The 144,179-nt window shown below is 40.1% G+C and overlaps 3 protein-coding genes across 3 annotated transcripts; all 3 read left to right on the plus strand.

Moving 5' to 3' along the window:
- Window positions 1-7,469: 7,469 nt before the first annotated feature.
- Window positions 7,470-9,104, plus strand: SLC18A3 (solute carrier family 18 member A3). Its single transcript, XM_027857841.1, has one exon. It carries the CDS (start codon window positions 7,470-7,472, stop codon window positions 9,102-9,104), a length of 1,635 nt encoding a protein of 544 aa, XP_027713642.1.
- Window positions 9,105-19,585: 10,481 nt separating this feature from the next.
- On the plus strand, window positions 19,586-116,448 carry CHAT (choline O-acetyltransferase). The gene is made up of 14 exons (XM_027861001.1): window positions 19,586-19,651; window positions 28,359-28,550; window positions 33,804-33,922; window positions 48,061-48,114; window positions 49,997-50,177; window positions 51,211-51,388; window positions 75,571-75,740; window positions 78,818-78,918; window positions 94,024-94,152; window positions 101,032-101,154; window positions 110,685-110,826; window positions 111,008-111,070; window positions 113,433-113,570; window positions 116,179-116,448. The coding sequence occupies exons 1-14, from the start codon at window positions 19,586-19,588 to the stop codon at window positions 116,446-116,448; spliced, it is 1,926 nt and encodes a 641-aa protein (XP_027716802.1).
- A 5,826-nt stretch (window positions 116,449-122,274) lies between these two features.
- Window positions 122,275-143,834, plus strand: CUNH10orf53 (chromosome unknown C10orf53 homolog). Its single transcript, XM_027857976.1, has 3 exons — window positions 122,275-122,371; window positions 142,519-142,638; window positions 143,770-143,834. The coding sequence occupies exons 1-3, from the start codon at window positions 122,275-122,277 to the stop codon at window positions 143,832-143,834; spliced, it is 282 nt and encodes a 93-aa protein (XP_027713777.1).
- Window positions 143,835-144,179: the final 345 nt, after the last annotated feature.

The following is a 144,179-nucleotide window of genomic DNA, read 5'->3' on the forward strand; positions in this document are numbered from 1 at the left end:
ATGCTAGATACTGGGAGTTATTAAGTTGTTATTTTTCAGTTGTGTCCAACTCTCCATGACCCCATTTGGGGTTTTCTTGGTAGAGATACTGAAGTAGTTTGCCACTTCCTTCTTCAGCTCATTTTTACAGATGAAGAAACTAAGGCAAAGTGGATTAAGTGATTTGCCCATGGTCACACAGCTATAAGTCCAGATTTGAACACATGAAGTTGAATCCTCTTGACTTCAGGCCTAGCACACCATCCAATAATCACACATATTTAGATCATAGCATCTTACTCTCCCAACTCCCAAGTTGACCCCACAGTGCCCAGGGTTGTACCTACAGTAGCACAGAAAGCTCATCAACCAACAGAAGAACCTATAGTTTGGAAGGTGAGTGTCTGATGCAGGTTGATGTCTGAGATTTGCCATCAGTGTTTGCTGTCCAGTTAATTGAAATTTAATTCTACTTTTATAATCTCTAACCTTAAAGTTTACAAAGCACTTAATTGATCTTTCTAGGAAGAATAGGTGTAAGTTATAAAAAGGCATATTTTATGTCAGTATGAGGACTTTTGGATCACATGACCAACAAGATGGAAGACTAGACATTTTTTCTGATCTTCATGACCTCTCAAACCTTTACAAAACAGACATTATGCACCAGAGATAAAGCAATTTCAGCTGTCTCCAGCAAGAAGATAACCCTTTACATACTCCTGAGAGCACTACTCCCCCACTACCCACCATGCTTCCTACAGCAGAGCTTTACAAGCTGATTCACACACTTGTAATGGAACTCAACTTCACACCTAGATCCTCCCTCTTCCTCCCAGTGTTGCAGAGATACAAACTACAAAAGGCAGAAACTTGATCAGGCTGTGATAGCAGTATGACAGTATTCTGTGACACTGGGATGGAGAACTGAGGAAAGAATTGGAAACTGCCCATCAATTGGAGAATGGCTATACAAGTTATGGTATATGATTGCAAAGGATATTATTTTTATAAGAAATTATGAAGGGGATAATTATGAAGAAAAAACTGGGAAAATTATATAAACTGATGCATGCTGAAGTGAGCAGAACCAGGAGAATAATTTATACAATAATAACAGTATTGTAAAGACAAATCACCTCTGAAAGTATTAGGAACTCTGATCAACACAATGCACAGCCACAAGGCTAAAGGGCTCATGATGAAATAAGGCTAGCCATCTCCTGGCAGAAAGGTGATGGGCTCAGAATGCAGACTGAGACACTTTGGCGGGGGGAAGGCATGATATGGCCAATCTGAGAGTTTATTTTACTTGACAATGCATGTTTAAAACAGATAATTTTGTTTTTCTTGATTTCTCTAAGGGGGGGGTGGTAAGGGAAAGTGAGAAAAAACAGTTATTCATTGAACAAAATAAAACTTAACTTTAAAAGATTCAATTATTTGAATTAATGATGATAATGATGATGATGGTAGATATGATTTACCAATCAACCATTAAGTATACAAAGAGCATCTGATATGGTCCAGGGGTGGGAACCTGTGGCCTTGAGGCCACATGTGGCCTTCTAGGTCCTTGGGTGCAGCCTTTTGACTGAGTCCAAGTTTTACAAAACTAATCTTTTTATTAAGGGATTTGTTTTGTGAAGTTTGGATTCAGTGAAAGAGCTGCATGCACTTGAGGATGTAGAAAACCACAGGTGGCCTCGAGGCCACAGGTTCCCCACCCCACCCACTCTAGACCTATTCAGAGATTGAAGTGAAAAAGAAACGATCTCTGTCCTCAAGAAGCTTAAAATTTGCTTTAGGAAACAGAAATAAACACAAAGATTATTAGGGACTGCAAGGCAATATATAATACAGGAAGTAATTAAATATTAATTATAAGGCTTTAGCCCCTTGTCCTTAAGGAAATGAACAGTCTGTCAAGGCTTTACCCCAGTTCCAGATGTGATTGCTAAAAGTTATAATTTGTCCTAAGCCTCCTGCTTCCTGACAAGTAATATTACCTTCAGGTAACAAATATTAATTTGTGGTTGAATCAAATACATTATTATTATACATATAATGTAATAATCTAAATGTTACACATATAATATTACATTATAAACATTACACATATGTCACAGCTATGAATACTGAATGTGTAATAATGCAAATATAATATAAATAAATAATTACATATAATGTAATAACATAAATATATAACCATTTTGTGGCTAAGGTGATCCATGCTCAGGGGGAGTTCATACTTGGTCAAGGTCACAGAGCTAGTCAGAGCAGTCAGATTGGGCTTCTACCTTCTAGCATAGTGCTTTTTTCACATTGCCCCTCCAGGACAGACAAGTGCCAAGGAGGGAAATGTCTCAGAGTGCCTGAGCAGGCTGCCAGCTACAGAAGTGGGGGGAGGGAGGTGGTCTTCTTTTCCAGGCTGCTGCACTTAGGTTATTGGAGTGGTTCAGCACCAAGAAGGGGTGGGCTGTTGCTGTCTTTATCCCTGATTCACTGCTTTCCATCACCTCATCCCCAGTGCATCTCTTTCAGGCCAGGGCTGGGAGCCAACTTTCCAATGACCTCACTGTTGCTGGCTAGCCAGGCTAGTGCACTGAATAACAATACCCATCTCACCAGAAAGTTCCACCTTGCCAACCTGCCCTTCCTTCTTTCCCAGGGCAGCGGCTTGAGAACTTGGAGATGATGGTCCTGACCAGAGAAGTAAGGCAAGGAGGTAGCAGGGTGGTGTAGTAGATAGAGTGCTAGACTTGGCATGAGGAAGACCTAAGTGCAAATCCTGCCTCAGACACTCACTAGCTGTGTGATCTAGGCAAGGCCTTTAACCTTTCTCAGGATCAGTTTCCTCATCTGTAAAATGGATACAATAGCATCTACCTCATAAAGTTATTATGAGGAACAAATAAGATAACATATGTAAAGCTTTGTAAACCATAAAGTTATATAAATGCTAGCTATTATTATTATTATGATTATTGCAGTGTTTTATCTGCCCTGTACCTTTTCATTAAAGTTGAGTATCTACTTGAATTAATATCTAGTGGTGTTCCAAACCCCTCAGGTGGAGGAAGAAAAAAAATGAGACAGTCTAAAGTGTAAAAACAGTCTCCCTAAGCAGTCTTCTTTCTTTTCCCAAGAAGAACTTCTAGCAAAAACAATTTGGCATATCAAGGCCAGCAAGAACTTTCTTATGCATGATAATGCAGTTATAAAATAATTAAATTTTCCAATTGAAAGGTACCTTGGCAATGAAAAAATTAAATAAAATTTTAAATGTAAAGTCACATTTTTATTATACTATGTTATGGAAATGCTTGTTTTATTCCATAAATTAAAAATAAATAAATAAATAAATAAATAAACAAACAAACAAACAAATAAATAAATAAATAAATGGGACCTTAGGAATTATCCAGCCCAGCCTCTTCAAAAAAAAAAAGTCCACAAGTATTTATGGAACTCCTCCTTACTTAGCCCTGCTCTGGGTGTCACCAGGAATATAATCACTTATAAGACCTTCCTACTTCACAGGGTTGTGGTGAGGAAAGCAATTTGGAAACTTTCAAGTGCTTTCTAAATGTGATTTTGTTATTATTACTAGATATTGCCCTTACTCCCAAGGAGTTTACAGCCTCCCAGGAGAAGGAACAAAATGAACAGGGATCCCAGCTCTGTTATTTCACTAACTACTGTATGACCTGTGTCTAGTCACTGTATTTCGATGGGCTTCAGTAACCTCATCTGTAAAATGGGGAAGGGATAGAAGAGGTCCTCTATAAGTCTAGATCCTATGAAATTAAACCTCCATTAGTTTTGTGTCCATGAACAAGTCACTTAAAGAGACTGGCTTCTTTTCTTGCTTTATAAGGCTAAGAATAATGTCACTCATGGCTGTGAATATCAAATGAGATAATGCATAGAAATGCTTCACAATCCTTAAAATGCTATCTAAATGCCAGCTATTATTTTTATATGGCATGTCAAATAAGAAGGAGCATGGTATATTAGAGAGGGCAGATCTTGGAGTCAGGGATTCAATTCTGGGGCACATGTCCTACCCCTTCCTCTTAGAATTCCTAGTTTCCTTCAACCTTTAGCTCAAGAGACACCAGCTATACTGGACTATTTGCATTTCTTCTCATAAGATAACTCCAATTTCCCAACTCTTCATTTGTACTACCTAACTCTCAGGTCTGGAGTGCTCTCCCTACTTATCTCCACGGACTGGCTTCCCTGGCTTCCTTCAAGGCTAAGCTAAAATCCCACCTTTTACAGGAAACCTTTGCAGGTCTGCCTTTCTCCTCCTCCCCCTATCCCCCAGCTGAGATGAACTTCTATTTATTCTATCTATCTTATCTATCTATATCTTGTATGTACAGTTATGTTGTCTTCCCCATTAGAATATGAGCTCCATGAAGGCAGGGACTAACACACGTTCTTGCCTTTTTTTTTTTTAACACCCAGTGCTCTGCATAGTGGCTGGCACATAGTAAGTATTTAAGAAATGCCTGACTAATGTGAGACTTTCCTGATATGAATCCCACCCAGTGCCTCCCCCATCCCAAATCAGCTTGTATCTATTTTAGATATTGTAAGCTCCTCCAAGGCAGAGACTTGTTTCACTTTTTTCTTTTCATCACCATGGTTAGCACAGTCCTTGGCACATTGTAGTTGCTTAATAATGCATGTGGACTGTTTGGCTGTGTGACCATAGGCAAGTCACTTAACCTCTTAGTACACTAAGTAATTCGAAGACTATAAATTACAGACAAGTTGCTGATCTTCGTCAGTGGAGAAAGTTTCCACGCTGGGAGTTCCCCCAAGGCCTGGACTTCTCCCCACCCTCTCCCCACCACCTCCCCACCGCCATGTTGTGTTAAATAACTAGTGTGCGCCAGCAGTGGAAGAGGGAGGGGGTTTAGAGGACACTGGGCTATACTCAGAGACAGCGTCACAAAAGTGTTACTTGATAACAGTCTGAAACAAAGACTTGATGAAACCCAGAGCGGTGCTCTGCTCACACCCCTAGAGCTCTAGACCCCCAGACTATTTTCCTAGGAAGTTTGGATTATCAGTTCTCGAGAAGATTCGTTTTGATCCCCTGGAGATGTGCCCTTCCCGGAGACCCAGACACCCCAGCCTTCACTCCCTGGACCCTCGGTCAGAGCGACACCTGCGATGTCACACTGCTCCCGGTCCTGGCCCTAACGCCAGGCAGAGAAAGTAGGGGGTGGTAAGGTTTGAAAGGGTCAGGTGAAGAGGGACTCGGGGGTGTCCGGTTCAGACCTAGAGAAGGTTGGGGTCCTGAGGAGAGGGCCGGTTCGGGAAAATCTGTTGAATACACAAACGCGAGCGGACGCACACGTATTTCAAGACGTACAGTTTGGGGCAAGGGGAAATAGCCCCTCCAGGATCTCAATCGTGATACAGATCTTCCTGCTGAACCACTACCGCCTGTCGCCAAAGGCCCTCCCACAGCTCGGACCAACCTAGATGGAAGCAGTGTCCAGACACCGAAGGTATCGGCGTCCAAAGAAGCCCGCAGCTCATATCCTCAGCCATCGTTTGTGAGGTTGGAGGGTACAGGGTGAATTCGGTCACTTCAGGGACTAATGGTTAGGGCCACCGATCAGCCTCCACCCGCTCTTCGCTCTTTTGTCCGAGATGATGTACATCCATATAGACACAGTTCGGGACCACTTGGCACTCCCGGGGGATATGTGCAGGTGTCCGGAGGATGACACCGTAGCCCACTAGAGATCAACCTCCCCTAAGCCAGCAATTCCATTAACCAGTCTCTAACCTCGTCCCATCACCAGCAATAGCAACAACCAGGCTCCACCTGGCCCCACTGGGCAGGAGTAAAAATTGGGAGTTGCTGACCTCCATCTCTCCAGGCCACCCGGTCGGGGTCTAAGTTTACGGTCAGTCAGTCAACAAGCATTTTTATTAAGAGCTTAGTATGTGCCAGATACTAGGGTCACAAAGGCAAAAACATTACGATCCTTGCCCTCATGGAGCTCACATTCTGATGCATGTTCTAACAACATGCAAATAACCAGGTACATACGTGACAATGCATGTTTGTAACAGAGACCATACATACCATCTACAATACGTGTGAGTGTGTGTGTGTGTGTGTGTAAAATAGACACAATAAATCAGTTCTCTTAGACAGAAGGCACTAGCATTGGGTAGGGTGGAGGATAGGGACCAGGAAAGGCCTTCTACAGAAGGTGAGATTTGAGTTGAGTCTTGTAGCGAGCCAGAGAAGCCAGGACTGAAAAGGTACGGAGCATATGCCGTCATTCAGGCTAGGGCCAGGACCGGGTGCCTTGAGACCAAGCCATTTTCTCTTCCAGGAGCCACTCTACTGGTCTCAGGTATCCAGAGGCTGGCTCTTTTCTTTTCCCCTATGTGAAGCCCTGAAGCCAATCCAGGTCTCCTCCCTCGCTCTCTTCCCCAGCGTAGGGGAACTCTTCTATGGGTGTCGCAGGGGGAAGTAGAAAAAAGTCTGGTCTCCCCTTCCAAACAAATGCTTCCTTCCTGCATTCCCTTCCCTCCTGCCTCCTTCCCCCCACCCAGCTTAAAAACCCAAGGAAAGAGGATAGGAGGAGGGGCTAGGGCGAGGGCGGGGTGGGGGGTAAGGAGAGGGGAGGGGGTAGAGGAGGGTTTCTCTCCTCTAGGCCCTCCATTGGCTCCGGCCCCTACATGTGCCGCATTAGAATGAACAGACGCAAGCAGACCCGGGCACCACTCGGGGACCGGAACTCACCGCGTCACAGCCCCAAGTGGAAGCCAAAAAAAAAAAAAGAGAGAGAGAGACAGAGACAGAGACAGAGATGGGGGAGGGGGAAAGCAAAGAGGAAAAGGGAGGGGGGGCAGAGGGGAGGGGGAATTGCTAAGTGAGAGTTAAGAAACAAGAAGCATGCAACTCGGTCTGTGCCCAGGGCAACAAAAGCGGGCTCCTCGCTGCTTGGTGGAAGGCAGAGCGCACAGGGTGTCTGTCCCTGCCAGAGATGCGCCCGTGGCTATAGAGCTTACAGCTCCCTGGGGCCCCCCGAGCCGCAGGGGCGGTGGCAGCACTGAGAGCCAAGCGCTGCGCTCTACCCGAGGGGCTCGGTCCTGAGACGGCCCCCTCGCCGTGGGGGAGGAGGGGGCCGAGGAGAGGCGAGGCGACGCGAAGCGAGTTGGACTGGAGCATCCTTCAGGGTAGAAGGCGCACCACGAAAGCTGGGGTCCGTGTGCTCCCCTGGACTATCTGGACATCGACCACCTAGGGGGCACGGAGCCTGCCCCAACCGCCGGCTGAGACTCGGAGACTACAGCTTGGCAGAAAGCGAAACGGTCCCGCGGGGGAGGTAAACGGGGGGGCCAGGCTGGACGCTTCTGCCTCTCCCTCTCCTCATGCCCTGTGAGTCTCAGGCTCCTGGGAGCTGAAGCATCGACAGGGGGCTCTCAGAGGGAGGAGGGGGAGGATGGCGGCGCCCGCGGGGCTGGCCAAAGCGGCCGCGGGGAAACTGTCCGAAGCGGTGGGCGAGCGCACCCGGCGCCTGGGCTCGGCGCTGCAGGAGACACACCGGCAGCGCCGGCTGATCCTCGTCATCGTCTGCGTGGCGCTCTTTCTGGACAACATGCTCTACATGGTCATCGTACCCATCGTGCCCGTCTACATCGCTGGCATGCACAAGGGCAGCAAAGAGGACCTCCCGGACCACCACCACCGGCAGCTGCAGCCCACGGACAATGCCAGCCAGCCCGCCAACGCCACCAGCGCCCCGACGCCTCCGCCGAAGTCCAGCCTCAAGCCCACTTACCAAACAGAGAGCGAGGACATCAAGATCGGCGTGCTGTTCGCCTCCAAGGCCATCCTGCAGCTGCTGGTAAACCCCCTGAGCGGGCCCTTCATAGACCGCGTGGGCTACGACGCGCCCCTGCTCATCGGCCTGGGCGTCATGTTCGCGTCCACCGTCATGTTTGCCTTCGCGGAGGACTACGCTACTCTGTTCGCCGCTCGCAGCCTGCAAGGGCTCGGTTCGGCCTTCGCCGACACGTCGGGCATAGCCATGATTGCGGACAAATACCCCGAGGAGCCCGAGCGCAGCCGGGCCCTGGGCGTGGCCCTCGCCTTCATCAGTTTCGGCAGCTTAGTAGCGCCCCCCTTTGGCGGCATCCTTTACCAGTTCGCAGGGAAGAGGTACCCTTTCCTGGTGCTGGCCGTGGTCTCGCTGCTGGACGGGTTCCTCCTTATGCTGGTGGCCAAGCCTTTCTCCGTCAAGGCGCGGGAAAACTTGCCTGTGGGCACGCCCATCCACCGGCTCATGCTGGACCCTTACATCGCCGTGGTGGCCGGGGCACTGACAACCTGCAACATTCCTCTGGCTTTTCTGGAGCCTACCATCGCCAACTGGATGAAGGAGAGCATGGGGGCATCCGAGTGGGAGATGGGACTCACCTGGCTCCCAGCCTTCTTCCCTCATGTCCTGGGCGTCTATCTCACAGTCAAGCTGGCTGCGCGCTACCCTCACCTGCAATGGTTCTATGGTGCCTTGGGGCTGGTGGTCATCGGAGCCAGTTCCTGCACGGTGCCGGCCTGCCACAACTTCGGCCAGCTGGTGGTGCCCCTGTGCGGGATCTGCTTCGGCATCGCGCTCGTAGACACCGCGCTGCTTCCCACGCTTGCCTTCCTGGTGGATGTGCGACACGTCTCCGTCTATGGTAGCGTCTACGCCATCGCAGACATCTCCTACTCGGTGGCTTACGCCCTCGGGCCTATTGTGGCCAGCCAGATCGTACACACTCTCGGTTTCCCACAGCTCAACCTGGGCATGGGCCTGGCTAATTTGCTCTACGCACCGGTACTTCTGCTCCTTCGAAACGTCTGCTACATGACGCCGTCCCGTTCCGAGCAGGATGTACTTCTGGACGAGTCACCCAAGGGCCTCTACGACACTATCCGCCTGGAGGAGCGGTTAGGCAAAGACAAGCCTCGCCATGGCCTGCCCCCCGAAGGGGAGGTTTCCCTGGGATGGGAAGGGGAAGGCGCCGCCCAGGACCCTCCCAGGGCGTTGTCCGGGGAAGAGTCCTCGGACTACGACTACGAGTACAGTTAAAAGTATTTGGGAGGAGCGTAGGAGGGAAAGTCCTTTAAACCCCCTGTTCCTCCGCCTCCTCCTTTTCTTAGAAACTTGGTACATCAAGGGTTAAACTAAAGAAAATCGACCCATATAACACTGTCTAGGCTAGGTGGGTGGTGCTGGAGGGCCTTATAGCCTTGTCTGTGCAATTTGTCTCCCTCTCTCCACTCTTAAGACATGTCCCCAATGTATTCAGCTTCCCTCCCGTTCTCTTTGCAATCCTCCATGTCTCCCTTCCCCTTAGCTCCATTCTCACAGATGTTACCCAGTCCCATTTTCCTTCCCCCAACCCCGTCCCAATAACTGGTCAGACCAGCAGTTCGGGAGTGGGAATGATCTCCTCTTTGTAGTTAGGAGACGCGATTCCTGCTCGGTCTTCTGGAGCCAAGATAGTCTGAGGAGGCGACACCTTGCTTGAGTATAACGCTCCCCGAGACCACAGTTCATCCTTCCTCCTCAGCCCTAAAACTTCCCGGCGGGAGTGGGTGGGGTGGGTTCTCTGACCTCTGCCTATCCCATTTAGCTGGAGTATGTGTGTGCAAAAGTTTGTTCGAATTTGACAAAAACAAAAAACAAAAAAAAAAAAAAACGTGTGTGACATACTGTGTATCTCTGTACGGGGGAACAGAACCCGTGTAACGTCATTCAAGTTGTATGTTCAGGGACGGGAACTCAATAAATAGTGTATATACCGAGGCCGCATTCATTGCTAGGTTTCTAATTCACACTAAAAGGTGTGAGGGGAAGCCAAGTTCAAGGGACCTGGCTGCTTCCAGGAAGGGAGTGCGCGGGAATGATTTACACACACACACACACACACACACACACACACACACACACACACGCCGGATGGGCATGGCACCTTCAAGGTTGGAGGCAGAGAAGGATAAGGAGGCTCTGATTTGTCCCCAGAGACTCAAGTGCCCCAGCTGTCCCCTGCAGCCCTTTAATCTGTCTACCTGAGACTAAGTGGGCTCCGTTAAACCAAAACAGTTCCTTTTTGTTATGGTTCCCTTACCGACTACCCCACTAGCGCCGCTCTCTCCTTCCCCCACCTCCTGGCATACACATCCCCTGTACACTCACCCTGCCCCTACACACACCCTTACCACTTAACACCAGCTCAGAGCACACACAACTGTCTTCAACTCTCTCGCATACTTGTTTTCACACAGACATCCCTTCTTTGCGATCGCGCCCGCGAGCGCGCGCGCGCGCACACACGCACACACACACACACACACAGAGTCCCCAAGCTCATATACGTACTCTGTACACACTCCTCCTGCCCTACCACGTATACCAGCTACATTCATGCACAGCTACCCGAGGGCTTCCTCATCCATGCACAAACAGTCCCCCTTCCTCTCCACGCGCGCACACACGTGTCCAGGAAACATGTGTCCCCCTTCCCCACCCTGTACACCCGGCCCTCACACCTACAACCTGCTCTCCACCTCTTGCCCACACACCAGGTGCCGAAACACAGCCTCCTTCCGGACCATTGCCCCAGGGTGCCCCTACACCGCTCCCTCCTCACCCGCTCCTAAGCTTTGCTTCTTCAGCATTGTTTGTTTCTGAAGAGCTCGGGATAGCTCAGCGGCATCTCCTGGTATCCCAGAGGACAGTTAGCAAGGTACAGAAGCCTGACCCACTCCAACCCCTGCACACACACATTATCATTAAAATGCAAGTCTATTTAACATATGAACTACCATATAATATAATATAATCACCACACAGTGAACACGGTCTAGTTCCCATCCTACGTGCTCTCACACCTGGATTTTCAGTCTCGATCTAGAGCATATGACATCTGAGTCCCTTGCTCTGGAGCCGGGCGATGGTCTAAGACTTGGGATACTCTGGCCAGGGCCCAGGGATAGGCGCAGCCCGCTCGGGCCGGGGCTCTGTTCCAGACTCAGATTCACAACCTCCCCACAATCTCTCCCCTAGATGACTGACGTCCAAAATAAAGGAAAATAAGGCGACAGATGGTAAGACATGGCAACGGTCCAGCCAGGAGGCAAAGAAACCGACCCAAACCCTTTCAAAAGAAAATTCGTATGTGTGTTTTCAGGAGCGTTTTGTCTCCTTGTGTGTTTAAATATCCTCCTCTATAAGAGGGAGTAGCTAATGTGTCAAGCTGGGAAAGTACCATTAGACACATGTGTGTCTATGTGGCATATAGTGTGTGTGTGTGTGTCTTCGTGTGTATTCGAGAACACACTCAGGTAGGTGGGGATAGCTCCGAGCTGCTCGTCTCCCTGGAGTGCGTGGGTATGTGTTTGTGTGATAGAGTACACAGGATTTGTCTTCCTTAGGTGGTGAGATGTTTTTGTGTGTCTGGGAAAGATATCTCTTTAGCTGTGTGTCTGTGTACTACCTACTTGAGAACTGTGTAGTGAATGAGTGTTTCTGAGGGTGTTTTCCCTTAGAAGGGAAAGGGGGAAAACTTCGAGGGCAATGCTAATTCTCAGAAGAATGGCAGCCCCCACTGGTGCAATGGCCCAAGAAGGTGAGCCAGGGATAGCTGGCCAGGACCTGGACTGGTATGTAGTTACTGAGATTTCCTTAAGTTCAGGCTCTGATAGCTAAGCCCCCAGTCCTCAGTCCTCAATCCCTTCATAGAAAAGAAAGAAAGGTCAGAGTAAGCCCTGGGGAGGTACCTGGAAAGGGGGGGGGGGGGGGGTAATAAGAAGCAATTACTGGGTCTTGAGATTTAGAAGAAAAGAGTGTGTGTGTGTGTGCATGTATGAGCATGCCTTCGTATGCACACACCCACACCAGTAGCACTGACGACTGCATCATATATATGTGTACAGGTGTGTATTCATTTGGGTCTATTAGTGTGCAGCTCTCTCTACTGATACGAATAGAAATGCCCATGTATGAAACTGTGTTTATATGGGTGTAAATCTATGTGTCTGTATTGTGTGAATCCCTGGGTGGGTATATGCAGGAATTGTAGCTCTGCCTGTGTTCTTGTCTATGTGTATCAATATCTGAGTGTGTTTGTCTATGCCAAGTGGAGTGTTTATGTCTGTAATGTGTGTGTGTGTGTGTGTGTGTGTGTGTGTGTGAGAGAGAGAGAGAGAGAGAGAGAGAGAGAGAGAGAGAGAGAGAGAGACTGAGAAAGTTATTAATCATAAATGGGGGTGGGGACAACTGTTCTAATCCAGCGTCCAGCACTGGGATCAGGGTTGGGTTCTCAGGATTTCTCCAAGATCAAGACTCTGCCTCCCACCCTTGGCTCAGGACTCCCAACTTCCCTCCACCTCTCCCCTGCTACAAATGTCCCTAAATCAGCAAACGCAGCCTGAAACTCTAACACAGGAAGTAACATTTTTCTCCTTTGTTCTTCGGCCCTCCTCCAATCCTGACCATGTGTGTGCTTCCAACACACATTCTAGTTTATTCGTGACTCTAGTTTATTGTGTAAATATGTGTGTACGTTTCCATGTGTCTCTGCGTGAGATGCTTCCCCTTCACACAACACGCTTAGAAGAGGGGACTCCAGGTACCGAGTTAGGTTTAAAGAAGTTGTCTGTGGGGACCCAAAAATATTCTGGAAGGTGGAGGGGCAGAGAGTGTAAGAGACGGTAGAGTGAGCAGAGGGTAGGAACCAGTGCGCTCCCCTGAATGCCAACCTACCCATGCTCTGAGAGCCATCTCCAGAGCTGTCTGGGCTACAGGAAATTCGAAGGGCAAGTCAATTTGGCTGACAAGCAAAGCTGATAACAGGAGAGAAGAGATGAAGAAAGGGGACAGAAGTACAGACAAGGGAAAGAGGAAAGAGGCAAGGAGAAAAAGAAGGAAATCGGGGGAAGAAGAGACTGGAGGAAGGCGGGTAAGGAAAGAGTGGAAAGAAGGAAGTAAGAAAGAATGGATAGAAGGAAGAAAAGGGGAAATAAGGGGAGAGAGAAGGGAGAGAAGAGTGAGAAGAAATGAGGGGACAGGAAGAGAAAAAAGGTAGAGAGAGGGGGAGCAAAGAGTAGAGAAAAGAGCGAGAAGAGAGGAAAGAAAGGGGAAGGTAGGAGAGGTAAGGGAAGAAGGAGGGGAAAAGAAAACGAGAACAAGGAGGGGGAGGAGAAAGGAGGGTTACTCCCGGGAGGGGAGAGAGGGGAGGGAATAGTGAGGAGAGACGCGCTGGGCTCGCTCCCAGCCAGTCCAGTGGCCGCGGGGACCTGGGCGGCGCGTCGGGACAAGCTACCATGGACAGAGCCTGCCGCTCCCGGGAGCAAAGCTGATTCCTCTGATTTCGGCAATTGGCCAGACATCGGCATGCCAGTAACCCTGCACCCTGGCACCCTGGCACCCTAGCACCCGCTTTCTGACACCCACGGTTGCAGCTGCGCTAACTACAGCAGGTAAGCCGAACAGGAAGCAGAGTGGAGTTGGGTGGGGTGGAAGGAAAGGACTATTAGTCCTGTCTGAGAGCTTACCTTTGCCCCCAGGGCAAAGGAGGCACTAAAGACAAGAGGAGAAAGTTTTGGGACTATCCCCAGGTCCCCGTAGGTGGACACCCACGTGGGTGTTTATTTAGGGGCTATCGTCAAGTCTGTACGTGTGTATGGAGGAAGTGTTTGGATGACATTCACAGACTCCCCTCGGAGGATCTGGGTGTCAGTTCTGTGGGAAGTCCCAGTGACCTCTGACACCTGTCTTAAAGATAGTCTTTTATCCATCCCCCGGGCCAGGGTGCTAGACTCCCTGCCCTTATCTGGACTCTCCTGGGCACGTTGGGATTTGACTTCTCTTGTAACCATTCCAAGCCTCTCTTCCCATTCTCTCTGAGTCCTAGCTCCCCTGGGTTGAAAGAAGATACCTAATCACTGCATCTCCCCAACGTAGCTGCTTGGGTGGGTCCTGACTACACCCAAGGGACACTCGAATCCCAAGGAAATCTTTGAATTCAGTATAGCAAAGACTGGTTCCCTCTCTGGAGTAGATGGTAGCTCACTCCCCTCAAAACCCAGAGGAATGGGATTGGAAGCTCTGTTCAGATGGGAAGGAGGGAGGGGGCAATTGGAGCTTGGAGGTATGGGACAGTGCCAAGGCCTATGCCTCTTCTGAGAGCACTAGGCACCCAAGCTGTGCCCACAATATGGATGTACCTGTAGAATGACTAGGACAGATAAACTCCTGCCCTCACTTGTATGACTTCTATTTTGAGACAGGATAAGAGAATCAAGCATGACTGTGATATTGGATATCAGCTTGTCAGGGGCTAGGGGATGAATAGTTCAGGGAAAGAGGGGACATTTATGTTGTGAATCTATGCCATCCATGCCTGCCCCAGCCTCAGGATCTCCCCTGAATCCAAAAGATCTAGTTCCCCTCTTTTGTCTGGATAGCTGTCCTCTTCCTGAGTAGGATGAGGATTGGGAAAAGCATATTTCAGTAACTAGCATTTATATAGCACTGTACATATTATTTCTTTGATCTTCACAATAACCCTGTATGGTAGGTACAATTATTATGCCAATTTTACAGATGAGGAAACTGAGGTTGAAAGAGGTTAGGTTAAGAGGATGAAGGAAAGGATCATAAGTAGACTTCCCAGAGAGGAGTCACAAAGTCAGAGGGAGAGGGGAGATAGGGCCATTGGCCAGGATCAGTGTTGCAAACAAAAGGACAAGGATTCTGAGTATCAGAATGGGGTGGGAAGAAATAACCTAAGAAGTGTGCTTGGCGGGGGGGGGGGGGGGGGGGGGAGTGGACAGAGTGGAACCAAGATTGCAAGTAAGGCATTGAACATATAATTGTGTTGGATAGCTATGCTTTCTTTTAATACAAAAGGGGAAGAAGATGTCAAAACAAAGGGAGGTCCTAGCTTGGGGAGGTGGGGAGGTGGAGTGAGGATCTTAAAGCCATGCAGATATCAGAACTTCACTCCCAGGGATTTGGAGAATAAAAACTTTCAACCTAAATTGTCTCTCCACCTCCTTTTCTGACCTATTCATCTCTCTACTCTCGATATGCCAGTGTTCAAAATCATGAACCCAGTTGCTTTCAAATCTCCTCAGGAAAATAATGTTGTAGTAGTAGTAACAGTAATAGTAGTAGTAGCAGCAACAGCAGCAGTCATTATTATCTTATAAAAAGAAGCATAATGTCATGGATAAAGAACAAGTCTTGGAGTGAGGAAGATCTCGTTTCAAGATCTGTCTCTCATATATAATAGCTATGTGGCCATAATCAAGTCAGAACTTCTCAGAGTCCCAGGCAACTCTTCATGACAGTGTTAGAGATTAGAAATGAGTTGATAATCTGCATTGGTGGAAAAATGTTTCCACACAAGAATGTTTTCCCGCACCCACAAAATCACAAGTCTAGACTCTGTATGTGTTTATGTGTGTATATATCACTGCCTTTACATAGAAAGGGAAGAAAAATCACTGATGATTGTACCATGGGCCATGAGCATTGGAAAGGAGAACCATGCTTGAGGGAGGTTATAGGACCACAAGAGACCTTGGAGGAGATCTAGTTCAATCCTCTCATTTTACAGATGAGGGAGCTAAGGAACAGAGAGATGAAACAACTGGCCTGAGGTCACAGAGAAGCAGTAAACAGGTAGTAACTGTGGCCCTGTGCCTCCAAGTTCATGGCTCTTTCTACAGCAGCACGCAGACTCCCTAAGGGCTTCATGCCCTAAAAGGTGAAGAAGATCCAAGAGAAGTCTAGATGATAAGAACAATAAACTGAAGCCAGATTTGACCAAAGGGGGAGAACTAGCCTGAACAAATTGCTAAGAGATGTCCTCCAGGTTATTGAGTAGACATGAATATGGGCTAGAGAAAGAAGAAACTTGTAGGATAGGAGCCATAGATAATCCATAGAGCCATAGAGAATGGAAGAAGACCGAATTAGAGTTTGCAAGGTCCTCTAAGTCCAGTCCATCTGAATCCTTTTAGGTCCTTGGGTGTGGCCTTTTGACTGAGTCCAAGTTTTACAGAACAAATCCTTTTATTAAGAGGATTTGTTCTGTGAAGTTTGGAATCAAAGGGTCGAAACTGAGGACCTAGAGGGACTCATGTGGCCTCAATGCCGCAGCTTCCCCACCCTTGATCTGAATCCAGGAAGAAAATCTTTGGCATTTTGAGAAGTGCCTTTCTTAACTCTGCTTCTCCGGATAGGTTATTTACATGAGGTTAGAAAGGGAGAGGGGCCAGTCAGCCCTTAGAAATAGTATCAGCCAATCAGTCTGTAGCTATATTACAGCTATTGCAGGAATCTTTTCTGGGGACATTGGCCCTCCCACTGTGCAAGACACAGAATTATTTAACTCATTCATTGCATTATTCCTCTTCATATTTCCACTGTAGTCATCCAGTAAAGCAGTTTAAAAAAAATATCAACTTTGCTTCAGTTGTGATAAAGAAGTATCCACACTTTGACTAAGAGAATTTAGGAAAAATCTGAAACCTCCAGAAGGCAAAGGGGTATCAATGGCTGTGAAAACACAGAAGTTGCATCATCCACAGATAGATATGGGATGCTGGGAGGAAACATGGTCTAGTGAGGAAAGCATCAGACTTGGAATCAGAAGACCAAGGCTCAATCCTGGATGTACCATTCCGACATTGCACGACATTTGGATAGGACTTTTCTGGGCCCTGTTACCTCATCATTAAAATGAGGGGGTTGGATTAGATGACCTCAAAGGTCCCCTCCAGTAGAAACATTCTGTGCTTTGTAATAGAAAATGAGGAAAACCTCAGGGAAAGATGCAACCTTCAGTTTCAAGTGGTATGTGCCCCCTTTCTGTCTGGGATACTTTCTTACAAGGGATTTTCAAGAAGACTTCCATTGTCTTTGTTTCTTCTCTCAGGACACTAGCCAAAAAGTCTGAGCTGTCCAAGATCTCCACCCCATCACCCAGGGCTAGTTTACCTAAAGGCAGTACCTATAAGGTATGATTTGAGTGACATCAGAAAGTACCAGACCCAGCCAAAAAATATTTCCTATACAGTCTGTCATGGCACCCTAAATCCCACCATTAGAATTTCCTTTCTTTGCGGGTTTTTTTGTCATTCAACAAGCATTTATTAAATGTCCACTTTATGTCAATACGTTCCTTTGAATGAAGCTTCTACTGGCTCCTCTTTTACAGTACAAACCCCATAATGATGGATAATATATTAATCTCCTATACTTCAGAGGGAATGAATTTATCAGGTTTTCTTCTATGATGGGAGAGACCCAGCTTGAGGGCAATGAGGAAAGTAGAATGGGGAGGGAGACACCGAGATCAATCAGAAAATCTTTATTGGACTCCTCTGTTCAAGGCAAAAGGGAGGAAAGAGAACTTAAGGGGAGACGGCAGCCCCAAGACAAATATCCCTGCCTTCACAATTCTGGGTGCCATCTGCTCCCTCACCCTTAGACTAATACTTAGGGGTGGTGCAGGGTAAGGGAAGAAAGGAGGGAGAGACCAATTGGGCCTTCCTTGTCCTAGTTTTTCACCCTTCAGGGCACTAAGATGGAAATTCACAGGTATAGATGGGCCTCTTGGTCTTATTCTAGAGAAACTTGGAATTTTAGAACTGCAAGAGACCTATGAGGCCAACCACAGAGCTTATCCCTCTTCCAAAGCTACCTTTGTCTCTGAATGTTACTTTGCATTCATTTCTAAGATTTCCAGCCAAGGTTCTTCCTCCGCCTTTAGACAGTCACACATATATCACTATATACAGCTGATCATCTATCAAGGCTAATGCATTCTACTCTTAATCTGATGAAGTTCCTGATTTAGGTTTGACAGCACAGGCTCCGTCCCCTCCCTGTCTTCTTCCTGCCCCTTCTCTGTCCCCTCCCTGTCCATCTCCCTGGCTGCTGCCCACAATCTGGGTCCGGTCTGCCTTCAGGCAGAGTTTACCAGCTGGTTATAGCTCTGATTGGGTGATTGAACTCACCACTAAGGCCTCTTTTAAGAAATATTTATCCCTAGTCAAAGGAGTGAGAAAGATGGAGGGGATGGAGAGATCCAGGATTCAATAAGACAGTAAGCATTAGTGACTCTCTGGGGAGAAGACAAAAAAAACCAGAGGCAGAGAGAATAGAGCATTGGACCTAGAGTTAGGAAGCCCTGGATTGAAATCCAACCTAAAACACTTACTAACTCTAGGAACTGAGACAAAATATCTAATCACTCTATGCCTCAGTTTTCTCATCTGCAAAATGTGGAGGTTGGACTTGATTGGCCTCTAAGGGCCCTTCTAGCTCTAAATCTATGATTCTATGGTCTGTGCCCATTCACAGATGTCCATAACTCCCCCTACAGAATCCCAGGCTAAACAAGAGCAGGGACAATAGTGATTTATTTGATTTGGTAAATCAAAGATAAATAGGACAACCATCACATAAATTTTTTTATATGGAAAGTGCCTCTAAGATAATCTGGTCTAACTTTCCCATAAAATCTAAGCACAGTAAGCTTAGACATCACAGTCCAACCTTCCCATTGGAAAAGTAATCTTAAAATTATAAACTTAAGAACCATCAACAAAAACCCACATCCAAATATATAAACAAAATTTCAAAATTAAATCATACATGAAAGTACAAGCACCAAACACCTACATTTATTTTAATGTATATACCAAGAGTGTACTCAAAACAATGGCATTTTATTTGTTTCTGTGAACGCTTTTTATCTTCTGTGCATTTTAATTTTATTATTATTTTCTATATTTTTACAGTTAATGTATCTATTTTTCAGATACCATCCCCCATTATGCAAATAAGTAGTTCCAGAAAGACAAAGTGATTTATCCCAAATCACACAGCTAATTAATGACAAAGCTGGGCCAGAAACCAGGTGGCCTGGCTCCCAGGTTATTGCTCTAGACTCATAGAAAATCAGAGCTAGATGGGTCATAAGAGATCATCTAGTCCAACCTCCAAATTCTCAGCAAGAAACCGAGGCTGGGCAAAGTTAAGTGACACAAATTAGAGGTAACACCTGAAACCAGGTCTCCTCATGGGTACAAGTGCCACTTCCTTTACAGCATATCAGATAAATTCAGGGTACACTTGGGTATTTCTATCTGAGATACAGCCCCTAGGTCATTTTAGAGGGGCAGTGAAGTTGAGAGGAAAGACTCTTAGAACCAAATATGGGCTCTGGACCTAACTATGTCTTGCTGTAAGTACCCAGAGAAACCACAGCACTGATTTTGGCTTTACTTTCTCCATTTCTAACAGAGAAAGAAAAATTCCTGCCCTTGCATTCCTCATAATATTTATGGAGGAGGAGCTGGCTTAGACTTAAGGTTGGAGAGAAGGAAGTAAGGGGACTCAAGACTTTGAGGGTGCTCTCAGGTCTGATTTGCAAATGTACACTGACCTCCCCTCCCAACCTTCTCTTTTGGTCCCTAGAACTGGGTGTGTATCCCCAACAGCATTGACTCCTGGACTCAAGCCAGAAGGGGAGCAGATAAAACTCAAAGATGCCCGTCCTGGAGAAAAAGCCCCACAAAATGACCGAAAAGGATGCCAGCAGCAAAGAGGAGGCTGTAAGTGATCATATTCCTAAAATCTCTGAATGACCCGTGGGCTAAGTCCTAAATTAACAACTGTAAGTTTCCCAGAAATCATTTCCCATGGAGTCCTTCATCTCTTATTCCAAATATTATCCATTTCTTGGGAGGACAGAGGAAGTAAGAAGCTTCCAATTTGATTGCATCCTCATCTCGTAAAAAGGGATCAGCTACCATGGAGTTAGAAATGGGAATTTACAAAAGCCATAAACCCAGGCCCTGTTGCCAAAGAGGTGTCATGGTCTGGTCACCATTGCCTTGATCCCAATTAGGAAATCACTCTTCAGGCTAAGGAAATGTATCTAGAGGGCAGACTCATGGCCTTTAGCTCTATGGAGATTTTCCCTGCTGGCCTCTGCCTGTTCCCTTGAAGGATCTCTATTTTCCTGAGAGTCAAGAAGGCTTAGACTATCTGACCTGCCCTTTCTACTCCTCCAAACTGTCCCAAATCTAGCAAAGCAGAAGAAGAGCCTTGGTTCTGAGAAAACTGGTGATGCAACCTCATTTCCTACGCTCTCAGTAAGGCCTCCCTGAGAGGTGCTATCTAAGTAGTTGGGCAGCATCCATCTCATTTTGCAAATTCTTTTTTTGGTTTTAAAAACATATTTATATATTTCATATACATTTATAATCTGCCCTTTCCTCTGTATCCCATCATTGGACAATAACAATGAATGAAAAAGAAAAAGAAAAAGAAAATCCTCAATATAAAGATGCATAGTCTAGGAAAACAATTCCCCAAATTGGCAATACCCCAAAATGTAGGTCTCTCACTGCATTTTAAGGTCATCATGTCTCTGAAATGTTTCATATTTAGCTTTGACTTTGTTTAGTTTTGACTCTGTTTCATCTTTACTCTTCTGGACTTAATGGTTTGTTATTCCATTGATGAGAGTTCAAAAGTCTTTCACAGTTGTTTTTCTCTATAATATTGCTGCTTTTATAAAAATTGTTCTTTTGGCGCTACCTCATTTAGTTCTGTATCAGACCATAGAGGTCTTCCTAGCTTTCTCTTAAATTGTTTATTTCATCATTTCTTATGGCACAATAATATGCTACTACAAATTTACGTAGCAGAATTTGCTTTGTCATTCTTTAATAGAAGGACAGTTCTTTAATTTTCCATTTTTGTCCTTTCTTTGATCTCTTTAGCTTGGGTCAAAGGGTGTATATCCTTTGTGGACTTCGTGTAACTTTTTGCTACCCTGTAATTTTGGGGGGGTTACATTTGAGTTCCAAGCTGTTTTCCTCCCTCCCTCCCTCCCAACTTTTCACTAGAGAAGACCAACATTTGACACAGATATACATGTGAAACTATATAATACATAGTGCCATATATCAGTTCTCTGTCCTTTCCAATCCATCCTGCACATTGTCAAAAGATTTTTAAAAATTACATGTATCTATCTCTCCCTCTTTCTGGCCCCCATTAAATAATTTTTAAAATAAGAAAAATAAAATTCTTATAACAAATATGCACAATCCAGCAAAACAAATTCCCAAATTTGCCATGTTCAAAAATACGTGTCACAAAAAAATCGACAAAAACAAACAGAAAAATAAATGTGTCTCATTCTGCATTTCAAGTCCATCAACTAGAGGTGTATAGACTCATAGTTTATCATTCACAAGATAAATCTTACAAAAACATGGCTTCCTACATGTCACTCTTACCCCACACTCCCTCCCCCAATACTACCTTCAAAAAGATTTTGAAAACTTCCAGAGAATACCAGGAGACCATATTTCCAGTCTCTGTTTTGACATTGATCTTGGACAAGTCACTATGTTTCTCTGAGCCCTAGACTCAGTTTCTTCATTTGTTTAAGAGAATGTTGAACTGGATATTATCTAAGTTCCCTTCCAGCTCTCTAGGATTCTGATTCCCCTGCTTCTGAGTACCTAGTCCAGAGCTATAAAATAGTTCCTGCTCATTGTTAGGGGACTCTATACAGGGCACTCAGAGGACAAAGAATTACAGAACCTTATATTGTTTGCAATGGAGGACCAGAAGAATGAACTCATGCTGCTCTAATGTGCTGTTATTGGCCTCTCTTCTTCTTGATGACAAAGGGAGGCATTTCGCAGAAGTGCTGACATCAAGACACTTGTTTCTACATGTCTACCCACACCCCACTGCAGACATACCTGCCAGGTTGCAACTCTGAGACTTCTTCCAGGGACATGCTCATACACCAGCTAATAGCTACACAGACCCTTCCACCATATTCTAGGGCTTTGGCCCTCCTCCTGGTATTTGGCTCCCCAGGATAGACAAGATTCCCAGAAGGTACCAGAATACCCAAATGTTTGATCAGCCAACCAGCTGTTCACCAAGCCTCCCTAGGTTCCTTCAAATTGGGGATGGTATATCTGAAAAAAAGCAGACATTCCACTGGATGATAATAGACATCTGACTGTGGAGAGCTCACTACCTTATGAAGCAGTCTATTCCATGGAAGCAGCAGTGGCATAGAGGAAAGCGCTAAATCTAGGATCAGGAGAGATACATTTAGATATCCTCTTTGCTACTTACTATCTGTACCTTGAAGAGCAAGTTAATCTCTGGGGGCTTCAGTTTCCTCTTTTATAAAATGAAGTTGGACCAGATGGCCTCTTAAATTTCTTCCAACTCTAAATCTATGGTCATGTATGATATCTAAAGTGTCCTCGAGCTTTAAGTCCTCTTTTGGGGATGGCTCTATTTGGTAAGATGTGTTTCCTTCTATGGACCCAAAATCTATTCCCTATATCTCTAAATATAGACACTGGAACTCCCCTCTAAAGCCAAACAGAACAACTCCTTCCAGTTCTCAAATTCTATGATTCTATGCCCAATTATCAATTTATTTGGGGCTAATGAACCTTGGACCCGCCCAGATTTGTTTGCTCACACAAAAGTCCTTTGCAGCTCACGGTCTCTTTCCTCCTAAGTGAAGTGGCCTCTGCTCCCAGGCCAGAGGAAATTCACATCTCCAGGTTCCCCATTTTCCCCACTTTCACTAGGCAGGCTGCCTCTCCTACCCTGGGGTGGGGAGAAGAGGCTTTTTTATGCTTCAGGCTAACATATACCCACTGATAACATATACCTCTAGGATCTGAGCATTTACAGCTGGAAGGGACCTTGGAGATCACCAACACACCATTTTACAGTTGAAGAAACTGGGGCCCCAAATCACATAGTAAGTGGCAAAGTTGGGATTGAAGCTTAGGTCCTCTGACTCTAAATTTGGTGCTCTTTTCACTATACCATGCTTCTGATCTATACAGCATCACAATATTCCTCCTCTGGTACCCAGGAGAATAAGCAGACCAGGGAGATAAACCTGACCTTTGTTTCTTTGTTCCTGCTTCACTTACAGGTTTCATTTGAGTTTCCCATTGGGTAGAAAGGTTCAATGCAAATTCAGGGTTGGAGTCCATTTGGTAGGGTGTCACCCAAAGTTACCTTCCCTGTCCCTAAGTCATTATCCCCCAAGAGTTCCTTACTTCCTCTCCCTTGCTCTTAAGGTTATTTATTGTCCTTTAGCTGGGCAATAGGTGAATGGAATTAAGGTTGGCTTGGTATTAGATGGTGGAGACAGGATTAGGCAAGTGGGGCTGACATATAAATGGGGATACGATGGTATCTGGTTGATATAAGACCAAAGACTGCAACGTCTGCTACATTATGCTGGAGCATAACTGGAGATTTTTGTCTCCAGTTTCCAGTTTTCAAAAGTAGATCAAAAATGTGATTTCAGTTAGTTCTTCCACTGAAAGACAGAAGGACATATAATGAGGGAAAATACTCAGTCTCCACCTGGAAATCCAACTCCCCCATACCGGTGAGATCACAACTTCCTTTTGCTGCACAACACAACGTGTTTTTAGTAAAACAACTCATTTGGCTCCATGGCAATGGTGAGGAACCTTTGTTTATTTTAAGAGCCAATAATACTAAAGGAGGGGAAAGGATCCATTGAGGGACACATACAAATTAAAAAGTAGCTTAATTTAGTGAGGGGTTTTTTTTGAGTGATATATGCAACCTTCCATTCACATACTTTAAAATTTTTAACAAAATAAAATTATATTTCAGGATTTTTAAAAATTTTCAATTTCATGTATATCTAGTTAAGGGATAGACAAGGAAGAATGGAGCAGAAGGAGAGGAAAGAAAGGAAAAAGAATTTGGAGGAAGAGGAAGAAGGGAGAGGAAAAGGCAGATAGAAGTTGGAAGGAGAAAGACTAAAGGAGAGGAGGAAAAAGAGAAAACAATTAAGACATATACAGAGCAAGAAAAAAAATGAAAAAGTTAGGAAAGATGCTCAGTAGTTTCTGAATGGGAGGAAAAGTAATACAGGTACGAACACTCATTCTGGAGTCAAAGGACTTGAGTCCATAACCCACCTTTGACTCTTACTACCTGCTGGCCAACTCGGCCAACCAACTCATTTACTCAAAACTCATCCTTCTTGACCTTTCTGCAAGATTTGGCACTATTGACCTCCCCTCCCTCCTAGACATTCCCTTTTTCTCTGAGTTGTTGGTCTTCTTCTATTCCTTGGTTCTGTTCCTACATGTGTGAATGTTGTTTTCCGTTAACTTTACTAGTATCATCTTCTCTGTCATGTTCTCTAACTGTGGGTGTAACTCCCAGCTCTGTCCTGGGTTCTCTTTCTCTACAGTTAATTTCCTTATCCCATGAATTTAACTATTAAATCTAGGCAGATGACTCCCAGAGATCTGTATCTATATTTATATCCATATCCATATGTCTGTATCTCTATCTATCCAGGCCTAGCAACTACCTATTGGACATTCAAATTGAATGTCTTATAGGCTTCTCAAACTCAATATGCTCAAAACAGAATTCATTATCTTTCCCCCTCCCCAAACCCACCCTCTTTTGAACTCTCCTATTGCTCTCAAGGTCATAAGCATTCTGACAGTCATCTAGGCTCACAACCTCAATATCATCCTAAACTTATAACTCTCCTTCAACCCATAGATCCCATCAGTTGCCAAATCTTAGCATTTCTTTTTATAAATAATATTTTATTTTTCCCCATTACATGTAAAAACAATTTTAACATTCTTTTTTTTTAAATTTGAGTTACAAATTCTCTCCCTTCCTCTTCTCTCTCTTCTCTAACACAGTAAGCAATTTGATATAGGTTATATATGTGCAATCATGCAAAACCTATTTCCATATTAGTCATGTTGTGAAGGAAAATACAAGCCAAAAGGAAAAAACCATGAAAAAATAAAGTGAAAAAATAGTATACTTTGAAATGCATTCAGACTCCATCAGTTCTTTCTCTGGAGATTGATAGCATTTTTCATCATAAGTCTTTTGGAATTATCTTGGATCATTGTATTTCTGAGAATAGCTAACTCATTCACAGTTGATCATCGTATAATATTGCTGTTACTGTATACAGTGTTCTCCTGGTTCTTCTCACTTCACTTTGCATCAGGTCATATAAGTCTTTCCAGGTTTTTTCTGAAATCAGCCTGCTTGTTATTTCTTATGGCACAATCGTATACCACAACTTGTTCAACCATTTCCCAATTGATGGACATCCCCTCAATTTTTTTCTTTTTTTAATTGTATTTTATAGTATTTTATTTTTCTTGATTACATGTAAAAACAAATTTTAACATTCATTTAAAAATTTTTGAATTCCAAATTTTATCCCTCCCTTCTTTACCTCCCCCCTCCCTAAAACAGTAAGCAATTTTATATAGGTTATATATTTGCAATTATGTGTATTTCCATATTAGTCATGTTGTAAAAGAAGACAGAGACCAAAAGAAAAAACTACAAAAAAAAGTGAAAAATAATATGTCTCAATTTGCATTCAGACCCCATCACCTTCTACATAAGGCTCTTCCAATCCCCAGACTGTGCCATCCCCAACAACATTACTATGTATCTGCTCTGTATGGATCTCCCCATTGGACTATAAGCTTCTTGAGGTCAGAGACTGTTTTACTTTTTGTCTTCATATCTCCAGCACTTAGCATAGTTTCTGGTATATAATAAGCACTTAATAAATGCTTGTTTATTGGTTGATTGATGAAGAACCTGAGATCCAAGGAGGTTGTGACTAATCACATAATCACCTCTTGCTGGGAGGATCATGGAAGAAGTAGTCTTGGTGGCCAAGGCCTTGAAGGAGGAGAAGGATTTCCATGGGATACAGAGGGAAGAGCCCCTTCAAGGCATGAGATAGAACATTTGAAAGTACCCAGAGTGAGATAAGACACATTAGGGAGCAATGAATAGTCCAATGCATCTAGAATGGATAGGGCATAAAGAGAGAGCAAAATGAAAACTATATTTGGTGACAGCTAAATTGTGAAGGGTCTTGAGTGCTCACCTAAAGCTGTATTTTATATGTGAGGCAATGGTGTACCTTTGGAGGCTTTTGAGTAGGAAAATGACATGATTAGATTTGTGCACTAGGAAGATCATTTTGACATCACCCTATGAAGACTAGATTGGAAGGAGAGATTAGAGGCAGGAAATCTAGTTATGAGGCTATTACAATAGTTCAAGCAGGAAGTAATGAGGGCCTTAAATAAACTGATAGAGTGGAAGCAGAAAGGAGGGGACAGATTTGAGAAATATTTCTCAGGTAGAAAAAAAAAAAGGACTTCACAACCAAATGGATATAGGAGATGAAAGAAAGGCAAGATGTACTGATGACTCCTTCAAGCCTGGATGCATAGAAGAATAGTGGAGCCAGGAACAGAAATAGGGAAGTTAGGATAAGGGGTAAAATTTGAAGGAAAGATGATGAGTTTGTTTTAAACACATGGAACTTGAGATATTATTAAATATGTAAGTGGAAATGTCTAGCATTTAATTAGAAACATGAGACTGAAGTTCAGAAGAGGTCAGGACTGTAGATATAATCATTCACAGATACAGTCAGGAAATCATTCACATAGTGGAGATAAATGAAGTCATAATAGTAGACAAAATTGCCAAAGAAAAGAGTACAGAAGAAGTAAAGAAGGGGTCAAGAATGTTTAGCCTTTAGGGTTGTTCATACTTAATGGATTGGAGAAGGAAAGGGAACTAACCAAAGTCCAACAAGGAGCAGTCAGTGAGGTTGGAGAAGCATCAGAATATGTCAAGAAAGCCAAGAGGGAAGAGCTTTCTGAAAAGTCTATGGTTGACAACATCAACTTCTACAGAAAGGTGATGGAAAATGGGGGCTAAGAAAGTCATTAGATGTGGCAACTAGGAGGTCATGAGTGATCTTGGAGAAAGCAGATTTAGTGAGGGCAGAAGCCAGTTTTCAGGGGATTAAAGAGCAAATAAGAAAGTAAAAGAAGTAAGTATATGCTACTCTTTTCAGAAATTTAGTCATGAAGACAGCAGAGAGAGAGAGATAGGAAGATTGCTTAATATAGTAGTAGAGTGAAGGGAGAGTGCTCTTTTTTTAGGATGAGGGACACCTGAGTAGGCAGAGAGGAAGAAGGAAATAGAATAAGATATGTATAAGATGAGGGGCAAAGGAGATGGTGCACGGAGTGAAGTATTAGAAGAGACAGAATAGGATCAAAGTCATGGGTAGAAAGGTTAGTTTTGTCAAGAAGGAGGACCATTTCATTGTCTGAGACTGGAAGGGAAGAGAGGATTTGAGAACACACAGTTTTTGAGTTAGGGAGAAGACCTAAGGTAGCTCATGTCAGATCAGATCAGTTTTCTAATTTTCAGTTCTCTTGATGTCATCGAGAGAAGAAGAAGGATGGAGTTGGAGGATTGAGGACAGTGTGGAGTTTTGGCAGTTGTTACCATGGGGAATATTATAGCGTCAATGGTAGATAATAAAGGTTGTCAAGTATCGGTGAAAGCCCATTTTGAGTTAATGAGAATATTTTTATGGCAGACTAAGTCAGCACAGCTTTGTGGCTTGGGTGGGCAGTGCTCTCCACATCAGGTGTCAAAGTGGATATAGTGGATCAATCAATCAACAAATATTTATTAAGTATCTAATATGTGCCGGGAATAGATAGATGAAATAGTCTCTACTCTCAAGGAGCTTATGTTCTATCATAGGAGAGAAAATATGTATGCAAATGAATATATACAAAATAAGTATACACAAAAGAAATACAAAGTAATCTTGGGGTGGTGAGTGTTAATCAAGGTAGGGGACTAGCAATGCAGGAAGAGTAGAAAGGGTGGGTTTGGGGGACATTCAAGAGTGGCAGAAAGTACAGTTTTGAAATAGCTAATCATCATGTCAAGATTGTGAAGGGAGCTGAGACCAGAACAGGGATTGTGGACTGCGAACAGGGAGTGGTGGAACTATTGGGGATCCCAATGAAGGTGAATAACAGGCTCTGTAAGAATGAGGGAACAAGCCCCTGGTAGCTATGGATGGTAAGGTGATCCGTACATGGAGGAGAGCAAAAATGAGGCCTGAAGAGAAGCATGGAGGAATGGTAAAGCCAAACTTTGCAGATGCCACAATTTCATGGAGAGCTGTCTTCACCTCGGCAGGAGTGGGGATGGGAGGGAGCAGAGGAAACAAGGTACAAGTAGAGAGAGAAGGAAGGCTTTCATCCTCAAAAGATGAAGTCCCATGTTCTCCCAGCCCAGGGCTCAAAAAGGCTGGGCTTCCAGCACAAACTTTCTTGACCTGCGCCATTGATCACCTTGTTCTCTGCCCAAGCTCAGGTGCTATCCAAACTCCCTGTGCCACCACTCCAGAAGACCCTGGCCACGTACCTCCGGTGTATGAAACACCTGGTGCCCGAGGAGCAGTACAGGAAGACCAAGGTGATTGTGGAACAGTTCGGTGCCCCAGGAGGCCTAGGGGAAGTGTTACAGCAGAAACTCATGGAGAGAAGGGAGAAGATGACAAACTGGGTAAGAAGGCAAACCACTACATAAGGCCCAGCTGGCCAAGGGGAGGGAATGGTAGAAAGAAAGCATGAGTTCATTATTTCTAACACCACTGGCACCATAATTTGGCTTACTTCCATAAAAGTCTGTATCCCTCTCAAAGCCGCCTCTCACCCATAGTGCTTGGTGGCACTGGACTTTACCCATCCAAAGGAATATAATAATGTAGCTTCCTTGCACATGTGGGGACTTCATATACCCTTCCTCAATGTTTTCCCATACATATTCTTTCATTTGTTTCTCAACAACAAATGTTATTAAACACAAGTTTAACACTAGGGAAAGACCAGTGTTGATGACTGTAGGTAAGTGTAGAGAGCTGGCTAAAAAACTGGCCCTAGAGTCAGGAAGACCCAGGTCCAAGTCCTGTCTCTTACACAGACTGACTGTGTGACCCTGGGCAAATCACTTAAACTCTCAGTGCTCCAGGCAACTCTCTAAGAGTATAAATGACAGATCTGCTGCTCTTTTGGTAGTGGCAGTCTCATGCAAGGGAACTGCTATGTCAGGTTCTGAGGAGAAATGAGAACTGCAAACACAGGCCCTGCCCTTAAGGAACTTGCCACAGTAAGATAGGGAGAGATGTTATTATTTTTCCACAAAAGCTAACTTTACAATGTGAAAAATGAAGGACAGAGAGGTTTAGTTACTTGCTTCGGAGTACTCAGTGAGTTAATAGAATAGTTGGATATAGACCCATATTCAGTCATCTGAATGGGAATACTCAACAATTCAACCAACATTTTTTCAGGTCCCACTGTGTTCACAGCATTTTGCTAAATTCTTGGAAAGCTACTAAATTTAGCCTGTCTTTATGGGACTTACAACCTAATAGAAGATAAATACACACACACAGATGTAATACAAAATAATACCTGATAAATGCATGATAGAAGTGAAAAAAAAACATAATTCTGTGTGAGGTCAGAGTGGTAAAGGTCATTGAGGGTAAGGAGATCAAGGAAGGCTTTATGGATCTTGATGGAAATGCCCTTCCTTCTACCTACCCATCCTTTAAATCCTAACTCAGTTGGGTGGGTTGAGAGTTAAAAGATGAGTAGGTGGATGGAAGGGCATTATTGGCACAAGGAACAATGCAAACAAAGGCATGGTAGCAGGAAAACAGAAGCATGAACAAGGGTTGGAAGTTGCAAAGAAATAAATTTAAGCTTGATGTCAGCAAAATGTCCTAACAATTAGAACCTATTCAAGAGCTGACTGGGTTGCCTCAGAGTTGGAGAAGGGGTCCCCATCATTGGAATTCTTCAAGCAGAGGTGAGAAGACTACTGGGCAAACTATTCAACCTGACTCAGCCTCAGTTTTCTCATCTGTCAAAAGAGGGAGTTAGACTTGTTAGTCTCTAAGGTGTCTTCTAGTTCTAAACCTACAATTTCATGATCTTTTGTTATGGGGGGATGGGAATGGATTCCATTCAGATACGGGTAGATAGTTGTAAAGGTTCCTTCTTACTCCAAATTCTATTTTGTGAATCATGGATCATAAATGGGGTACAGCAAGCAGCACAGTTCAACCAAAGCTTAGCGTACTTGGAGGGTGGTGCCAGATTTTGAAGGACTTTGAATGCCATGCTAAGAAGTTTGACCTTTACACTTATTGTGGGCTATGCTTAAATTTGGCTTAGTCCACCAGGTCAGTCAGTCAGTCAACAAGTATGTATTAAATACTTATTATGTGCCAGGCACTACTCAAGGTTTTTTCTTTTAAAAAAAAAATGCAACCAGAATTCATGAACCATAAAATCCACCTACATAAATGGAATGTCTCATCTTGGCTCTCTGGAGCCTTGGAAGAGAACCTTGTACTCTACAGGGGTCAAGTTTGAATAACTGCTTCCACAGAAAAGATAGATTGCTTGAGTCATGCTCAGCTTACAGAGGCTTATCCCACTATGTCAAGTTTATACCATTCAGATGTTACCAGCTCCATGGGTTTTTCCTTCCCTGGGACAATAATCAAACAAGTAAGTTATAGTAAGGATACTTCAACTTTGGATATATGTGTTGTGGGGAGGAGGAATCTTTTTAAAATGGGAGATCAAAGACTGTGCTCTTTTTCTTCTTTGCCCCTGCTGGGTGTATACCTTTGAGGGTGCCATTCACATAAGAACATCCAAAGATGTCGGAGTAAGCAGTAAAGCACTGTAACTCTCCCATATTCATCTCCAAAAAACCATAAAATAGCACCCCAAAACAAATCCTGGAATAGCAGAATCAGCGAAAAGATTGGGTGAAACAATCTTTTAGCCTGAGAAACTTGGAAGATCAGCAAGAAAGGTCTGTCTCACTTGGGTAAAAGGGGAGCACAGTTGAGGACAGGAAGCATCCCAGCAAGCCAGCAGCAAGCCCCACCTCAGCAAACCAGCAAGAGATACTGAGCCCCAATGTGGTGGAGCAGGCAAATACCAACACTAGGACCCACATTTGTCTCAGCATAGCCAGCGAAACTGGCAGACTCCAGCTCCAAGAATCACCATGTGAGCACCAGACATAAGGGTTCCCAATGGACCCCAGGGTAACATCAGTGCAGCACCAGGTAAACAACCAGGGCCTGCAGCCCCTGGAACAAGAAGCCTGACACATGCTCCTTCTACTCTAGGAGCAGAGTTCAATTTTACACATGGTTTGGTTTATTTTTTTTTATGGGGGGGAGGCAATTGGAGTTAAGTGACTTGCCCAGGGTCACACAGCTAGCAAATGTTGAACACAGGTCCTTCTGACTCCAGGATCCGTGCTCTGTCTACTGCGCCACCTAGCTGCCCCCAGAGTTCAATTTTAAAAGAAAGGAAAAAGGCCAAAAAAGATGGGCAAAACAACAACAAAAAAAGAATCTAACTTTGGAAGGTATTGTGGTGACAGGGACAACTGACACAAACTCTGAAGAGGACAACAATGTCAAAACACTTTTGGGCAAAACCCCAAAGAAAAATGGGAAGTGGTCTCAAGTCCAGAAAGAACTCATGGAAGAGCTTTTAAAAGGAGCTTAAAAATCATGTAAGAGAGGTAGAAGAAAATTTGGGAAAAGAAATGAGAGTGGTGCAAGAGAATTATGAAAAAGGAGTCAACAACTTAGAAAAAGAAAACAACTGCTTAAAAAGTAGAATTGGCCAAATGGAAAAGGAAGTACAAAAGCTAACTGAAGAAAACAACTCCTTAAAAGTTAGAATTGGGCAAGTGGAAGCTAATGACTCTGTAAGACATCAAAGATCAAACAAATTTTTAAAAAATGAAAAAATTGAATAAAATGGAAAATATCTCACGGGAAAAACAACTGAGCTGGGAAATAGATCCAGGAGAGACAGTTTCACAGTCATTGGACTACCTGAAAACCATAATCAAAAAGAGGACCTAGACATCATCTTTCAAGAAACTATCGAAGAATATTGCCCTGATATCCTGGAACCAGAGGACAAAATAAGCACTGAAAGAATCCAGCAATCACCTCAAGAAAGAGATCCCACAATAAAAACTCCGAGGAGCATTATAGCCAAATTATAGAACTAATAGGTCAAGGAAAAAAATATACTACAAGTGGCCAGAAAGAAACAATTCAAATACCAGGGAGCCACAATCAGGAATATACAAGACTTAGCAGCTGCAACATTAAAGGATTGGACATCATGGAACATGATATTCTGGAAGGCAAAGGAGCTAGGACTACAACCAACAATCACCTACCTAGTGAAATTGATTGAACCATTCTGGAGAGCAATTTGGAACTATGCCCAAAGGGCAATCAAATTGTGCATACCCTTTGATCCAGCAATACTTCTACTAGGTCTGTACCCCAAAGAGATCATAAAAAAGGGAAAATGGCGGCAGCTAGGTGGCGCAGTGGATAGAGTTCTGACCTTGGAGTCAAACTGAGCCTCAGCCACTTGACACTTACTAGCTGTGTGACCCTGGGCAAGTCACTTAACCCTGATTGCCTGAGCAAGAAATAAAAGGGAAAATGATTTACATATGCAAAAATATTCATAGCACCCTTTTTTGTGGTGGCGAAATGTTGGAAATTGAGGGGATGCCCATCAACTAGGGAATGGCTGAACAAGCTGTTGTATATGAATGTAACAGAATACTATTGTGCAATAAGAAATGATGAACAGGCAGATTTGAGAAAAATCTGGAAAAACTTGTACGAACTGATATAAAGTGAAATAAGCAGAACCAGGAAAACACTGTACACTGTATCAGCAACACTGTGTGATGATCAGCTATGAATGACTCAGCTCTTCTTGGCGACATGATGATCTGAGACAAGTACAAAGGACTTACAAAGGAAAATGCTAACCACATCCAGATAAAGAACTGATGGGCTCTGAATGCAAATTGAAGCATACTTTTTTTTCACTTACTTTATTCTTTTCCATGGTTTTTTTTCTTTTGATCTGTTTCTTCTTTCACTATTGGGACTAATGTGAAATATGTTTACATGATAGCATCTACATAACTTATATAAAATTGCCTACCATTTTAGAAAGAGGGGAGAGAAGGGAGGGAGAAAAACTTGGAATTCAAAATCTTGTAAAAGTGAATGCTAAAAATTGTCCTGACATGTAATTGGGGAAAAATACTATTACAAAAAATTTTTAAAAAAGAATGTTGAGTGCAGGCAATGTTTGTTTTTGTCTTTCCAAGCAACTGTCACATTGTAAGTACTTAATAAATACTTGTTTAATTGAACATTGGCTTCAGCAGGCCTTGGGCACAGTAGCAAAAACTTCTCTCATGATGATGATGAGGTGATGCTGAAGATACCACACTTTTGTATCACACTTTTATATTTTTTCCAACAACCTTCCCAAATATCATTTCATTCAACCTTCATAACTACCCTGTGAGATAATCAGGACAAGTAGGATTCTCACCAATTTAAAAATGAGGAAACAGACTCTGAGAAGTTCCATGATTCATCCTAGGTCAGATAGCTCATGGCAGGGTCAGGATGAGGACACAAGTTTCCTGAATCTTTGTCTGGTACTCAAAAATTAAGTGGATTTGGGAGATGTGTCAAGACGGTGCGCTGACAAACACCAATGACTATTGCCCAATTTATCACCAGCAGAATGATTGAGGACCTGAGTCCAGACAAAGATAATCCATCTGTGTTCACCAAAGCCAAGAGCAGTGTCTCAGTTCATATACCAGTGTTTCTTCACCTGCCTGTGTTACAGTGTGTGCCCCCATTTTTTCCTGTAGGTCTTTGAGTACTGGCTGGATGACATGTATCTCAACAACCGTTTGGCTCTTCCAGTCAACTCCAGTCCAGCTGTGATCTTTGCTCGACAGAATTTTCAAGATGTGAATGATCAGTTAAGGTAAGGCTACTTTTAAATTCTGGGCTAAATGTTACACAAGGTCATTTCCCTCCCCACCCCCACAGAGTCTTTTATGGTCATTTGCCTAACACAGTGCACTGGGAAGGGGGAAAGGAGAAAGTATCCATCTCTGGCTCCTTCTGGAGTGGGGCCCAAATGAGATTAAAATGTAATTGGAAAACACTTAACAAAATAAATGAAAACAAAGTAAAAGTTAATAATACATTTAAAAACTGTCAATATGTAGCTCACAGAGATCCTTATGGAGGGATTTGTTGTTCTTGTTCTTGATGAGTTGTTTCAGTTGTGTCTGACTCTTTGTGACCTCATTAGGGGTTTTTTTGAAAGAGATGCTGGAATGGCTTGCCATTTAGTGGCCGGCATTTCCATTTGAGTTTGACACTATTGCTATAAGGGATACTTGGAAAGTGTTTCCTTTGTGAATAAAACATAAGGAGACAGTCATCCAGGGTTATTGTGACCAGAATGAACTGGAAATAGGAATCTGAGTGTCTCACTCACTAAGAACCATTCCTTTGGGGAGGCTCATGTCTAGGTCGGGATGTCAGAGCTGGGGAAAGGCATTTGTGTGTTCTAGACAAGGTTGGAAAATAGCACTACTATTCTCCCCCCACAATTTCTCCATCATGCTTTAAAATATGCTCCCACTATTTTTTACTGTTCACTAGGGATTTTCAGATTTGACTCTAACACATAGAACTTGATTAATCACAAAATAAATACCCATGCACCATGAAGTATAGAATTTTCTGGCATTAGGAATGTGCTTTTATAAAAATGTGCCTCATTGAACCCACATCTTGTGTTGAGCCCTAGTCAATTACATACCTTGCCTATCCCGCTGTCTTGGCCCTTGGGACCATGACAGGTCATGCTTTTTCCATAAAGGAAAACTACCAAGCTTTAGACAAAACACCATCAGGATATACTCAAAACCATCCATCACAGACTGTCCCCAAACCAAAGCATTTTATAGGAGGAATAAAAACCATTCCTTCTTTTCCACAGAATGTCTTCCATATGCTACAATTTCAAAGCTCACTGAGCTGTAATAAAAACCTCTGTGCTAATTGCCCCTGTCTGAGGTATGATTTACAGGTAGGAGAAGAGAGGAAGAGGAGAAAGAGAGGGAAGAGAGAAAGAAGAGAAGGAGAGAGGGAGGGAAGGGGGAGGGACAGGTGAAGGAAGGGGGAGAGGGAGCAAAGGGGAGAGGAAGAGGAAGGGACAGGGAGAATCTCTCAGGCACTTCGGAGACAGGGAAATTTCCATTCATTCCTGGGTTGAGCCTCCATTGCTGTTAATACTTCTACACAGAGAGCTTTCCGGGGCATGTGACTATGAAGCTTCTCTTGACTACTGCAACTTCCTTAGTAAGATCCTTTTGTAACACTGGGACACACCTAACGCTTTCAATTCAATTTAACTAGAATTTATTGAAGGGTCAGCTACAATCTAGGTACTGGGCTACGTGCTAGGAATACAAAGGCAAAACAACAAACTAAAAATGACCTGTCCTGGCTTCTGGGAGCTTACATTCTACCTTGGATAGCACTTTTTTTTTGTTTTTTTGTTTTTTAGGCAATTGGGGTTAAGTGACTTGCCCAGGGTCATACAGTTAGTAAGTGTCAAATGTTTGATCTGAGGTCGGATTTGAACTCAGGTCCTCCTGACTTCAGGGCCGGTGCTCTATCCACTGCGCCACCTAGCTGCCCCAGATAGCAATTGTATTGAAAGGAATTTGGGGTCTAGAGCCTAAGGTTAGGAACTTATGTGAGAAAATAAACTTGTATAAAATTATGCATGTGCATGTTATCTCCCTCGTTAGAATGTAAGCTCCTTGAGTTCAGGAACTATTTCATTTTGGTTTTTGCCCCCTCCTTGCTTGGCACAAGGTACTTATTTAAATGCTAAATGATTTGTCAAATAGGAATAAGAGAGACAAGGGACAAATATAATTGTACAGGGAGAAGATATTTCTTTTGATCTGTGCAAAACAGTCTCCTTAAAAAAATTGCAGATGTCCCTCAGTAAAATCTGTGACAGAAATTGTCCAACAATCCATTGATAGGTACTCCTGCCCATCATAACCATCAATGATGCAGAGATCTGATAAAAACCAGTTTATCATACTCAGAGCATAGACTCGCTATTATATAAAAATTACTCACTGAGCCCTGAGCAGCAGTTTCAGCTACCTTATATAGATTTTAGTTACATAGGCAGAAGGGGCTACAATGGAATTTCACAGAAAGCAGAAGAGGAAGATCTGTATCAGGTAAAACAGGATACTAGTAGGTAAGTACTGGTACCAGAAATCTCAAACTGTAAATTTTCACCAGACCAAGAAATACCCAGATAATAGCAGCGCTATATGTGATGTCTCAGCTTGATTTTGCAGGCTCTACTTAGTGATCTGCTCTGCTCATCTTAAGTAAATGGCAGTAGGAAGGTTAAGTTAGAAATGTTCTTACTACAGAGCCTTCCAGAAGGGTTAGCTAAGCAAAGAGGCATGAGGTCTTCAGGAAGCTTCTTCCCCCTTTCTCAAGAAAAATAATAATTCACACACCTGTAAAATTTCTTAAATTATGGAGCTTCCACTGACAAGGGCTTTAGTAGATAAATCAATAAAGTATTTATTAAATATCTATTATGTGCCTAGCACTTTGAAAGGGACTTAGGGGAATATAAACAACCAAGTAGCATCCAGGCACCCCACCCTCCCATGGGACTCAGAAAAGCTTTTCCAAGTTCAAGGTGCTACGTGGATCTGAATCTATTTTAAAAAAAAACCCACAGCCCATGAGCTTCCATAGATATGTTTACTTTTACTAGGCATCCAGAGACCACATAGTTCAAATAAAAGCTATTTAATCAAATGGTAATAGAACTTTTCTCCACATAAACCTGAGTCACATTCTCCCACAAATATATACACCATCAATGGGAAAAATGCATACCTCTAGGGAACACACATGGATGATCATGCATTTGGGAAGCATTTGAGGCCAAGAAACACACAAGAAGCATTGTGGAGGGGAATGTGTTGCCAGGGGCCGTGTGCAGAAGGGCTCTCAGGGAGAGAACACGTGTGGATGTGCATTTCTCTCACTGAAGAACCGCTGATGTCATCACCACACTGCTCCCATTGGGCCTACTCCCTTGCTCCCCTGGGTTGTGTCCCGTGTAGTCTCTACTAGACATTACTTCACTGGGCACATGGTTGTGAAGTTTTGGGTTTCTGCCGGACAACTCAGCTAACATGCTAGCTTTTTCCCATTTTGTCTGCCATCTTCCTTTGTAGCTTAGAGCCCAGAGGCTTAAGCTTCAATCCCTTCCATTATGAGAGAGGTAGGCTCTCACACCACCCTCAATATGCCAGGGTGAAGCATCTCTATCTGATGGCATCAAAGAGTCTCCTCTGATTTCTGTCCATTCCTGACTGCCAGTCAGCACCCCTTCAAAATCATATTTAGGGGATGCCTTTCAATAAATTGCCAACGACTATCTAAATCTGAAGCCCTAAAATTTTTCTCAACCCACCAAGATCTTTCAGGTCTCCAGTGTAGAAAGGGAGGTGGGAAGGGAAGGAACTAAAAAGGCCAGGTGGGGAGGTAGGTAAAAGCCACCTCAATGCTTTGTGTTCCAAATTCCTGCCATGTGTATATTTTGCCAATAACAAGCCTCCCATGCTTTGGATTGCTCTAGATACACACAAGACAAGGTACCTGCCTCAAAAAGCCTGCATTCTAGTTAAAGAGGCCAGGCACAGAGATACGGACAGTTAATTAATAAGACCAGGTAGTCTTTGCTAAGGGCCAAATGAGTGGTAAAGACTGGAATCTTTTTGTGAATTCAGAGGAGAAAGATCACCAAGGCATTTAATGACCAGGAAGAGCTTCACAAAGTAGCAACTTAGCCTGGGTCTCAGAGAGGTTAAGGAGCGGTGGGGGTGGGAGAAGTCTAGGAAGGAAAGGCCTGAGTAAAATACACAAAAAAACTTTGGGACCAGGCACCTCATTTTGCTTTGAAAAGAGAAGTATCAGTAAAGCTAACAGAGAAAACAGACTTGAAGAATGATGGATATAAACAAGCAAGTCATCCCTCAAGATTTATTGTATATATATTAATGTATGATGTTTATTTATGCATATGCCGCATTCATCCTCCTCTGACAATAGAATATAGGCTCTTTGAGAGCAGAGACTGTTTAATTTTTGTCTTTGTATCTCCAGTCTATTAAAAGTAGGTACTTGATAATAACAATAGCTAACATTTATACAAGGTGTCCAAAAGTCGGAATACAGTTTTAAGCTTAACAGTCACTGCACCATGAGTTTTGGGACACCCTCTAGATGGATTTAAAGTTTGCAAAGCACTTTATGAATATAATCTTACTTGAGCATTGCACTAACCCAGTTATACAGATAGTACAAGTATCATATTATTCTTATTTTATAGATAAGGAAAATAAGGCTCAGACAGATAATAAAAGTTTATTGAACTATTATGGGCAGGCAGTTAGGTGGTGCAGTGGATAGAACACTGTGCTTGAAATCAGGAAGACTCATAATTATGTATAGGGCACTGTAGTGGGCCATGGGCAAAATTAATATGGAAGTGGGCCTTAAAAATAGAAGATACACTTCCTCTCCACTCCACTCTATTTGTGTTTAATTTTCCTGGGACTCTGTGTTGTGGTGGGGAAAGATACAAACTATATTTGCTACAGCAGATGAATCACAAGTGATTGAATGAATAAATGAAAACATTCATCAAGCACCGTGTGCTAAGCACATTGTTGCACATAAAGCTTTGTGGGAATACAAATATAAAAGCAAGGACGTTACTTGCTCTCAATGGCCTTACATTCTAATAAGGGAAGACCATATACATAGGGAAGAGGTGACCAGAGGTGCACTTTGGCTATGAAAGTTACACGGATGGTGAGCAAAGCCATGGCCAAGCAGATTGACAACTCTCTTCCAGGAATGATGGCAGAGCTCATTTGAACAGGATTCCAAACCTGAAGGGATCTGAAAGGGAAGGTTCATATGCAGTAATGGCTAGATGACTGAGTGGTTTATTTACAAGATGGTCAAAGTTAGAGAGTGAAGTTGAGTATGGCTGGAGCCTGTCTGAGATAGTGAGACAGGTGAGGCCTTCACCAATCAGCACATGGGGCCCCAAGGCAGAAGTTCTAAGGAGAACTAAAACCTCCACATCGTGGTGTCTGATCTGGGCAGCCCAAAGATGCACAAAACAGGGGAAGACAGCGATAACTTGGATGTTGGCAACAGAAGAATCAAGAAAAAACTGATAAATAATAGAAAATGTTTGACAGAATGATTTTTGAACAAGTTTCAGAATTGCATCCAATAAGACATTTTTCTCAACATACAATCAAGCCGCAGTTCACCCTCTAAGGAAAATAAAGACAACAAAAAGCATTTTGATATATGTTCTCTGGCATTCTATTTTTCATCTTCCCTGTTTAAAAAATGTGGGTCAATTAGCAGATTTTTTTGTTTTCCCTCTGTTGTTGCCTTCCCAGATTCCTAGACGCTGGGTAATGCAAAACCAGGTCGTCATCACTTTTTTGAAAGAATTCAAAACAAAAGCCTTTTTTAAAAAATGTAAAATTTCAATGTTTTGCATGCGCAGCAAGATAAGGTTCTGTTAGCCTTCTCCTGTTTCCCATTATTATGCCCCTGGTCCTATCCAAAAGACTGTTTTGCATTCACACTGACAGCCCTTCCAGGATCTATCCAGCAGCCTCCCTTGAACACTGAGAGAGGGAGTGTGACCAACTGACATTTGCCTAGTCCCTAGTGGTAATGAGGGGTTGAGCAGACATTAACAGGCTTGTCATACCCTACCTCCGACCTCTCCATTTCCTTTTAGTTTCTAACCATACAGCCTATTTCAATATATCCCTAGGAACTAAATAAACATTGAATTTTACAGATAAAAAGGACTTTAGAGGATACCTAACCCAACATTCTATGCTATGGCAAGAGTCCAGCATCTTTGTTTGGACATCTCCATGCTGAGAGAATGCCAAGGTTAATGATTTGGAATGTCTTTAACATTTTATATCTATATTTATATTGATATACCCACGTGCATACACAGACACATATACATGCATATACACACATACATCCATACACACACATCGGTGGTTCTTAATCTTTTGTATGTGTGTGTGTGTGTGTCTGTGTGTGTGTGTTCTAGACCCTTTTAGCATCTGATGAAGCCCATGGACTGTGCAGAATAATATTTCTTTTTGACAATTCATAATTAAAGGAAATGCTCAGTTTTCAGTTAGAAGCTAGTGAAAATAAAGGTGCATTTTTGTTATAAGGTTTTTGTTTTTCTTTTCAATGAAGGAGGGATTGAGAGGGAGAGGAAACAGATTTTTGTTAATTGAAAAAAATAAACTTTTAAAGATCCAAAAATAAAGATGCAATTTTTTTCCTATCCAAGTTCACAGAGCCCTGAAATCTATCCACAGAACCCTTGGGAGTCTGGGAACCCCAGGTCAAGTAGTTCTAGCATAGATAATGAACATATAATTGGAAATGCCAAGGAAGAAAATCTATTAAATTCCTCATAGTTGCTATTTTTTATTTGCATCAAGATGGGAATTCCAAGGGATAATGCCACCTCCTTAGTAATATATCTTTCAGACAGAAAGCCTTTTGCTACCTCATAAGGGAGGAAAGTTGCTTGGAAAGTCTAAGCTTAATCCATTCTTCTACAGTTTTTTTTTAAGGTTTGCAATTGATATATGCCAGGCACAGTGTTCCTTTTCATTTCAGACTGCTTTTATAAATTATAGATTATTTAAAGATAGAACTTCTCTGTCCCTGAATTGCAGCCTGGAAGAAATTCCCCACCAGAAACATGGAGAGATTTGCTATTTGATTTACTTTGCCATGTATCCATGTGTCACAATGGAAAGAACACCAAGGAATCAGCACACTTCATTGGATCTTACTCCTAGTTTCACATTAGGCTAATTACTCAAACTTTATTACCTGTTTTCCAGCTGTAGAATGGGGCAGGACTTAGAATAATTATTGCTTGTCTTGGCTGTCTCTTTCTTTGTCCTTTCCCAACTTTATCCAACATGTGCTAAGGGAACCATTGAATATTTTTGAGCCGAGATGTGTTATCACCAAATCTATGTGGAAGAAAGAATGTTCTGGCAGTGGCATAAGGGATGGATTGGCAAAAGGAGAGGGCAGAGGCAGGAAAAAAGTGCCCATTAAAGGTTTATGGCAAAAGTTCAAGCAGGTGGTACTGAAAGCATATACTAGGGTGGTGGTAAGGGAGCAGAAAGGAAAGGACAGTTTTAAGAGATGTGGAGCTGGAATCAATAAGGCTTGGTAATTGTTTGGATATTGTTGTTGTTTGTTCTTCATTGAAGAGGACCATGACAGGTGATGCCATGATATGCAAGTGAATTGGATTTAAGTGAGGGAGGTCTGTGCAAAGTTACCAGCTTCACTTTCTCCTCTGGAGCTATCTGGGTCCAGTGGCAAGATACAGATCAGGATGACTGAAGATGGTCCTCGACTGAAGGAGAAGGCAGAGTCCATGAAAATCCTAAGATTAAGAATATGAGAGAATGGTGAATGATGGTTTCATAGACAGACATGGAGAAGTCAGAAGGAGGAAGAGGTTTAGGGAGAAAGATAATGAGCTCAATTTTTAGATTTGTTAGGCTTAAGATTTTGGTGAGAACTTCAGGTACAGATTCCTGAAGGAAGTTAGAAATGCATGGATGGAGCTTAGAAGATAGATCAGGTCTAGAGATATAGATTTGAAAGTCATTTGCATAGAGGTGGCCATTGAAGCCACAGGTATGGGTGAAATTGCCAAGGAAGAGATGTAGAGTTAAAACAGAAGGCCAAGTGTAGTCTCTTGAGGGAACATCTAAATGAAGAGATGCCGAGCCAGTGAAGGAAGAAGAGAAGCAGTATTATGAAGGTAAGATAAGAGCTAGGAGAGAGTAGGTATTTCAGAATCAGAAGGAAGAAAGAGTATCCAGAAGAAAGAAGTGGTTAGCAGTACTGAATGCTGCAGAAAGGTCTAGAAAGAAGGGGACTGAAAAAAAGACTAGTAGTTCTTTAAAGACACAGGACAGAAGAGTTTGGGTAGAGTAGTGGTGGGATAAAAGTTCAATTGGAAGAGGGTGATGAGGGAGTGGGTAGTGAGGAGGTGGCAGTATTAGATATAAAACCTAGTTGAGCAGCTCAAGTTCAAAACTGGAACAAAATGAGACTCATAGTCCAACTAACAGTTAACAAAAGGAGGTTTGCTTGGCTGTAGCAGGGGAAGGAGAGAATACCAAGTTGATTTATCTGAGTACAGCTTCCCTGTGCCAGTGCTGGTATTCAGAAGTCTGGCCTGCTAATCAGAAGTCTCAGGGAGGAGTTGGAGCTCCTGATGCCCTGACCCTTCTGCACTTGGGCAACCTTTTAAGAAAAAGACCTCATCTAGGGCACTTAATGGAGACTCTGATAGACTCACCTCCTGTGCAAGTACAGATAACTTTCTCAACAAGTTATCAGTGAGGGGTGTGGGGAGGAGGAAAGAAATGATACAATAGTTGAATGGGTAGGATTGGGAGAGAGTTGAACATGTTTATAAATAGATGGGAAGAGGCCAGTGGTGAGGAAGTCATTGAAGATACATGAGAAGGAAGGGGTGGTTGTTGAAGTATGTTCCCCATGAAGTGGGCAGGAAGGAATGCAATCAAGAACACAGGTAGAGGAACTAACCCTAGTGATTAGTAAAGATTATCTCTTGATTGATTGAAAAAGTGGGGAGTATGACATTGCATGGGTCACAAAAGAGAGGTGTAGATGTGGTAGAAACCCTCTGAATAGTGGGCAGGGAAAGGAGGAGTGGAGAGAGTTGTCAGCAATGTGCCAGAATATCTCCCCCCAAAAAATTGCATTATGTTTTAATTTAATTGCATAATGTTCTTCTTTCTAGTTAATTATTCTGAACTTAATAAATATAAAATAAAATAAGCATTTCCATATACATTGTGGGACAGAAAGAGAAAATTATACATGGAACTCTTAATCTCTAACATGTAGAACTTGCTTTTATTTTAAAGTATGTAATAAATCCAACATGTAACTTTCAAAGTTGTTCTGATTGTGACTCCTTTTTGTCTCTCTTCTGTTCTCATTTTTTTTAGGGGGAAGGGGAGGAAGGACTCTTTCCCTAGCCTTTCTCTCTTTCTCATCCACCTTTATTTGAAAAAAGAAAAAGAAAACTTTGGTAATAAATGTGCATGGTCAAGTAAAACAAATTCTCAAAATGATCATGTCAAAAAATGTATGTCTCATTCTGCATCTTGAGTCTATCACCTCTGTCAGGAAGTACATAGCATGCTTCTTCAGTTCTCTGGAACCATGGTTGGCAATTGCATTCAGAGTTCTTTTTTTTCCCTTTTTTGAGTCAGCTCTTTATGGTGTGGTTTCACCAAGTGAGATGAGATTTTTTTTTTTTTGGTGAGGCAATTGGGGTTAAGTGACTTGCCCAGAGTCACACTGCTAGTAAGTGTTATGTGTCTGAGGCAGGATTTGAACTCAGGTCCTCCTGACTCCAAGGCCAGACCTTTATCCACTGAGCCACCTGGCTGCCTCCCGAGATTCTTTTTTTTAAATATTTTATTTTCTCCAATTACATGTGAATACAATTTTTGACATTCATTTAAAAAAAATTTTGAGTTCTAAATTTTCTCCCATCCTCCTTCATCTCTCCCCTCCCTGACATGGTAAGCAATTTGATATAGGTTATACAGGTGCAATTATGCAAAACATATTTCCATATTACTCATGTTGTGAAAGAAGACACAGGCCAAAAGAAAAAAAAATGAAAAAAATAAAGTGAAAAATAGTATGTTTCGATCTGCATTCAGACTCCATCAGTTCTTTCTCTAGAGGTGGATAGCATTTTTCATCATGGGTCCTTTGGAATTGGAATTCCTTTGGAATATTGCTGAGAATAGTTGTCATTCACCCTTGATCATCGTGTAACATTGCTGTTACTGTGTACAGTGTTCCGATTCTGCTCACTTCACTCTGTATCAGGTCATGTAAGTCTTTCCAGGTTTTTCTGAAATCAGCCTGCTTGTTATTTCTTATAAAACAGTAGTATTCCATTACAGTCATATACCACAACTTGTTCAGCCATTTCCCAATTGATGAGCATCCTCTCAATTTCTAATTCTTTGCCTCCACAAAAAAGAGCTGCTATAAATATTTTTTGCACAAATAGGTCCTTCCCTCCCCCCTTTTTATAAATCTCTTTGGGACACAGGCCTAGTAGTGGTATTGCTGGATCAAAGAGTATGCACAGTTTTATTGCCCTTTGGATATAATTCCAAATTGCTCTCCAGAATGACTGTGATCAGAGTTCTTAAGACTTTCAAAGTTGCTTTTCTTTACAATGTTGTTATTGTATAAATTCTTCCCCTGCTTCTGCTCATTTCACTGCCTCAGTTCATATGTTTTCCCAGATTTCTCTGCAAGTATCCTCTTCATCATTTTTTATGATAAAATAATATTCCATTGTATGTATATACCATGGTGTTTGACCATTTCCCAATTGATGGGCATACCTTAGGTTCTATTTCTTTATCAGTAAAAAAGAGCTGCTATAAATATTTTTGTAAATATAAGATCTTTTTCTCTTGTGTATTTATGCCTAGGAATAGTATTGCTGAGTCAAATTGCACAGTTCTGTGATTCTGGGATCATAGAACCAAACTGTTTTCCAGAATACCTAGACCAATTAGAAGCCCCAGCAATGGTGCATTAGTATATATTTATTTTTCTGAAGTCCCTCAAAAACAATTGTCAGTTTCCTTTTTTGTCACCTTGGCCAATCTAATGGATATGAGGTGGGACATTAGAGTTGTTTTAATTTGCATATCTCTAATTACCACTGATTCGGAACATTTTTCATATGGTTGTTAATAGTCTGAATTTCTTCCTTTGAAAATTGTCTGTTCATAACTTTTGACCATGTATCTATTGGGGATATACTCTTTTAGTTTTAAAAAGTGTGGATTATTGTATTGTGCATAAATAATATGATTGAATTCAATAAATGTTTGTCTTAAATAAGTAAAAACAAAATTCATTCTATGAAATGGGCTGTGAAGAGCTATGGTTTCCAGGCATGCAGTGGCTTTGGGGCAGAGCCCCGCTTATAATAGAGCAGGAAGTTGAAGGGATGAAGACTCAATGGCATAAGTTAGGTTGTGGATAATAGAATGGGAATTCCAAAGAGAAGAGTATAGACTAGGGTCACAATGGGACTAGCAAGGAGTCCAAGTGATTAGGAAGATAATGTCATCTGACCATATGGTAAAACTGGCTGCCTGGGATAGGGAAGCCAGTACAACAGGAGGTGAATCATTGTGGCATGCTCCCTTAGAAGAACTAAAGAAAGTGAGAGAAAGAAAAGACTTGAAGTACTAATTGTCCCCAAGCTCAAGATAAAAGTTGAACTTTGGTGTTTAGTGATTGTGCTCCTAGGAGTCATCTCTTCTAGTTATACTTGAATTATTTGATCGAGGAAGCAAGGCTTAAGAAATTTGTGCACTAGGCTTTTGAAGTTCCATGAAGGGAGCACCAAAGGGCTCTTCAAGACTTCTCCCCCTAGGAGTGTTGTGGCTTGCTTGAGGAAGCAAGGATTATGGATCATCTATTCTCACCATCTTAGGTGCAAGCAATATGATGCAATTTAGATTGCAAAAACCCTTGAATACCAGTCTAAGAGGTTTGTATTGCGGGTATGAAAGTACCATTGCAAGGTTTTTGAGCAAGAGAATGACATGACAAAAATCTGGGAAGATTGACCTGGTGGTGATGTGCAGAATGGGTTAGAGGCGACCAGAGGTAGGGATGCTAACAAGGAAGCTACTGTCATAGTCCAGGTGTGCATCCAAGCTGACTGGATATAAATCTTGGTTCCACCAGACATTTTGTGTTCTGCTGGTCTTAGTGTGGATGCCTGGGACTTATCTGAGATTTAAAGATCATAAGACCAAAAGTCTCTGACAGCAAATCCTAGATGTGTTCTCCTGATCTAGCACATCATACTAGGATGTGATTTTTGGTTAATATATGATACAATTTGTAAATTATGCTTCTTTGATCTTTGGGTCTTCTGGGTTCCCCTTTGCAATATTACTTCCTGCTATTGTTACTTTATATTATAACTTACTATACTGACAATAAGGGGAGGGGAAGGGTCAAGGGGACCAGAATAAGATACAATTTTAACACATTAAATAAGGTTATAAGTAGCCAGTATAAAGTAGCAATAGTAGGAAGTTAAGATTGAGTGAATGATTCTCTGTGCCTCTCCCCAACCCTTCCTGTTCCACATTGCCCATCACCTTCCACCACCCTCTTTCCATCCCTACACTGTCTGTCTCTGTACCCCTTTTCACTGTTTGTCTCTATATTTTCCATACTGTTTCTCTCTACATCCTTTGTGCCCTATTAAAGTGTGATTGCAGCCTCACTTGCCTGATGCTGTCGTAGTCGTTTCTTGCAAGTACCTAAAAAACTGGGTATGCCTGCCCCATTTCATAATTTCATAAATTAATTAGCATTCACTTACTATACTGACTAGAAGAGTGGCGGCCAGGGGAACAAGAAACAATTTTAACACTTTATATCTGTTCTTATTTGAAAAGGCACTCTCCCCATTCCCCATTACCCCATCTCCTTAGTCCTCACTATAATATCCTTCCTTCATTGTCACAAAATGAATTCTACAGTTTGTACTTGGTTAATTATACAGCATCAATAGCCAGGCTGATTAACACAGATTCTAAGATGTCATGTTATGGTCAGAATTATCCATCAGGGCTGCATCTAGTCTGATTGTATTAGCCAGATAACTGTGAAATTGAAGTTTCATTTTGGGTCAAAATAGACAGAGCCTCTGCCTTTCAGATGTGACCAATAATAAATGGCCTTTCATAGTACAACCTTGAAGTCATCCTTGATGACTCCTCCTCTCTCCCTTATCCCACATACCCAATCAGTTGCCAAGTCTCATCAATTCTACCTCCATAGTATTTCTTACATCCACCCTCCTCTCTCCATTCACACTACAGCTGCTCTCATTCAGGTCCTCTTTCTTGGACTGGCCTCCTAATTGGCTTCCCTAACTCATCTCTCCTCTTTCCAATCCATCTTCCATATAGAAGTGAAACTTATACAGACAGTTCTCACTGTAAGTAAGTGGCAGACCTATTCATATGAATCTGCCCACCTGATGTAGGGAAGGGAGGGAGAGAGGCAGAAAGGGGGTTTTGCACCCATGGGGAGAAAGGTCCCACACATGGTTCAAGGACAACGTAGGGGCTAGGGACAGAGACATGAAAGCAGAAGGAGGAAAGGAGGCCAGGGCCAGTCACATGGGGGCCTGGCCAGAACTGAGAGGAAAAACATTTCAGGGGCAGACACATCTGGGCTAGATGCAGACACAGGCAGGAGAGGGCTGGAGACAGACAGGGGGTACCCAAATGCAGACTGATGAAAGACAGATACACAGGAAGGACATGCAGATGGGTGGGTGGAGTGGGGCAAAGGTCTCCTCTCTCAGTGCTGGAGGTCTCAAGCCAAGCCCCGATCTGGCACTGGGGGCAATGGTGGCAGCCTCTTCATGGTCTGTTTCTCTACTTTCACTTGGAAGGTTTTTTTTTGGTTGGGGCATAGGGAGGTCGTGGAGTGCCAAGCTGAGGGGCAGGAGCTGAGAGAGCACAGTACTGTACAGTAAAATTAACATACGTGAGGATCCAAGCTGACTAGATATAAATCTTGGTTCCACCAGACATTCAGACAGCCTGGACTTTTGGGGTACCTCATAAATGGCATTCCATCTCCCCATCTGTGCCTTTGCACAGGTAGCCTCCCATGACAGGAATACACTCTTTCCTCATCCTACCTTTCAGAATTACTAGCTTATTGCAAGGAACAACCTTAAGTGACACTTCCTACATGAGAGACCATAGTAGAGCTCCCCTAGCATGGAAGGCTCTGATGACTTTTGGTGTCCTTCTCTTTTAGGTTTACAGCCAACCTTATCTCTGGAGTGCTTGACTATAAAACCTTACTGGACAGGTAAGTAGTCTAAAGAAATACGGAAAAGTTAAACCTGGTTACATAATAGCTGAGAATTTCCCTACAGAGAAATGAGTCACTAGGCAGTAAAAGAACAGGAAGGAGCTCGGCTGCATTGAATGATCTCCTTGTTTCCCCAAAATGGCAGGATTTGTAACAATAATCGCTTATTTATCTATAGCACTTGTAAGTTTATGAAGAACATTCGACCCAACAACAAGCGTTGTTGGTAGTGCCAGTGTTTTAATTAATATTTCATTCATTTCTCATTCTCACAGAGGTTGAATGATATTCCCATGTTCACACAATGAGTAGACCTTAGAAGTGGGATTCAAACCCAAATCTAGCACTTTCTCCACTGTACCAGAAAGCCTCATGCCCTTTTGCTCTGCTGGACAAGGTAGCTTAACTAAAAAGGGCACAGACAGAATCAGAGATTTGAAGAGTGAAAGTCTCCAGCCCAAAAAAATTTTTCTCCAGTTGTTGTAATGGCTTGTCATTATGTCTGAAATCTAACCTGATAGATTAAGCACTCCCTCTACAATTTAAAATATCCACCCTAGAAAAGGAAGACTGAAACCATTTCAGACTTTAATCATTAACACCTTAGTCCACATTTCTTTATAGAAGATTAGTGAACCAATCAAGTGGCAAGTTGGTAAGGTAATAGGACTTAGTACAGTGAGTGTCCATGTGGAAAAAGAAAAGACCAGGTCTAGAGCAAATGGAGGTGCTGATGTGGGAATGGAAGGGCCAACAAGCATGAAAGGTGCAGCATGAGGAGACCAGGCACCTTGGGGTTGGCAGCAATTAGGACCCCAAAAAGGAAGATAAAAAGTCACAAAGGACACACTTCTCAGAATATAAATTTCCCCTCCTTCACCATTTGGGGCCATCTTTCATTCTACATACCCCTCCTCCCATCCTACAAGCATGGTACCTGGGAGAAATGTCAACAGTCAGTCATAGGATTTGTAGAATTAACTGTCAAGGAGAGATGAGAAATCACAGAACTGGGGCCACAGTGGCTGAGGACAAGAACATGTAAGTTCTAACTGCAGACAACATTTTATTCTCAATTGGAAAAGAATATGAAAACTGGGTTCAGTGGGGATGCATGATTCAACAGATATGTAGGGAGTTCTTCAATTTTTTTCTGGGGCATCAGGGCAATAGTGACACAGACATAGCAAGTTGGTGACTATTGGGATAGGAGGTGCCAGGACAATGTTAACTCCTGTGGATCTGCTGTCTCATTCCTTCCAACCTCCTACTAAGGTAAAAGAAAGGGAAGAGAAAGGAATCTGAGGCCAACCTTGAATACAAAGACAGAGATCCCATCTCAACCATTATAACATTCTAAGTGTAAGCCCTACTCTACATGTTAGACTGACATACCTACACACATCCATTCCCTCAGCTCATCTAAAATCTGCAGCAGACCCTTTCTAGCCCACCTGCCCTATCTTCAGACATGTGTGTATATACACATACATATATATCTATATAATATGTGTGTGTATATGTATACACACATGTGTGTGTATATACGTATATATATACACATATGTATATACATATACATATACATATATATATATTTCCACCTCTTTACATGAAGATTTCCATAACAAACAATTGGTAACCATCCATTTGTGTAGATGGCTCCTGTGGCCCCCTCCAAGATCATTTCTACTGTTTGATAAATTCAGGAATGACACATAAATTGAAATAAGGGAATTGAGCTATCCATTTGATACTATAAAGAAGCTACGATTCTTGATGTACTTTGTCTCATCTAGTGCAAGGGTACTTACTCAAGATTCATTCTCTCTCTTTCCCTCCCTGACTTCCTCCTCTTCTTTCCTTTCTCCCTGTCTAGCCACTCCATACCTGTTGACTGTGCCAGAGGACAACTATCTGGCCAGCCCCTCTGTATGAAGCAATACTATGGACTCTTCTCTTCCTACCGTCTTCCAGGACATACCAAAGATACTCTTGTGGCCCAGACAAGCAGTATCATGCCTGAACCAGAGCATATTATTGTGGCTTGCAACAATCAGGTAGGTTGGTTTCATTTGCTACAATGTCTTTGCTGCAAAGTCTAAAGAGATAGACACAGCCCAAGATCACTTAGCTAGGATTAGAATCCAAGTCTCCTGACTCTTAATCCCGTTGTTCTCTTGCCACTAAACTATGTTGCTTCTCACAACGTAAGAACTGTCTTCACATTTCTAGAGAGTCAGGAAGTAGAGAATGTTCAACAATTTGTTCTTCTGCAGCTTCACTAAGGACAGAACAAGAGGACATGGGTCACATTTGAAAACGAGAGTGCTGGGTTATGTCCTGTTGGTGAGGACTGTTAATTAAATTAGCAGTGATAACCAAAGCTACATTTTAGAATCTCCAAGGCTCACAAAAATACACCTCCCATATCCAACTCAGGGACTCCCAACAAAGTCTTGTGTGTTGCCAAATTGAGTAACTCTACAGCATGGCTTTTTGAGTCCCTACTAGTCTTCCATTGCTTTATTTAGAAAAAAGCATTTCTTGGAGCATGCTTCACAACTTCATTTTGATTCATTGTTTCAGAGAAAAAAGACCGTGGTGCTTATCTGATCATGAGAAACACAAGTATCAAATAAATAAGACAAGAAATTTGGAACCACATCCTGATCTGAGAATTCCCCAATGTGTAGAGGAAGTTAGCAGTAATGTGTGTGCTCTGGAATAAGGTCTTAGACAATTCAAAGACCCTCTAGTGTTCATGGCTCCATAAGGGTAAAACTATAAAAATTTTGTAAGAGTTGGGTCTAGAAAACAAGTTTTCACATAGCCGAATTCAGTCTACATTCCCTTCTCTGATTTTATGGCAATTTGGAAACCAGGATACCCAACAGTTTTAGTGCTAGATTTGAATCACATTCTACTGAGAACTACCAAAACCACACCTACAGAGCTCATGGAAAGTTGAGTCCCAAAGATTCCTTATCCTATGGGACCCTCCCTCAGAATTAAGTGAGAGCCTGGTGCCTTGGGGTCTCAGTTTAAGCTCAGTTTCCATGAGTTGAAATGTTTGACCTGTTTCCCCCACAGTTCTTTGTCTTGGATGTGGTCATTAATTTCCGTCGCCTCAGTGAGGGGGATCTGTTCACTCAATTACGAAAGATAGTCAAAATGGCTGACAATGAGGAAGAAAGGTTACCACCGATTGGTCTGCTGACGTCAGATGGGAGAGCAGAATGGGCTAAGGCCAGGACCATCCTTGTGAAAGGTTAGCAGCAGCATGAACAACTGTCTCTTCATCCTCATCCTCATTGCCTTTCATTCTTTGGTGGTTGTGGTGGCTTCTATTCTTCAGGGATCCAGGGGAGAGAATGAGGATAGTGCCACTAAAAACATCCCCATCATTCATAACTCAAGCCTCCATTCTGCTCGTGATGGAACTGGAAACAATACTGTCAATATCAGTGCGATCTCTGAATATGAAGAACAATGGCAAATCCATTTGCAGATACAGTTTTCACCCAATAATATTTCAACCACCTTTTTTAAAGAGACTAAATAGCACTTGGAAGTACATAGGTATGTAGGACATGTGGGTATTTTTGTTCAATGGGAAGTTATTAGCCTTTTTTCAGGGCTGGCAGTAATTGTTGAGGGTTTTACTAGTGAGCAAAAAAAAAAACACTATGGTGATTTTCAAAAAACCCCAAACACCTTCAAACTGGAATCCTAGAAGTGCCCAGCGGCAATTTTTAGACACCTCAGTATCTTCAGCTTTTTCCTTAATGAGAGACCAATTTGCCAGCTCCTTCAGGCCCTGTTCTGGTCCTGGTACTTTGGACTGACAGTACTTGGTATTTCTCTGGCACACTAGCCATTGTTCTTTGTCAACTAAATCCTTGGGACTTACAGAGGAGAAAACACTCTTTTTAAAATAAATTTGAACCCTTCTCCTAAATAAACCTGAACTGCCTCTTTTATTCAAACCCCTATCTAGCTGAATGGGAATGACTTGCAATGATCTCTAGTTCTGATTCCTGGGTAAAGGAAAATTGATTCCTAGGAAAACAAGGCAAAAGGCTCCAGAAGTACATATCTCCATCACATACTATATTTAAATCAATTTGACAAATGTCAAGTACCTAAGTGAAGCAAGATGTTGAGTGGAGAAATCAATAGACCAGAAGTCAAGACACCTGAGTTCTTGTCCCAGTTTGGCCATCCATTAAAATCCATTAGATTGTAAGCTCCTTGGGTGCAGAGACTGTCTTTTGTCTCTTTTTACATCCCTAGCATTTAGCAGAGTGGCTGGCACATATGAGATGCTTATTAAATGTTTACTGATTGATTGGTTGATTATTAGCCACTGACTAATCATGTGACATCCAGCAAGTCTCTTAATGTGTCCCTGGTTCTCGATTTCCTTATCTGTAAAATGTTGGTGTTGAATGAGGCTGTGTCATAAGATCGCTCTTGGCTTGTAAGAGTCTTGTAAGTCAACAAGTCCTATGTACTAGCCATTGTATAGGTTGCAAGTATAAGTTAGAGTCCCTTTCTTAAAGGAGTGTACAACAAATGTAAATCAAGACATATATACATGAGACAATACTGATAGTATTGTCTCTGATAGTAACTGATAGTAACAAAAATATTTGACTAAGTACCAAGTAAGACTTCAAGTGTTGTTGATGTCTGGAAGTGGGAAATACTGCTTCAGGCTAAATTAGGAAAGTCTTTTTGGAAGACATATAAAGGCTTGATCCTTAAGGATAGTTAGGATTTGGATAGGCAAAGAATAGTGGGAAAGTTATTGGAGGTAGAAAATAGTATGAATAGAAATGCAGAGACAGGAATATTTAAGCCATTGTCCAGCTAAAGTGAAAAATTGTGGAAAACTGGAAGAAAAGCCTGGGAAATACTTACTAGTAAGTCCTATTTCTTTATTAATAGGTCAGTATTATTGTTTTCATTTCATCTAATCATATTTCTCTGGAATTATAAATCAGTAAATATGTATGAATTGAGGCCCAGTTCTGACTTGGGAATTGTGCTGAATACAAAGAAATATGACACATAGTCCCTGCCCTCAATGAATTTAATAAATTACCGAGATCTTGAAAGTTAATAACTCTCTCAAAGGGGTACTATTACCTTCTGTTATTTTCCTTCTTCTAGAGGGTTATCAAAATAATAGGCTGTGCTATTATTTTCAATTTTGTTTCTAATTTAGTGAGTACTCTGGCCCATACCATTTCTCTCTCCTGAATGGTCAAGATTCGGTATCAGATTTAAATTTTTAATCTGTACTAACTGAAATTCATTAAGTTACATTTCCTAGAATCACAGAATTGGAAGGGATGGGAAAGCAGTGTAGAAAGTGGAAAAATCAATGGCTTTGAAGTCAGCAGTGGCTGACCTTTGCTGCCTTGTAATTTTGCATAATTCACTTAATCTCTCGGGGCCTCAGTTTCCATATTTGTAAAATGAGGGTTTTTCTAAAACTAGAAAAACCTTTAAGGCCTTCTATCTCCAAATCAATGATCCTATTATCCTTCAACTTCAGTTGTCATGTAAGTAATAATGCAAACACTACACAAAATGAATTTCATCTACAACATCCTCAACAAATTGTCATATCTTCTTTCCTAGAAAACATTTAATAATGAGAAAGTCTGTCCCCAAGAGAGTCCATTCCATTTGATCTAATATTTCTAAAATGATACACTCCTTCTGGTATGGAAGAAACAAAAAGGAATGCAGAACTTGGAATTCTCCTGTATAATTAATCCCTCAGATTTTTATAGCATGAGTATGTGTTGACTGTAAGAACAAATTCAACAGGAGATCCATCACCAGTCCTCTCTCATCTTCCTGACAGCTCTTTTGCAATGGGTGGGGATCAGGATCCAAGCCTCAGGGCCAACATCTTGCAAAACTCAGGTATTTCTCTTGCTCCCTATGACTGGCCATCTCCCCTGCCTTTGTCTCTACCCTTTATAGATATGTCATGGCTTCATGAATGAACAGGTTAGTAGTTTATGTTCCACTCAAAAGTCTATTCCTTCCCTGCTTTTCTTCATTTATTGCCATTGATTTGAAAGAAACAAGCATTTATTAAGCACCTACTATGTTTCAGGAACTGTGCTAAGCAATTTACAAATATTATCTCATTCAATTCTCAAAACACCCTTGGGAGGCAGGTGCTATTATTATCCCTGTTCTATGGCTAAGAAAACTGAGGGAGACAGAGATTAAGTGACTTGCCCAGAGTCACATAGCTATTAAGTATTTGAGGCCAAATTTGAACTCAAGTCATCCTGACTCCAGGGCCAAGCCTCTATCTACTATCCCATATGATAAAAAGCTTTCCTCAGAAGATAAATGGAAGTTCCCTGCAATTGTATTTTCTTCCCAACTCTAACGTATTGGTCTGAGATAGCAACCTTTTAGGTCAGTGATTTCTCAATCTTTTCAAAGCTGTGATGCCCTAAAGTTATATGTCAGATTTTGTGAACCAAACCGTAAAATATCCCAGAAAAAAAATGTACTGTATAGCATAAACATATATACGTACATACACACATGTATTAGGATTTCCGTTAAATTATTTAAAATTTAATTATTTCCCTGAAAATGATTATAGATCCTTTGAGGTTACAAAATGTAGGGTTGGAATCATTAGGTCTAGTTACAGGAAGACATGTACTTTATCTCCAGACTCTACTGCCTGAACTCTCCCTCCCACTGATTCTCCTTGTATTTCTAATTCCATGAAATCATTTATTTGGTCAATCCAGTCTATTATTTGATGTATTTCAATGTGTCTTGCTGTCCAAACCAGACCAGATGCTTCTCTGCGGCAATGACATATCCACATGGTGGTAAGCCCAAAGTAAGCAAAAATAACTTGTTGAACTGAATCACACTGAATCAGATTCAATTCCATTCATGCTCTACGAGGCATACCCTCTCCCCAGTCACAGACAATTCAGTTCAGGTCACAAAGTTACTAAAGTTACTAAAAACCTACTCTATCCAAGGCCCTGACCACATAAAGATCAAAATGAAACCCTCACTGTCTGGAAAAAGTTACACTCTACCAGAAGCTCTGACAAAACACTTCCTCCTCAAACACAAATAAGATCCTCTCAATAAGTTTTCTTCCTGAAATCCTTGCTAACCTACTTAAGTAGCAGAAGAAGATGAAATACTGAATATTATAAAACATGAAGACATTCAAGAAGAGAAAGGCAGTTGAAAATTTCCTCTAGTGAAAGATGTATTCCAATTTGTGTGTGTATGATTTCAAGTGAGAAGCCATTGCTGAAATTAAAGTATTATAAAATTTAGAGCTGAAAAGCATTCTGAGATCATCTAGTCAGTCTGCGGTTATGTTAGAGAGGAAGACACTGAGACTCGGAGAGGTTAAGAGACTTGACCACTCTCACCAAGTATTGGCAGCACCAGAACTATAGCCCAGGTCTACAGATTTCCAGACCTTTCCTCTTTTCTCTCCATTACACTGGAAGAAAAGCCTGCCTTGCAGAGCCACTTCATTATTTCAAATGGAAAAAAAAGGATTCTCATCTTTTAACTTCTTGGTCATAACAGTTCTATATTTCCGAAGCAGAATGGGAAAGTAATTACTCAAATGGACCCATAATCTTATTGATTTGGAAGTCTACTCCAACAGTGCAGATTTCCACCCATCCAGGCCTTCCTATCCTATGTAGTTCTGACCCAGATTCTCTCCATAAGTATTTTTACTGGAAGGTCTACCCAACTTGCTGAAGCCTTGCTTAATTTCTGACATCTCAAGGGTATCTGTGGAGTGCTCTATCAGTCCAAACATTATTCCTCATTTTTGACACCACTGGCCCAATTACATCATTTATGCCTGTTCTTCTTTGAAAGTTCTAGTTGATCAAATGTTGCAACCTGCTCATACCTATTACCCTCTGTATGATATTCATTCTAATTCTTAGGAAACTGTTGTATTCCATGTTGGGTCATGAAAAACAAACATTTATTGAGCACCTATTATGTGTAGAACACTCTGATAGATGCTGGAGACATTAAAAATACCCTCAGTAAGGCAGGCAAAGAACAACAATAGTTTGCCACTCCATGCCAAACCACCTTACTTGAGCTTTCATCTCCCTCCAATAGTCCACCAACATCTCAAATGATAATAATAATAGTAGTCTGCGTAGAGAACATTCAGAGTTGATAACAATCCTGTGGGTAGTGTATTCTTAGACCTATTTTACAGATAAAGAAATCTAGGTTTAAAAAGATTAAATAACTTGTTTACTATTATACAATTAGGGACAGAGCTAGGACTCTAAACCAGGCATTCTGAATCCAAAGTCAAGTGCTTTTTCTACTATACCACTCTGTCTCTCCAGACCAAAGGTTCTAGACTTGGGATCCTCAAACTTGGGGGGGGGGGGAAGAGGGAGGTTAAATTATTATTTTGATAACCTACACCATAACAGGCTTCCTTTGTAATCTTATGTATTTTATTTTGGGCATTTAAATACATTATTCTTAGAAGGGGTCCATAGGCTTTACCATATGGTCAAAGGGATCTATGACACAGAAAAGGTTAAGAACCCCTGCTCTAAACTAAGAGATACACATCATTACAACTGCTACCAGCTAGATTCTCCTCAATTATATTGGCCATGGTGTAGACAATACCTTCTTCCCTTGTTCAACCCAGATGAAAGTCAGTTTTTTTTCAAAAAGGAGATTTACTAGGTAGAGGATAGTAAGATAAAGCAAAACAAAATGCTATACCTTGATTTTAGGAAGCCATTTAAGAGACATAAAACATTTAACATTCATGATATCTTTATGAGCAAGACAAAGACATGGCAACTTCATGATAATAGTTAAATGGATTAGTAACTGGATGAATAATGAGTGTTGAGTTATGGATTGATGTGAAATTGAAAGGGGGTCTCTAATAGAATGTCCCAGGAGTTTGTCCTGAATTCAATTCTGCTCAAGATTTTTATTCAAGACATTAATGAAGACATCAAATCTGTGGATGACATGAAGCAAGAAGGTACACTTAATAGGAGTTGGATGTCATAATCAGGATAAAAATATCTCAGACTGAAACCAACACAGAGATATTTAATTTGGACAAATAATATAAAATCTTATGCACAAATTTAAAAATACAAAATATAGGATAGGGGAGACGTGGCCGCATAGCAATTTCTCTGGAAAAAAAAAGACCTCGATGTTTTGGTAGCTTGCAAGGTCAATGCCAGGTCAAATACACCCAGTTCCTTGTACCAATCTTCATAAGGTGATTTTGAGTTTCTCATCATCCTGTTCATATTCCTTTGGATGAATTCTAGCTTGTCAATGTCCTTTCTAACACATGGTACCCAGAATCAAACATAATAATCCAGATGTGAGCTGATAAAGGCAAAGAACAATGGAAATACTCCTTCCCTTGTCCTAGATGCTAAAAAATTGCATTAGGGTTTGTTTTGGGGTTGCCACAGCACAGTACCTGGCACATAGACAAATGCTTCTTGATTTGACCTAAGTTCAGGGTAGGGAGAAATCACTGTAGGTTTGGACCACCTGGGAAAGCTTCACGGAAGAGATGAGATTTGAACTAAGAATAGAACCAAGATAAGTAGAGAGAGAGAGGAGGAAATGGGAGGGAGAGAGATGCAATGATGCTGTGAACAAAGGCACCAAACTAAGAAAATGCATATTATGTTCATCACAGAGCTAGTAGATTAGTTTCATTGAAACATACAATGTGTATGGAAGTATTGGGAGAAAAGATTGGAGAGGTAAATTGGCACAGATTCTAGAGGACTTCTATCATACCATTTTCTCATACCTGCTCCTCTCTATTTCCATTGCTTTGAAATCTTTTTCTAATTGTTGTGTTCTGAGCTTGTTTTACCATCTTAACTGTGATATCTGCCATTCTATTTTCTATTGTATTAATATTGTATTCCATTGTATTGTATTCTATCTTCTATTGTATTTAGTCCTACTTTTGTGTCCATTAATATTTTCAAATATTTTCTGTTTTCCATTTTGCTGAATTTTGTCATAATTTCCTCTAGAGTTTTATTAGTTGCACTCATTTTTCCTTTTAATTTCTCTCGTTCCTCCCCCCCATGCCTTTCTTTTATTCCTTGACTGTGTCTGTTATATATTTAACAGTATTCTCTGGGGATTTCTTGAATTCTTTCTCATAATACTCTTGATTTTGTTTTGGTATTCCTTTCTTCCAATGTTTCCCATATCCCCCCACCCCCACTTCTCTTGCTCCATATTTTTACTTATTGCATGGGATTTCTTTAATTTGATAATTATTTTTGATGAACTTAAATTTTCTGTTGAGAATTTCTAGCAATTTGCTTCTTTTTGTCATTTCAATTGATATTTTTGAGAAAAAATCATGAAGGACCATGCTCTCTCTGCCCTGTTATTCTTTCATCTTCTGGGTAGTCTCCTTTATATCTCTGGTGGTGCAGGCATGCTGTTCACTCTTCTGGGAGGAAGGGAAAGCACCTGTGTCACTATAGTAGAGCTAATCTTCACCCCATAGGGTGCAAAATCCAACACAGCAAATGCTTTTGCCATCCTGATCAATTCTAGTTTCACTTTCTCTGCTGAATCCTATAACTCACTTCCCCATAGAAGGTTTATAATTTTAGGAAAGCCAAGGTGTATGAATCCTCAGACTCTTGGAAGATCCCCTTGCCCCTTAATTTGTCATTCCAGATATCTCCATTCCTGTTTTCATCATTGAAGTAAAGGCTTTGCTCAGAATGAGGAAAAATCAACTTCACGTTCTAACAAAATGGTCATACTTCAATGCTTGCTTCAACCAAACTGAAGATCTCTTCTTTGTGAGTGCACCCTCCCCATGGTATAATTCAAAATCCTTCCATGCTTTTTCATCCTGTGCATCTCTAGTCCAAGCCCTCTTGTAAATCCCCCATTAATGTGTTTGGCTAGTTTGCTCTAGAGTTTTTAACATGATGAAGGTACCTATGCAGCATGTGTTGTTTATCTCTTATAACAGTAATAATAATAACAATTATAGCACTTTAAGGTGTGTAAAATTCACAAATATTATTTCATTTGATCCTCAAAACAATATTGCTATTATTGAGTGCTATTATTATCTCCATTTTACAGTTGAGAAAATTAAGACAGATAAGGGTTGACTTGCCAAGATCACATAGCTAGTAAGTGTCAGAGACAAGACTCAAGTTCAGATCTTCTTCAGTCCAAGTCTAGAGCTCTCTTGTCCTTCACTACTATGTAAATCATTTTCATGTCATATGTCTCTTTGATGACATCTTTATATCATTTCTTTGCTTCATTAGTAATATTCTGTAGGCTACGCACACCCACTATGCATCTCTCTATTGCCCTTTGGGTGAACAGTGACTTTGATTCATCAGAGATTGTGGTATTCCATGATTTGTAGCCATTTAGCATCACCAGAATCATACTGGTGTTTTAAAAGATGGGTTTTTGTTCCAGGGAGAAGCTTGTAGTCATTAAAAGCACTACACAATTTCCCTAATGCAATCCACTCCACTCTCTTCCTTCTATTCAATTCTGGACCAGATTCATTGGCCATCTGTAGTGTCAGTCCTGTTAGAATAAAATTAAATAGATGAAATTTGGTTTTGGCATCCTTCCTCCTCCTCCTTCAGTCCCTCTCCTCCCTATCTACTTGTTACAATTAGAAGTAAAACTGATAGACTAGTTCTTGCTGAGGTATTAATGGTTGATAATAGCTTAAGATAAAAATAATAATAGCTAGTATTTATATAGCACTTTAAGGTTTGCAAAGTGATTTTACATGGTTTTTAATATATATTTTCACAACTATTCTGTGAAGTAGGTGCTATTTTTGTCTTCATCTTACAGATGAGGAAACTGAAGGTGAGAAAAGTGAAGAGCTTTGCTAATAGTCATACCCATAGTATCTGGGGCAGGATTTGAACTCAGGCCTTCCTCACTCCAAGTCCAATGCTCTATCCACTATATTATCTAGCTACTTGGGATGGGTATTAATACTTAATTTTTTTTTTACTTTGTCCCCTCCTCAAAAAATTGGCTTTCGATCACTGTTTCTCTTAATCTACCTTCCCTCTTACCACCACCCCCTTTTCTCTTAGCCCCTTCCCCTCCTACTTCCCTGTCAGGTGTGATGAATTTTCACACCCAACTCTTTGTGTATGTGTGGGTATGTGTGGGTATTCTTCCCTCTTTGAAACAGTTCAGATAAGAGAGAGGTTCAAGTGTTGCCTGCTCCCCCCATTGTAAACACTCTTTCTTAAACACTTCTTTTGTGTGAGATAATTTTCCCCATTCTTCTTCCTTTCCCCTTCTTACAGTGCTTTCTTCTTTCTCACTCTTCCATTTTTTTAGATCGTTCCAAAATAATAGACTTACGCTCTAAGTAGTGTGGGTAGCCAAGAAAGCTAAAAGAACTCCATTTTGTCTGTAGTTCCTCTGATTTGCCCAACTCTGTATTGCATCTTCTACCCTGTCTGTGACCTTCCTTACTGTTGAAACAACAAGGACAGTCCTATCTATTAGGGTGGGATTACGAGAGATAGCTAACCAGAAGATAAGCCTTTCCAGTTACTAGCCCAGCAACAGATCTAGCCAATCAAAAGACACTGCCTCCCCTCTTCCTACCCTGTGAGCCCCTCCAGCAATAGCCTTGTTCAGTCTTAAAGTACCCCATACCCAATTTACCTCCTGCCTAAATTGAAACCTATATAAGCTTTGTCCTTTTGTTCCTTTGAAGAGTCTTTGCCCATGTAGGTGGGGCCCCTTGATGTCAAACTCAATATATGCTCATTGGTTCCTAAATTTATGATATTGAGTTTGGTTATGGTTTAGGTTTGGAGTTTTGGTTCTGATTCTGGTTGTGGTGGCATAACAATTTTACCCACAGTAGACACCTTTTAACTTCCCTAATAATGACAAAGTTCTTCAGAGTTACATGTATCATCTTCCCATCTACGAATGTAAGCAGTTTAAGTTTATTAAGTTCTTTATGACTTCTCATTCATATTTACCTTTTTATGCTTCTCTTGAATCTTGTATTGGAATGTCAAATTTTCTATTCAGTTCTGGTTTTTTCATCAGGAATTCTTGAAAGCCCTCTATTTCATTAAATATTCATTTTCCCCATAGGATAATACTCAGTTTTGCTGGATAGGTTATTCTTGGTTGTAATCCTAACTCCTTTGCCTTCTGGAATATCATATTCCAAGCCCTCTGATTCTTTATAGTAATAGCTGCTAAATCTTTGTGTGATCCTGCCTGTGGTTCCACATATTTGAATTATTTCTTTCTAGCTGCTTATAGTATTTTCTCCTTGACCTGAGAGCTCTAATATTTGGCTATAATACACCTGGGAGTTTTCATTTGGGGATCTATTTGAGGAGGTGTTCATTGGATTCTTTCAACTTCTGCTTTACCCTCTGGTTCTATGATATCTGGGCAGTTTCCTTTTATAATTTTTTGAAGTATGATGTATAGGTTCTTTTTCAAAAATTTTGGTTTTCTGGTAGTTGAATAATTCTTAAATTATCTCTTCTTAATCTATTTTCTAGGTCAGTTGTTTTTCTGATGAGATAGTTCACTTTTTTCCCATTTTTTCATTCCTTTGACTTTGTTTTAATTTTTTTTTTTGATGTCTCATGGAGTCATTAGATTTCACTCGACCAATTCTAATTTTTAAGGAGCTATTTTCTTCATTGAGGTTTTATACGTCTTTTACCAATCTGTTAATTCTCCTCTCATAATTTTCTTTCATTGCTCTCATTTCTTTTCTTGATTTTTCCTTTACCATTCTTATTTGATTAAAAAAAAAGTTTTTTTGTTCTTTTTTTGACTCTTCCAGAAAATCTTGTTGGGTTTGTGTCCAATCTACTTTTTTTTTTTTTTGCTTTTTGGTGAGGCAATCAGGGCTAAATGACTTGCCCAGGGTTACACAGCTAGTGTCCAGTGTTTGAGGCTGGATTTGAACTCAGGTCCTCCTGACTCTAAGGCCAGAGAGCTATCCACTGTGCCACCTGGCTGCCCCTCCAATGTACATTTTTCTTTGAGGCTTTGCTTGTAGATGTTTTCAAGTCTTTCTCTTCTGAGTTTATGTTTTTAACTTCCCTGCCACCATAGAAGCTTTTTATGATCAAGTTTTTTGTTGTTGTTTGCTCATTTTCCAATCTATTTCTTGATTTTGGATTTTATGATAGAGTTGTGCTCTGCTGCAGGAGGATAGTTAGCCTGAACTTCTGTAACTCAATCTGGGGGATTTTAGGTTTTCAGTACTTCCAAGGCAGTGTGATCTGGAGAGAAGTCTGGTCACTGCCCTCCTCCTTGCACTCTGGTCCTTACCCAGGTAGGACCCCTGCTCCCTTGTGACTGTGACTGTTCTCTGCCCTTGAATTGTGATCTGGAACAGGGTAATAGGTTATTGAGCTGTGAAATGGCACAGGAGTTCACTGGACTCTTTTTCTAACGATTTATTTAGTTGCCTTACCATCCCTGTGCAGCATGCCTACAAGACCCATAGCCAGTGTCACTTTCACCTCAGCTAGCATGCTGTGCTCCTGGCAGCCCTCACCACAGTGTCCACAGACCTCTCTAAGCTGTTCTGGGCTGGAACACTGACTCACTCTGACTTTTGTTGGCTTTTTTGCTCAGAATTCAACTTGGTATTTTAAGATTTTTTTTGTAGGAAAGATTTTGGGGGAAGTTTGTAGTTATGACCCTTCACTCTGCCATACTGACTACCCATGGCATTAATACATTCATAAGAGACTTTTCAAGATTAAAAAAAAAAACTTTGAAATCCTAAAGAGGCCAAGGGTTGTAGCACATGCCTATAATTCCTGTTACTAGGGAGACTGAGACTGAGAGATTTCTTGAGCTGGAGATTTCTGAATTATAGGAGGGATAAAGTCAATTCAATGCCCATATTAAGTCCAACACCAATACAGTAAGCGTCCAGGAGCAGAGGGGCCACCAGAATGCTTAAGGCGGGATGAACTGACCTAGGTCAGAAATGGAGCAGGTCACAGCCTCTGTGCCAGTCAGCAAGTTAGATTGGGTTGATGAGTGGCCACCACACTCCTAATCTGAGTGAGCTAGGAAGACCCTATCTCAGAAGAAAGGAAAGAGATAAAGAAAGAAGGAAGGAAGAAAAAAGAAACAAAGAAAAAGAAAACAAAGGAGAGAATGAACAAAAGGAGAGGAGGGGGGAGTGGGAGAGGGATTTAATAGTGATATTTAAAACCAGGGAGATCTCCCTGGTCCCTCACACCACCTCTTTTTTTAATTATTGAAACTTAAATACACAATAAGAAAAGAAAAAGAAAGATATTATAAACTTAAATATTGAATCTTAAATACAAAATAAGAAAAGAAAAAAAGCATGTTGTGTACACAGCAGAATGTAAGAGAGGATTTAAAACATACAGCAATAAATTTCTATTTCAAGAAAGCCTATCTAACACATACTATGCATTGTGTTGAGAGCCGTCCATCTTCTCTTTGCTTCCTTGTTAGTTTTCTTTTGTTTTCTGCTGTGCACTTTTTACTTTGTCCTTTTTCCCCACTTCCTGCCCTCCCCTAAGAAGGCTATAATTAAGTATGTATATATTTATGTACAGAAATAGATACATAGATACATACATACATATATAAACATATACTTTCCCTAACAAATTCTACTTCTGATCTTTGTTTTTATGTTTGTGCATATTTCTTATTTCCTATCCTTCCTAACTCCTTTACTTTACTTCTGCCTGCTACTTTGCCCTCCTATCATTTAACCAATCCCCCCTCCAAGAGGATATATATACATATATATGTATATATTGTTCCCTCTTGAACCCATTCCCAATGAAAATAGGTTTCCAGAACAGCCCTCCTCCCCCATCTAATTCCTCTGTGTCAGTTCTTTCTCTTGCACCTCATTTGTATAAAATAATCACTCTTTTTACTTGCTCCTAAAGGGTTTTACTTTTTAAAATCATATCCTACTCAGGTTTGCCTCGATCTTTTTTTTTTGAACTACCCAATTACTAATAACAATCTTAGACATACGTTTTATATTTTACATACATAAAAGTAAACAGTCTGTCCTTATTGAGTACCTTGTAATTAGTCTTTGGTGTGTACCTTATATTTCTCTTGGCTCTTATATGTCAGATCTTCTATTAGGTTCAAGTTTTTTTTAAACAAAATCCTGAAAGTCTGACAATTCATTAAATATCCATTTTTTTCATTCAAGATTATGCTTAGCTTTGCTTGGTATGATATTTTTGGCTGGAACCCCAGTTCTTTTGCTCTTTCATATATAGTGTTTCAAGATGCTAGGTCTTGTGTGATTGTGTGTACCACATCCTTGAGCTGGGGGTTTTGGAATTTGACTATAATATTCCTATTGGTTTTCTTCATGGGATCTCTTTCATATGGTGATCAGTAGATTTTTTTCTATTTCTACTTTCTCATATTGTTCTAATGCTTCAGGACAATTGTCTTTAATTATTTCTTGTATTATTGTATCAAGATTCTTTTTTTGATCATAACTTTTAGGTAGTCCATTTTCTCTTCTTGATCTGTTCTCCAGATCAGTTGTTTTTCTTATGAGATGTTTCACATTCTCTTCTATTTTTCATTCTTTATATTTTTTTCATTATTTCTTGACCTCTTACAACTTTGCTGCCTTCCCCTTACCCAGTTCTGATTTTCAAGGAGTCATTTTCTTCCTTGAGATTCTGAATCTTCAGGTACCTAGGTGGCACAGTGGATAGAGCACTGGCCCTGGATTCAAGAGGACCTGAGTTCAAATTCAGCCTCAGACACATAACACTTACTAGCTGTGTGACCCTGGGCAAGTCACTTAACCCCATTGCCTAACCCAAAAGAAAAGAGATTCTGGACCTCCATTTCTAATTGGTTGATTTTCTTTTCATAATCTTCCTGTTTTTCTTGGATTGTTCTTTTTTTGTTTTTTTTAGTTTTTCCTCAATCTCTCTCATTTGATTTGTAAAGTCTTTTTAAAGTTCTTCTATTAATTCTTTTTGAGCAGGTACCCATTTGACATTACTCTTTGGGGTAGAAGAGGGTTTCTTTGCTTCAGTGTCCTCCTCTGTAGATGAACCCATTTTCTCTATTCCCCTAGTAACTTTTTATGGTTGGATTCTTTCTCCTTTGCCTGTGCATTTGTTTTTTATTTTGTAGTAGCTTAGTTTTATAATCACCTCTAGTCCTGGGGTATGGGGGATGGTGCCTCTGTCCTCAGATCCTCCTTCAGTTCTTCCCTCTGGCCTGGAACTGGAACCAAGACCTCTAGCCTCCTGTCAGTGTCCACAGCTGGCAGCATCCCCACTCCACTGGTTCTTCACTCACCTAGCATGTGCTGGTTCCTTCTCACCCTGCCCCATCTCCACAGCACAGCTGGGTCTGGCATTCCTTGTCAGCAGAGGTTCCTTTGATCTTCCCTGGCTCAGACACCCTCACTGTCCTGGGGTAAAAGTTCCCATGGGCTGGGTCCGAGGTAGCACCTCAACCCAGCTAATCCCAGGGCTTGCTGCTTGTTGTTTAAGTAGACCTCAGACCTACGCTGGAGATATTTACTCTTCACAGGACCAAATCTTGTTCTGGGACTTTTCTTCAGATCTTCTCCAATCGTCCCAGGAGGACCCCTGTTATGCCCCTACTCACTTATTTTTACCATGCTGTATTCATCCTGAGGCACTATTTCATCTCTTTTGTAGGAGAAAATCTTGAGAGCTTGAAATTTTCTGACCTATTCTGCCATTTTCCCAGAATCCTCCTCCACATCCTCTTGATTACCACCTATTTATAAGGTTATCCCAAATTAGATTGTCTTACATCACCATTATTTCTCTTGATCTATAGCCCAATATTGCATGTGAACTTGGACCTGTAAAATTATAGGTGGCTAGAACTTTTTGGAAGGAAAAAAAAACATACTCACTTCCCCTTGTTTCATACAGGCAGTTGATACAAGATTGGTACAGCTGAAGATGAGGGGGGTAGACAAAGCTTTATTTCCATGCTAGACTTCTCTGGCCATAGCATGAAATCCTGAATGTTGATCAAGCAGATCAGTTTAGGGTTGGAGAGCCACCAGTCCCACTGTTTTTAGTAGTGAGCATTATGTTTAGGGCAAGGAGACAGGAAGCACCATAGAGGTCTCAGAAGGAATTTCAAATCCCTGAGTAGTTGGTAAATTTCATTCAGATCTATTGCCATCTAACCATGAAGGCCAGGCTGTTTCTGGGCCCAGGATGAGTTGATAACATTTATCCTGGTTTGGATATTTAATAAAGCAATTGTTCCCTGAGTCTGGAAGATAGCAGTGTCAATTTATGGGAGAAGAATGAAAGAAACAGAAAATCCTTACAGAATACACCAGTATTTCCTGGAAACCTGCCATGGTGATCCCTATAAAACACATATTTTTGAAGCAGATGCCCTCTGGGTTACATGATGTCCCGTAAATATTTACATCAACAGGAGTCAATTATAACTGAGCCATTCCTGGCAAAGGTCCATAAAAAAGCAAAGAAAGAGCTGACAAAGCAGGGCACACATACTTTCAATAGGATGCGATATCATGGCATGGAAACTAATCAAGATGAAGCCAGTATTTGCTTTATGAATTTAATTCAGAGACATGGATGACAACTACCTTTACAGTAAAATCCTTGAACAAAATAAATGGAATTCTTTATGGAATCAGTCCAGCAGACAACTCTCTGGCTATTGTGATTGAATACACATTTCTTCATGTCTTTGGGAAACCAGGGTCTGAATCTCTACTTTCCCTGATGAGGGAATAGAATTATGCTTATATGTGCACTAGAAAATAAGCATCCAAACCAAGTCTGGATAAATCTGAATTTATCCTTTTCTTGATGTTTTATAAGGAATAAACTCTCATTTGGAAGCTCTGGCTTCCTGAACTGGATAAGTACACTGAGACTAAGTTAAGATGGTAAGTGAAATGAGATCATGTGCTTCTCAGAAATTCTCTCTTTCCGAAGTTAGCATCCTTAGTTTACATAAAAGCTTTTTTATAGACTGTCTTCTAGATCTTCAATACCATCCTTTTCTTTCTCCTCTGTGAACTTGCTCCATCAATTATCCCCTTTTGCATCTCTAATTTCTGCTTCTCTACTACTGTTCTTTCCCCTTGGCCTATAACTATGCTCAAGGCTCCCTAAGCCTTAAACACAAGCACACTTTCCCTTAACCCCCAAATCCTCTCAAGTTATCATTCAATCTGCCAGACTTTAGAAAAAAATAGTCTACCCTCACTGATTTTTACTTCCTAACCACCTACTCCTCAACCTTTTGCAATCTGGCTTTCTTCCCTATCACTCAATTGAAACCACTCTCTCCAATGTTCCTAGTGACCTCATTATGCCTAAATCCAATGGGTTTTCTCTGTTCTTGTTCTTGACATCTCCACAGCACGATGCTATTAACCATGCCTTCGCTAACATGTCATCCTTTCTCTCCCATGGCACTGCAATCCCATTGTTCTCTACCTAACTGTTTGACCATTTCTGCTTTGACCAGTCTTTCTGCTCCTTACCTCCGAGTGTTCCTAAGTGTCTGTTCTTGGCCCTCTTCTCTCTCTCCATTCCCTTCCTTTGGGATCTCATTCACTTCTTTGGCTTCAATTACCACCTCTTTGCAGGTAGTTTCCACATTTATGTAGCCATTCTAAATCCTTCACCCTTGAGCACCATGATCCTGTGTTATCATTTACTTTCTAAAGAAATCTACTGAGAAGTTTTAATAGAAACTCAAACCAATTTCACGTTTAAAACTGAACTCAACTCCCCAGACTTCTCTACTTCTTTTGATGGTACCACCATTCTCTCTGTCACTTAGAAGGCTAAAAACTTGAGAGCCTTCTTTGAATCTTCCTTTCCTCTGTCCAGTAAGATATCTGTCAACTCATAAACATTATCTCTTCTTTTCCATTCTCATAGAAACCACCTGACTTTAGGCTTTCATCTGCCTCATCAGATAGCTAAATGGTGTATTGGTTAAAGCACTGGACCTAGAATCAGGAAGATTTAAGTTCAAATCCAGCCTCGGACACTCACTAGCTGAGTGACCCCAAGCAAATCACTTCACCTCTCTCAGCCTCAGATTCCTTATCTCCCAGGGTTGTTGTGAGGATAAAAAGAAATCATATTTGTAAAGCCCCTCTCTATTCAAGAATTTTCAAAGATTTCTAATTGTCTGACAAATAAAGCATAAATTCCTTATATTCAAGGTCTTCCATAATCTGACACCAACCTACCCTTTTTATCATTTATTACTCTCCTTTATATATTTTACATCCCAGACAAACTGAGTCACTCATGAATTCTTATTCTTGTCCTGTCCTCTCCCATCTCTGTGTTTTTACTCACACTATCCTCCATGAAAGAGTCAATATAGTGGAGTGGGAAAAGTCAAGATCTGTTCTTTTTAACCCATGTGACTCTAGTCAAGTCATAACAGACATCAGTTTCATGATATATAAAATTAAGGTGTTCAATTAAATGACCTTCAAGGTCCCTTCAACCATCTTTGATCTACCACCATTGTCTGATGGAGCTCTTCTATTGCTTCAAGGCCTAATCAAGGTGTCACCTCCTCCATGAAGCTTTCCCCAACACCCTCAAGTTGAAAGTAATAGTTTTCTCTTCATCATATTGCCTGAATCTACTTCAAATTAGCACACACTTCCTTGTACCGTAGTCATTCATGCATATGTCTTCCCCCAATACCACCATTAAATTGTAAGTTCCTTGAGGGCAGGGTCTGTAGTGTATCCATCTTTGTGCCCCAAGCACATAGGGTAGTACTTGCACATAATCAATATATCAAAGATGTGTTATTTCATCAGTGTAAATAATCCCTCCATTGGTGCAGACTGCATCTTAGTAAAGTTGCTACAGCTTTTAAAAAAATGCATCATTCTATGGCAAACCTGGGGCTGAGTCTTTTCAGTCTCAACTAGGTTGGTTCCTGGATGCCAGGCCTGCAATCAGAGTCTTTTCTGTTTTGTGAGACTTTCCAGAACTCCTGCTTTTTGAGAACCTGATGTCACCTTCATGACATTGGAAGAAAATTTTAAAGGAGGATATCCACAGCAGATGCTGGACAAATGTTTTTCCAATTGAATTAAATAGAACTGGTAATTCCCAGTGCCCTTTCCCTCCCATTTCCATCCCAATAGCCCCTCCCCAATCAAGCCCTCCTCTTACAGTTACCCCAGATTTAATTTACATCGTTCAATGCTGGAGAAGCCTCGATCTCCTTGAATTCTCTCCTCCTGGAATAATCATATTAAATCACATGACTTTACATCTCTGTCCAGAAGGACAATTGCCTTAAAATAGAAAGCGCTGCCAGCCTGCATTATACCCATCACTTTCACATCAACCCCCTACAGTTTTTAGAATCCCATCTCTCCCCACTCCCTGCACCTTTAGACATGGTAATAGTTTGAAGATGAAGATGCCAGTTTAGTGACACCTAAAAGATTGTGTCCTGTGAGTTGAACATCAGCCCCCGAGGAGGGCAAACAATGTAACAGAATAATTGCTGCATTCCTACTGATCCTATGCTTTTTCCATCTTCACGTCCATGCAGAAGCAGAGGAAACCATTTCTCTTTCTAATTCTCCACTGTGGTAGTCTGGAGAGCCTTTACCTTCCATTTGAAGCAGGGTCGTTAAATAATAGTCTCTGCTCGGAAATGAACGGGATCATGAAACCCTTGTGGTGGCTGAAATCTTTGTATTGAAAGGATCATTTTTCCCCTTGTCACTTAATCTGGGCTCTGATGGCAGAGCCGATAAGCCTGATATTACTCAACGCCCACCTCTTCCTATTAAGCAGTGGTTCTTTGGGACAAGATTGATTTACCATATTAAATGCCAGATGAGGGTGTAACAAGACAAACGGTTCTTGCCGCATTTTCCCCTTTGCCTGCTCCTTGTTTTCATTATGCCTGGATATGTTTTTTTTCTTCCTCTGGCCCAAGTCACGGTGGGTGAGTTTGGGTGCAGCTCATTTTCTTCTTTACATGATAAACTTGTCAGCATTTGACTGATCTACTCCCTGTGTGTGTTTGGGTTCATTTGCAAGGCCATTTTGCTTTTCCATTTCAGGCTCAGAATTCTGATTTTTATTCCATCTGATTAAATTGAGGCTCTGTCAAGCCTTCATCCACATTACCAAAATTTGTGTAACATTGGTTTCTGCCTATTAGGCATGGAATGCTAGGGTCTCCCATAAGCCATTTACACCCCAAGGGAAAGGAAGAAAAAGAGTCTCCTCCTTATTTCCAAATGTGCCCGCAGGATGCCCTTCTTTCCCAAGAAGTCATTATACTTTGTTTTTCTTTCCTGAGAGTGAGGGGCTGGCCAGAACCCAACACCTGTCTTGTGTAGAAATGGCCCTGCATTAATGAGTGTTTAAGTTTACTGCAGGCCCTTGACTGTAGGGACCATTGGGGTTTGCAAAAGGCCAAGAAAAGTGGCCTTAGCTCTCGGATGCCTAGAAGGCTTAGTTGGACTTTGTCCACTAGGCCTGGTTTTGAAGGGCACATAACTGTAGCAGGGCCCAGAGTTGGGACTTAATGGCTCATTGCACCCACATCAGGTCCAGGCCTGGCCAGGTTGTTATCTGGGCATGCAGTGTCAGAAGGAGTCTACATCAAATTCATGCTCTTAAGGTTCCACCTACACGTGTCCGATGGAGACCAGACATTCATTCAGCCAGCCTGAGTGAATGTACCCCTGGACCAAGGCAGCAGCCTCCTAACTGGTCTCCCTTCCTCCAATTTGTTCTGCAGATCACACCAGATTAAACTTCGTCACATTTTTACCATGTCACTCTCCAGCTGAGGATAAATTCTAAGTGCCTTGGCCTGGTATTCAAGGGTTTCTGCAATCTAGCTCCAACCTGTATTTCCAGTTTTATTCCCTACAACTTCTTGACAGAAAGCCTTGACTTTTGTCTATCACCTCCAAAAATAATTTGCATTTCCTCCTTTTCTATGTCTCATGCTGCCCCCTTACTAGAATGCCATACCCTACTCTACTATATCTCCACCTACCTAAGTGGAAGCAGCATGTACAATGAATAAAGTGTCCTTAGTCCTTATCCAATCCCTACGATTATGATTGTGAATCCTATACAGGGAGGTACATTGCAGTAGAAAGAACATCAGCTCTGAAATCAGATCACCTGGAATCAAGTTTCCTCTCCAGGGCTGACCACCAAATGATGCTGAACGAGTCATTTCACTTCTAGGAGGCTGGATGGTGAAGTGGTTGGCCTGAATGGCCTTGTAGGTCCCTCCAACTCAAGATCTGTGTTTTTAGGATCCTTTAAGATCTAACTCAAGCCACAACTCCTTGCTGAAATTCTTTGCCATTCCAGTGCACATTGATCCCTCCTTCCTATGAATCCCTAATGTACCTATCACCTGTACCTGACAGCTTAATACTCTGTCTTATTCTTTCATATCAAAGTGCTCAAAGAATGTAAAAGTTACAATTTGCCTTAGAGATCATATCATCCAAAGGCCCCATTTTTACAGATGAAGCAAACTGAGTTTAAGAGATGTAAAGGGTTTATAAACTCAAGGTCATAGAGTTCATAAATGACAGAACCAGCATTTGAACCCAGATCTTCTGATTCTAAGTCCAGTCCTCTTTTATAGCAGGAAAAAAGGACCATTAATAATAAATAAATTGTAATAAACAACAAAGTATAATAATAGCTACAATTTATATATGCTTTAATATTTACAAAGTACTTTAGAAATATTATCACATTTAATCTTCACAATAATCCTGAGAGTTAGGTGCTATTACTATTCCCATTTTACAAATGGGGGAAACTGAGATAGACCATGGTTAATGACTTATTCAGAGTCACACAATTTGTAAATGTCTGAGACTGGATTTGAACTTAGGTTTTCCTGATTCCAGAATATTCTATCTACTGCACCAGCTAACTACCAAATAGAAGTTGCTATTATCATTGGTGTCCTCTAACATCCTTTGTGTAATCCAGCTCTCCAACTATACTGGAAGCTCTTGAGAGAAGGAACTCTGTCTTCTCCTCCATCCCCCAGGACACAAAAGAGGCACTCAACACCAGCTTGTCCGTGAAAGCAAATAATAGGACCCATGCTTTAGGCAGTATTCAACAAAGTCAATCCATCAATGCTTTTTAGGTACCTCCTATGCACAAGCCACTACAATCAGCACCAAGGAGATAAAGATGAAATATGGCATGGTAGGCACAGCTCCTCCAAGCTTATAGGCTAACAGAAAGGATAAGCCACCTACATAAACAAGTACGATAAAAGGTTGGATGTGCTAAGGATAAAAGAAAGGTCCAGATAAGGTGTTATAAGAAATTTGAGGCAGGAGAGATCTCTTTTAACTGGAAAGATAAGGAGAGTCTTCATTTATATGGGAGGTGAAACCTGAGCTTGGCCTTAAAGGATTTCAATGGGCAAAAATGTGGAGGGAGTGCAGTCCAGTCATGGGCGAGCAGCCCAAAAAAATGAACAGAGGCAGGAGAATGTGGGTGGGGCAATATCTGGGAACAGTTAGCCATCTGCTTTTGATAGAATGTAGAATATGTGAAGGGGAGTAGGGTGAAATTAGGCAGGAAAGGTAGTTTAGAATCACACAGTGGAAGTCTGGAATGCTAGGTTAAGGCAACTATATTTTTTGTCTTATAGACAAAGGGGAAGAACTGAAGATTTTTGAGTAAAAGAGTAAAATGACCGGATCTTTGCATTAGGAAGATTAATTTAGCAGCTGTGAAGGATGGTTTGGAGAAAAGAGACCTATAGGAAAGAAAACCAGTTAGCTAGCTAACACAATAGTCTAGACAAGAGCTTAACTAGGGTGGTGACCACGTGAGCATAGAGGATGACAAAAATATTGTGAAGGCTGAATCAATAGACCCAGGGAACTGATTAGATGTGGGAAGTAAGGATGAGAGGATAGACAAGGGTGACTCTGAGGTTTCAAACCTGGCTTATTGGGAGGATTTCATCATAAGAAATATGGAATTTGGGGAGAGAAGCAAGTTTGGAGATGGAAAATGATGTACTCAAGTTTTGGACAGGTTGGTTTTAAACTACCAACACAGCATCCAGACAGAGACATCCAGTTAGCAGTCTGAAAAATGATCCTGAGATTTAAGGATTGACCAGAACCCAACCACCATCTTGTGTAGTAGAAATGGCGTTGCATTAGGCCCTTGCCTACAAAGTCCATTGAGGTTTGCCAAAATCGATTGCTCTGCCTTCTATAGCTACCAATCCACTGATACTGCTTTCTCCAAGGTAGTCAATTTCCTCTTAGTTTAAAAATCCATTTACCTGTTCTCATTCAGGCAGTCAGCAAACATCTACTAAGTGCTTGCTATGTGCCAGGCACTATGCTAAGCACTAGGGATAAAAATACAAGCAAAAAGAAAAATAGTTCCTGACTTCAAGAATTTTTCTTTCTTTTTTTTTTTTAATTCAAATTTATTTTATTTTCAGTTCTGAATTCTCTCCCTCACTCCCTCCTCCCCCACCCATTGAGAAGGTAATAAGCAAATAAATAAATAAATGAACCTGTTCTGAATATGTATACTCAAGCAAAACAATCTCATTAGCCATATCCAATAAAAAGAAAAGAAGAGAAAAAAGAAAACTAAAGGAGCTTCCATCTGTACTTTGAATCTCTCAGCTCTCTGTCTCTCTCTCTCTGTCTCTCTGTCTCTCTCTGCCTCTGTCTCTGTCTCTCTCTCTCTCTCTCTTTCACTTGTGAACACACAAAGGACCATGGGTCCTTTGTATCTGTGGCTGGTCATTGTGTTGATAAGGGGCTTACAAGCTAATGGAGTAAGACAACAGATCAAAGACAGATGAAAAGAAAGGGCATAGAGCAAGGTACTTATTGGTGGAGGGATAGCTCAGGGTCAACATCTAGAGTCAAAAGCAAAATCCTAAGAGGAAGGCAGGATAGTTGGCCTGAGCCTTTCCTCAAAATGGAGGTTCTGGGGGAAGAGGGGTACAGGGGCAGAAAGATGTTCCAGGGTAAGAAGACCATAGAAGCTGATGAAACTTCCAGGTTAAGAAAGCAGTTGAGGCATATTGTGGCAATGTCCAGAGAGTCAGAAAAAGAGCCAGTCTTCATCCTCTATTTCCAGGCCCAATCTTTTGGAAAGTTAGGAAAACCTGATTCTATAATGCTGCCTCAGACACCTCTGTGTGACCCTGAGCATTTAACTTCTCTCAGCCTCAGTTTTTTCACCTGTAAAATGGGGATAATAGTACCTACCTCACAGGGTTGTCATGAGGATAGAATGAGATAATATATGTAAAGTGTTTTGCAAACCTTAAAACACTATATGAATGCTATGTATTATTATTACTATTATTGTCCATCCAAGTAAGAGCACATTTGAGAAAGAGAAAGGGCAATAAAAAGGGAGAGGGAAGGCTTGATATTATATGGATCTGGGCTTATGAGTCTGAAGATCTAAGAAAATGTTGTAGCAATATAGTTGCTCTTCCATCATTAGGATTCTGTGGGGAAACTGCAAAGGAAGCATAGTAGTCTGGTAGGAAATTTTGCTTTTATAGGTCAGTTCCTTTCTGACATAGACTTAGCAGTTCAGGGCTTTCCTTAGCCTCCCACTATGACAAGATCAACCACATCCAGGAAATGCTGCATTGGGATCTACAGCCAGTTGGGGATTTGCATTTGGTGCTGGAGACATTTCTGTCCCATGACTAGGGCAGTGAAGATAGAGTGGGATGTTCTTGCCAGTAGCTGGTAGACATCAAGACCTGGCATTAGGTGTAGTGAAGTCACAAGTCATTCACCCTTCTGAGTCTTATTTGTAAATTAAAAGGTTGGATAGATGGTCCCCAAAGTCCCTTCCAACTTTGACATTCTGAGTCTATGATACTTTCCCTAAGCAATTTAAGAACCAGATGAATCTCCCTCTGTTTGGAACAAGGTCAGTGTGGTGCTGCCTAGAGGTTGGAGGTGGTGGTGGGAAGTTAGATGACCTCTGAAGGGGTCCTGCAGCCCAAGAAGTCCAACAAGCAGTTAGCATAATCCTAGGAAGAAAGATATGGCTCATTCTCTGTACCAATGCATCTTCGGACCATTTCAAACTAGTGGACACACAATAGCAACACACTAACCAAACCAGATGTGTCAAAAAGCATCTTTGAGGAGATGGTTATGGGTCTGACCCTCTTTGGTGCTGCATTTGGAGCCAGTGGGGGTAATAATCAAGCTTCGGGAACTGGCATGATATGCTGAAGCATGCCCATTCTTCCTTGCAGACTCAACCAACCGTGATTCCCTGGACATGATCGAACGATGTATCTGCTTGGTGTGTTTGGATGCACCAGGAGGCATAGAACTCAATGACACCAACATGGCCCTTCAGCTCCTTCATGGAGGGGGCCATGGCAAAAATGGGGCAAACCGCTGGTATGACAAGTCCATGCAGGTAAGACTTCAAATGGGCTTGCTGTTAGCCCATGGAGGCAGCTTGATACAGTGGAAAGAGTACTGCAATCAGGGGACTTGGGTTCAGATCTTGCCTCAAATGCCTATTGCCTAGAAGATATTTGGCAAAACACGTGACCTCCCTCCCTGGGTATGTAAAATGAGAGAGTTGGATTAAATGGCCTCACAGGGTCCTTCTAGCCTGAGGCTATGAGCCCAAGTGCTCAATTGTATGATCTAATTGAATAACTCATCCTCCACTGTCACCAACAGGGTTTGGCAAGAGTATATATAAGTAAAAATTGTTGTCCTGGGTGAGTCCCACGGGACCCTGGGCTCAGGGCATTTTCTAACAGGAGTATCACAGCTCCCACAGTTTATAAGAGGTCTTGGTTCTCTTTCTTGTCAGATTTAAAGGCTAGAGATGAGCGTCTCAGTTCTCGTAATAATCTATTCTGGATCTATCTGCATAAATTTATCTAAACTTTTGTGAAGCTATTTTAATCAACAAATACTTATCAAGTGCTTATTGTGTGCCAAGCACTACGCTAGATACTGGAGATACAAATACCAAAATAAACCAGCTTCTGCCTTCAGAGAGTGGAATATTCTACCTTATTTATACGGGCCTCTAAGCCTCAGTTTCTTCATTTGTAAAATGAGAATAACAACATCTGTTTTACCTACTACACAGGGTCATTGGGAGGGAAGTATCTCAAAAACTTTAATGCAAAAATTCAAAAGATTTGTTATTTCATCAGTAGGAACTCTATCCACCAACACAGGCTTCAACCTCTCTGTGATTTATTAGATAAGCTATTAGGAAGCTGCTTGAGGCATATAGAGTTTCAATAACTTGCCCAGCCACATAACTAGTACATGTCATAGGTGGGATATAAACATAGGTCTTCCTGACTCCAAGCCTAGGACTGTCCGCTATTCCATAGCAACTCTCTGTAGACTGTAAAGTACCATATACAAATGTTTTATGGCTATTATTGCATGACAGGACATCTCCTTTTTCTTAATTCTCTGGAATTTGTTTTCCAAGTCCATGTTTACCCTATTTGCCTATTTTTAAATAATTTTACAGATCATGACTATTTTTCCTCTTTCAAAACAGAATTCTGAGGGAGTTTCTTGGTGATTTGGGTCCAGGGAGGATACAGATGTTTTGAGGATCATTAACAACTTCAATCATGGCCCTTGACTGGGCTTCAAGCCTAGCTGACACAAGGGAGTTCAGATCTTGAACACTTTCTGGTCGAATTTCAGGAGAAAGACTCAAAGATCATTGGAGAAAGATAGACAATTTTCTTTTTAACCACTGAAGCCTCCTATAGGACTTTTGACACATGGGCATTCTCGATACTGAGGTAGTCCAATTAAAGAGACATAATTAATCAATTCATGACAGAGTTGGGAGCAAAAAATCTGTTCTCTCTCACCTCTAGGGATTTCTTCCAACCTTTTGTGCCTTTGAATTGTGACTAGACCAACAGGGAGATAGAGACTGAAGCTGTAAGCTCATTGGCATAGAGAACTCCCAGATGAAAAAATTCTCTACACCAAAGCATACTTTCTGATACCTTTTTTGTAACCCATGGTCTTAGACAGTTCCCTAGATCACTGAGAGATGAAGTGATTTGCTCAAAAACCCACAGCCAGGAGGGGTCAGAGATGGGACTTGCATCTAGGCCTTTCTGGTTTCAATGCTTGCTCTCTATCCACGACATTACACTGACTACACCCAATAGCAACTTTTATTCAGCTGCTACACATTCACAAGAGTAATGAAATTTGACTCTCAGAAAATTAGCTTCTTGCAAGTTTGAGTGATTACTCAAGTAAGTACTAGTCCCAGAACCTCAATAGAGCAGAACTAATTCAGTATGTATAGAGTAATGGGTATAATACCACACAGAAAGTAACAGGGAGAGTAATAGGGAGTAATTTTATTTTTAAAATAAAAATTTATATTCTTTCATTTAAATCATCATAAAACATGATCACAGAGCAACAATTACAAATAGTTATATGGATTTGAAGAAAAATACCAATGTTAAAATGGATATATAGATATATATCTATGTATGCATAGATATATATCTATATATACATATATATGGCTATATTATTTAAAACTTATGCACAAACCTTCAAAGTCAAAGACAATTTGCATTTAGAGTTAGAGGTCCCCAAATGGAGTCTTGGCTCTGCTACATACTATGGGTGAGCGTAAGTAACTTCTTCTCTCTGAGCCCCAATTTTCATTGATATGATAGCTTTGAACTTGGTGTCAGGAAGACCTGGGCTTCAATCCTTTCTCACACACCAGGTGTGTGACCCTAGGTAAGTTGAATAAACTCCTTGAACTTCAATTTCCTCATCTGTAAAACAGGGATAAAAATAGCACCAGGTTCACAGACAGGGTTGCTGGAAGAATCAAATGAGATAATGTATGCAAAGCACTTTGCAAACCTTAAAGCTCTATATAAATGTTAGTTACTAATATTATTGGTTTTGTTATCATACTTGCACTGTCTACCTATCATCGGTATGACAAAAATGCTTTGCTAGAAGGGTCATTACAGATCATACAGTCCAACAATTTTATTGGAGGGGGAGGGAAACGAGATTAAGTGACTTGCCCAGGGTCACACAGCTAGTAAGTGTCTGAGCTCAGATTTGAACTCAGGTCCACCTGACTCCAGGGCTGGTGCTCTATTCACTGTGCCACCTAGCTGCCCCCAGTTTCATTTTACAGATGAGGAAACTGAGGCTAAACCTTAAAGACTGAAATAAATTTGAATTATTATTATTGCTATTGTTATCATTGCTGTTGGTTGTTGTTGCCATTTCCTGGGCATAGAAACACAATTGTTGGTATGAGGAAAATATTTCCCCCCTCTTTTGGCAATATGCACAGAGACATATGAAGAGTTACTCCTCAGAGGTCAGTGGTGATTGCTGGCATCCTCACCCAGCTGACCCAAACAGGGAATCTGCCATGCTGCAGAGCCTAAAACAGCAAACATCATCTGGGCAGCTTGTAACCTTCCCCATTTCCCCTTCCAGTTTGTGGTAGGTCGAGATGGAGTCTGTGGCACGGTATGTGAACATTCCCCATTTGATGGAATCGTCCTGGTACAGTGCACCGAACATCTGCTCAGGCACATGTGAGTTTTCTTTTCTTAATAGGATATTGCACCTTAATGGTTCTGCACTAATTTCCCAACACTCAGCCAGGAGGATAGTCTAAGGGCAAAAGAAAAATCAGCTGCTCACGAAGTCCTGCTACACAACTGCATCTCTGGTCTGCAGAGAAAAAAGATACCGAGCCAAACTCATAGTGACAAAAAGCCAATAACGGCCCTGGAGAACCCATTGTAAAACCTCCCTCCCTGCTCAGGGTAGAAGACGGGGGCTGTCTGGGCAAAATGTTGCATGGGCAGATGTGGTCACTGTGTAGTTTGTTGCTGGTGGTTTGTCTTATTCTCTTTCTTTGTTATCAGGGAGGATTCAATTGAGGGACAGAGGGGAAGCCCAAAATACAAGAAAAATGACCATACAGAAAAAAGAAGCACTCATAAATCTTATTTTTAAAAATATAAGAGCAAGATCTTGCAGCCCAGCCTGGTACAAAAGGTGTGGGTGTTATAGAGTATATAATCTTGAAAGCATTTTAGCCACTTAATCTCTCTGGCTCCCCATCCTGCCCAACCCCCCACTCCAAATGAGAGCTGTTGATCATTATTAATACATCAGAGCAGAGAATTTCTACACTTGTTGTTTCCTAGACTGATGAAGTCCCCCCAAATACATACACACATACACACATACATCATACATACATACACACATATAATCCATTTAAATGGGATAACAAATATCCCTTTAGTCCTGTGTAGCTGGGTGCTTATTACATATTGAACCAATTAAATCAATGGGAAATTATGGTAGGTGTCTAATTCTATGCCTATTCAGAGAGGGACTGGGGGCTTGTTCATTGGAAAAAAGAAACCAGTCAAGTTAACGTATTTCACAGAATCATAAAATATCCAATCCACCTCCCTCTCTTTGTTCTGTTTGATGACAATACAGTCTGAGAGGTCTCTTCTCTGTCTCCGCAATAAAGGATAATCCTGGACCGTGTCTTATCCTTCTCTTGTCACTCTATGCCATCCTATCCCCAAAACAAATACGCAAATACACAGCCTAGCCCAGGGCTGGGTACATAGCAAGTATTTGTTGACTTAGTAAATTATCTTCACTTACCCTCTCTAAATTCAGAGTGACCCTCTCCAGTTCATGCTTTCTTGGTCTAGAAGACTGTCTGAAGTAAGAGCAGCAACTAGGTTAGGGTAGCTGGAGTTTTGCGTCTGGTTACCAACATTTAGATAGAGTTGATAATACTTGCCATTCTTCAGCAGCAGAGAAACAACTAAGCTTTGCACCTAGTTATAAGAACAAGCGATTAAAATGAGAATCTACCAGATGGACCAAATCCCAAGTTAAGTTCCTGTGTGGCCTTTGTCCTGCAACCCTCGGTTATTAAAAAAGATGATTTGAGGTGGATTTTGTACCATTTGCCCAAGTCCCAAAAATTGTTATTTCCAGCAATTTCTTTTTTTTTAATTTTTTTTTTATTTCTAACAAGTGTTTTTAAAACTTTGGGTTACAAATTTTCTCCCTTCCTCCCTCCCCACCCACCCTCATTGAAAAGGCAAGCATCTCAATACAGGTTATAGATGTGTAGTCATGCAAAACACTTCCATAGTAGTCCTACTGTGAAAAACTAAGTATATTTCCCTTCATCCTATCCTACCCCCCATTTATTCTATTCTCTCTTTTGACCCTGTCCCTCCTCAGAAGTGTTTGCTTTTGATTATCCCCTCCCTCAATCTGCCTTCCCCTCTATCAACCCCCTATTCTCTTGTCCCCTTCCCCCTTTATTTTCCTGTAGAGTAAGATAGATTTCCATACCCCATTGTGTATGTTATTACCTCCTTAAGCCAAATCCTATGAGAATAAGATTCACTCATTCCCTCTCACCTTCCCCCATTTCTCTTCCACTGTAAAAGCCTTTTCTTGTCAGTTTCATGTGAGATATTTTACCTCATTGTACTTCTCCCTTTCTCCTTCTCCCAGTATAATCTTCTCCCACCCCTTAATTTTATTTTCCAGATATCACCCCTTCATCTTCAACTCACCTCGCGTCCTCTATCTATCTATACAAACATATAATTTTTAAATATTATCTTTCCCTGCAGGAATGTAAATGGTTCAACCTTAATAAGTCTCTTATGATTTCTCTTTCCTGTTTATCTCTTCCATGTTTCATTTGAGTCTTGTGTTTGAAGGTCAAATTTTCTATTCAGCTCCGGTCTTTTCCACAGGAATGGTTGAAAGTCCTCTATTTCATTGAATGACCATTTTTTACCCTGAAGGATTATATTCAGTTTTGCTGAGTAGGCGATTCTAGGTTGTAGTCCTAATTCCTTTGCCCTCCGGAATATCATACTCCATGCCCTCAGTACCCTTAATGTAGAAGCTGCTAAATCTTGTGTTATCCTGATTGTGTTTTCACAGTACTTGAATTGTTTCCTTCTAGCTTCTTGCAATATCTTCTCCTTGACCTGAGAATTCTGGAATTTGGCTACAACATTCCTAGGAGTTTTCCTTTGGGGATCTCTTTCAGGAGGTGATCAGTGAATTCTTTCAATTTCTATTTTGCCCTCTGGTTCTCAAATATCAGGGCAGTTTTCCTTGATAATTTCTTGAAAGATGATGTCTAGGTTCTTTTTTTGATCATGGCTTTCAGATAGTCCAATAATTTTTAAGTTCTCTCTCCTAGATCTATTTTCCAGGTCAGTTGTTTTTCCAATGAGATATTTCACATTCTCTTCTATTTTTTCATTCCTTTTGATTAGTGTTACAGTGCCCTGATTTCTCAAATTGTCCCTCTCTTGCAATTTCTCCATTCTAATTTTTAAGGAAGTATTTTCTTCAGTAAGCTTTTGGACTTCCTTTTCCATTTGGCTAAGTTTACTTTTTAAGGGCATTCTTCTCCTCATTGGCTTTTTGGATCTCTTTTGCCATTTGGGTTAGGCTATTTTTTAAGGTGTTATTTTCTTCAGTATTTTTTTGGGTCTCCTTTAGCATCACTCTCAGTTTTTCCTCTACTTCTCTTACTTGCTTCTTAAAATCCTTTTTGAGCTCTTCCATGGCCTGGGACCAATTCATATTTTTCTTGGAGGCTTTGGATGTAGGAGCTTTGGCTTCATTGTCTTCTGGTTGTATGTTTTGATCTTCTTTGTCATCAAAGTAAGATAATATAGTCTGACTCTTTTTGTGCTGCTTGCTCATGATCCAGGACAATTACTTGAGTTATAAACTCTTTGTTAAGGTAGGAGTATGTTTCCAATGTGGAGAATGTACTGTCCCAAGCTTCAGGGGTTTTGTGCAGCTGTTTTCAGAGATACTTTTAGGGATCTGTAAATTTTCAGTTCTTCCAAGGTGGTATGATCAAGGGTGTTTACTCCTTTCCTGGCCTGTGCTCTAGTCTATGAGCACTCTTTTCTGTCTTGGAACTGTGAGGAGGGTTTCCTCTCCACTGTCACTACAAGCTCCACCACACCAGTGTTCCTCCTTGCCCCAGGATCACCACCCAGAACTGTGACCTAGATACAAGCATGGCCAAGGCAAGAGAATCCTGCTCCAGCAGAGAGATCCCTGCAATTCCCCTCTGATCAGCAACTGGATTCCCCCTCAGTCTGTGGGCCAGAAGCTGAGGAGGCAGCCGCTGCCCCCACCAAGCTCAGGGACTAGAGCTGAGACCACTGGCTTCTCTCTCTCCCCGCTGACACAGACTTTTCCCACTGACCTTCCAAGTTGTCTGGTGTTCATGGGTTGAGAAGTCTGGAAACCACCACAGGTGCCTGCGATTCAGTCCTCTGAGGCCTGCTCCAGGGTCACTGCAGCCTGCGCACCCACGCCAAACTGAGCTCATCTCCAGCCCGGAGCAATGTATCTTTCTGATCAACCATCCAGACTGCCTTGGGCTGGAAATTTGTTTCACTCTGTCTTTTTGTGGGTTCTGCTGCCATTTGCAGCAATTTCTATTTAAGATTCCCAGTTTTTATCATATTGATCTCAGTCGAAATTGAATAGTCAAAGCCTCCCTTTTCCTTGGACATTTAAACTCCTATTTTGCTGGCCATGAATAGTACAGGCACCTTCAGACCTAGCATAGTGCCTGACATGTTTTAGGAGCTTAACAAATATTTGTCTTACCGAATTGAAGTCAAGTATTTGAAAGGCTTGTGGAGGAAGAAGGATTGGATTTGTTTTCCTTAGCCCCAACAGGCATAGCTAGGAGTTGTTCAATTCAATTTAACAAATATTAAATGTCTAGCATATGCAAAGCACTAGACTAGACTCTGAAAATGGGTATAAAATTAGACTTAATATAAGGAGGAAAAAAAAACTTTCTAACAATTAGACCTATCCAAAAATGGAATGGGCTATCTTGGGAGGTTGGTTCCGCCTTAGTAGAGGTTTTTTAGCAAAAGCTAGAAGGCCCTTAGTTTGGAATATTGTGCAGTGGAGACCTATTCAGGAACAGGTTGAATTAGATGGCCTCTGAGGTCCCTTCCAACTGTGAGAATCAATGATCCTATTCTCTTACATAGATTTCACACAGAATTCCTAAATTTGATAACTTAATTGTATCCTTGCTGACAAAAGAAGAGCTGTGATGTCCTATAATACTAATTTATACTTAGTATGGAGTTAAATATTGGGGTGGGGGTAGATTTTAAGTTGTTGACGTTGTTTAACACGTATTAAATACAAACAATGTTATCTTCGGGTGGGGGGAGGGGTGAGGTGGGGAGAAAATTTGGAACTCAAAATCTTGTGGAAGTGAATGTTGAAAACTAAAAAAATAGACAAATTTAAATAAATAAATAAATACAAACAATGTTTTAGGTGTTATACAGGACACATCTAATATATCAAGTAGCTTGGTGCAATGGAGAGAGACTATTACCCTGGATTTGGAGTCACAAGTCTTAGGTTTAGATCCTGGCTTTGCCAATGATTAGGTGTATGTGGTCTAAAAGGAGAAGGTTGTATGGGATGATTTTTAATGTGCTCTCCAGTTCTGAAGATTTTGTGATCATTAGATAAATGAAAAAATAAGATGAAAGGTGCAAGGGAAATTATAACGAGAAAGTGGTATAAAATAATATTCCTCCTTTAGAGGACAAATTTCACACCTCTGGGGAAGAGGAGCAAACAAAACATCACTGAAGCCATTGGAGTGACTTAAATTAGATTATGTTGTTAAAACATAGGAAATTAAGGAGTTCTTTATTGTTCAAAATAAGTCGATTCTAATGTAATTAACACAGTTGCTTGAGCAACAAACAGTGAGTCTATCTTAATTTCTTTTATTATTTCAAAATTCTGCATTGCCTTAATATTTTCTTAGTAGCAGGAAGCTCAACATGTGTGTCCCTTCACCACTGGCTTAACAGTTAAATGTTTTTGCCTAGAAGTTTTGCTAGAAACAAGTCACTTTGCTATTCTGAATACTGAAGCTCAATGCATCTGACTGTTTGGCTTTAGGCTCTTTGGACCTCAGTTTTTCATCTGTAAAATAGGAAAATTGGGCTTTGAATAATCATAGAGAATGGAAAAAGTGTAGACATAGTCAAGTATTGTCCCAATTTTCAAAAAGGAGAAGAAAGTTTATTCTGCCAATTCTAGCTAGTAAGTTTGGTTATCCTGTCTATGAAAACAAATCCTCCAATGGATTATTAAAGATATGGTTTATAAGCACTTAGAAAGTGAAATGGTAACCATTATAGGTCATCAAAGGCTAATTATGAGCCAACTGGGTTGCACTATAATGTCATCTACTATTTTGACAAAATCATTAGACTGGTAGATCAGACAAATGGTATAGACTTCATGTAACTGAATTTCTTCAAGGCATTTGACAAAATCACTTTTGACATCTTTGCGGACAAGATGGAGAGAGGTGGACTGGGATAGAGTTCAGTCAGGTAGATTTGGCTGACTGAACAGCTGACAAAAAAATGCTAATTAATGGATTAATATCAACCTCAGGAGAAGTGTCTAATTGAATGCTTTAGGGCTTTATTCTAAATAATATCTTTGTCAGTAGCTTAGGATGAAGAAGACAAAGATGGAAAATATCCAATTTTCATTTTACCTTAAGTAAAAAGTGATAGCTACAAAAATTTATGGCCCCAGAAGATCTGAACAGGCTAGAATGCTGAACAGGAGCTAATATTTAAATTTAATAGGGATGAATTTAATTTCTGCTTTTGAGGTCAACTGGAGTGACATACTAGACATAGATTTATGAGAAAATCAATCAATCAGTAAACATTTATTGAGCATCTACCATACTCCAAGCTTCTGGGCATACCAAGATAGAAATGAAGCAATCCCTACTCTCAAAAGGTTTACATCATATCAGAGGAGATATCATATATACACATAAGCATATACAGTATACATATAAGTAAATACAAGTATATGCAGATGGATACATACACACATATATGTGTATGCAGATACATGTGTGTTTATGTGCATAACATACCCCATCTTTTGGGGTCATGAATTGTCAGGAGGGAGAGTCAGGTTGCTGCCAGCTGCTTAATGGGTTTTCACCAGCATTTCCCAAGTTCCAGTGGCCTTGGATTTGACCTGAGACAAATTACCTTAAACTTTAAGGGGCTGGTGGGGAAAAGAAGGCAGAAACCATAGCAAGAAAGTCACTGGGAGCCATTGCAAGCAGCTGCTGGGAGGATCAATGATCTGGAGTAGGGATAATGAAGACATTCCAAGAATGTCCTGGACTGAATCTGCCTTGCTCATCAAAGCTGAGATAGGAGGACAGACAGAGAACCCTCTCCCCTGCCTTCTTTTCATTTCTGTCTAAATGTTAAGATGTATCAGTGATAAAACTGTTGACGAGCAGCAAGATGTAGTTGGCTAATCACAGATTTTATATAAATGAGAGAGAAGAGAGGACTTCCTCTTTCAGAGATGAGAAACATTTGTCACCTGAGCTGAATTGAAGGTTGAGCAAAGTGGAGCAACTGAGGGGAAGAGTGGGCAGTGTTTGACTTTTGCAAGCTTTGTAAAAGTACTTGACATATCCTTTGATTCCTTCCCTTTCAGAAAGAGTAGGCAGCAAACCAAAAGCATTTTGTCATGAGGAAATAAAAAACACTGTTTTTGTGAGAGTGACTTAGAGCTTTTTCTCCATGTTTCAAAATCTCATCTCATAGGGAAAGGGAAATAGTGAACACGATACACAAACACAGTAGCCTAACAATGAAGGCATCAACTATGTACAAGAGATTATTTGTGAGGTAGCCTGGGTTGGAAGTTGAGTTCTTTTTCTACATGTTTATTTCTTGTCTTAAGACATTTACCTGTGATAAAACTGTTGGTTAACAACAAAATGACCCAGGATGTTTATTGTATTTTACCTAATGTTCAGATCTATACATGAGAACAGGTGAGGTAAGGGGAGGGGGGCGAGGTTATCCTTTCAGAGAGTAGACATTTGTTCAGCTGAGCTGAGTTGGAGGCCAAGCCAAGAGGAGTGAAAAATGAGGAGGAATGTTTAACTTTCTCAAGCCTTGCAAAATTATCTGAAATACACACTCGATTTCCTTACTTTGGGGTAAATGATGAAGCAAGCCAGAAACAATATATTATGGGGAAATAAAAGCTGACATTTCAATGAGAATGATCTAAGACTTTCCTGCCATGCTGCAAAAGCTAACCTCTGAGGAGAGAGGATAGTGAGGATGCTGTACGTCTAGCAGCAAAGGCAGTTCAACTGTGAATGTGCAGTCGGCAAAATGACTCCACCATAACAACCCACTGAAGTTTCTAGGACTTAAACTCATTCACAAGCTCCCCCAAATGGTTAGATATACAATATAAATATAAGGTAAGTTAGGGGAACAAAAACACGAGCTAGGGAGAATCAGGGAAGATCTCATGCAACAGATGACATATAAGCTTAACTTTGAAACAAAATGGGGATTATAAGACACAGATGTGAGGTGAGAATGTATGGCTCCTATGGGAAAAGCAATCTTATTTCTACCTTTCTGGTTCTGATGAGGAGGAGAAGTATGTCCTTGAAGCTACCTTCACTAGTAACTTAAGCCCTGAGAAGCTGGGAGCTCAGTCTGCCCTGTACTCTGATCCCCACTCTTACAACCCTAAAATGGCTTTCATTCTTTCTTAGTGTCCTCCCTGTGATACCTGTCTCTCTTCTCTATGTTTTTGCCATATATTCGGACATCCAACTGAGTTTTGCAAGGATTTATGCATAAGAAATGAATTAATCCATAAATAATACAATGAGTATAAAGAATCTTGGAATATCCACCAAAATAATCTGCTCAGTGCAAAACTGGGCAACTCATAATCTCCAAAATTTTATTCTAATCTAACTGGTCACCAAAACTTCTCACCAGGTTCAGTTCCATGGCTTTCACCTCATGACCACTGTCAACCAAAGCCTGTAGTCACTTTCCCCTTGATCCTGGAGATCATGTTTTTTCTTCTTCCTAGCTCTATTGCTTATGTGAAACTTTTGGTCTCTCGGGCTTTAGCCAATTGGTCTAATTTAAAATCCACTACACACATTCAACCAATTGGGCATAACCACCACCACCTAGTACTCTGCTCACAGATTCCCAGGAGATCATTGCCTGCTTCCTTGCCCATGTCATCATTCTCTCCTTTACCCAAGAGGGCAGGGTCCAACACAGAACATACATATATTATTCCATCCTCCAAAACTGTGCAGAAGAAATAAAAGAAACATCATATTCCTTTTAAGAAGTCCATTCTAACTTTAACAGTCTAGAATATTTCTAATGATCTATAGTCCTGAGCATGAGTCCCCACTGTATCTAAGTCCTTTCTGAACCGCCCCCCCCCACCAAATGCTGCAAAAAGAACATTCCTCTCCCTCTTCCAAACCCTCTAGGCCGTAAAATAAGTTCATCTAGAGATTTTATTTCTATCATGTAAGATTTAAATCCCCAAACATATGCACCCAGAAGTTACCAGAGCTCAAAAATTATCTGATTAGTAAAACAAGTAGCCACAATAATGTTTCATAGATGTCCCTAAATAAAAAGCTCCCCACAAATGCTCAGAATTCCCTTTAGAACTTTTGTGCAGGACAGCACAAGCTATAGCAGCCATCATGGAAGGGTAAATCCTAATGTGGCATCCTCTCCTATCCAAGCCTCTCACCAGAACTCCTTCTTCCTTCTACTCTTCTCCCCTACTCCAACCCTGCCCTCATGCCTTGGCTATACTCTTCTCTCCAGAGAAGAAGTAATGATAAACTACTTGTTTCTCAACATGCTTCAGCCCATCCATAAATCATTAAAAATTTATTGAGGATGTGCTTGAAGGAAATAAAAATTATATCTATGGTCCTATAATTTCTTCATCCAAAATATACTAGAAATGCCACTTCATTACAGAGTATCTTAAAACAAAGGTTCTGTTGAAATACAAGGTCTATTTTTTCATTATTGTCTTTTGGGATTACTCACTAATGGTGGTCACCTCCAAGAAAAGAGGGTTTCCTTTTCATTAAAGATGCCTTCCCTAAAATTTGTACCATTTTAAAAGTTATTGTTCATGATTCCAAAGGAAATAAAGTGTTTAAGGTAATTTTATTTTATTTTTCAATTAAGAAGCATTTATTTTCTTTCAGCTCTCTCCACCCCTACTGAGAAGGAAAAAAGAAAAACAAAACATAATATGTAATTATAATATTACATGTGTCATGAAGGTTTTGTTTATATACATACATATATACACATATGTATATGTACAGAAATGTATGTATGTGTGTATACATACATATACACACACAAAACTTCACCAAATTCCCATATTGACTGTCCACAAATGCACGTCTCATTCTGCATACTGAGTCCATCACCTTCTTCATCATCACTCTGCCAGAGTCATGCCACTCATTACACTAATCAGAATAAGTCTTTCAAAGTTGTTCATTTTTGTATTTTTTAAAAATTTTATTTTATTTTTAATTTATGGAATAAAACAAGCATTTCCGTAACAGCATAATAAAAAAGACAATTATACAAGAAACTGCAAATCTACTATGTACAACTCGCTATTCTTTTTAAACATACAACAAATTTACCATGTAAATTTCTCTTCTCCTTTTTTTCTTCCCTCCCCCACTCCACCCTAGAGATGGCCACCATTAGACACAAATAAGTACATATATGTATATATATATATATATATATATATCTCAGTAAAATCATTCTATACATACTTCTATTTATCAGTTCTTTCTCTGGATACATATAACATCTTTCTTCGTATATCCCTTATAGTTAATCTAGGTATTTATAATAGTCAAAATAACTCATTCGTGAAAAGTTGTTCTTAAAACAATTTATTGTTACTGTATATATAAGGGAGGATGGTGCTCATCAATCATGGACTAATGAAACAAATAGCAGTAAATTAAGGTAATGGAATACTATTGTGCTGTAAGAAACGACAAAATGAATGGCTTCAGAGAAACAAGAAGAACTTGTAAAGTGTTTCAAGCACCTTTTTGAAACAGGTGTTGGTTAATCTTTTGAGTCTGTTTCCCACCCCAAATTGTTTGCTAAAAATCACACTTTCAGCGCTCATAGGACCTAGAACGTAAGCTACTTGGAGTCAGAAGCTATTTGTTTTGTAGTTGTATTCCTAATACCTTTTCACATAGTAACTGCGTGCTAAATGCTTACTGAATTGGATTGAATTGAAAGTCAGAAGGTTTAAGATCTCTCCCTCCAGGATGTTTCAAAATGAGGCAGTTGTGGACGACAACACTTCTTTGTGGATCCATCTTTCTTCTTGGCCATGAGACATGACTACATTTCCTTTAGGAAAAGCTGTATGGTAGAGGCCAATTGAACAGCACTTTTGGTTTCTCTTCTACCACCTTTTCCATTAATATGACCCAGGAGTCTCCTTTTAAAGCCCAAGTATGTGGGAGGAGCAGAGGGGGTGTAAGAACACACAGTTCAGGGAATTAGAGGTGGTCAACAAAGTAGTCTCTAGTTCTGTCTTTAAAACTCTTGGTTTATTTTATTCCTTGTGTGTCTCTTTACACTTGTCTTTCTCTGAGAAATAGTTTGTCATTTGTTTCTTTTTCTGCATCTCTCTACCCATCCTCTTTATTGTCCCATTGTCTCATTTCCTCTTCTATTTCTCTCTCTTAAGAGGCCAGTATAGTGGAAAGAGCACAGGATGCCAGATAAAAAGAGTCAGAACACCTTGGTTAAAATTCTGGCTCTAAAATTGGCAAGCTGTATGACCACAGGCAATCACTTAATCCCTCTAAGCCTCAGTTTCCTCAAGTGTAAAATGCGGTGATAAAGCTCCTGTTATTTACTTCACAGGTTGTTGTGAAGAATGCACTTTGTAAACCTTAAGATGATACACAAAATACAAATTATTATTAGTAATCCCCTATGAATGAATTAATGACAGTCATGAATGAAAAAGCATTTATTAAGTACTTATCATGTACCAGTAACAGTACTAAGCACCATAGATACAAATACAAGCAAGCAAGATAGTTACTGTCCTTGCAGAGCTTACATTCTAATAGGAAAAAATAACACATTTGGGGACAGATGGCTAGGGAGGAGTTTCTTTGGCAGGGAAGTCAGAGGGGGATGGTGATTAGAGTCAGAAGACATATCCTTTCCAGGAGCAGTAATATTGATTTGGTTACTGTTCCCAGAGCTAGAATTGAGAATGAGTAGAGGAAGAGAAATGGTTAGGAGGTGGTGAAGCAGGCCCGAAATGGGCAACATCAAGTATATGTTCAGCAATCAAAGCCCACCCAGGGTCACAGCTGTGGAAGCTTGAGTTCTAGACATAATGGAGGTGTAGACAGATTGGAGGTGACTGCTGCCGAGGAGGCAGTGTGGCATGATTGGTTGAGCAGTGGCAAAGTAGGCTTGAGACAGTAAGATAAAGTGAATTTAAAGAGTATTAACAAATCCATCGAAAGGCTTTATTAATCACTTTCTATGGACCAGGCACCAGGCTGGGCAGGCACTGGATGAATGAATGAATGAATGAATGAATGAAAAAACTTTTGTTAAACACTGTCTAAAGCATTGTGTTAAGCTTCAGGATCCAAATACAAATACAAATCAGAATGTGAGCTCCTTGAGAGCAAGGACTGTCTTATGAAAAGTATGGAGCAAAAGGGCAGCGAGGTGGCACAGTGGATAGAGCACCAAGCCCTGAAGTCAGGAGGACCAGAGTTCAAATCCGGCCTCAGACAAAACACTTGACACGTACTAGCTGTGTGACCTTGGGCAAGTCACTTAACCCCGATTGCCTCAAAAAAAAAGAAAAAAAGAAAAATAAAGAAAAGTATGGAGCTCTCAAGGATTTCACATTCTAATGGGGGAGGACTACACATTCAGCTGCAAGTCAGATGAAAAACTCTCACGGTACCTTGGGGTACAGTTAATGCCTCTTCTTTAATGTCATTTCCACTGATAAAATCACATCAGTTTCTGATGCTGAACCATTTGACAGGGCCAAGAACTTTCCTTTCTGGGTCTTCAGTAGCTGTGGCTGTAGCTCCTGTAAGAGTATCTCCACAGGGGTAGCAACTGCCCTGGACCGTGGCTGAGGGCACTGGGCTAGAAGTTCTTCCCAAGGCTCTTGTGTTCAGGGTCCTGGGCAGTTCCCATGGGGATCTAAGAGGAGACAGTGGTCATGGTGGTGGTGATTTCACTTGTCTGAAATATGTCTCCCTTGGGGGCCATGGTGCTTCAGTCAGGCCAGTGTGGCTGCCCTGTATGTGGCATCTGGTTGGCAGTTGGTGGAGATGGCTGGTCTCTTGTCCATATGAGTTGCTTCCCCAGATGATGGCAGGACTGGTGGTCTGGGGGGTGCTGCCACTCCTAAGACTCTTATGCCCATCTGCCTATTTGGTGGCATTTGGTCAGCAGATGCCAATGGTGGTAAGGAAGGTGTGCCTCCTCTCCATAGTGATTCCTTTAGTCCAAGACGGCTGTAGGGGGCTGGTCTAGAAACCAGGTCTGGTGGTTTAGGAGTGGGGAGGGCACTGCCATTCCCAAGGCTCCTGGACTCAGAGTCCTAGGGTACCTCCATCATAGCCCAAGGGGAAATGGAAATCAACGTGGTGGCAGTGGTTTGACCTGCCTGTTATGTTTGGCCTCCTGTCTCTCCCTCAGGGTACCCAGTTGGTAGGGATGGTTAGCCCTTTCTCCACAGGAGTTGTTTTTCCAGATGATAGTTTTGAGGACTGGGCTAGAAGTGGAAACAGTAGTCTGAAAGGTACAGCCATTCCCAGGACTTTTGGGGACCCAAAGACAAAAATTCAGAAGTCCCTTCTGTCAATGAGTTTATATTCTCTCTGAGGAGATAACATGTATTAAAAAAGTATATACAAAATAGGTGAAAAATAAAAACAAGGTAAATTGGAAGATGGAGATTAACAGCTGTGGGGATCAAGAGACGCTTTTTGTAGAAGGTGTCACTTAAGCAAATTTTGAAGGAAACTAGGGATGCTAAGAAGCAGGGGTGAAGAGGGAGTACATTCTAGCCATGGGGAATAAGCTGGGCAAAAGCACAGAGAAAGAAGCTGGAATGCCATGCATGAGGAACAGCCAAAAGGCCAGCCTTTTGCCAAGTGTGGGAAGGGGCATGATATATAAGGTTAGAAAAGAAGGTAGGCTGTGACCACCTTTTAAAGAGCTTTAAAAGCCAAACAGAGGAGCTTACACTTGGTCCAAGAGATAGAAGGGAACCATGGGAGTTTACTAAGTAGAAGATTGACAGGATCAGACCCCTAATTTAGGAAAATTACTTTGGCAGCCGATTGAGAGAGCACAGTTCCCATATGTCATCATGCCATGACAGCGACCCAAAAAGCTATGCCAAGGGAGTACAAACCAAACTCCAGAGGCTCCAAGGGTGGGCCTTGTTACGGGTCGTACGTGAGTACTCTGAGGACCAGTCTAGAAAAGTCCAGCTAAGATCGTCCTCAACTGTGTCATAGAGCACTGAATTGTCAGGTCATAGCTATTCCTGAAGATCATCTGCCAGGTGGTAGAGAGACTGGCATTTGTGAAGTATTATCAGCAGTACGATATACAACAGAGTTCTATTTTATTTCTTGCTGTATCTGCTAAATAGAATCAGGTATTAGCTTATGGTGAAGTGTTAGAAGGAAGCTATGCAGTGGATAGAGCACAGGCCCTGGAGTCAGGAGGACCTGAGTTCAAATCCAGCCTCAGACACATAACTCTCACTAGCTGCATGACTCTGGGCAAGTCACTTAACCCCAATTGCCTCACCAAAAAAAAAAAAAAGAAGAAGAAGAAGAAGAAGAAGAAGAAGGAAGCTATGGGTGGGAGTTAGAAGGAGGTTTATTTCAGTTCATCAAAAGGAGGAACTTCCTAACAATTAGAACCATCTGAAAATGGAATAGGTTGCTCATGAGGCAGTGATTTCCCCATCACTGTAGGTGCTCAAGCAGGGGCTCAATGACATTTTAGGTCAGGGTTATTGCAGAGAAAAAACTTGCATTATTCAGGGAATTGGGTAAGACAACATTCTAAGTGCCTTAAAATTCAAAATTCTGTGATTCTCTGTTTATGACTTTAAAAGAAGATAAGCATAATGTTTTATATTTTCTCTAAAAACTAAACTCCACATTGTTTGTGTGTGTGTGTGTGTGTGTGTGTGTGTGTGTGTGTGTGTGTGTTGATTTCTACAGGGCTCTCAGTTGGGTTTCCCTAGGAGTCAATGGTCTTTTCTTGGAAAAAGATTCTCTTATCTGGCTGTTGACTTCCCCAAACCTCCTTAAACAATGCAGGCAGTCCTCCATCTATGAATCTTATGATGAAAAAAATTAAACCAAGTTCACTGTGTTTAAATTGACATGGATATTTTGGACACAATTTTATGGTTAAAAATTCCAGTTTATACATGTCTTCCATGAAATGAAAGGAAAGTTCTGGGAAAGACTTTTAGCAACAAAACCATTGTAAGCTTGCAAATATAGGTAACAACCATAAGAATAATTCCAGAAAGCAAGGAAATGTAGGGGAGCTATTAACCAATTCATTAAAGATCAGAACTCAAGATATCTGTCTCTGCACTTACAGGAAGGAGAGCTCAAAGAAGCTAGTTAGAGCTGACTCTGTCAGTGAGCTTCCTGCTCCCAGAAGACTGAGATGGAAATGTTCCCCAGAAATTCAGGGACACCTGGCCTCGTCAGCAGACAAACTTCAACGGTAGGAAAGACCTTTGGGTTTCCTTAGGGTGATTGTTCAGTAGCCTCATTGATTTTTTTAGCCTCTTGGTTTGAGGCATTTTGGAAGTCCCCAAATATTACTGTTACAGTCCTTCTCACTACTGTATTCCCTTCATGTTAATTCAGTCAAATCAAAGGTGAGTTATAACACATGAGGAAATAAGTGTGCTAAAGTAGCCATCATTTACATAAAATACAAAAGGTGGAGGGGGTTGTTGTTTTGGGATTTTTTTTAAAGCAGGTTTCATCTGAGAGAACATAGCCAAGCCTGGGGAACATGATTCACTGAATTCAGAAGAAGTTATAAGCCAGTAGTTTGAATAGGTTATTTGAATCCAAGCTATTCCAATTTGCTTAAATTTACAGGGTAACTTAACACCCCAGGAAAGGGAGTGAACCACAGCAGGCTTTAACGGGACTTCAACACAGGTTTATGTATGTCTACAGTTTCTTTCGGCTCTAAAATTTTGTGACTTTATGACTCAGTGGAAAATTACAAGATACATTCCTACTCTACTGTGGAATTCTGAGTCATGCCATTCTTCCAAAAGATGGTATGATTGTTACTGATTAAAATTAATTCATTTGATAAGTCTTTACTGAGTGCCTACTATGTGTCTAGTCTTGTGCCCATTCTACAGGTAGAACTATAACTTATAGAAACTTTTAATCTATTTGGGGGACAAATGAAAACACCAGCAATAGTTGAGTAACAATACAGGACAGAACAAAATTTATGAACAAAATATGATTTTGTTGTATGATTTGTGAACAAAATGAATGACACGGGCAATAAGAACTAAAGGAGTTCAGAGAAGCATACTAGAATAGGTAAGGAGAATTTGAACAAGGCTTTGAGACAGTTAATAGCTTCAGCAAAGTTGCAGGCTAGAAGATAAACCCTCAAAAATCAAAAGCATTTCCATATTACTATAAGATCCAAAATGTAATAATAGAAATATAAATGCCATTCCAAATAACTACAAAATGTGTAACATATCTAGAGACAAATCTACCAAAGCATACAAAACACTTGTTTGGATTCAATCACAATGTGCTCCTTAAAGAAATAAAGAGGGGCAGCTAGGTGGCAGTGCAGTGGATAGAGCACCGGCCCTGAAGTCAGGAGGACCTGAGTTCAAATCTGGCCTCAGATACAACACTTGACACTTACTAGCTGTGTGACCCTGGGAAAATCACTTAACCCCAATTGCCTAAAAAAATAAAATAAAATAAAGAGCAACTTATACACCTGGAGGAACACTCATTGTTGGGATGTGCCAATATAACAAAAATGGTAGTACTACCAAAGCAAATCTATACTTTTTAATACCATATTAATCAAATTATCAAAAGAATATTTTACAAAATTTGATAAATTACCAATAACAAAATTCATTTGGAAAAATATAAAGATCTAGATTAGGGGTGGGGCACTTGAAGTCTTGAGGCCACATGTGGCCCTCTACGTCCTCAAGTGAGGCCTTTAACTAAATCCAAACTTCATACAACAAATCCCCTTAATAAAAGAATTTGTTCTGTAAAACTTGGGCTCAGTCAAAAGACTGCACCCAAGGACCCAGAAAGCCACATGTGGCCTCAAGGCAGCAGGTTCCCTACCTCTGAGATTCTAGAATATTAAAGGAAATTATGGAAAGGTAGGAGTTAAAGGGGACTAGCACTTCCAGACCTCGAACTATATCATAAAGCAGCTATCATCAAAAACCATCTACTATTAGTTTAAAAATAGAGGCAGACCAATGAAACAGACAATGAAACAAGGGAGAATCAGAAACAATGTAACTCAATAACCCAGAATTCAATAAACTAGAAAATATAACAAAACTCTCTATTTAATAAAAATTATTGGCAAAACTGGAAAGTTAGAAATTAAGCTTAGGCCAACACCTTACATTGTATTTCAAAACACATTCTAAATAGATACATGACCTCAATATTAAAAATCATACTATAAAAAAATTAGAAAAAGAAGCAAATCATACATTTTTCACAGATATAGCTAGGATATGTATTCTTAATCAAATAAAAGATGCAATTACAAAAGATAAAATAGACAATTTTGATTAAGCAAAACTGAAAAGTTTCTGCACAGACAAAATTAATACACCTAGGATGATAAGCTTAAATGGAGAGAAAAAAATCTTTGTATCAGATTTTCTTGATTTGGCTTTGGTACCTAAGATTTATAAACAAATAACAAACATATATACATACATATACATGAACAGAATCCATTCCCCAACTGATAAGTGACCCAAAGACATGAAGAAAGTTTTCAAAAGAATTGCAAACTATTAATAACCATATGAAAGAATGCTCCAAATCACCAAAAACAAGAGAAATGAACATCAAAACAATTGTGAGGTTTCACTACAACAAAAGATGACAATAAGTCAGTGTTGGAGGGGTTGTGGAAAGACAGGCACACTAGTACATTGGAGTAACTATGAATCAATACAACCATTTTGGAAACCAATCCGGAATTATGCAAGTAAAGTGACTAAAATGTCTATACTCTTTAACCCAGAGGCCATTGATAAGAATAAAGTCCCCTATATATACCAAAATATTTATAGTCTCATTTTTTATGATAGTAAAGAACAGAAAACAAATCAGATGTCCATTGATTGGGGAATGGCTAAACAAATTGTGGTACATGAATGTAATGGAATGCTACTGTGCTATAAGAAATGATGAATGTGATGAATAAAGAGCAGCATGGAAAAGATCTACATGAATTGATGCAGAATGAAGCAAGCAAGGACAATATACACAATGACTATAACAATGTAAATGGGAAGAACCAAAAAAATCCAATTTTTTTTAAAAAATCAACCAAAAAGTGAATGCTGCAAAATTATAAAGAACAAGCATGACTTGAAAGGAGAGATACAAGAAGATAATCCCTTCCCTCCAACCCCCATCCACATATGAAGACTTCCCCCAACGGACTAGATGGATGAGAAGGGTGGCTGAAGCAGGCACTGTGGAGGGCTTAGAGCCTGGTTAGACACCAAAGACACGAAGGTGGTCCACTGCATCTTGGGCCATTGCCAGTCATCTTGACTTTTGTCCTGTCACCAGACTTTGGTGACTCTCTCTGGAAGAGAGAGCGAAGCTGATGACTTTGTGCAACTGTGCCTCACTTAAATCCAATTCACAAGCAAGTCCATTGGTCCTCTTAGAAATGAATGAACACTTTTGCAAAAAAAAATTACTGGGATGGTGAATGGAATAGTATGGGAGAAGATTGACACCCCTTCCAGAAGCAATGTCCCAATGAATTTGATCCTAATTTTATAACCAAGGACAGAGGCCCAGCAAAATAGTTGGGAAAAAAAGACAGGGAGTAGGGAATAGAGTGCAGCACACCTGGGGTCTGCCTTAAATAGTGAACCAGATGAGGTAGGGTCCACAGTAGACACTCTGGAAACCTCCAGGGCATAGTCTCCAGTTTGAGTTTGAATGCAGCCTTTTATTTGATAATGATTATTTTTCATGTTTTTTTCCAGGAACTGGATTACTAGCATTGCAAAAAAAAAATCAGAAATAGATGTTGAATGTAATACCATTACATTTTCTTTTTTTTTTTTTTGCAAGGCAATTGGAGTTAAATGACTTGCCCAGAGTCATACAGTTAATGAATGTTAAGTGTCTGAGACCAGATTTGAACTCAGGTCCCCCTGACTCCAAGACAAGTACTCTATCCACTGTGCCACCTAGCTGCCCCCATTACATTTTCTTAAAGCACATAAATCATGTTAATCCTATTCATATGTTGTGAATACTTATTGAAATTTTATTTTCAGATGAAATATTTTATCTGCTGATTCAAATTCCCTCCTTCCCTGATTACTCCTGCCCATAGTGATCAATTCTCTGAACTCTAATAACACTGATAATCTGTACTATGCAATCTAAAACGGGGTGTGCTGGAGGCAATTCCTACTGGAGCTCAAAAGTCAATTGTTAAATTTTCAGTGAGAGCACTTGGACCTCAGAAATTGGCAAATGATGCAAATCAATACTTGATTTATTATTTTGTTGATTTACAGACTTAAGAAAGCGATGGAAAAAATGTTAATAACGCAGATCAAATTTTTAAGTGGGTATATATACTTTTTGTTGTTGTTGTTAAGAAAGCAAATTGTTAAACATTTACCAGCATACGTCTGGGTATAGGATATATTTATTTTATATTCAGTTCATACTCAGAGCAGACATTGAGGAAACAAAACAGGTAAACAGAGAACAGGGCAGCTAGATGGCACAATATACAGAGCACTGGGCTTGGAATCAAGAAGACCCATCTTCCTGAGTTTAAATCTGGACTCAGACACCTCCTGCTGTGTGACCCTGGGCAAGTCACTTAACCTTGTATGCCTCAGTTCCTTATCTGTAAAATGAGCTGGAGAAGGAAATGGCAAATTGTTCTAGTATCTTTGCCAAGAAAACTCCAAAGTGGGATCACAAAGACTTGGACATGACTAAACAACTCAACACAAAACAGAGAAGTAAATACAAAGTAATTTTAAGAAGGAGACAGCACTATCACTTAGCAGGATCATGAAAGGTAGCATATGAGCTATGAGGACCATAAGAACTTCAGGAATGGGGCGGGGGAGGCAGTAGGGAGAGGGAGGCTGGCCCTTTGTGGCTGAAACAGGAGATAGAACGTTGCACATGCGTACATGTTGACTCCCTGTCAGATGATCTATCATCCTGTACAAGGTCAAGTAGGCCTACAACAGGTACTTAAAAAATACTCATTGAATTCAGTCACTCAACAAGCATTATTAAATACTTGTTATGTACCAGGCTCTGTGCTAAACTTTGAGAATACAACGAAAGGTAAAAACACAATCCCTGACCTCAATAATCTTCAGTTTAAGATACACAAAAATCAGTTGATGATGTGAAACTGAAGTTTAGGACAGAGAATGGATCTGTGTACCATCTGAGTGGAGATGATAATTAAATTCATGGGAACTCCTGAGAGTACTAAGCAAGATAATACAAAGGGAAAAGGGAAGAGAGCCCAGAACAGAGCTTTAGGGGACAGTGACATAGTGGGCATGACCTGGACAAAGATCCAGCAAAGGAGACTGAGGAGGAGCAATTAGATGAGAAGAACCAGGAGAAACTGTGTCACTAGAGAGACAGGGAGAATATCCAGGAGAGAAGGGTAATCACAGCAGTGTCAAAAGGTAAGAAGTCATGAAGGATGAGACTGAGAAAAGGTCATTGGACATAGCAATTATGAGATCGTTGGTAACTTTGGGAAGAGCAGTTTCGCTTGACATATATAATCAGAAGCCAGACTATAGAGGAGTTAAAATCGAATGAGAAGTATAGAAGTGGAGGCACCTAATGTAAACAGCTTTCTCAAGAAGACTGGCCACAGAGATGAGATACAGGATGTTAGCTAGCAAGTATGGTTGGATCAAGTGAGTTTACTAAGATGGAGGAGACACGGGTATGTTTGAAGGTAGTAGGTAAGCAGCCAGTAGCTAGGGAGAGATTCAAAGTTATTGAGAAAGCAGAGATAATAGAGAGGGCAGTCTGCTGGAGAAGGCAGGAAGGAATGGGATGGCTTGTTTAAGTAGAATGATTCGCCTAGGCAAGGAGAAGAGCTATCTCTACACGAGATAGGAGTAAAGGAGGAGATAGCAAGAGAAGTCATCTGAGTGACGAGAGATGAAGAGGAGAGGGGAAAAGAGAGCTCTTAGAATAAGATGTCAATTTTTTTCATTTATATATGGAATAAGGTTCTCACCCGGAATGGTTAGGGGAGGCAGTGCCGTGGGAAGCTTCAGGAAGGATGAAAAGCTTTGGAATGGCCACTGTAGCAAATGGAATAGTGAATTAATTAGGGAAGTGAGAAATCATTGCCTTGCTGCAGCGAAATCCCAGTTGAGACTATGTAATATAAATTTATAATAGATCCAGTCAGCACAGTTTTGTGATTTTCTCCAGCCTTATATGACAGCAAGGGAATAAGACTGAAGGTGGTGCATGGTGGAAATAAATCAAGATTCAGGTTTAATAAGGCATAATCACCTCAGAACAATGGGACAGGGGATTTGAGTGTAGAGGATAGTATAGACTGGAATTGTTTCACCAATGAATAGGGATTATAGCCTGGGGAAAATTGAGTAGTAGGGTGATTGGAGGTCTTGGTGAGAATGGTAGAACAGGGTTAGGGATTGTAAGGTAGAAAGAAAGATGAAATGATAAAATATTATGATCACATAAAGCAAAGGTCCTTAACTTTTTCTGTGTAATAGAATCCATTGGCAGTCTGGTGAAGCCTATGGACTCCTTCTCAAAATACTGTTTTCAAATACATAAAATAAATCTCATGAGATTACAGAGGAAACCAATTATATCTAACTATGCTTATCTAAAAATTTTTAAGTTCATGTACTTTTGAGATAAAGGAATTTTGGAGTTCATGAACATGAAAGTAGAACACTTATAGGTGATGGCAAAATCAAAGGTAGAGCCATCTCTGTCTATAGGTATCTCTAGACGAGGTAGAGGGACAGACTAAGTCATGAGAACTGAGTAGTTTGAGAACTGAGATGTTAGAGTGTGTGATGTAGTATTTTTTTTAGACAATTGGGGTTAAGTGACTTGCCCAGGGTCACACAGCTAGTAAGTGTCACGTGTTTGGTCTGAGGTTGCATTTGAACTCAGGTACTCCTGACTTCAGGGCCAGTGCTCTATCCACTGTGCCATCTAGCTGCCCCTGTGTTGTAGTATTGATATATATGTTGAAGAATTGAAAATATAAATAATATTTTATGTTAAAAAATAATTTTCTTTTTATTCTCAGGATAGTGAAGAATCTTGACTTCACTGTTTATAAATTTGAAAACTATGGGAAAGAGTTCATTAAGAGACAAAGGACCAGCCCAGATGCTTATATTCAAGTGGCACTCCAGTTGGCCTTTTATAGGTGAGTAAAACAAAATCAAAGAATAGACCTTTTAAAAGTAAGAACTGAGTCCTCTTGGTGCCAAAGAAATGCACCTAATGTTTTTTTCTGCTGCATACAATAAACTGATATCCCTGATAGGATATAGTGTTCCTACACCTAGAATGGGGCATATAAACCCTCTAAGAAAGGAAGCACAATGTCCCTGGTGCTCATAAAATGACACTAATAAAAAAACTCTGAAGTAAGAGAAAAGTACTCAACCAAACAGGGACTATATGATTCAGATTTCCTGTTAAAGATTCAACTATGTTTTAAATCACTAAGAAATTAATTAAGTCTGGTTTCTGAAACCTTTTGACAAGACACCTTTGGGATGGCAGGCATCTTCCAAAGGCTTGCCATAATTACGGCTTTATCCACACCAGGCTCATATGAATATATAAATACTCACACACACACATACACAAATATACTCACATATATATACATACATACACATATATATGTATGTGTGTATATATATATATTTGTGTGTGTGGAGAGAGAGAGAGAGAGAGAAAGAGAGAGAGAAACAGACAAAGGGAATCAGATGACGTCTAATGGGAGTAGAGTTCAGAGAGATTATCATCATCCTATTTCTGGAAGCAAAGTCTCCTTTTAATGGCAGCTCAAAATTACATTAGATTTTTTGGTTATAATATCATACTATTGATTCATATCGAGCTTGTGATCCACTAAACCTCCAGAATTTTTTAAAAAACTGTTTATTTATAACATTCTTTTCTTTTTAAATTTTGAGCTCCAAGTTCTCTTCTGCCCTGCCGCCCCACCCATCAAGAAGGCAAGCAATATGATATTAATTATACATGTGAAATCATGCAAAACATATTTCCATATTAGCCAGATTTCAAAACAAAGCAAGAAAAATAAAGTGAGAAAATTAAACTTCAATTTGCACTCAGCGTTCATCACTTTTCTCTCTGGAGGTGGAGAGCATTTTTTCATTTAGAGTTGTCTTGGATCATTACATTGATCAGAGTGGTCAGTTCTTTAGGAGTTGAAAATCATTACAACATTGCTGTTACTGTGCACAATAATCTCCTGATTCTTCTCACTTCACTTTGCATCAGTTCATATATGTCTTGCCATGTTTTTTTTTCTGAAACCACCCTCCCCATCATTTCCCACAGCATAACAGTACTCTATCATAATCATATCACAAGTTGTTCAGGCATTCCCCAACTAATGAGCATCCCTTTGATTTTCAATTCTTTACGACACAGAGTTGCTATGAATATTTTGTGTGTGTATAGGTAGATAGAGAGATAGAAAGATAGATAGAGTGATAGATAGATAGAGATAGAGATGTCCTTTACCTTTTTCTTTGATATCTTTGGGATACAGATCTAGTAGTGACATTTCCGGGTCAAAGGGTATACACAGTTTTATAGTCCTTTAGGCCCAGGTCCAAATTTTTCTCCAAAATAGTCGGACCAGTTCACTAATCCACCAACATGAAATAGTTAAAAGGCCCAGCATTTGTCATTTCTGACAGATATGAGGTAGTATACCTCAAAGTTGTTTTAATTTGACTTCCTCTAATCAATAGTGATTTAGAATATTTTTTCATATTACTATAGATGGTTTTGATTTCTTTTTCTGAAAATTGCCTGTTTATATCCTTTGACCACTTACTGATTGGGGAATGCCTCTTATTTTAATAAATTAGACTCAGTTTTATGCTCAGTATATATTTGAGAAATGAGGCCTTTATCAGAGAAACATGTTGTAAAATTTTTTTATACTATTTCATTGTCTATGGTACCTTTTGTCAAAATGCCATTTCTTTGATTACCCCTTTTAACTATTTCTATTTTTGCTTTTGTTTTGTCTGAGATCATGATTGTTACCCCTACTTTTCTTTAGAGTCTGCTCCAGTTCTTTATTTTAACTCTGCAGGTATCTTTCTGTTTCAAGAGTGTCTTTTGTAAAAAAAAAACCATCTTGTTGGATTCTGGTTTCTAATCTACTCTGTTCTCTGCTTCCATTTTATGGGTGAGCTCATCCCATTCACCTTCAGAATTATGATTACTAACTGTGTATTTCCCTCCATCCTATTTTATTTTATTTCTTATTTCCTCTTTTTATCCTGTCCTGCCTCAAGTTTATTTTGCTTCTAATCACTGTCTCCCTTAATCTGCCCTCCCTTTTATCATCTCCCCTCTTTCTCTTATCCCCTTCCCCTCCTATTTCCCTATTAGGTAAGTTACATGTCTATACACAACTGAGTGTGTGTGTATGTATGTGTCTTCTTCCTTCTTTGAACCAATTCTGATGGGAGTGAGGTTCAAATATTGCCTGCTATCCTATTTTCCCCTCCTCTATAAAAGCTTTTCCTTGCATACCTTTTTTACGTGAGAAAAATTTTCCCATTCTACGTCTCCCTTCCCCCTTCTCCCAGTGCATTCCTCTTACTCACCCCTTCATTTTTTTGGAGATCATTCCAACATAATGAACCCATATCCATGACCTCTATCTATGCAAACTCCTTTTAACTCCCCTAATAATTATAAAGTTCTTAGTAGTTACATGGATCATCCTCCCATGCAGGAATGTAAATAGTTTAACTTTATTGAGACTCCTATGATTACTCTTCCATGTTTACCTTTTTATGCTTCTCTTGAGTCTTGTGTTTGAATGTCAAATTTTCTATCAGCTCTGGTCTCTTCAAAAATCAGGAATGCTTGAAAGTCCTCTATTTCATTAAATACTCATTTTTTCCTCTTTAGGATTATACTCAATTTTTCTGGGTAGGTTATTCTTGGTTGTAATCCTAACTCCTTTGTCTTCTGGAATATCATATTCCAAGCCCTCTACTCCTTTAATGTGGAAGCCACTAAATATTGTGTGATCCTGACTGTGGCTCCACAATATTTCAATTGTTTCTGGCTGCTTGAAGTATTTTCTCTTTGACCTGGCAGCTCTGCAATATGGCTATACTATTCCTGGTAGTTTTCATTTTGGGATCTCTTTCAGGAAGTGATTGGTGGATTCTTTCCATTTCTTGTTTTAACCTCTGGATCTAAGATACTGGGTAGTTTTCCTTGATAATTTTTTGAAATATTATGTCTAGGATCTTTCTCTGATTATGGCTTTCTAGTAGTTGAATAATTTTCAAATTATCTCTTCTCAATCTATTTTCCAGGTCAGTTGTTTTTCTGATATTTCACATTTTCTTCTATTTTTTTCATTCTTTTGACTTTTTTTCCCTTGATGTCTCATAGAGTCATTAGCTTCCACTTGTCTAATTCTAATTTTTAGGGAATTATTTTTTTTAGTGAGCTTTTGTACTTCCTTTTCCATTTGGCTAATTCTGTTTTTTAACTTTTTCTTCTTTCTGTTTCTTAAGTTCTCCCTTTCAATCCCCAGTGAACTTTCATACCTCCTTTTCAATTTGGTCCATTCTGCTTTTAAGGAGTTCTTGTCTTCAGAATTTTTGTGCCTCTTTTACTATTAGGCCAATTCTGTTTTTAAGGTGTTATTTTCTTCAGTATTTTGCTAAACTGTTAATCTTCTTCCTAATTTTATTACACTACTCTCATTTCTCTTCCCAATTTTTCCTCTACCACCCTTATCTATTTAACTGTTATAGGAATTTTTGTTGGACTTGGGTCCAATTAGCATTTTTGAGTCTTTGGTTGTAGCTATTTTTTACATTGTTGTCTTCTCCTGAATTCATGTCTTGGTCTTCCCTACCACCATAGTAGCTTTTCATGGTCAAATTCTTTTTTTTTGTTGGTTACACATTTTTCCAGTCCATTTCTTGACTTTGAACTTCATGTTAAAGTTGGGCTCTGCTTACCTGGAAGTGGGGAGACTCTATCCCAAGCTTCAGGCTTTTTGTGATGCTGTTTTTAGAGCTAGTTCTTGGGGTCTGCAAGTTTTTAGTGCTTCCAAGGTGATGTGATTTTGGGAGAGATGTGGTCACTGCTCTCCTGGTCTGTGCCCTAGTTTTTACCCAGGAAAGGTCCATGCTCGCCTGCAACCACAAGTGCTAGTGTTCTTCTTTACCTTAGAATTGTGACCAGGGCCCCCAACATTCCTCTCTGCCCTGGAACTGCAACCCACAACTGTGTATAGGCAGTAGAGTTGCCAATCAGTGCCAGCTGTACCCAATTTCAGCAAAAAGGTCCCCTGTAATCTCTTTCTGACCAGTTGTTTTACCCCCTTACCACCTCTGGACTGAGAGTTCCCAAAGCTGCTGCTGCTGCTGCAGTGGTCGCTGTTGCTGCCAATGGTATATGGTCTCTGAATAGACTTCCACCCCAGTGTCAAAAACTTCTACCAACTTCCTAAGTTTTCTTAGTCCAGAAAACTTCTTATCCTGACCTTTTTTTGGCTCTGCCACTCCAAAATTTGATTTGAGGCATTATTTTAATGTTGTTTGGAGGGTAATATTGAGAGAGTTCATTGGGTTACCTCTAATGCACTATCTTGGCTCCCTTTCATCCCTCAGAATTTTTTCAGCAATGCTGTCTAACTATGCCTCTTCTATCTTATTCCTGTGAAGTTAATTTTTTACCCAAGTGGAAGACTTTCCATTTATCCTTAATAAATTTCATTTTGTCATATTCAGTTCAATGCTCTATCCAGCCTCCCAAGATTCTTTTATGTACTAACTCTGTCATACACTGTGTTAGCCATCCCTCCCAGATTGGCATCATGCAAATTTGATATGCCTGCCATCTATGCTTTTATCCAAGTCACTGATATAAATGTTAAACAGCACAAGCCAAGCACAAATATCTGGAATACTCTACTGAAGACACCCCTGCCAAGTTGACATTGAATAATAATCAATTATTCTTTGAGTCTGGCCATCCAACCAGTTCTGAATCCACATAATTAAATTTCATATAACCCATAACTCCCCATTTTCTCTAAAAGAATAGCATGAGATATTTTATTTAAAACTTTGCTAAGTAAACTATATCCATAGCATTCTTATCTATTAGTTTAGTAATCCTGTCAAAAAACGAAATAAAGTTAGTTCAGTATAACCTGTTCTTGATGAAGCCATATTGACTCTTTGTAATTATGGCTTCCTTATCTACATGTTTACCACCTATTTAATGATCTATTTTAGAGTTTTCCTAGGAAATAATATATATGCATATGTGTAAAGTATATCTATATTAGTCAAGTGCATTGGCCTATAGTTTGGACACTCCATTCTCTTTCTTTTTTTGAAAATCAGGATATCTGTCTTTCCCCAATCTTGTGGCATCTCTCTTGTTTCCAGTAGTCTTTCAGATCATCACTAATATTGGTTCACTAATTACATCTGCCAGTTCTTTCAGGATCTGGGTATATATTTCATCTGGGCCAAGTGATTTGAATTCATCAAGGGAAATTAGTTGCTATCTTACTATCTCTTATCTTGGTCATCAATTCCCTGTTGATCATTTTTGTTCTGTCATTTCCAATGTAAAGGTAATTCTTTTTCAGAGAAATCAGAAACATAAAAATTGAGCAGCTTTACCTTCTCTCTATTGCCATTTATCACCACCATATCCACCTCCAAGCAAAGGTCCCATCCTTTCTTTGATGCAACTTTTTCTCCAAACATAGCTTAAAAAATCTTTTTGTCATCCTTATACTCCTGTACCAGCCTCAGCTCATTCCAAGCATCAACATTTTTACCATTATTTTTAAAGGATTGTGCCACATTAATGTTTATGTTACCGGCCTTGCCTCCATCCTCTGTATATTTCTTTTTAAAATCTAAGTTGAGATGGTAAGTTCTGCATATCCACACTTGTATCTTCAGACAAATTTCATTTTTCTTCCTTGTTAAAAGTTTTACTTTTTGTCTTTAGAATTTTATTCTTTGATATCTCCGATCCTTCCTGGGTTGCTTTACTTCATGGAATCCTACCTTTCCTCTGTCCCCATTGAATTTTGCTTTTCCCAAATCTACAATGTATGTCAAACTATGCCAATATTTTATCCCCTCTATCACAAACTCCAAAATGAAGTGGTCACGTCTCCCAAAGTTTCCCATCATTTTTATCCCAGCAATCAGTTCTTGTCCAATAAAGTAAAGTAAAGTAAAGATCAAAAATAAAATTTACTCTTGTTTTTCTACCTTTTGAAGAATGCAACTATCATTAAGGTGGATCAAAAAGTTATTATTAATTGCTCTGATCTGGGCAGAGAGATCCAACATGTGTGCCACACTGAAGACCTACCATCACTACTATCCTATGATTCTGTACCAGCCTTGAGATTTGTTTTCCAAATTCCATACGTATTTCCTCCTTCAATCCAGGTGGTCAGTGACATAATCACTTTTGTTTCTCCTTCCTTTGACCTTCACCAAATACTCTCAGACATGCTTACTCTGATTCCTGGATTTTGTCATCTAAGTATACCTTCTTAATATACATTGCTATCCCACCCTTTAACCTATCTTGTTTCTTTTGAATAAGGTACACTCCTCCTGAACCATGGCTTAGGCTATGCTAAGTATCAGTGATACAAGTGAGGTCAAATTTGCTTCCTAATATTAAGACCTCAAATTCCTCTTATTTGTTGCCTAAACTTTGGGTATTTGTCACTAGACATTTAAAACCATGGGTTTTGCTACTGACTTTTTTCTTGGATTTTTGTCTCATAAGAATTTCTGAGTATCCTAGCTGCTATTTCTCCTCCTTTGTGACTACCCCTCTTTAGTATCTAACTACCGGGATATACATAAGTAGTCTATGTCTATGTGTCTGTATCTATGTCTATATTTATACATATGCATATACTTCTACAATAAGGAGATTTTCATAATAGCACACAAAATTTGGAAATCTTTAGACTTCTATACTTCAAAAAATCTATTATTTCATCAGCACAGATATTCCTTCCACCAGTGTGTATTGTAATTCCACAACAGTTACCAGTGAACATCCCGCATCAATTTTTCAGTGAGGAAGCTTTCTTTATCTATCTTGGCTGGCACTTGGATGACAAAGCACACCATAAGCATATGGCACTGGAAGCCTTTTCCAGTTTGCCAACACCAACAGGATTTGCACACTCTACTGGCATATCCTACAGTGAGACATCACAGTAAGGTTTTAATACAAGACTTGAAAACACTCAAGGTTAAATACCAGCTCTGCTACTTACTGTGTGGCCTTGTGACAAATCATTTCACTTCTCTGGGCCTCAGTTTTCGCACCTGTAAAACAAAAGGTTTGAAATGCATAACATTAAAAAGTTAAATAACAGCATATAAAGTAATGCCACACAACCTCATTTCTTTACCCTATACTCATCTAGACATCTGTCATGATGAACAATTAGCATGAAGTAAATTTTACTCTTCGAGAAGTAATGAGCAGAGAAATGTTCTCAAATTAGAAATACTAGTCTGGTTGGATGTCAAGAATACGAAGTGTTTCATTGCTATATTTTTAAAGAACTTTTCCTTGTATCCTCTGGACACTTGAAAACAAGACAAATAAGGGCTCAATAAATATATGCTGATTAGCTGATACTCTGAAAGTTCATAAGTCTCTGATCATTTTGAATCTTTATCTCTACTACGAGAGACAGCTATTTTCTTAAGCCTCCTATGAGTCATGGTTGAAGGCTTAGGATTTTCACGTTAAAGCTTTTACCAAACTGTCTGAGAAAAGAGATATTCTCATTCTTTTCTGAGGCTAATTTGATCTTAACAGGTACCCTATTCTTCAGAACCTTGCTTCAAAATCATCTTTTTCATATATCTTCAATCTCTTCCTTTCTCTTTTTTAATGTATTTTTTTTCACTTTCAGTTTATTGCTATGTTTTATTTTTGCATTATAAACATTTACAGATTACTCCCACTTTACAAGAGGTCTTTTATAACTAAGTAAAACTAATAATATGGTGGCCTTGTCTTAAAGTTTACTCACCATTTCACAACTGTAGAGCTCCCTCACATCTCTGTATTTAAAAAAAATTAACAAATATTTCTCTCTCCTTCCCACCACTACTTAAAAAAAGAACACTTCTGGTAATAAATATGCATAGTCAAGCAAATTATCCCAAAATTATTTTTAAAGTGTTTTAAATTGTTCTGCTGGTTCTGCTAATCTTATTCTTCATTAGTTTATCAAAGTCCTCAAAATTGTTCATTTTTATAATATTGATATTGTATGAACTGTTCTTTTGGTTCTGCTCACTTCATTCTGAGTCAGTTCATATCATTTTCCATGTCTTTTTGAAATCATCTTTTTTTTTTAACTTTCTACAGCACAAATTCTCTTCTTTATGGTTCCTTAGCATTTGTCTCCTAATATGCTCTATTCATATATATATACACAATGTATATGTGTATGTGTGTGTATTTTTTAAAGCCTTCCCTCTACTCTTTTACCCCATTCAATCTCTTTTCTCCTCTTCATGGCCAGACTTTTTGAAAAAGTTATCTATACATAATGCCTACACCTCTCATCAATCCCTTCTGTTTGGGTCCTGTCCTATCACTACATTAAAAGTGCCATTTTGAAAGTCATTAATAAGCTCCTAGTTGTCAAATCCAGTAGAATTTTTTTAGTCCTCTGACCTCTCTGCAGCATTGACATTGACCCCTTCTTAATGAATACCCTTTTCTCCCTTGGCTTTGGAGATACCACATTTTTCAAGTTCTATTTCTAACTATTCTTTGTCTTCATTCACTAACTGCCTGTCCTCTTTCTCGCTCATTATAGTGTTTGCTATAATTCCTCTACATTCTATTCATTAGTTTATCTTCAGGATCATGTCAATGCACTTGCACCTGGCACATAATAGGCACTTAATACATTTTTGTTGATTAATTATTGTCACTTTAATAAGAAAAATGTTGCCATGTTGGGTATGCAATGCCCACTAAAAACAATGCCTCCCCAGGGCCCTGGCTTACCATTGCCTACTATATGGGTACAGAAACAAATTTTGCTTTGTTTTGTTTTGTTGAGGCCTTGAGAACTGCGGTCACTCTAGCAGAGATCAATAGAGATTCATCAGGCCCTGATATATATTCAAAACTCATCTGCTTTCTGGAAAAGAGCTAGGTAGCTTTTCTTTTCCCACTAAGCCTAAGGTTTCTCTCTGCCTAGAACAAACAATAAGGTATTGCTTGTGAGGTTTTAAATAAAGCAGATTTCCAGTAAGGGCAAATGATTAATTACACAATTATTTCATTCTCTACTACTAATCATTCTTCAGATCTTTCAGTAAATTCTAGATTTTGCAATGTATATTTTTTAAGACATCAACCAATGTTTTTCTCTTTTACCAGTAATACATAACAAATACATGTTACTATATTCGACCCTTCATATTAGAAGAGCTTTAACATCCATCTTTAGGGGATCTCTTATAGAACTCTACTAACATTAAAATGAAATACTATGCCAAATAAAATCAGGACTGTAAAAATGAAGCCTACTGAGGCTATTTTTCTTTCAGCATTTATGATTCCTCCCAAATAAGTTATTTGCCATTCATACTTCATTCTCTGCAGATGCCACCAGAGACTCGTCCCTACATATGAAAGTGCTTCCATTCGCCGATTTGAAGAAGGACGAGTTGACAACATTAGGTCAGCAACTCCTGAAGCACTGGCTTTTGTGAAAGCAATGACTGATGAAAAATCATCTGTAACGGTAGGTGCAGCTATTTCAGTTGGACTTCAAAAATAATCCATGCTGCTTCATCTCCAGGGAGAAATGGCCATTCCTTGCAGCTCAGTCATTTGGTTCCTCTCTGATAGGCCTCTCTGTGCAGTCCTTTACTGAGTAATGTTTTAAACCTCTTATATTTTATACAATTCTGATCTGTTGGCAGGACTCAGAGAAGATGTTGCTTTTAAAAGAAGCCATCAGGGCTCAGACAGAATACACTGTTTTGGTGAGTGAGATCTCTGCTTTTTTTTTTTTTTAAATTGCTGGAATTAGAACCAGTGTTTATTAAAGACAACATGACAGAGCTTAGCAACTAAAGGATATCAACAGGGCCTGGCAAATACTGGTGCTAATAGAACAGACACTCTACTTTCATATTTCATCATATCAGATTAGATATATACGTAGATACACAGAGAGATATACATACCAAACTATACACATATAATTAGTGATCATTTAGACTGGCCTCAACAGAAGTTTACCTTTATGCTAGCTATGAAAAAGGTGTTTTCAAGCAAATTAAAAGAGTAAAGATTTAATGGAAAAGGTTTTCCTACTTCAGAGAGCAGACTATTTTGCAGTATTTTCAAAGAACTCACTTTATATACAAAGTACAGTAATTGAAGCCCACTGTTTAAGTTATTTCTTTATTAGTCCCTAATTTTTAGCTTAGTACGTAAAATCATTCTCATCTATTCTTTAAAAAACAATCCCAACTAGGAGGCATATTGCTGATCTAATTTAAGACCACATACATGTGAGAAAGTAAAAGAGCTTAATTTCTATTTTTAAGTCTTTAATTCATACTTTTCACTAATTTAGACACAATGAACTCTCTTCCCAATTCAACCAAATTAGTAAAGTTTTACAAGACCTGTAGAGATTGAAATACATTTTCCTTTACTAATTGCCATTAATGAACCCAATCAATCAATTATCATCAAGTATTTATTAAGTATCTGCTAAGAGCTATGCACTGCTCTAGGTACTGGTAATACAAGTTCAAAGAGTGAAACAATCCCTACTGATAAGGAGCTTACATTCTAATGGGGAAGATAAACAAGCACATACATGCATACATATAGATATGTATATATAGATATAGGCATATATATATATATAGCATAAATATAAAGTTAATAAATACAAATCTATACAAAGCAGATACTAGGTAGTTTGAGGACAGCAGGAACTTGCAGTTGGGGAATCAGAAAAATCAAGACAGAACCCCTTATTTAAAATAAAGAAAAAATCTTAATTATAGAAATTTAAACAGAAATAATGGCCCAAAAGTCTTAGTGCAGTTTTCAGCCCTAATAGCTTTAAACTGCACTAAAACTTTCAGGACATCCTGTATAATAATAATGAATTTATTAATTGTTCTTCCCACTATTTATTTAGGTTACATGTATATTTGAAAAGTAGTAGTAGTTGCATGCCATTCCATTGTTCAGCATAATTAAGCAATTGTTGAAATGATGAGAGCCTCTAATTCAGTTCCATTTTATTCATTCAAACCTAGAACAACTGTTGTCAAAGCCACAACAGTCAACATGTTGCCTCATAAAATAAGCACAGTTTATTATTTCTTCAGTTTTCCTCTTTACTAGGATTTAACAGTGACATTGACATCATATAAATGTGGAACTCATTAGACCTAATTTAGCACAATATTACCTTGGATGTCCCTTCAAAGGTTACTTAATGGCTTACCATTTCCCTTAAGACATGACACTGACATATTTGGTTAGGAAACTTAAAAATCTTATATGATCAAATGGACTTTTAAAAAAATCATTAAATTAGTTTTCCCCTCTGGAAAAAGTCAAGCTAACCACTTCTAAGAACCTGGTTCTAGCTTTAACCACATGGCCTTCTAGGTGCAAGAAATAGCTGCCAGCAGTTCACCAAACAGTCTAAAGTGCCAGCCATTCAAACACTGTATTTCTCACCCTTTGGATCATCAGTGGAGAATGGAGGCTTCAACTTGGTGATGAGGCTATACACATCAGAACTAAGTAGTCTTATACCATAGCCTTTTCTCTTGTTCCTGCATTACAAATCTCATTTAGTGCTAGAAGCAGGCCCTAACTCCATTTGAGCCAATGGCATACCAACTTTCCACAGCCTGATTGAGCTTTTCTCCTTGCCTATAGCCTGGCCTCCCATTGTGTAAGAATGCCAATAACCCATCAGTGAACCACAATCCCTCTAAGTACCTGCAGGCTTTGTCACCATTAATGGGTAGGACAACCATAGTTAATTAGATTGACTTGAAATTATTAGCATCAGAATCATGCAGTAGTATTTCTATCCCTAGTCATTAAAAACAAAAATAGCCTAAGTATCATGGAAGGGAATGTCCTAGTTCAAGAAGCAGAAACAATTTTGGAAACTGGTAAATCCTGAGTTTTACTGAATGGAGGGGAATGGGATGGAACAGGGAAAGAAAGGGAATGGGACTAGAGAAAACAGAGCAAAATAGAGTGGAGTAAAATGGAATAGGATGAAGCAAAATATATCAGAATAGAATCAAATAACCTTCCACATCACAGACTTTCTGCTCTTCCTCCCATTCTACCCAGGCCATCACTGGTATGGCAATTGACAATCATTTACTGGGGCTGAGGGAAATAGCCCGAGGACTCTGCAAAGAGCTGCCAGAGATGTTCACAGATGAAACCTACTTGACAAGCAATCGATTTGTCCTCTCAACCAGCCAGGTAGGAGTTTGGAATCACCTGTTCATCCAAGAAATCAAATCGTTTTAGTGTGGTCACCTTTCTTGGGGAATGCTATGCAACAACCCAATTTTAAGCTATTATTTCAATTTTATAGCTCATTCTGATTTCAAATAAATCTACAGTGAAATTTAGGAATGATGAAATCCATTTAACGATAACCTGCTGAAAATAATACAGTACCAGGCAACACTAGATCTAAATTCCATTCTGGGCTCTATTACTGATGTTAAGCCTGACTGCAAGTCACTTAATTCCTCTGTACCTCAGTCACACTCCCTATAGAACAGACCTAGTTATACTTCCCTGCTAAGTCTCTTTACAGGGATATTACTGGACTACATGAAACTTGAGCTCCTCCATTACATTTAATAGAATCCCATAGTTACAAGGGACTCCCAAAGGTCATCTGGTCGGTCCCCTTGCCTTCAAGAAATCTTGTACCTAATTGAGCCCAGAAACATGAGCCTTCACTTTGCTTTCCATACTCTGAGTTCCTACAAATTCAATGTATTAAATGTAATAATAACTCATTACAAGAATTATTATTGTGTTCATATTTCTAACAATTTTATGAGTCATAAAGTAGACAGAGGCAAAAAACAAAATGAGAAAGAGAAAATAAAACTTTGATCTAATATTTCCCAACTTAGCTTGCTGTGATGCTGTTTGAGGATTATCATTCACAACTAAAAAAATGCAGTGTTTTCCTAGGGAATCAGCTCCAATAAGAGAAGGAATACCCACAGTAATCAATTTATTGAAACCTTGCCTCATCTACGTAAGGATGGGCATATGCAATAAAAGGGACTGATTATATTGTGTTGGAACATAAAACCTACTAAGTAATTTGATCTTGTCATAATGTCTGTGGGCTTGCAGACATGAGTAAATGCAACAAGAATACCACGACATAAATTCTCTGGGAAACCATCCATGGGCAAAAAGTGCTATTGAATGGCTTTATGGCCTTGGGCTGTTGCACAGCACATTTATCTGACAATTCTATGACTCTATTAGCAAGACTAATGGTTTGTTCTACTCCATTTAAAAGCCAAGTGTCACTTCTGAAGGCCCAAGTACACAACTCCTGAAATTTACAGGTTTAAAACAAGCCCCAAACTCCATCACAGTAGAAATGCTTATTTCTGGTGCCAGTTAATAAATGTAATTTGGATATGGCTTTTTTAAAATGATAAAATATTTGTTATGTTTTAGATGTCTAAAGAAACACATTTCTTTACTTGATGATTTCTAGATTACAAAATAGCATCAGTTTCCAAACAGACCTCTCAGAATATTATTAGAGTAACTAAAACTCCAATCCATAGAAATCTTTGAGATTTTTAAAGCTGTGTTCAGACTCAAGCCTGTCCTAGAAAAAAAAATATCCAGATAATGCTAATGGTAATTAAATATATGGTAGACAACCAACAACCCTATATCGTCATCTTTTTAATTGACAGGGGTTATATTGGGTTGGGTTTTTGTTGTTGTTTTTGGTTAGTGTAGTCATTATGTTGTTCAATAATTGGTACTCTTAAACTTTGATTCTTAGTGAGCATAGTTCATTATATTATATTGTTCAATAAATGGTTTTCTTGAACCTTGATTCTCGAACCAAATTTTTGCTATCCCACAAGTTACTCTCTTTTAGAATGGCATTAACTCTTTCAGGCCACTAAAGTGCCTCTTAGGAAATTACTATAGTGTCTGAAATGGTGAATTACAATGCAGCTTCCACCAGGCCCTACTCACTCTGAATCAGTAGATTCCACACTGGAAGCATCTGACTCAACAAGTAAAACATTTTACAGTGGGCAGTGATTTTATTATTGCCTTTTCTATTGATGGCATGTATATTAATGACTACAACTATATCTACATGATTCAAAACATATATATGTACATACAATATACTTCAGGGAAAGTCAGTGTGGAATACTATAGAGAGAGCTAGGGTGGGAAGCAGAAAGACCTGGATTTAAGTCTCACCTCTGACCCATATTGGCTGTGTGACCCTGGACAAGTACACCAGGCAGCTCTCTAAGACAATAAAATTGCAGAGAAGGTAAAAACCTGCAAAATCACCCATCTGGCGGTTAAAAAAAATTAATCATTAAATTATCTCATTGGCATGAGTACTCCCTCTACTGTGGTGCAGATTGTAACCCATGTGATTGTAATCCTAAGTGATTCTTGCCCATTTCCTTCCACTGTATCAGCTTGATATCCCAAATTCCTAGCACAGGAGTTCTTAACCTGGGGAGCATGAATCTTAGGGTCTATGAATAGATTTCAGAGGAGTCTGTAAATCTGAATGGGAAAAAATATATCTTTATTTTCACTAACTTTTGATTCCCTTTGTAATACTATGCATTTCATTTTATACATTTAAAAACATTCAGAGAAGGGGTCCATAAGTTTGATCAGTTTGTCAGAAGGGTTCCATAACACAAAAAAGGTTAAAAATCCCTGACCTAGGATATAATGGTTGCTTAATAAATGCTTATTAAATTGAATCAAATCATACAAACTATTACTTCCCTTTCAGAACCATCTGATTCTAAAATGTGATTCTCTCTACCAGGTGCCAACAACAATGGAGATGTTTTGCTGCTATGGTCCTGTAGTCCCGAATGGTTATGGCACATGCTATAATCCTCAAGCAGAGCACATATTGTTCTGCATCTCCAGCTTCCACGACTGCAAAGAGACCTCTTCTGTCAAGTTTGCTAAAGCCATAGAAGAAAGCCTCATTGAAATGAAAGATCTATGTAGCAAACACAATACTGTGACAGCAAAGCCACCAACCAAACAGGAAAAAACCCCCAAACCCCAAGAGGCAAAGAAGCTCTAATTCTTTTCTCTGCATCACCATGCAGGTTCTACTACTCCCTGTGTCCAAACCCTTAAATGTGTTGTCTACCCCAGCTTTCTGCAACTTCCAAATTCATAGGACATACTTCTAAAATTATGCTGAAGCATCATGAGAAGCTACGACATTGTGAAGGGGAAGATACCATTAATTATATATTAGAAGTACAGTTATCTATTCAAGGTTCAAACCAGTCTGTGCCCTGTGAAATGCTTCAGTCTTTGCTCCGTACTCAGCAATCAAGGGTAACCTTGTTAAGTTCAAAGTGGTCCTGCTGAGGATGTAGAATGTCTATCTACAAATGTAGAGCTTCAGAGCTTTGTTTTTTATTACTTATTTCAGTACAGCACCACCCAACTAATGTTTTGCATGGCATAAAATGAGTCATTCTATTCTAACTGGCAACCATAACTAAATCCATAGCTAAATGAATATAAATGACATCGGATTCATTACGTTTTTTTAAGGGTAGAGATTCAAATTCCAAATGATTGATTCATGTGGTTTAAGACTGCCATTGAGAGACAGAGACACATAGAGAGATAAAGAGACAGAGAGACAAAGAGAGAGAGAACCATTACTAAGTTAGTTACATGATGCAGTGATTCACAAGAAAGTCCAGGTCTATTAAGAATATGATGCTTTGGAGCTGGAAATCAATCCTCCCTTTCTGGTCTTAAGAGTAGTTTGGAGTAGAATATAGAAAATCTAGATCTGCTGTTCATAAAAGAAAGGGAAGACTTCTCATAATGGCTCTCACTTCATTGCCTTTTCACTCCCACCTGTGGAGACAGATGGAAACCTAGAAGACATTAGAGTCAGTTAGAGACGAGTGAAATGCAGAGGCAGGGAACAGTGTCATTTTAATGGGATACTGTCCATTTCCCAGGGGGTGGGGAGGTGGGGATGGGGTTGGAGTAGGGTACTGACCATTAGTGCTTCTTTAGAGCACTCCTCTCCCCTTCTATATTTGACCCATATACATCCTAAAATGCAAAAAAAAAAAAAAAATACCAACAGAAACCATTATGGCTAGCCTTTTTTAGTGCGGGGGTTTGTTTGCTTTGGGGTTTGGGTTGTGTTGGTCTCAAATTTCCAAATCAAAGTTGAGTTTAGAGACTGAGCTTCACTTATCACACAAATGTTATTGCTGCCATTACGTAATACATGTAATGAATCACTAGCTACATTCTGGTTTGTTTTTTTTTTTTAATCAAGACAAACTGCATCCATCTTTGAAGAATGGTTCTCTCTTCTTATTCTTTCCCCACCTGAAGTTGTAGTTTTCTTTGTATGCCCAGTACTTAACAGAGTGCGGGGCGCATAATTAGGCTCTTAATAAATGCTTGTTGACTTAAAGAGATTAAATTGTTCGAGCTGTATCAGGATGGATTAGGAAATTCCATCTAGTATAAGTTACAACAAGTAACTGTTTGACCATATTTCAAAGACATGGATCTGTTTGAAGAAGCAAAAGACTCAAGTTATTTTCTAGGCTACCTCGATATTAACGGAAAGGCATAGCTACTTCTTGTGGGGTCACTCTGTGATTCTATGGAACACTTTTTGAGTTTATAAGATGGTTAATTAAAACAAGGCTGGTTGAACCAAACTCATTTCTACCACTATATTTGAATGATAGAATGTAAACACATATTACCTGTGCAAAGCTGTTAACAAGATACTCAATATATTATATATTTTGAAGTTAGATGCACAGTTTTACGCACTTGGAGAGTTTTAAGTATAGGTTTTTGACTGGCAGAAAATAATAGCTTTTCCCTTAGAGAAAGGGGACAGAAAGAGACCTGTCCAGTCCAAGAAAGGTTAGAAATATCAAATATTTATGCAAAGGCAAAACTGAGCCATAACCATAGGAATATTTTTAGGTGGCACCTCTTACATGTGTATCCAAAGAGTCAGTTAAACCCAGAGATTCATTCTGAAATGATGAAGCAAATTAAAAATGTATATGACTTTCCCATATTCCCTATAATTTGCCAAAATATAGAGTTGATATTTTAGTCCTATTTTTATAAAATAGTATAGGTTTATGACAATGTGTAAATTGTATTTATAGCAGCTGAATTTTAAGTTATAGTTTTGTGCTTCAAAAATGTGTGTATATGTATGATGAAAAGAACTGTATATTGATAAACATGACAAAGTATTTAAGAAATATAAATCTGTATTCAATAAAAAGAAAGATGTCACTTGCTTTCATTTTAATTTATAGTAGCTGTATTGTGCTTTGTTTGGTATTATCCCTATAAGTTATGTCAACCAGTATCTAGGCATTTCTCTAGTGACCAATCAGCATGTGTCCTATAGATATTAGGACAGGCAGAAAAACATAAGATGGAAAAATGTATTTGTTTCCCCTATTACACTACAAGATGACAAGGATGGATATATGCTTTAAGATAATAGCGTTATCCTATAATAGTGTTGGTAGAAGACTTGGACGATAAGGTGATTGATAGTATAAACCCCCAAGGGCTTTAATTGCTTAAAATGGGAGAACCAAACAGATGGAAAGAGTCAGAGACAGAGAACTGATATGCAAATACATAGAAACAGACATCCAAGTATGATATAGTAGGGAATGTACTAGGGTAAGATTCAGGAAGCCTTTCTCAACTCTGTCACTGACTTGCTGTGTGACCATGGGCATGTAAATTAATCTTAGTCTGTTTTCTTTCTGTAAAATATGGATAACTATAATACCTTACTCACCTACCTTGTAGGAGTATTGTGATAATCAAATGAGATGACATATTAATAGGAGAATGAATGAAAAAGCATTGTGTCAGACATTGTGCTAGCACATAGTAAGCATTCATATATATGTAAAAGCAATTAGAAAACGTATAAAATTTTACAAATGTATTATTTTAATATGTACACACATTCACAACAGTAACCAAAGATTCATTCCCTATAGCAAGTACCATTCCTCAACCCCAAGAAATACAAGGAACCAGTTCAAAAATTCCTCTCAGTTTAAAGCCAAGCCCCCCTAAAGTATAGATGTGGTAGGGATTTTTCTTCTATTTCTTTTTTTAACCACAACTGTGGTTCCACTGGGACAGAGAGGAACTTCCTTTGCCAATGCAGATCACTACCATTTCTGAGAGTCTCTGGGGATTGCATGGGGGCACTGAGAGGTTAGGTGATTTGTCCAGGTTTATAGAATCAGGATGTACTTCTGGACTTCCACCCGGGTCTTCCTGAGCCTGGTGCCATCTCTCTATCCACTATGTGAAGCTTCTTCTCACTAAATTAACTAAAAAAGGAAAATTTGATACCAAATTTAAAAAAAAAAAGGTCAGCTCACTACAAGTTCCTCCTTATTTGCCATTCTTCCTAAATAACTGGAAAATAAGACAGTAAAAGAAACAGAGTAGGTGAAAGATAAACACACTAACCACCTTGATCTCAGCTTGAGGAAATATGCCATTATCTATTACTCGTTCTTCTCTTTTAGTTTAATATTGTTTGTGTATTGGATACAGGAGATAAAAATATTGTATAGAGAAGAGTGCTCCAGGTGACAGCCAAAGCAGTCTGAAACAAGAACTAATAACTTCTCTAAATTAATCCTAAGTTTCTCCCTCTAGGGAGGAAGAATATCGATCTGTGCTGCACTTGAAAATTCAAAACTTCCTCCCTTCTCACTTTTCACTCATTCCCTGTAAACATCCCTGTAGTGGGATGTAAAGGTCCAAATCAAGAGAGAAAAACATATTCATTTCTGCCTGCTTTTCATTTCTTATAGCACAATGGTATTACATTACATTTACATACCACAACTTACTCAGCTATTTCCCAAATGATGGGTATCCCCTCAATTTCCAATTCTTTGCCACCACAAAAAGAGCTGCTATAAATACTTTTGTACATGTGGGTCTTTTCCCCTCTTTTATACTCTCTTTGGGACAGACATAGTAGTGGTATTGTTGGATCAAAGGGTTCACTTCTCGGAGAAACTTCTGCCAACTTTCTCTCTCAACTCCAAATATCTAAATCCTATTCATACAAACTTTAATGAGTGGATTTTCTATGAAGCCTTCCTTGCCCCCCCCCCCCAGGCCATGGTGATTTCTCATTCCCTCCCCACTGCCTCCCCACAATTTCCTATGGCTTTTAGAATCACAGCACTTATTTAGCATTTATCTTCTTGCTATGCTGTATTGTTACCTCGTTGATGCCTATATTCTTGTCCTTCCTTCCAACACTGAAGTTCCATGAGGTGAAGTATGAATTCACATCTTTCTCTTTAGCAGCAGCAATCAACACAATGTCTTACACAAATCAATTCATCAACACCGATTTGTTAAGTGCCTACTATGTGCCAGGCACAATGCCAGGGACTGGGGACACAAAGACAAAAATGAAACAGTCCTTGCCCTCAAGGAATTTACATTCTATCAGAGGAGGCCTTAAAACTGCACCCAGATTCTAGACACCCTCTCCCCCTAAATAATTTTTTTTTAAATTCTGAGTAAAGGCAACTAGTAGCTGAGGAATGGAAGGAGGCAGGGATCAGGGAACGCCTAATGTTGAAGGTGTCTCTAAGCAGTTTTAAAGGAAACAAGTAATTGCAAGAGTCGTAGAGAAGAGAGCATGCTCCAGGTGTGTAGAACCACTGCAAAGGTGCAGAGATCTGAGATTATATTCAAGAAACAGCAAAAAGGCTACTTAGGCTGAAGGGGAGTAATGTATAAAGTTGGAAAGACACTCATAAAGGGCCTTAAAGGTGAATGGGAGAAACTTAACTTTGATGAAGGAGATAATGAGGAGTGGTTGTAGTTTCTTGAGCAGGGAAGTGGCCCTCTCAGAACTGCTCTAGAAGAAAATCTCTGGCAGGTGTGTGGAGGATGGACTGGAAAAGGGGCTCAAGCAGAAGACCAACTGGGAGGCTATTGCCATAGCCAGGGGTGTTGGCACCCCCCTACAGCACACAAAGCAAGAGACTCAGAAAGGAAAAGTAGACTTAAGCTTCGGGAAACTCTTCTACACTCCTCAGTTTTTTGTTGTTGTTCAGTCGAGTCTGATTCTTCATGACCCCATTTGGGGTTTTCTTGGCAAGGATACTGCCAAGGTTTTCCATTTCCTTCTCCAGCTCATTTTACACATGAGGAAACTGAGGCAAATTGAGCTATGTGACTTGCCCAGGGATACAGGGCTACTAAGTGTTTGAGGCCAGATTTGAATTCAGGTGTTCCTGACTCTGAGGCTCATTCCACTATGACACCTAGTTGCCTCACCCTCTTCAGTTAGACCACATTCACTTTTCTAACTGCCTGGTCTTGAACCAGGTCCACTAAGAACGCAGGGGCTTTTTTCAGAAAAACCCTTGCCAAGCCGGTCCGTGTGGCCTCCCCTTGTTGGGTGAGTCCCGGGTCCACAAGAGGCCCATTATCTGACCCCACCCCTGCCCCCGACTTTCGGTCACCACAAACTTCATAAGCCCCCCTTCTATGACTTCATTAAGCAGGCCCAGGCAGAAATGCGGAACCGGGCCCAGGCCCACGCCGGAGCTTGGAAGTCCCGCTCCTGTCCAGTCACCGGATCCCATCACACTCCTCCGGGGCTCCTCTCCAGGGGTCTCCTCCCACAAGCCCTCATTTGTCCTTGGACTCCCCCTTTCCGCCACCGCCAAGGGACCGGAAGAGACTCCGCCCCTAGAAACCTCTGCCGCGCCCACAGGGCGGCCATTCTGTCCCCAGCCCCCCCCACCCGGCCGCGGCCCACGCACAGTCCGCGTCTGCGCCTGCGCCTGCTCCTGTGCCTGCGCGGTCCAAGATGCCCAAGAGAGCTCTCGTCTTCTTGCGCTACGGGCCCTACCGCTCCTTGAACCTGACAGTGGAACACCGCACCTTCCGCCTGCGGGGCCTGCTAAGTGAGCGCCGGCAGGGGGCGCTGCGGGACGGGGGGGGAAGGGTTGGGAAGGAGGCGGGGCCCAACCTGCGGGGGGCGGGGCAGGACGTCCACGTGTTCCCAGGGAGCTGGAGGCCGGGAAAGTCGAGGTCGAGTTCTTCTGCCTCCCACAACCGCCGGGTGGGGGCCCCGGGCAATGCATTTAGTCTGTTTGCCTCAGTGCCCTCATCTGTAAAAATGGAGACAGTGATAGCTGCCCCCTCCCCCCGTTGTTGTGAGGCTTAAATGAGATAATAATTGTAAAGCTCTTAGCACAGAGCCTGGCGCACAGTAGGTGCTGTATAAATGCTTGTTTCCTTCCTTCGTCCTCACCCCTCTCTTCCTTCTTTCCTTTTCTTCTTCACTTCCTTCCTACCTTCTTCCCTCTTTCTTCCTCCCTCGCTCTCTCCCTTCCTCCTTTCCTCCTTCATCCTCCTTCCCTCCCTCTCTTAGTTCTTTCCTCCCTCCCTCCCATCCTTCCTTCCTTCCTTCCATCCCCCCTTCCTCAAAGGACAGAATAAAAAGAAATGGGTAAAAGTTTCAAAGAGGCCAATTAGTTATGTGTGAGGAAACTTGCCAACAATTGCTGCTGTCCCAGAGTGCAAAGGTCCGCCTCGAGAACTGTGGCTTCACACTCAGAGGCTGGATGAACAGTCTGGTGTGGCGTGGGTATGGTGTGAGTTGGACTAACTCCCCACAGAGATCTCTTCCAGCTTGATGATTCTGGGATTAATACAGCAGTGTATCTACGCTTTCTCAACCTGTGTGATTCTTGTCTTATATCTTTTCAAATATCCTTCATGACGAACTCCCTCAAATTGATAGAGCCTCCTAGGATTTTTTTCCTTATCAAAACCAGTTCTTCCATTCAATCAGACAAAAATTTAGGAAGTGCCTACTACGTGCCGGGCACTATACTGAGTGCTCAGAATACAAAGAAAGGTAAAAGACCGCCCCTGCTTTCGAGGAGCTCACGTTCTCAATGGATTCATTTGAAAAGAATTTATTTACTAATAATAACTGTAAGTCATTTCTGTAAATCATATGGTGATTTTCTAAGTGCACATCTGACCATGTCATTCAGTTACTCAACAAACATCAGTGACTCCCTATTACCTCTAAGATCAAATTTAATCTCCTCCATTTAGCTTCTGAAGCCCTTTACAACTAGTCAATAACCTATATCAATCAATTTCCCACACTCTGGTCTAATACAGCTTGAGTGGTCTTGTCAATGGAAGTGTCAAAGAGGAGGTACATGAGAGAGGTTATTGTGATGGTACGCACGGAACCCAATAACTGATTAGATGTGGCAGATGAGGGGAAAGAAACAGACAAAAGTGACTCTTAAGGTTTTTTAGCTGACACGAGTCAGAGAATGGCATTGCCATGATAAGAAGTAAAGAAGTTAGAAAAGTCTTCAGAGGTAAGATGATCAATTTAAGATACCAAAGTAGTAATGCCCACGGGGTGAATTTAAATTGAGAACTAGAGAATTCTGGTCAAGATGATTGCCTGAACAAAGGCAGGCTGACCAGCTCCCTTACACCTACTCCACCAAAACCTGAAATTTCTCCCAGAACAAATAATGATTAAGAAATCCAATCAAGAAACTAAATCTAGTCCAACCAAGAAGCTAAAGTAAGTGACTTCTTCTACCCCAAAATTGTACTAAAAGGGATTCAATAGCCCATAGATTATTGGAAAGGGGACCTCCAAAAAAGCCAGCACCCAAATACGCAAACAAGGCAGCAGCCTGTACCAGAGATGGGTCAGAAACAAGGACAGCCTGTAGGGTTCTGTGTCCAGAGGCAGCAGAAGTGGAGGGCTTCCACTAGAGAGCCTAAGGATGATTCAAAACTGACAGCAGGGATCTCAGAAGCCCCAGGAAACAGCAGTGACCAGTGCCAGCATGGCTTTGATTGGGACACCTCAGGACACTGAGGTTCCTTGCACTCTGCCTTGAGATGCCATAGAAAGCCCTGAAGATCCAGCACTCTGGACCTCAAAGATCAGGAGAGGGATGCTAACCCTGGAAAGTGGGGATCAGCCCAGGGACCCAGGGGACCTTGGGCAAGATGAAGCTGGCCCAACCTTCCCACCCAAAAGTTCAGCATGGGATAGAGCCTGGCCATGGCACAAGGCCCTAATTTAGGAATTAAAGAAATGAATAAGAGGCAGCTAGGTGGCGCAGTGGATAGAGCACCGGCCCTGGAGTCAGGAGTACCTGAGTTCAAATCCGGCCTCAGACACTTAACAGTTACTAGCTGTATGACCCTGGGCAAGTCACTTAACTCCAATTGCCTCATCAAAAAAACAACAACAACAATAAAAACAAAACAAAACAAAAAAAAACAACAAGAAATGAGTAAATCAAATGGGCAGCTAGGTGACACAGTGGATAGAACTGATCCTGAAGTCTGAAAGTTGTTCACTTGTTTTCGGTTGTGTCTGATTCTTCGTAACCACGTTTGGGGTTTTCTTGGTAAAGATATTGGAGTGGTTTGCCATTTCCTTCTTTAGTTCATTTTACAGATGAGGAAACTGAGGCAAGCAGGGTTAAGTGACTTGCCACGGATCACATGACAAGTAAACATCTGAGGCCGGATTTGAACTCAGTTTCCTTCAGTTTCCTCATCTGTAAAATGAGTTGTAGAAGGAAATGGCAAACCACTCCAGTATCTTTGCCAAGAAAACCCCCAGTTGGGGCTACAAAAAGTCTTACATGAATAAATAACTGAACAACAACAAACCAAAGAAAACGCAAACAGTAGTTTTTTAAATGGCCAATTGCAGAATATAAAATAATACTGCATAACTCATCAGCCTTTCTACATATTACCGACAAAACCCAGCAGCAATAGATAGAAAGATTCCATTTAAAATAACCGTAGACAATATAAAACACTTGAGAGTCTACCTGCCAAGACAAACCCAGGAATGATATGAACGCAATTACAAAATACTTTTCATACAAATAAAGTCAGATCTAAACAATTAAGAAAATATCAATTATTCAAGGGTAGGCCAAGCCAATATAATAAAAATTACAATTCTGCCTAAACTAATTTACCTATTCAGTGCCATATCAAACTTCCTAAAATTATTTTATAGAGCTAGAAAAAATAACAAAATTCATGTAGAAGAACAGAAGGTCAAGAATATCAAGGGATTTAATGGGGAAAAAATGCAAAGGAAGGGGGCCTAGTAGTACCAGTTCTCAAACTATCTTATAAAGTGTCAACCATCAAAACTATCTGGTACTGGTTAAGAAGTAGAATGGTGTATCCATAGAATAGATCAGGTACACAAGACATAGTAGTAAATGACCATGGTAACTCAGTGTTTGATAAACCCAAAGACCCTAGCTTCTGGGATAAGAACTCACTACTTGACAAAAACTACTGGGAAAACTTGAAAACAATATGGCAGAATCTAGGTATAGGCCAACATCTTATACTGTATATCAAGATAAAGTCAAAATGAGTACATGTTTTAGACATAAGGGTTGATATTATAAGCAAATTAGGAGAGCGAGGTATAGTTTACCTGTCAGATGTATGGAGAAGGGAAGAATTCATGACCAAATGAGATAGAGAGCATTATAAAATGTAAAATAGATATTTTTTATTATATTAAATTAAAAAGTTTTTGCACAAATGAAACCAGCACAACCAAGATTAGAAGGAAAACAGAAAGTGAGGAAACAATTTTTACAGCAAATAACTCTGATAAAGGCCTCATTTCTCAAATATATAGAGAACTGAGTCAAATTTATAAAAATACAAGCCATTCCTCAATTGACAAATGGTCAAAGGATATGAACAGGCAGTTTTCAGATGAAGAAATCAAAGCCATCTATAGTTATATGAAGAAATGCTCAAAATCATTTTTGATTAGAGAAATGCACGTTAAAACAACTCTGAGGTACCACCTTAGACCTATCAAATTGGCTAATATAACAGAAAAGAAAAATGATAAATGTTAGACAAGATGTGGGAAAATTGGAACTCTAATGCATTGTTGGTGGAGTTGTGAACTGATCCAACCATTTTGGAAAGCAATTTGGAACTATGCCCAAAGGGCAATCAAACTGTGTATACCTTTTGATCCAGCAATGTTACTACTAGGTCTCTATCCTAAAGAGATCCTTAAAAAAGGGAAAAGGACCTACATGCACAAAAATATTTATAACAATTCTTTTTGTGGTGGCAAAAATTTGGAAATTGAGGGGATGCCTATCAATTGGGGAATGACTGAACAAGCTGTATATGAATGTAACGGAATACTATTGTGCAATGAGAAATGATGAGCAGGCAGATTTCAGAAAAACCTGAAAGACTTACATGAACTGATGCAACAAGAAATGAGCAGAACCAGGAGAACATTGTACACAGTTACAGTTACATTGTGTGATGATTAACTATGAATGAATTAGCTCCTCTCAACAATACAATGATCCAAGACAATTCCAAAGGACTCACGATTGAAAATGCTATCCATATCCAGAGAACAAACTGATGGAGTCTAAATACAGATTGAAGCATATTATTTTCACTTTCTTTCTCTATTTTCTTGTTTTTTTTTCCCTTTTGGTCTGTTTCTTCTTTCACAACAAGACTAATATGAAAATATGTTTTACATGATTACACATAAATAACCTGTATCAAATTGCTTATTGTTTTAGGAAGAGAGGAGAAGAGGGAGGAAGGGACAGAAATTTGGAACTCAAAATTTTTGTAAAAATGAATGTTGAAGGGGCAGCTAAGTGGCGCATTGGATAGAGCACCAGCCCTGGAGTCAGGAGGCCCTGAGTTCAAATCCAGCCGCAGGCACTTGACACTAGCTGTGTGACCCTGGGCCCGTCACTTAACACCATTGCCTAACCCAAAACAAACAAAAAAGAAAGAATGTTAAAAATTGTCTTTACATATAATTGAAAAAAATACTATTAAAAATGTAAAAAATTTAAAAATTGCATCCCTAGAGATCCCACCAAAAGAAAAAGAGGTTACCTCTATAACAACTTATAGGCAGGGATTTAAAGAAAGAAAGTGGATTTTCCACAAAGACTACATGAATACCTTAGAAGAAATAAAGCAAGAGATTTTTTTTAAAGAATGAAATAAAAGCTCTAGTGGAAAGACTTTTAAAGAAGAATATATAACTTAGAATAGAAAGTAGCAGTCCTGGCTCAACTAATGGACTTCCTGAAAACTAGGGTAGACCAAACAAATCAATGACTTTATGAGATAGCAAGAAATATTAGAATATACAGGATATATGATATCAAAAACAACCAATCAAGAAAAGAGGCCAAAGAGAGGTAATTTAAGAATCATCAGACTCCCTGAAAGCCATATTTTTTTAAAGAAATGGACATTTTATTTAAAGAAATCATAAATAAAAGCTGCCCAGATCTATTAGAAACAGAGGGCAAAGTGAAGAGAGAGAATCTGCCAATCACTTGCAGAAAGAAAGCCTGAAAGGAAAAATCTAAAAGAATGTTTTAGCCAAAGTCTAGAATATACTTAAGAAAAAATACTGCAAGCATCCTGAAAGAAGCAACTTAAGTATCACAATCAGGATCACATAAGACCTAGAGGTTTCTCCTATAAATGAGAGGAGATTTTGTAATACAATAGTCCGAAAGTCAGAAGACATAGGTTTATATAACCAAGAACAGCTTATCCAGGAAAGCTGAATATAGTTTGGGGGTGGGGAGACAGAGGGAGAAAGGAAGGTGAATTGATTTTTAATGAATTAGAGTAATTTCAAACATTAATGATGAAAAGAACAGATCTCAGTAGGAACTTTAATATGCAAACACAAGAGTGAAGAAAGACTTGGAAAGGTAAATTTATTTAAGCAATTGGAGGGGGCTGTATAATGATGTGCTAACATTCTAATAGAGGGAAAAGAAACAAGTGTTCTTTCAGAAATTGAATGTCTTCAAAAAGTATTGGGGGAGTTAAATAAGAAAAACAGAGAATGTGTGGGTGGATTGATTCCATTCTGAGAATTTGAAGATAAAAGACATACATTACTGTAGAAAGAAGGAAGAAGGAGGTGAAACTTGCCACAGTTTGGTGTAGAAATATATCAGACTCAAGAGGGAAAACAAGAATAATAGGGGCAAGGGTAGGGATGGGAGAGTTAAGAAGAAAGATAATCCCAGGGAGGGAAGTGTTGAATGCAAAGCAAACTTCTGGATCTTGAAGGGGGATTGAAAAGAAAAGAAATTGAATTAAAAGAACTAGTCTAATAAATGCTGCACCAGTTGTGGCATATGAATGTAATAGAATATTGTTGTGCCATTAGCAGTAACAAAGACAATTTCAGAGAATCCTAGATGGTATGAACTGATCTAGAATAAAGTAAGCAGAACCAGGAGAACAATTTTACAAAGACCAGATTGTGAAGAACAACTTTGGAAGACTTAAGCACTCTGATCAATGCAGTAGCCATTGCATGCATTCCAATCCAATTCTTTTTTCTCTCTATACTATCTCTCTTGATAATCACATTCACTCCCTCCCATGGCTTCTCCCTTTGTTCCACCTCTCAAATCTCTCTCTCTCTCTCTCTCTCTCTCTCTCTCTCTCTCTCTCTCTCTCCCTGTTAAGCTTCAGACCTTACATCTTCAGCTGCATAGAGTATGTGCATACCTGAATGCCCAATCAACACCTTCAACTCAATTGATCAATTCCTTAATCTCAGTTCACTCCAAAATTGAGCTCATTATCTCACCTTCTAAAACTTTTCCTTCATCCCACTTCATCATTTTTGTCTGCAGTACCAACATTCACTCTGTATTTCATGTTCACAATTTTGGGGGTCTTTTTTTTTATTCTTCTTTATCTCTGGCTTCTCGTAGGCAATCAACCAGCTGGCAAATCTTGCTGCTTCCGTTTATACAACCTTTATCATTCCCATTTCCATCATCTTGTAACAGGTCCTTAATATCAAATTACCACCTGCCTAGAATGTTGCAAATCAGTCTCCTAATGGCTCCTCCTGCCTCCACTCTTTTCCTTTTCCAGTTTGTCCTTCATTCAAATGCCAGAATAATTGAGTTGGCAGAGATGGCCTAAGACTGAGAATTAGCAGGAAGAGAACAACATAATCTCCAATAGGAGAGGGATTCCAGGTTGGATTAGAGAGCAATGCTGAAATAACTAACCATTGGTCAAGGTGGAACATTGAATTAACTGAAGACAGAATGTGAATGATAGACTTATCAAGAGACCAGACATCACAATGAGCAAGCAAAGATCAAGAGAGAGAGATGGTAGGACAGGAGATTGTGATGAAATATGAAATGGATATTTAACAAGAAATATTTGCTCGTTTCCCTGCCTGTGGCTTTTCTTTGCCTAGTTCACTTATCTCCATCAGCTAATCCACTAATAGTTGCCAGTGGGAACTGACCCTTGAAAACAAAATCCACTCTTATTCAACTGACAGACAAAGCAAATCACTCTTGTTTCCCTTGGTGCACATCAGCAGTGGCCATTAATGACAGCGGTGGTTACTTCTCCCACACATAGGGAAAGAAGAGAAATCTCCCTGTGTCTACCTTCTAACAGTGACATGTAAATTACTGGCAGAGGGTGTGAAATAACTTTTGCAAGGTGTTCCAAAGAATTTTTCTATTTTTGTTCAGTTAGCACAAATCCTACTTAAAGAATGAGGTGTCAGGCCTCAAAGAGTCCTTCCTTCTGTGGGGGGCTTAATAGCTTTAGGTTGATTCATCCAGAAGTTTAGCCAGAGCTTTTACAAGTATTCCATTTCAGGGAAGAAATTTATCTGGCCTTTCTTTTCATATCCAACCTGTAGCAACTATTGAGAACTTGAAAGATTGCTCCTCAGTGGATAGTCATGACATTTAAAGAACAGTGGCACTCTGATTAATGCTTAATAACTTGTTACCTCAAGTTCCTGTTATCTTGCCAAAGAATAACCTTCCAACCCTGTGTCCATTCATTCCTAAGCAGATATAAAGATGGTAGACCTTTGCTGTTGTTCAGTTGTGTCTGACTCTTCATGACCCCATTTTGGGGTTTTCTTGGCAAAGATACTGGAGTGGTTTGCTGTTTCCTTGTCCAGCTCATTTTACAAATGAGAAACTGAGGCAAACAGGGTTAAGTGACTTGCCCAGGGTCACCCAGCTAGTAAGTGTCTGAGGCAAGATTTGAACTAAGAAAGATGCGTCTGCCTGACTCCAAGCCTGGCACTTTATCCACTCCCCGCCCCCCCAGCGGCCCATGATAGACCTTATGAAGGTTTAAAATAGGTTCTCTTCCATGATACTGGTTTGTTTTTTTTTTAGTAGCTGATCAGCTTATTCTTGAATGTCTGTCCACCAGCAACAGATTTATAGGATCAGAAATTTTGCACCCTTTCCCCCTCTTGAAGATACCTTGTATTACCTTGTGTAAATATTTTATCTACCTAGCTGTATACATGTTGTTTCCCTAGCAGAATGTAAATGCCCTATGGATAAGGATCATTACCTCTTCTATCTTTGTATCCCCAGTGCTCATTATGGTGTCTACACACAATAAGTGGTTAATTAATGTTGGCTGAACTGAATTAGAGCAGGCAGGGACCTTCCAGATTATGTAGTCCAGAGGTTCTTAACATAGGGTCTGTGGACAGATTTCAGGGGGGATTAGTGAATTTGGATGTGGAAAAGATCACATCTTTATTTCTATGTAATTGTTATAATCCTATGTATTTTATTTTCAGCATTTTAAAACATTATTCTGAAATGGGGTCCATGGGTTTCACCAGACTCCTGAAGTGGTCCACAGTACACAGAAGGTTAAGATGCCCCAGTCTGTTCCAACACTTTCATTTTACAGATGGGGGAACTGAATCCCAGAGAAATTAAATTTGTGTGTGTGTATAGATAGATAGATAGATAGATATAGATATAGAATAGTAAATAACAGAGCTAAAATTAGAGCTTGTCTATCACATGCCCTTTCTACTACACAATAGTTATCTTTCAGCATCTCCTCCCCACCCGAAAAAAAAATCCCCAAATACTTGGTAATTGTATGGCTCACTGTCACAAAATAGAGTATTTGGAATTGTTCAGAGCTTTCATTATGTTGGAGATTCTCTGATATATGATTTTATAAAAGATAAGGTAGGGAATAGAGAAGGTACTTATAAACATTTTTTCATACTGTGCTCTAATTTAGTTTAAAAAAAAAATTTAAACCTTCCAGGCTTGGTTTTGATTATTCTACAGGTTAAATCATGTTTGCCATGTATAGAATGCTCTCTTGCTTTAACATGAAAAGCCCGTAATGATGCTGGTGTGATCATTATTCCCCCACCCCCCCAACAGGATAATCAGAGGGTGGTCTACTCTATATTTTAATTCCTTCAGACCCTCATTACTGCACATCAAATGAGAGTACATTTCCAAGGGAATGACTCCAGTCACTGTAGGCAGCCACAAGGGGTCATGGAGACAAAAGGGTAGACCACCCACTTGCTACTTCCAGATATAATAGTACCTCTTCTCACCCTGTGCTGTTGGCACTATTAGAACCAAGGGTGTGTAAGCCCACAGGAACCTGTGCCTACAAAATCACAGTAGCTATACTTGTTTGTGTTTAGGGCAGTTTAAAAAATAGAAACTACTTTAATTCAACAAACATTTGTTAAGCAATTACCATGTGCAAAGTACTATGCTGGTGCTTGGAGTACAAAGACAAAGATGAATCTGCCAGAGAAAGTAGCTTACAGTGTAGTGGGGGGTAAAGGGGGAAAGAGTGACATATACAAAAATAACTCTGATGCCAAGGGAGAGTGATAAACACAAAAGAAAGTTCCAATCTGTGTACTGTGACCATTTTGAGTCACATATAATGATAAGATAATGATCAGCTGGTGAGAAATCAAGAAAAGCTTCATGGAGGAGATGGCATCTGAATTGAAAATTAAAAAACAGGAGGGACTTCCACAGATGCAGATGGGTGTGGTGTACACAGCACCCCTTCTAGCATGTTGATTGGCATGAACAAAGCCATGGAGATTAGGGAAAGGAGCAGGACAAGAATGGAGGACATAGAAGAATCCAATTTTGATGAAATGTAGAATTAACAATAATAACTAGCATCTATATATATATATCTTTCAGGTTTGGAAAGCAGTTTACAAATAATTCATTTTATCTTCATAAAAACTATGAGAGTTAGGTGCTTTTAGTGTCTCCATTTTATAAATAAGAAAACTGAGGCAAACAGGGTTAAGTGACTTGCCCAGGGTCACACAGCTAGTGAGTGTCTGAGGCTGGCTTTGAACTCAAATCAGGTCTTCCTGCCCAAGTCCATTGCTCTATCCTTTGCCAAAAAGGGCAGGTAGACAACAAGTTGTAGTGGTTCTTGAATGTCAGGATCATAAAGGTAGGCATTACAAAGTAGTAAGGGGAGCTACCAAATGTTTTAGAATAAAAGAGTGATGTGATTAGAGTAGTACATTTGGAAGATTATTTGAACTGTGGTGTGAAAAGCAGTTTTGAGAGAAGAGAGACTAGAGGCAGAAAAAGCAAATATGTCACTATTTTAGGAGAAAAGGGATGAAGATGTGAACTAGGATAGTTTTCATAAAAATGGAGATGACAAACATGAAGGATAACCCTCTCGTGGAAGCATAATCAATAGTACTTGGCAATTGATTGTATGTTGGGGATGGGGATGGGGGTGGGATTGAGGGAGAGGAAAGACTAAAATATAATGGCAGGAGGAGTAGTAGTAGTAGTAGTAGTAAGCACTGGCTGGATCCTTTAACTTCTGTCTGCCTTGGTTTCTTCCTCTGTAAAATGAGGATAACCTCCCAGAGTTGTTGTAAGAATAAAATGAGATATTTCTAAAGAACTTTGCACTATATAAATGCTAGTTGGTAGTAGTAGTAGTAGTGGTGGTAGAGGCAGTAGGAGTAGTAGTAATAGCATTAGTAACAGCAACAGTAGCAGCAGCATTAGTAGTAGTAGCAGCAGGAGTGGTAGCAGTGTAGTAGTAGCAGTATTAGTAGCATCCGCAATAGCAGTAGTAGCAGTAGTAGCAGCAGCAGCAACAGTAGTAGAAGCAGTAATAGTAGCAGTAGCAGCTGATTGTGATAGGAACCTATCACAAATGTACCAAAGAAAAAGGCCTTGAATTCTTTCAAACAATATTTTAAAACAGATTTTTTTTATCTCTTTTGGTTTTTCATTGCCAACATTTCTCCCTGTATGCTTCTTCCTCTTCCCTCCCAGAGTGACATCCCTTATGATGAAAAATTTTTTTTTAATTTTTTTAAAAAAGAAGAGAGAGATTTGAGAATCATCAGCTTAGAGATGGTCATTAAATCCAGGGCAGCTGATGAGATCACTAAATGAAGAAATATGGAGGGAGAAGAGAAGAGAGACCAGGACAGAAACCTGAAGGACACCTCTCATTAGAAGACGTGATTTGGAGAAGGATCTGGTAAAGGAGACTGAAAAGGAGGGTTCAGATAGGTAGGAGAAGAGCCAGGAGAGACTGGTGTCCCAAAACCCTAAATAGAGAGTGCAGTGGAGAACTCAGGCCAGCCAGGTGACAAATAAGGAGGAGGATCACAAAGCTAAGAAGCTTCAGAGGCAGAAATCACTTGGTCCTGACTCTAAGTCCAGTTCTCTGTTCAGTATGCTGCCAGTCCTTTGTAAAGAAACGTAAAAAGAATGACATCCTATTTCAAGCAAAGCTGGAGCTCCCACTGGAAAGTCCAAACCCTCACAGGGGCTCAGCATTGTGGAACCTGTCAGTCCATGGACATCAACATCAGAAATGTGAACCCACAGGGCCTCGAGGTTGCTCCAGCTAGCAAGTGTTAACTTGTTTAACTTGAGGATTCAAAGAAAGGTGAAGTCTCACCTTATCTAGACAGCACTAAAGGAGTGGGGCTACATTCTATAAAAGAGGTGGATCATCCTGATCAGAAACATTTCCTTGAGTGGAACTGAGTCTCTTGATCTCAGTTACTGCAGGAAAGAAGCTCCAGAGAGAGAAAAATGACTACCAATATGGAAATAGTCCAGAAACTGCAGAGTGAAATCACCTGTAGCATCTGTAGTACCTGCTTTTCTCAGCCAGTCACCATAGACTTCGAACACAGGTTTTGCAAGCATGTCTCTCCAGGAGCTGGAGAGTGGGAACCATGCCTTTCTCTTCTGATTGCAGGCAGGTTTCCCATGTCAGAGAACTCCCAGTGCTTGATATGAGTCTGGAAAAGCTGACCAACATGGGTAAGCAGGTAAGCAGCTCAGCTCCCTTTGTTTGCAGGGTACTGAGCCAATGTCCCACTCATGAGGAAGCCATCAAGTTCTTTTGTGAGGAGGACCAGACATTACTCTGTGTGCCCTGCTGCCAAAAGCCACAGCGTGGGGCTCACAACTCTCCCATGTAGAAAAGGCTGCTCCTGATTATGGGGAGAAGCTCCAGGAGATTCTGAGCCACCTGAGAAAGGATTTTGAAGAAGCCAAGAAACTTCTCTCTCAGGAGGAGGAAGAGATGGAGAGACCTTTTGTTGGTCAGAGTTGGATGATTCCCAACTGCACCAGTTCCTGATAAAGGAAGAATATCAGTGTATAGAAAGGTTGAAGGAAGAACAAAGGACCAGTAAGGACAGAATATCCAGGCATATCCAAACCCTTCAGGAAATCATGCTACAGCTGCAGGAATCAAGCCACAAACCCAACATTGAGCTACTGCAGGATGGCAAGAAGCTGTTGGGAAGGAGTGAATCAGTGTTGTCCCAGAGGCCCAAGGCTGTCATCCCAGAGCTGAGAGAATATCCCATCGCTGGGATGATAGACATCCTAACAAATTCAGAGTGGACATCGAATGCATCCTGAATCAGCCAATTCCTATGTGACTGTTTCCGAGGGTCTGAAGAGTGTGAGGGCTGGAGAAGGCTGGCAAGTGGAGCCCAACCATCTTGAGAACTCTGCTTGTCATTATGTCTTTGCTGAGCAGGCCTTCAGCTCAAGCAGGCACTACTGGAAGATGGACGTGACACAAATACCTCAGTGAAAATTAGGGATCCATACCACCGACTTGAGGACAAGGTGGGGAAGGAGCCCTGACTCACATGCGTCTCTTTTCCTACCTTGCTGTGTGAAGAAGGAAGATCATTACTATTTCCAAACCTATCCTGGATCCTTAAACCATCAAGTGAAAGGCCCTGTGCCTGGTGTCGGGGTATACCTAGAACATACTCTTGGCACTGTCCTATTTTACAGTGTTCTCCAACGCTCCCTCATTTATAGATTCTACCCTACTTCATTCACAGAGTCTATCAGGCCCGTCTTTTCTCCTGGCCCTCCACCTCCAGGAACAAAGGCTGGTCCCATGACCATCTGTCCAGTGGACTCTTATCTTTGTGCTTGCTGCTCTTCATCTGTCTGAGCATTTCTCCATGGAGGATTTCTCAACTTACCACCAGGCTGCCTGGCTGTGGTCCTTCAAGGGTACCACCATCCCTCCTGTCATCCAGGCTCATAATCTAGGTCTCTTCCTTGCGTCCTTATTATTTCACCATGCACCCCCCTCTTCCAATCTGTTTCTGTCTTATCAATTCTGCCTTCAAACCATTATTCATATGTGCCCCCTTCTCTCTTCTGACACTGCCACCACTCTGGTGCAGGCCCTCATCACAACACTCCTGGACTATTACAATAGCCTGCTACTTGTTCTTCCATCCTCAAGTCAGTCCTCATTCCAGACCATCCTCCACTCAGCTGACAAATTGATTTTCTTAAAGCTCAAGTCTGAATGTGTCATCCCAAAATTCAATAAATTCCAGTGTCTCCCCACTACCTCCAGGACTAAATATAAAATCTTCTGTTTGTCCTTTAAAGTCCTTCGTAACCTGGCCGCTTCCTACCTTTTCAATCTCTTAAACAATTTATTTCCTTCTATATACTCTGTGATTCAGTGACGCTGGTCTCCTTGCTTTTCTGCAAACAAGCCACTCCATCTCCTGACCCCAATCATTTTCTCTGGTTCTCCTCCATGCCTTGAATTCTCTCCTTCCCTCATCTCTGTCTTCCAGCTTCCCTGGCTTTCCTCAAGTCCTAGCTTAAACTTCATGTTCTGCAAGAAGCCTTTCCCAATCCGCCTTAACTCTAGTTCATTCTTTCTGTAATTAGCCCCAATTTATATGTATGTGTGTATATGTATATGTTCATATTATATATATATGTCCATATGTATATCCATATATATGTATGTGTGTGTGTGTGTGTGTGTATATATATATCCTATTTGTACATAGTTGTTTTCAATCTGTCTCCCTCATTAAATTGCAAGCTCCTTGAGAGCAGGGACTGCCTTTTGCATTTCTTTGTATCTCCAGTGCTTATAGGCACTTGATAAATGCTTATTGACTTGACTTATGTATTGTTTTCCTGACCACTTACTTCATTTTGCATCCATTCATATGTCTTTTCATGCTTCTCTAGATTCATTGTAATATCCTAGTGTTATTTACCATAGTGAGTTTAGCCATTCGCCAATCCATGGGCATCTGCTTTGTTTCCTTGGGCATCTTTTTTTTGTTGTCCAGTCATTTTTCAGTCATGTCTGATTCTTCATGACCCCATTTGGGGTTTTCTTGGCAAAGATACTGGAGTGGTTTGCCATTTCCTTCTCCAGCTCATTCTACAGATGAGGAAACTGAGGCAAGTAGGGTTTTTAAATGCTGCTATAAGTATTTTTGTGTATATGGAGCCTTTTTTGGGAAATGTTCCTCCTTGGAGTCTATGCCTAGCAGTGGAATCTCAGGGTCAGAGGGTATGGAGGCCATTGCTTCTTTTTAAAACTATGTACAATTTTCAGAATTCTCTGTTGCTATCTATCCTTGAGGCTACCCATCTGAAAATAGCTGATGAAACCGATCACACAGCCCCTGGGTGCTTCAGGAGAGCTGTCTCACTAATTGGAATCTTTGCTATGTCACTTTCTGAAGTTTCTCTCTTCAAAATGAAATTAAAATTCTGCAATTAAATATTTCACAGTTGGAGTTGGTTGTGCTGAACTGATCGAAAGATGAAGTGGACACATGCCAGCATTTAGACAGGGCACTTGTCACAGTAATTAAATACAATTAATTGGCACATTTGTCTACTTTTCTGAAAGCAAGATCAAATGAAATATGGGGATTTAAAAAAATAGACAAAAACAGCTGCCTCTCTTTGACTTCTCTTTCCAGTTTAATCACTTAAGAGTACCTTCTTAAGCCTTAGTGAATCATCATCATTTAGCTGAGTAAAAAGTATTAATTTATGAGTCACAGAACCCAATAGAGTGTCATGCACCCAGCAAGTACTCAGTGAATGTCATTTGGGGACAGTCATTCCATTTTATAGATGAAAAAATCTGAATTAGAGAAATAGAACCCCTTGAATCACCCTGGTACGATCATTCAGTGTAGTACAGTAGAGAGTGCTGGATTTGAAATCAGAGGAGCTGAGTTCTAATTGTCACTGCTCCTTATTACCTGTGTGACCTTGTGCAAGTAACATAATCTCTCTCGGACTCAGTTTCCTCAATCTGTTAAATGAGAGCTGGAATAGATGGCCGTGCAGGTTCCTTCCAGTTCCAAAGCTGTGAACATGTGATTTTCTTAGTTGGTGATAGAATTAGGGCTAAATGAATGTAATTTTCCTGACTCATATTTAAATTTATTTAATTTCAAGTAGTGAGTCCCCTGTCACTGGAAGTACGCATGACCTCTTGTCAAGGATATTGTAGAGGGGATTTCTTCACAGTTCTGGCATAGGTTAAAGGGAATACTCTCCCTCCTCATCTCTGCCTTCTGGCTTCCCTGGGTTCCTTCGAGCCCCAGCTTCTCCAGGAAGCTTTTCCCCACCTCTCTTACTTCTAATGCCTTTCCTCTGCTAATTGTTTCCAGTTTATTTGTATGTAACTTGTTTACACATAGTTGTTTGCATGTTGTCTCCCCAATTAGACTGTGAGCCCCTTACGAGCAGGGACTATCTTTTTATTTTTTAACACTCACCTTTTATAAAATTTTGAGTTCTAAATTTTCTCCCTCCCTCCTCTCCCCACTCTGTAAGATGGTAAACAATCTGATATAGGTTATATATGTGCAATCATATAAAACACATTTCCATATTAGTCATGTTGTAAAAGAAGAAACAGTTTGCAAAAAAAAATTACAGTTTGTAAAAGGAAAAAAACACAAAAAAATTGAAAATAGTATACTTCAATATGCATTCAGATGCCATCAGTTATTTCTCTGGAGGTGGACAGCATTTTCCATCATGAGTCTTTTGGAATTGTCCTAGATCATTGTATTGCTAAGAAGAGCTAAGTCAATCATAACTGATCGCTGCACAATGTTGCTGTTACTGTGTACAATGTTCTGGTTCTGCTCCCTTCACTTTGTAGCAGTTCATGTAAGTCTTTCCAGGTTTTTCTGAAATCTGCTGAGCAGGGACTGTCTTATGCCTTACTTTGTATCCCTGATGGTTAAAACAGTGCCTGGCACATGGTATGTACTTAATAAATATTTATTGACTGACTGGATAGAGAGCTGACTTTGATTCCAGGAAGACCTGGGTTCAAGTCTTGACTCTGACATATACTAGCAATATGTGACCCTAGCCAAGTCACAACCTCTTGGTGCTCTACGCAACGTCGCGAGACTTTATGTTGCTGAGAAGGTGCCAACCTTTCTATCTATATTAGAAGAGAGAGTTTTCTCACCTGGAAGTTCACTATACAAAGGAAATAGCAGGCCAGTCCCTATACCCATTGCAATTAAGCATCTACAAGGTACAGAACACTCGTCTAAGAACTAGGATTATATATATATATACACACCAGTTTTTCCTCTTTGGGTACAAAAATGTTCATTCTTTTAAAAATGTTTAAGAAGAAAAAAGATGAAATAGTCCAGTGCCCCTTCAAGTCCACTTTTATTCTCCAGGCATTTTCTATACAAGAGGCAAATATTCAAATATTTCAAATATTAAAATAATCTATACATGTAGAGAGAACAGCAAGGATGTCATCAGACTATCCAGGGGCAGCTGCCACATAGATATAGGATATATATTGTGGTTTTGTTTCTTGAAAGAATTTTTTCATTATTTTTTACATCTAACAAAGGAAAAAGCAAAAAAAAAAAGGGGAGGGTAAGAATTCCAAAGGAATGATTTTAACATGCAAAGCTGTCCCTGGGATTTCTTCTTGACACTTGTTTTCTTTCCCTTCTCCTTCTCTCCCTCTTATACTTTCTGTAAAACTTGAAAATAGGAAACAAAAAAACCCTGAAATGTTGTAAATCATGCAATTAAAGTTGATTACTTATAAATGTGAACTTTCGATCACTGTATAGTCTGTTAAAATTGATTTCTTATTACCTGTTGTTAAATAAACTATGTGAGACAGACAGAAAAAAAAGAACTAGGATGGATACAAAGTTGAAATAAGATATAGTCTTCTGCCCTCAAGGAACATATAATCAAGTATCTAGATAAAGTGAAATATGTATGCTCCTACCCAGAGATGCTAATTTTGTTTTGTTTTTTTTTTTAAAAAAAAGGTACCAGAGTCAGTAAGAGTGTTTCTAAAGTTACATAGCCATCCCTAAGAAGGCCTTTCAGTCAGTTGTTACCATCACTATTGACTTGAAAGGCCATTCAGTATTTGGCACTTCTAAATTTAAGATTAAGTCATTTTTTTAAGGGCAGCTAGGTGGTAAGGATAGAGTTCTGGACCTGGAATCAGGAAGACTCAGATTCTTGAGTTCAAATCTAGCCTAAGACATTTACTAGCTGTGTGACCCTGGGCGAGTCAACCCTATCTGCCTCAGTTCTCAGTCTGTAAAAAGAGTTAGAAAAGAAAGTGGCAACATCTGACATGACTGAACAACATTTTTATTTGAAAAAAAAATACACCGTTAATTTGATAACTATACTGGAATATATAATCACATACACAACACACACACACATTTTGATAAGAAAATAAAAACAAATGTCACTTTCCTTCCCTAGACCTGTCTCTTCGTCTATAAACATAATAGGTTTATTCTGATGCTGAATGAAGTGAGCAGAACCAGGAGAACATTGTGCACAGTAACATCCACGTTGTACGATGACTAACTTTGATAGACTTAACCCTTCTCCGCAATACAAGGATCTAAGACATCTTCAGAAGTCTCATGATGTAAAATGCTATCCATATCCAAAAAAAGAACTATAGTTTGAATGCAGATCGGAGCACACTATTTGCTTTTTTTTTTCTTGTTTTGTTTTGTTTCCTCTTTCTCTATGGGTTCTAATTCTTCCTTACAACATGACTAATGTGAAAATACGTTTAATAGGAATGTATATCTATAGCCTATATCAGATTGTGTGCTGTCTTAGGGAAGGAAGTGGGGAAGGAAGAGGAGAAAAATTTAAAACTCAAAAGCTTATGGAAGCAATGGTTGATAAATCAAAATAAATTAATAAAAAATAAAAATAATAGGTTTAGACTAGACCATCTCTAAAGTTTCTTCCAGCTTTAACATTCTCAGTTTTTCTTAAGTAATCTATCCCTTTGCCTTAAAAAAAAAACAAAACACCAACACCAAACTTTTGAGAGTTTCACTGCCTCAGAAGTCTTATCTCAGCCAAGAAGGACTTAAGAATAAATTAAAGACACTGACACCAATTTACCATCAATTAGAAAAGGAAGAAGGGAGAGCAAGTCAACACTTACGCCCTTATTTCTGCCTAGGTACATGTCGCCTCATTCCTTACTACTTTCTACTTGTCAGTAGCCTCAATGGGAACCCCTGCCTTGTGAGGAAATTCAAGCAGTGTGCATTGGCTACAGATGCTGCCAGGTCCTTTTTCCTTAGCATAAGGAATTTCCAAATTTCCAAAACTGAGACTTGAAAATTTAAATACAAACACATTTAAAACACTTCAGCCAACATTTTTGTAGTATCCTTCAAAGTAGTCTTTTGCTTTAATGTCCTCTACTAGAGAAATATCAAAAGAATGAGATTCTAGTTAACTTTACCACTGACTGTTGTGTAACTCTGAGTGACTCACTGTTCTTTGGTTAATGGGGCTGAAGATTTCAAATACAAATGAAAGTTGCTGATGATGGTACTGGTGGCATCATCTTCCCCAACATACCCATTCCTGTTTCAGAATGAAAATATCAGGAAAAGCGGGATAATTACAAGAAAATATATAGTATTGTATCCTGAAAGTTTTTCCCAGGTGAATAAAATGTAAATTGATTATAAAAAGCATCTCAACTACAAAGTTTGAAGGTGAGAGTGAAAGGGCTGGCGTGTAAGCCTAGGCACAAGAAAGCCTCAATAGGCTCTTAGCTGTCAAAGAGTTCATAAAAGGTCATTTTTCAACAGTTATTATGAAGCTGCTTGGTATTAACTTGGAGAGAAAGCTAATCTCACTCTAAAGCTGGGTTCATAGCCTTTTCAGTCAAGGTTTTTGTTCGGTGCTTCTTAGGACTCTATCAGGATTCAAACTAAGTCTTTATTGATTTTGGCACCAGAAGCTAGGTGTTCTATATGTGTGTTGGGGGTGAAAGGGAGGGTGGATGATAGAGCCTACTGTCAGTTTGGGGAGTCAAGATTTGCCCAATGGACATAACCAAAAAAATAATCCAAGTAATCACCATTAGTTAAGGAATGTTCATTATCATGTTAGATATGAGCCTAGCTTAGTGAATTCAGCAGCCTTGAATAGGCTGAATTGAATTGAATGTTAACCTGAAATAATTTTTGTTGTTTTGTTACAGTTTGGTTTTATTTGTTTTTTGGTGTGTTTTCAGCACAAATATATTAGCTCATTTTCATAGAATGCCACAGCTGGAAGGAGCCATCAAGATCATTGACACCAACTGTCTTATTTTAGAGATAAGCAACTTTGAATCCCCACAAGGGTAGTGATTCACTTAAGGTCGCGTGGACAGCGGTGAGGAAGACCTAAAAGCTGTGGTTTCCGGGCCCTTCCAACCACAGCTCTTTCTACTCACCAATTTGTCATTCATAATAACTTGAAACGATTTCGTTTCACTTGGTGCATTTCCTCTTTTTCAGCTATATTACAAAGAGCCGGATACCCCGTCATTCTACAGCAGATAGATGATTGGAATGCCCTAGAGCTCATGGTGAACGGTGAAGTTGTTTTCCAGTGCAAAATTAGCGACTTGGACTTCGGTAAGTCCCCAGTCAAGACCCGGAGAGCCATTTTCCCTCTTGAAGAAGATCGCCTCTGTATTTATTAACATGGAAATAAGGGCAGCTTTTCCTACTTCAGCATAAGTGAAGGGTCCCTCAGTGTATTTTAAAATCAATGCTAAATTGAAGTGCTTTTGTCACATTGCCAGCACTTCAAAGCCATAATGCATTACAAGCACTCAGAACAAGGTGATAGGAGCTGGGAGGTATCTTAGAGTTCCATCTTCATTGTTTTACACTCTGAGAGGGGAAGTCAATTGCCCAAAGTCACCCAATGAGTTTTAGTAGTGGCAGAGCTGGAACTAGAATACTATGATCTCCTAACTCCTAAACTGAGGCTCTTTCTACTACAGCATACTATGGGTTGCAGTGATTTCTTCCAGAATAATAGAAATTTAAGAGTTTTTTTTTAATGCTTTCTAAAAAAAAAAAAAAACAATCCCAGTTTCTGTGTGAAGACTTCAGATGATTAGTATTGTATTCCCATCCCTATCCTCTCAGATATCCACCGGTTAAAGTCACCTTAATTATCATCATAACTAGCATTGATATAGCATGGCATTGTACTAGGCACTTTATAAATATTAGCTCATTTGATCCTCACAACAACCCTGGGAGGTAGGTTTTATTTATCCCTGAGGCCAAGCTGCCTCTCATGATGCCCCTTAGTACTCATGGCACCCACTCCAGCATATTGCTCAGTGCCTTGCACATAGTAGGAACTCAATAAACATTTGTTAAACTGTCTCTGGCCTCCAAAGGTATAGGTCCATTTGAAAAGCATGACAAGGTTTGCTAGGATAATTAAGGGCAATATTCCAAGGAATATTCTATTATAAACTCAACTGAAGGGCGTACTCTAACATCAGAGATTACATCTAAAGAAATTCTGTCCCAAGACTACATGTGGCCAAACTTACTCATTTCTCAGTGTCATGAGCTGAATTCAAAACTTTGGCAGTCTCGCTATTGGTCTTGCTAAAGATTAGTAAGTATTACATTCATCCTTCTAATTGTTTTTAGAAATCCTTTTTTAAGAGAATTTGAACAGTTTAATAAAATAATACTGGACTGTGGAGAAAACTAACCAATTGAATTTTTTTCCCCTAGGAGGTGATGGCAAATTAGATCCACTGTGTGAAAAGGCCAGGCTAGCAGTGCTGTATGCCTACTAATGAAATTGCCATATTTCCCCATCCATGAGGCATCCCTCTTGGCTTGGAGTAATTCCTAACCCCTGGAATGGCAGAAAATAGATAGTTTGATTGTGGAGATGAAAACAACTTACTTGGCACTTGTCAAGCTGCTGAATATGGCTTGTCTCTGGATGGTCCAAGGTTGTGCAAAAGAACTCCAGGAACTTGGTACAAAGCATTTCTAACCTGGCTACTGGGAAACCCAATGCATCCATCTTACACCACAAATAATAATAATGATGATAAAAACATTGTGCTTCTTGCAGAATCTCTCAACCCTGACCTGTAGAGAGAATGGCTACAATTGTGGACTACAAAGTCTAT

Source organism: Vombatus ursinus, unplaced genomic scaffold (assembly GCF_900497805.2).
Source record: "Vombatus ursinus unplaced genomic scaffold, bare-nosed wombat genome assembly UNPS02000749.1, whole genome shotgun sequence".
Lineage (NCBI taxonomy): Eukaryota > Metazoa > Chordata > Mammalia > Diprotodontia > Vombatidae > Vombatus > Vombatus ursinus.

Coding starts and splice junctions, on each gene's coding strand:
- SLC18A3 (XM_027857841.1), top strand. CDS start 7,470: ATGGCGGCGCCCGCGGGGCTGGCCAAAGCGGCCGCGGGGAAACTGTCC.
- CHAT (XM_027861001.1), top strand. CDS start 19,586: ATGCCCGTCCTGGAGAAAAAGCCCCACAAAATGACCGAAAAGGATGCC. Junction 19,652..28,358: donor CCAGCAGCAAAGAGGAGGCT/GTAAGTGATCAT, acceptor GCCCAAGCTCAG/GTGCTATCCAAACTCCCTGT. Junction 50,178..51,210: donor TTGTGGCTTGCAACAATCAG/GTAGGTTGGTTT, acceptor TTTCCCCCACAG/TTCTTTGTCTTGGATGTGGT.
- CUNH10orf53 (XM_027857976.1), top strand. CDS start 122,275: ATGCCCAAGAGAGCTCTCGTCTTCTTGCGCTACGGGCCCTACCGCTCC. Junction 122,372..142,518: donor CCGCCTGCGGGGCCTGCTAA/GTGAGCGCCGGC, acceptor CCTCTTTTTCAG/CTATATTACAAAGAGCCGGA. Junction 142,639..143,769: donor AATTAGCGACTTGGACTTCG/GTAAGTCCCCAG, acceptor TTTTTCCCCTAG/GAGGTGATGGCAAATTAGAT.